This window comes from Barbus barbus (genome assembly GCF_936440315.1).
Source record: "Barbus barbus genome assembly, chromosome: 25".
Taxonomy (NCBI): domain Eukaryota; kingdom Metazoa; phylum Chordata; class Actinopteri; order Cypriniformes; family Cyprinidae; genus Barbus; species Barbus barbus.
Genome location: NC_136753.1, coordinates 18,828,442 through 18,945,323, shown reverse-complemented (window position 1 = coordinate 18,945,323; position 116,882 = coordinate 18,828,442). Strand labels below are relative to the sequence as shown.

At 35.7% G+C, this 116,882-nt stretch overlaps 7 protein-coding genes across 11 annotated transcripts; 4 read left to right on the top strand and 3 right to left on the bottom strand.

Moving 5' to 3' along the window:
- Positions 1–7,375: 7,375 nt before the first annotated feature.
- On the bottom strand, positions 7,376–15,652 carry LOC306845438 (serine/threonine-protein kinase Kist-like). The gene is made up of 8 exons (XM_079378238.1): positions 14,991–15,652; positions 14,027–14,319; positions 13,444–13,635; positions 13,172–13,266; positions 13,017–13,093; positions 12,829–12,927; positions 12,645–12,733; positions 7,376–11,928 (listed from the first exon to the last, which is right to left on the bottom strand). Exons 1-8 carry the CDS (start codon positions 15,289–15,291, stop codon positions 11,782–11,784), a joined length of 1,293 nt encoding a protein of 430 aa, XP_079234364.1. The 5' UTR covers positions 15,292–15,652; the 3' UTR covers positions 7,376–11,781.
- A 750-nt stretch (positions 15,653–16,402) lies between these two features.
- On the top strand, positions 16,403–28,467 carry LOC306844815 (UDP-N-acetylhexosamine pyrophosphorylase-like). Of its 2 annotated transcripts, XM_079377197.1 has the most exons (11): positions 16,420–16,537; positions 17,152–17,444; positions 18,477–18,681; positions 19,875–20,050; positions 20,522–20,694; positions 23,804–23,997; positions 24,470–24,610; positions 25,692–25,880; positions 26,332–26,373; positions 26,912–26,978; positions 27,137–27,874. In XM_079377197.1, the coding sequence occupies exons 2-11, from the start codon at positions 17,168–17,170 to the stop codon at positions 27,227–27,229; spliced, it is 1,557 nt and encodes a 518-aa protein (XP_079233323.1). In that variant the 5' UTR covers positions 16,420–16,537; positions 17,152–17,167; the 3' UTR covers positions 27,230–27,874. The 2 variants fall into 2 exon arrangements, with proteins under 2 accessions (XP_079233324.1, XP_079233323.1); XM_079377198.1 differs by lacking the exon at positions 26,332–26,373 and having other exon boundaries at positions 16,403–16,537; positions 27,137–28,467.
- Positions 28,468–33,538: 5,071 nt separating this feature from the next.
- On the top strand, positions 33,539–65,709 carry LOC306844807 (discoidin domain-containing receptor 2-like). 3 transcript variants are annotated; one of them, XM_079377183.1, is made up of 17 exons: positions 33,539–33,679; positions 48,078–48,185; positions 53,525–53,627; positions 54,165–54,396; positions 55,660–55,807; positions 56,583–56,685; positions 58,389–58,572; positions 58,793–59,033; positions 59,130–59,195; positions 59,340–59,476; positions 59,907–60,123; positions 60,211–60,437; positions 61,473–61,600; positions 61,716–61,913; positions 62,101–62,335; positions 62,501–62,650; positions 63,431–65,709. In XM_079377183.1, the coding sequence occupies exons 2-17, from the start codon at positions 48,080–48,082 to the stop codon at positions 63,560–63,562; spliced, it is 2,607 nt and encodes an 868-aa protein (XP_079233309.1). In that variant the 5' UTR covers positions 33,539–33,679; positions 48,078–48,079; the 3' UTR covers positions 63,563–65,709. The 3 variants fall into 3 exon arrangements, with proteins under 3 accessions (XP_079233309.1, XP_079233310.1, XP_079233308.1); XM_079377184.1 differs by having other exon boundaries at positions 33,549–33,679; positions 59,364–59,476; XM_079377182.1 differs by lacking the exon at positions 33,539–33,679 and having other exon boundaries at positions 48,084–48,185; positions 59,907–60,437.
- A 174-nt stretch (positions 65,710–65,883) lies between these two features.
- On the top strand, positions 65,884–73,941 carry LOC306844858 (3-keto-steroid reductase/17-beta-hydroxysteroid dehydrogenase 7-like). Its single transcript, XM_079377275.1, has 9 exons — positions 65,884–66,047; positions 66,420–66,623; positions 67,335–67,427; positions 70,562–70,676; positions 71,593–71,787; positions 71,904–72,008; positions 72,106–72,162; positions 72,415–72,513; positions 72,741–73,941. Exons 1-9 carry the CDS (start codon positions 66,013–66,015, stop codon positions 72,852–72,854), a joined length of 1,017 nt encoding a protein of 338 aa, XP_079233401.1. The 5' UTR covers positions 65,884–66,012; the 3' UTR covers positions 72,855–73,941.
- Positions 73,942–76,753: 2,812 nt separating this feature from the next.
- LOC306845309 (SERPINE1 mRNA-binding protein 1-like) lies at positions 76,754–85,612 on the top strand. 2 transcript variants are annotated; one of them, XM_079378007.1, is made up of 8 exons: positions 76,754–77,139; positions 78,472–78,655; positions 79,068–79,208; positions 79,294–79,365; positions 79,495–79,569; positions 79,857–80,028; positions 81,690–81,878; positions 84,514–85,612. In XM_079378007.1, the coding sequence occupies exons 1-8, from the start codon at positions 76,884–76,886 to the stop codon at positions 84,571–84,573; spliced, it is 1,149 nt and encodes a 382-aa protein (XP_079234133.1). In that variant the 5' UTR covers positions 76,754–76,883; the 3' UTR covers positions 84,574–85,612. The 2 variants fall into 2 exon arrangements, with proteins under 2 accessions (XP_079234133.1, XP_079234134.1); XM_079378008.1 differs by having other exon boundaries at positions 79,297–79,365; positions 84,514–85,610.
- A 1,756-nt stretch (positions 85,613–87,368) lies between these two features.
- LOC306844667 (interleukin-12 receptor subunit beta-2-like) lies at positions 87,369–99,068 on the bottom strand. The gene is made up of 16 exons (XM_079376969.1): positions 98,942–99,068; positions 98,545–98,655; positions 96,411–96,659; positions 95,956–96,070; positions 95,654–95,829; positions 94,562–94,695; positions 93,426–93,567; positions 92,810–92,895; positions 92,201–92,399; positions 91,901–92,071; positions 91,697–91,792; positions 90,984–91,139; positions 90,661–90,798; positions 90,417–90,516; positions 90,246–90,327; positions 87,369–88,547 (listed from the first exon to the last, which is right to left on the bottom strand). The coding sequence occupies exons 2-16, from the start codon at positions 98,612–98,614 to the stop codon at positions 88,182–88,184; spliced, it is 2,280 nt and encodes a 759-aa protein (XP_079233095.1). The 5' UTR covers positions 98,615–98,655; positions 98,942–99,068; the 3' UTR covers positions 87,369–88,181.
- A 3,493-nt stretch (positions 99,069–102,561) lies between these two features.
- On the bottom strand, positions 102,562–116,619 carry LOC306844542 (interleukin-12 receptor subunit beta-2-like). The gene is made up of 16 exons (XM_079376761.1): positions 116,496–116,619; positions 115,759–116,028; positions 115,409–115,681; positions 115,008–115,125; positions 114,654–114,817; positions 114,330–114,466; positions 113,321–113,477; positions 113,153–113,235; positions 109,983–110,181; positions 109,668–109,856; positions 109,402–109,500; positions 108,473–108,628; positions 106,024–106,200; positions 105,240–105,327; positions 104,956–105,046; positions 102,562–103,876 (listed from the first exon to the last, which is right to left on the bottom strand). The coding sequence occupies exons 2-16, from the start codon at positions 115,817–115,819 to the stop codon at positions 103,283–103,285; spliced, it is 2,586 nt and encodes an 861-aa protein (XP_079232887.1). The 5' UTR covers positions 115,820–116,028; positions 116,496–116,619; the 3' UTR covers positions 102,562–103,282.
- Positions 116,620–116,882: the final 263 nt, after the last annotated feature.

Below are 116,882 nucleotides of genomic sequence, written 5' to 3'. Positions count from 1 at the left end.
ACATTGAAATATTGAGGCATTAGAAATTATTATTATCTGCACAATCCTATAAACAATTTTTGTATTTTTGTTGTTCTTTTGAGCATTTTATTCACTGAGAAATGTTTTGTATTTTTATGTTGTTATTGTGAGGTAAAATACACAAACAGAGATGAAACTTCCAGTTTCCCAGTATAGTCACTCAGCAGGGTCCCAGGAGATGAGAAAGGGAGCGGAAATACCACAGTTGTCATATTGGCTAAAAGAGCCAATTTTGAAATGTGAGAGAAAGTTTCCAACGGCAAGACTCATTATGACAACAACAGACCAGGAACTACTACGTCACCCACCTGGAGCTTCTGGCAGTTCTGCAGGCATTGTTCCACTTCAAGTGCTTCCTGTTGCACACAGACAACATATGCTTTTGGCAATACAGAGAACAGACACAGTCTCTATTTAATGTGATATGAAGCATATGAACTTACTTTATACGTAGCTTGCAACTTACAGGTCAGCAGCAGTAAAAACAGCGAAACCTGCAGGTACAGGAGGTTGGTCTGAAAAGGTGTTAGAAAAATCGAAAACAATGGTCTGCGGTCTGTATAGTTCTGAATTTACATGACAATGAATATCCAAATAATGTGGTCTGAAACCTCACATAGGCCTGGTTTGATAAGCATAACTACCTAATTGCAATAAATGGATGATTTATTCTTAATAGTGTTGAATATTATTTTTTTTTTAAATCTGACCCACAATCATTTATATAGTTGAATGCATACGTGCATGAATAAATCAGTGAATCAATGAATATTGTTAACAAGGGACATTGCATTTGCATGAGGTTAACCTCTGTGCCTCATTTTCTTCTGTCATGTATTGTTTTATATTTAAGATGTTAATGAATTGTGGTGGTATTTGTGGACTGTCATTAATCTGGTTTTGTCAGATTTCTAATATCTTGTTTGTGCAAATCTGAGCTATCAATGGCAAAATATGGTGTGCCACCTTTGTTGTTCTTTCTGATTGATATTATTAGCAAGCATGGCATTAGCATTTGAAGGGCTCTTTCTAATGTCTCTCATTCATAACCGCGCTTTTCTACCTCATAAATATAAGTTTCAAAATATCTTTCTATTCAAGATGCAGAAAAGCTCAAGACTTGATTATTGTAATGCACTTTTGGCTGGATGCCCCAGTGTTTCCATAAATAAGCTGTGGCTTGTTCGAAATGCAGAAAATATTATCATATCAGTCCAATATTCGCACAGAAACTCAGATCACCCTCTTAGTTTAGTCTAAACTGAATACTTGTTTAGTCATACAGTCAAATTCCTCTAGTTTGTTTTTAACCTGCTGAACTTGCTCCTAGAAGCTATAAACATTCTTTCCTGGTTAGAAGTATTAAAGGAATAATTTGCCCAAAAATGAAACATTTGCTCACCTTCAGGCCATTCAAGCTGTAGATGTTTTTTTTTCTTCATCGGAACAGATTTGGAGAAATTTAGCATTGTATCACTTGCTCCCCAATAGATCCTCTGCAGTGAATGGGTGCCGTCAGAATCCAAACAGCTGATAAAAACATCACAATAAACCATAAGCAATCCAGTCCATCAATTAATGTATTGTGAAGTGAAAAGATGCGTATTTGTAAGAAACAAATCCATCAATAATATATTTTTAACTTTTAACAAACTGTTCCTTCCTAAGGTAGGGAAGGAGTGAAAAAAATACATCGTAAAAAAAAAATTGATCTAAAAAGTTGTTTCAAATTAAAATAATTTGTTACCCCGCTGACTTAAATTTTTTAATTTAGTCAACTTGAAATTTTAAGTTACTCAATGTTAATTTAAGTCAGTGGGGTAACAAATTATTTTAAGTTGAAACAACTTTTTTTTTACAGTGTACAAGAATGCAAAGTTCAGAGACCATCATCAAACAAAATCATTTCGTTATCATCATAAATTATTAATTTCATTGTACATATAACATTTTGAGACAATGGTGTTTTTTTGTTTTGTTGTTCCTCTCAAAATTGAAAGTTTGTACTCAGCCACACTTTATACAATAGCCTCTTGATAGTGAGCATCAAAGCATAGATTTAGAGGTCATGAATTATGAGGCTGATGTACAACAGACATAGTGACCCCAAAAATACACAATTTGAATATACTGTTTCTAATCATACTTAAACCCTTTGCAATTTGCACTTAAAACAATAAACTGCTGAAGTTTATCATACACACGAACTGAAAAAATATTTGGTATATTCACAGCATAATGCTCAACCTTCTGATGAGCATTAAACCTGCTGAAACATCATGTATGTGCTAAAACATAGCTGAACACAGAACTCAACAGGGTCCAAGTACATGGGAAAAGGAGCAGATCAAATCAAATTCAATAAAATCTGTGCAGGGTCTGTGAGACGCAGGGATATGTTTATCTGATATTTTAGTCTGTTAGCACTTGCACCAACGATAAGACCGTTTCTAGTACTTCCTTCCTGATCTAACAGTTGGTGAATTAAGAGGATTTCCTTGTTATAGCATAGGGGCTGGATTTGAGTAATTTGGCATTTGTGCTCAGATTGTCTGCACTGTCTGGACTCCTGAGCAGAAAAACAGCTCATATCAACTTCCCCTAGAAGATACAAATAAAGTAATCTGGCTTCTTGGGTATTATTATTATATATTTGCTCCAACGATTCATATCAACCTTTGGGAATAGCAAGTGCTGTATGCATTTAATTGATTAAAAGGCCCTTCCCTTATGAATGTTTATCAGTTTCCATTATTAACCTAAGTCTCTTTTATGCATCAAAGGCATATAAAATAAGAACATTATAATTACACGATTATACAATAGATCATTTAAATGTTCAAAAATATATTCTTTATACCAATTATGTTTTTAAAAGTAGAAACTCCTCCAATGTATTTTTGTTGTACCATAATTTATTTTCCTAGATGTCCAAGAGAGTCTGCATGACTCTTTATTCAATAATAATACTCAGCTAGAAGTCCAGTTTGAACCAGGAGGGTTATACTGTGAAAAGTGGAAAAATAATCATGTCACCAGTAGGGTGCTAAATAAAGATGACATGCTGCGTATTCACAAATCTGCCTCCTGTTTACATTCCAGCTCCCGTTCATCTGTCTGCCAAGAGAAGACCCAGAATGCTGTTTGTGTAAAGAGACTCTGCAGGCACAATAAGAACAGAGTTTGGATTGTTATTGTGTTACTATGGTGAGAGAAGGTCACCGCTGTGCCTTTGTACAGCCATACTGAGCAAAAGCCCATGCATTTTTGACATGCAAAATTTACCACTTGCCTATAATGTGAAAATAACTGGAATGTTTATGACAAGAGTCGTCCAGTGAAGAATAAGCTTCTACAACCATGCACTCTTGTGATGGAGCACAAAAGGAGAAGTATCGAATTACACTAGTAATGTTTTTTTTCATATAATTGAATGGGGAATTCAGCTTTCAAGCTTCGAAAAGGACACAAAATTCTATATTCCAAATAATCTGAAGCCATATGAACTTTATAGAGAAACATAAGAAATATGATAACTATAATATACATATATTTAATATTATTTAACAGAAGTATTGTTATTTACTCACCTGCACATCATTCCAGACCCATATAACTTTCCTTTAAGAAAAAAGATCCTAGTGGCTCTTTTTAATTTACAATGAACAAAGACTAAAGCTTTCAAACTTCAAAAAGGACACAAAGCACCATAAAGTATCATAAAAGTGGACTATTTGACGTGTGCACTATATTTGAAATCTTCTAAAGCCATATAGCTTTGTGTAAGAAACAGGTTGAAATTCAACTGAATCATTGAATTAAATTCAAAGCATTGAATCAATAGTGAATAATGACTTAAATTTGTTGTTTCAAACAACAAAGGTGGCTTTGAGTCATATGGACCACTTTATGATACTTGTATAATGCTTTTGCATCCTTTTTGGAGCTTAAAATTTCAGTCCCTATTCATTGTAATTGTATATAAAAACTACCAGTGCAGTTTCTGTGTTTGTGCTTCATTGCAGAAAGAAAGTCATTTGGGAATAACATGAAGCTGACAGAATGACAGAGTATTGATTGTTGGGTACAGTATCCCTTTAAACTTAAAACGCACAGTCCAGACCACTTACTGGATCTTACCAGCAAACTGGAAACTGACAGTTAGATAAATGTTCCTGAGCTCTGGAGACAGCGACGCTGATAACAATCTGCCATCACTCAATGCAGTGTGCTAAAACACATAAGACTCCTGGCCATGTGGATATGGTCATCTTTCCCCGTGGCCTGCAATCACACCAATCATTGATGTTTGGGTCTCACACAGATTCCCATCAGTGATATCCTGACCTCCGAGTGCTAGAAGAGAACACAATGAGACTGTATGAGTCAGCTTCAACCCACTGAGTTATCATTTATCTGTCTTATTGATCGTCACAGTACAGCACACGTGTGTGTATGTTTGTTTCAGATAAGGTGCAACGTTTAGTAAAGAGCTTTTCCCCCAGTAGGTTCCTGATTTATCTACAGGTTTATGTTCAGGCTATGTCTGAGTGACAAGGTGAGAGAGTTGAACGAAGAGAGAGAGAGGGCGTCTGTTCTATTTTTAGCGTATTTGAAATCAGCAGCACAATGAAAATAGCTGGCATTAGTAAGGAGTGGGCAGTACAGCGGAAAAGTAAATATGCTCTTCTGGCTGTCTCAGACCTGTGCTCTGTGGTCCCCGCAGCTTACGATTCCATCCACTGTAACCAAAGGCAATGTTTTACATTTTTGCTGTTCAGTCAAGTGTGGTAAAGCATGAAGCATCACTGTGTCATGCTGATCCGGGTCCAGTTGTAGAGCAGATCTCTCAAGGATGGCCCTGACAAAAAAGCATCAAAACATACTGCCAGTGTTTGTTTATTGTGTAAAAGTAATTAAAATACGAATAACATTGCACACATTTCTTTCTGCAGTTTCTCTGTATATATATATAAAACTATGCAAAACCAAGTGTTTAGTTTGTCAGAAAAAAAATGCAAATCTCTGATTCAGAAGTTCAAAAGGACACAAAACCACCAGTATTATATTATTGTATATTAGGGTTTTTTTCTAATATCATATAATACAACATAAATCTATGTAAAACTAAGAGTTTTCTTTCTAAAAATGTATACTTTGATAACATTTGTAAATATAAGTAATGCTTACACATGCAGATCTCACCATTCAGAAGTTTAAACAAAGTACACTGAAAAAAATTATTAATCGAATTTACTAAAAATGATTAGCTTTTTTCAGTGTATAATGAAAGCGATCCATATGACTCCTAAGTATATTTATAGAAATTAAAAAATCATACATATTATATACAGTATTTTATAAGAATAATATAATATAAAAATGACAATTTTAGAATAATATAATATGACAATTTATATATATAGATATTCTTCATTGTATAATATAATATAATATAATATGCAAAAACAAATAGTCCACCTCTTCCCAAAAAGCTGCATATTTTGAGGTATCATTCATATCTGTGTAGAGGCTTGGACTCCAGAAGCACGATTGAGAAAGGCTGCTTTACGGTATGATTTTTAAATTGGATATTCCTTCTCTCAAAATAACACATAATCCAGTTAACAAAAACACAGCCAAGTGTTGTACAGCTTTAAATCCTGAGGAGAAAAAAAGTAAGGTAAGCATGCTTTCTTGTGTGTTCCAGTGCAGGGCTCAAGGAAACATGCTAATTGTGCAATAAGCCACCTGTGTTTGTAGGTGCATGTGCACATCATCAGTGTGGAGATAAGTGCTTGTGTACCCAGAAGGCAGTGATCCTGAACCATAACATCCCCTGGATTCCTCTGTCATTCTGCCATACATATGCTGAAACAAGATTGTGCAGCCATGCATGGGTATTCTGCACATTCAAGTGGCAAAGGCTGCAATGCAGGTTAACATTCACTCTCTACACCACATATCTGTCACTTTGCCTGATTGTGAACAAGCCCTTTCATTCCAGAGAATCCTGCACTAATTAATACGCCCTCATTAAAATGGCTCCTCTTTTGTAATTCATTGAGTTGACAATGTTGGGAAAATGCCTACCTCAATGAGAGCCCCGTACAAGGCCCCTTTTATTAGACTGCAGTAAATTTCTGAACCTTTAAACTGGCAGGGATGTGGAGCTATAGAGAACTGCAGGAAACTGATGATACAGACATGCCATGGGGGTCTTAGGAATGTATTCGCCAGGAGGGGATAGCTATTTACTGTCCCAAATCCTAAATGAGAAAGACGGCAAAACCAGAAAGACTGAAATGTTTGTCCTACATTGTTTTACGACTTATTAGTAAGCCCAGACCGCATCTGTGGACATTTTTACATTTCTTTTGGTGAAAAATCACAATGTATTTAAAGCAACTGTATGTAGTTTTGTGTATTTTTACGACTTTAGAGCCCCCTAAGTCTGTGTAGTTGCATTTGTTGCTGCTGTAAAGCAATCCGCCTTTTTCGCTGAATCTTGTTCACAAGTAATGACGCTTAGTGGGAGCGTAGGAAAGAAACATAAACCATTTAAATTATTATAAGTCACCATCAGAATGGTGACTTATTGTTGACACCATTCTGATGGTGACTTGTAATAATTTAAATTTAAAAAAACATTTATTCAGCTTTCAAATGATTAAAAAAATTACCCTTATGACTGGTTTTGTGGTCCAGGGTCACATATATCTGTGGTAGCTGAAGACAAATAAATTAGATCAAATGTTTCATAAACATGCAAAAGGTGAGGAACATGTAGAGCTTTTGGTGGAGCTCTTATTGGACAGATATGTCTAATAATTCTTCAAGTCTTTATGTATAATGCATTATAAAAGTAGATTTAATGCATTAATTGTGCCTTGTAATGCACCTTATAATGCATTGTACAATCTCGTGAATAAATGTAACCACAGTTAATACATTATAACACTTATAACACTTCGTTGTAACACTGCATTTTAAATTGGGATATATTGTGAACGATTATAATGCATTAATAACCCTTTAAAATGCATTATACATAAAGGCTTTATTCTTACATGTTTTTACAGCTATGATGTGCATAATTTGCTTTTCAGTAATGATATCCATTTCCACAATAACCTTACTCATTTTTAATGCAGCTGCATATAACTGTCTGAAAGGTAGAGCTGCCATCTAGTGGTCTGTATCATGAGTGTATGTTGGTTCCTTCCATTATAAGATTTCTCATTTGAATTGGAATAAATGCTGTTCTGTCATGAAGCAGCTCTGCTTCAGAAATTGAAGCAACTAATTAGAAAAAAAAACACATTAAATAAAGACACAAGGTCATGATACAGACATTAACATTTTATTGTGAGAAAAATGAATATTATTCATTCCATCCAGAGCTGTTAAGTCACAGTCTCCGATGATCCTTAGTGGACGATCATCTGCTCAACTTTTGCGTTTACTCTAATACAGAAAACACTCATCCTCACACTCAATGTTAGATCATTTTTATACTTTGTAGCATGCTCAAATTCAAGTTTAGGTTAGTTTTCCCTGCCACATATAATGTGGACTTTGAGGCAGAGCTTCACAAAGAATTATCTTTCGCCCAATCACATCTCAGCCACAGGGATAATAAGACACGAGGAAGGTTCAACAAGAACACATGATTGTCTGAATATGGAGCAACATAATGGTAATGCAGGCCACCAGCACCACAATGTATAATTCAATTATTATTTACCTTAACTATTGAACATACTCCTTTTAATCTCCTGTTACCAAATTCATAGTGAGGTTTAAACTTTAAACATCTACACAAAATATCTATTTAAATGTTAGACTGTAAAACTTTTGTAATGCTTTAGAGGGAATTTTCACTGTAGAAATCTGTATTTTCAGTAACAATGAAATCATTGGCAAAGATTCAATATGAAAGCACATAAACATTTTTTAAAGGGAAGAATCATAAATAGAATCTGCATACAAAACATTGAGAGACATTTCATCAGAATTCACATCATTATCCTAACTGCTTCGATCCTATAAACCCTGCACTTCAACCACTCTAATGCACTTACGTACCACAAATGTACTGTAAACACCATTTCTATAAACCTTTTGATCATGCTATCATATGCATTATATACCTTTGTGAAGTCAGCATGTCACCATGACTTCACTGCAAACAGTAGATCACGCATAAACTCGCTTCTGTTGTTCACTCAGCTTTCCAATTAACAAGTGATTTGAAGAATCTAAACCTCTGATTCTTCAATGCATTGCAGAAAAAAGCTGATTTCCATAATACAAGACTTTCTCGATTGTTTTTCACCTTAGCAAAGCCACATATTCAGTCTGTGACCTATACCCTTATATTTTATTATCTATACATGATTCATGTCAACTTATCACCTTGCTGCCTTATATGTTCACACTTCCTCATTTAATGTCTGTACTGTCAGGTGAGCTCTTGCCCTTTTCCTTCAAAGGTCATATGCATGCTATGAGATATGGGTGATATGACTTTATTGCAATATTGAAACCAATAAAGCAGCCGATACATTTTTAAAGAGGGTTACAAAAGAAATTATGATCATAAATATGAAGGCAGAAGACAAGGATGTTCATGTGCATTTTCTCTATTCCTGATTAGAACTTCAATATGTCTGTTCTAGTAGTCACCAACTCAAAATCTTTCTCACCGTTCATGCTGCCATTTAGTTCTCCAACCTTTCTTGGGTTATTAAGGCCCAAAGAGCATTTCACTCCCATGTCTTTCTGTGGTTACACCCTGCAGTGTTTTCTCTTGGGAGGTTCATTATTCACTACACACAAACACAAAGGCCAGCCAAACTCCAGCACTGTGCATTACTGTTCATATGATCTCTGGCACCCAACTGGAACACATTTTAATGTTCCTGGACACATCTAAAGGCATTTAAATGCAATTCAAGATAAAGGTATATGTATGGTTTCCCTGCAGGCTTAGGTGTTTCTCCAGGGTTGCTGGTGGCAGGGAAAAAAGGAAGGCTTTGAAACAATTTTGGCACTTTTCTCACGGTCTAGCATTTACTGACTGTGACATTACAGCATACAAAAAAATTAAGGCAGCATGAAATGATCCCTGACAGACACCCATCTCAGGTTCTATGCAGTAGTTAATTATGAAAAGAAATCTTTGTGCTTTTCAAAAGTGTTAGAAGGGGCCTCAGGGCTCTGTTTGAGCAGCTTTAATGATATTGTTTGAGCAAAAAGTAATTGATCATTTTATTGTGGATTTATATTAATAACGGGCTCACAGGCACAATATGCACTTAAACTGACTATTGCTATTGTCACATTTGTCAAATTCACTAATATTCACTTATATGAATCTGAATCTTTTCATCATCCATTTAAGACGACTTCATTTCAACATCAAGCTAGATTGTCAAACTGGAAGCTTCCCATTTGTTAAAATTACAGCAAATCCCTTTCTCATTAATGTTCTGTTGCATGTTTCATAAACAGCATAGTTTCCTCATAATATTATATATTTTGTAATTAATATCAGAAATTCTTGTTTCTGAGTAAATATATGTATACTGTTATTATTTAACATTCTGAAAGCCAATTATTTGTTCACTGTAGGTTTTCTCTGACAGGAAGAGGAATAAAACAAGACAATGTAAATAAGCAGCCTAGGCAACTTCATTCATTCAAACTCATACAGGTTCTCTCTTGTGCTTAGGAAGTGTATCCAAACACGTAGTAGCACAATCCAATGCCTAGTGCATTTAAAGACAGACAAGCTCAAATGTTTTAGCAACTGAATCTTTCTTTCCAAGAGTCACATTTACCACTGGCAGCAGTCCAGATTCATATGGGCAGGATACTAAAAGATCTCTTGCTCACCATCTCCATAATTCTCTGAAATGTCATCACCATTAACGTGCAAGTGTGAGAGAGAGAGAGAGAGAGAGAGAGAGAGAGAGAGAGAGAGAGAGATGAGTGTATAAAATCTAGATCAATCACAATTTCTTTCCAATGCTCAGATAAAGAATTTCAGTAAATAGCCCAGATCTGGAATCACTCACACTCAGAACATGCATAACCAAAGTGCCCTTTTCCTACAATAACACTCCAAAAACATTCCCACCAAAAAGAAAAAAAATTTAAATAAAAATAATAACTATTTGCCACAATGCCATCTAATCCACAAAAAAGGCTGTTTTGTATTTTTAAAATCTACATCTAGAAAACCAGCCAGTTCTTTCCTCACATTGTCTTGTACACTTATCATATTAGAGCTCACTGCCCTGGAAGTGAATGTCATATATTTCTAGACTGCAGGACAGAGAAAACTGACTTTATGGCATTCGTTGGACGGTAGAAAGAAAAACAATCAACCTGGATGACTGAAAACACATCAGGCGATATTCATTAAGTAAATGAGAACACACTTACGAAGAATTTCTTGTGTCAGAAAGCTTTGTAGAACTATTAAAGACTCTACATCATGCAATCACAGACAAACTGACTGGAAAACACAATGATACCAGGAACACTACACCTATCACAACTGGAAAAGCCTTTAAATAATGTTACGATTTCAAAATCACTCACTAGATATCACTGTAGAAAGCATTTTAGCTTTAAGCCTTTCTGAAACACTGTACTGTTACTGTATCTTTGATAGTAAAGTAAGTGAGTCTCACAACAGCATTATTTATTAATGCGTCAGGGCAGTCCAGCTTAATGAAGATACAAAGTAGATTATTTGCTCCTGAATCTTCACATATGTGTGCTATCTATGAAGGTATGAGTTACGTTGCTTTGCACAACATACCACACATTTGAGTATTTCCCAAAGAAGTCCACTTGAAATGTTTTTGATGAGTTTTCAGACACAATTTGTGCTTAAACTAATATTATACTTTGGAATTCAAGTTCAAAATTCTAAAATGATAGTATAATGTTCAACAAACATATCCAGAGAGGTTTTGGATGAGACAGATTGTGACTTTTGTGTTGGACATATAGAGTCTCATTCCAGTCAACCCTGAATAAGCAAAAAAAAAAAGTCACTTAAGAATGATCTATAGCACAAGGCTACCCGCTCTGTCGTATTTGTGCTCTCTCTGCAGATTTCCATCTTCAGTTTAAATGTGGTTAAACAGCTTTCATGGTCAAGTTGAACATAAATGTTAACCACACCACAGTGCATGCAGGCCAGTGCATTTTGCCAGTAGTTTATAAATATGTGCATAATTACTGGAAATACCTACATACCTTCACTAAAACTAACAACGGAAAAAAAGAACGGAAGAAAACAGGCCACATAAACTACACATTTTTGGAATCGTAGACATTCAAAACGCATGTAAACCTAGTCTCTGAAGTGATCTGTTGTTTAGAAGGCAGTGTAAACCAAAGCAGTGCATCAACCCCACTGCAAAAAAAAAAAATTAACTAATCAAAATATGGAAGCACACATATTGAATGTCTGGCAACCAGCTATCACACGGTAAATATAACTGTCTAATTATGATGTGATCATTTAGTAAAAAAGGGAAGTAGGAAGCAGGCACTAAAACGTTTCTCCTTGTTCCACCCAAGTTCAATTGCATGTGTGCCTATATTCACAACAATGTTGATCTTAGTGACACAAGTAAGTATTAAAGGTAGCACAATAGAATAATACACAGATCAAGGGTTTAAAAGCAGTCACATGATTGTAATTGACATGTTTTGTATGGAGGTGTGTGTGCAGCTTTACTGCACAGTTTGGTATAAGTAACCTCTCTTATAGGCACTCAGTGGATAAAACGTAGTGACCACGAACTTGCCATCAAACGTTCGGCCTGTCAGCAGTCTCTGGGCTTCTTTGGAGTCTCCAGCATTTGCATACTCCACAAACACCTGCCAAGAGACGATAAATAATAAATCTTCAAGACTGGACACAGCATCTAGCACAGTACACTCTGAATTATTGTCTCTCTATCCAATAGGAGGTGGAACTGACTCCTGCGCCACTATTTTTGCTGCTTGCTGGTCATGATATGATAGTATGTAAGTACAGATAATTACAGAGAATATATTCATTTTTTGTTTTGTAAATATTATATTAAATTACAGTTATAAAATAAATTTATATATTTTTTATTTATATTAATATTTAAATGTATATGTAATTAAGTAGTGCAAATAATAAAATACAAAGACAATAAATAGACAAGTCTTTCTATTGCATTGTCTTGAACATAGTGTAACCAGAGTAGTTTAATTAAAAAGGAATAAACTCTTATGAGTTTCTGTAATGGAATGTGTCAAAATGACTCACAAGTTATTGAATCGATTTAATGAATCCTTCTCAAAATAAACCCGCTTAATCTGTCTGAATTGCTATTGAATTATCATCAGGCTCACTTACTGAACTGCAAGTTATCATTGCTTTCAAATAAACCAAAAATTGTTATTGCCAGAATTCCCACACTTTTGGGACAAAACATTTCCATGGTTTGGCGTCATTTACAGTTACTGGATAAGGATATTTTCATATCAATTTTACAGAGACACAATAAAACACTTTCTATAAAATAAAGCACATTTGCTACTAAAAATGTCATTTTCCTCACCTGTCCCTTGCCGGGATTCTCTTTTGGGATCAATAAGGATACAACCGTGCCATACTTCTGACATTCTTCTTTCATGTCTTCTATTATATCTAAGAAAACCAAGAAATAAATGTCACGTTGGGACCTACTAAATAAAGAAACCATAGAGAGAAAAAAAAAAAAAAAAAAAAAGACAAAGACTTACCTTCATACTCATCCTCATTATGCAGGTGGTTGTCGTCTATTACGTTTAGTAGTCTCAAGACAGGTGTAGGCAAAAGAACCAAATCTTCAATATGAGGCGCTAAAACCCAAAGCAGTTCCTCACTCACAAAGTGTTACACCAAGTGTTGGGCAAAGTAGCAATGTTTTTAGATGCAGTGTCATACAAACCAAAGGGAATGCTGAAGAAAGGGTTGATTAATGCTGCCTCAGCTGTGCTTCTCAGTTTAGGGTCATTGTGAAGCATACTGGGAATGTAAAGACACATTACTCATTTTAGTCATGTCTAAAGAACACACTGGTACACCGCTTAGATTACGTCCTACCTTTTGATCAGATCCCTCAAATGAAAAACAGGGATAGCCGGGTAAACCACAGCATTGCTTGAAAAGATATGGTCTACTATTGCAGAACTGTTATCCTGTAAAGACACAACACAATGCTATCTTAGGAAGCATAAGAGGTCAAAATAACATGAGGAACAGTAGACTCAAGAGAAAATTGACAAATTCAAGATTTACATTTGACATAACATTAAAGATTTAAGGTCATATTCCAGGGAGAGTACAGCTTCACAGCTGCTTGGGTATCAGCTGACCTTCCATTCCTGAGACTTCACAGTTTCTTTCAGTTTGATTCCTGAGAACATCTCTAGAAGAATGATTCCCAGACTCCACAGGTCCACAGCAGTTGTGCAGCCAGAGTCACTCTCCAGACCTGCCTGGGCCAGTGAGTTCTGCAGCTCGGCTTCAGGTGCCCGGTATCCATCTGTCTGGATGTACTTCACATCCTGGAAGAAACAGACAAGAACCCTTAGGCTCACAGCCAACTCATATCTAAATACTGAGGCACATTAATACTACACTACCATTTAAAAATTTGAGGTCAGCAGAATATTATTAATGCATATATATAATCTGCATATTAATGGTTTATAAGGATCACAAGACACTAAAAAGTGGAGTAGGCATGAAAATTCTGCTTTGACTTCACAGGAATGAAATGCAATTTAATATTACTGTTCAACTCTTCTCGATCAAATAAATGAACACTTGGTGAACATAAGAGACTCCAAAAAAGTTGATTAAAAAAATTATAGAGCCCAAATTTTTAAACGGTAGTGTATGTCTGTGTATGTGAATAAATTTGGGTGTCTCAGGCAAGCCATATCAACTCCTCACCTGGTGTCCCTCTTTAAAGCTAAGGCCGAAGTCAATGAGCTTAAAGCACTCGTCGTCAGCGCTCCAGAGAATGTTGCGGGGCTTGAGGTCAGCGTGTACGTAACCTTCTCTGTGCAGGAAGCTAAGGGCCTCCAAAACATCACGGGCACAGTGCTGAATCAACCACATGGAATGCCCCTGATTACTCACCCTTACCAGCAATTCTGACACATTCACATCTAAAAGCTCCAACAACAGGCAATGAGTGGCCACACCAAATGGGTTGTGATTGGTGAACATTCCATACAGCGTCACTAGAGAGAAAATACCAACATTATAATGCTGGAATAGCATTTGGATCTCCAGGACTCAAGATGACTAAGGCAAATTGTGTAGAAAGTATATCTGAAATAGCACAAATAGAACCGGGAAATTGTTTGTAGCTGTAACCATTATATAGATTACAGCTCTCTATGAATGAATAGGGTAAAAATGGAAAAAATTCAATTATTATAAACTGGTGTACAAAGGGCGTAAATAATGTTACTTCAGAATTTTTAGAAAGTTGTTTTTGTGTAATGGAGGGAAATCATGTTTACTACAATGAACGGAACATCAGTTCAACAGAAATGATGACTTTTTGCATGATTTTATTACCAATAAATTGGCATATAGCGCTGTTTAAATCAGTGGTTCTCAACTTTTTTTGACTCCAAGGCCCCCTTTGTCCCCATATCTAACCTGATATATACCTTTGATACTGATGTTGTAAATAAACTCAAAAATATGATGTCAGTTTTATGTTGTACATTACTTTTGTTTTTAGCATTTTAATTGAGATTATGCTAATTTAACTACATAATTTTAAGACTTATTGGGGCACCCAGGAAAGTCTGCAGAGTGGTCCCTGGCCCCCTGGTTGAGATTGAGAACCACTGGTTTAATTCTGTATTTGTTAGCTCGTCTTGATCCCTGTATGGTTTACCGATATTTTTATGTCCCTGAATCTTCTCCAGTACAGAGCTTTCCTTGAGGTACCCGTAATCTCCGCCCTGCGCGTCCACCTGGAACTCTTTGACTGCAGAGCTCGCCCGGCCGGAGTTCACCCGGTACACCGAGGCCGAGACGCCCTGACCCAAACGAGCCTGCACGTTCCAGATCTTTCCGTAAATCTCAAATACCACCGGGCTTGTCTTCTGATCCACGGCGTCTGGTGTCACCGCCATCGCCGGTGTGCTAACATTTGGACTGGACATTTTTGCACTGGAGCCAGAACTACAAGCCATGAATAATATCAGTAATAATCGGAGTTAAATGCTATCAGGTGTATAATAAGTAGTGTTTGCTCCATTAGTTGCCCTTTGCAGAAACGTTTCTTTTTTTTTTTTGCTAAACTGATCTTTGCATAGTGATTTTCTGCATGCCAAAGTTTACAGCTAACTACCAACTGCTGACGAACAGGGATTCAGATGCCATATTTTAACGCAAACGCCCAAATTGGTGCGAAGTGCCGCACCATAGTCGGATCTTAAAGAACCGAAAAGCCGAGTTGGCGCCTCAAAGCCACAGCGGATCCATAAAACCCAGTTTTGGACCGAGTTGACAAATTCCTGCCACTGTTATGGTGGCCATGATACCGGAAATGACGATTTTTCTCTTCAAAGTCGTGTTTTCTACAGTCAAGCAAATTAAGTATAATTTTAATCTGCAAACTCTATATTAAAAATGTAGAATATGCTCCATTCTACTCCATTTTTAATACTTTATTAAATTAAATAAATTGAAATTAGAAAAAGTACATGTATTGTAAAATATTATTAATACATGTTTGGCTTTGTATATATTATATTTTATTATATAATTCTTTATTATATATATACTTTTATTATATTTTTGGGAATATATATATATATATATATATATATATATATATATATATATATATATATATATATATATATATATATATATATATATATATAAGCATTTGCCCCTAATTATCTTAATTAAATTGTGCGTAAATGACTTGCTATTATGTTCAAGTCAGTATTATTAATTAATTACTAATTAATTAAATATTATTTAATGACATATTAATTTTATATTGTTACATTTGGCTCTCCAGAAGGTGCCGTCAAAATGAAAACTCCAACAATAAAAACGTAGGTTAATTCACCCCAGCTACTGGGCAATTTTTTTGAATAGACTAAATGAATAAATCTAGAACAAAAATGTATTTTTCCGTTGCGTTTTTATTTATTGTTCAGTAAGCCCCGCGCTTGACCTGATCTCTGTTTCGCTGTTGGCTACGACTTTGTGAATGACGGCTCGCCTGTCTATTCACGTCCGAAGGAGGTGGAGCTTGCTGAAGACAGGTTTGGTGTTTCCGTGTGTGTCCTGCCACGTCAGTCTCTGACGGATGTCGGAGGAGGATCTCAAACAGTGAAGGCGGTGCTCTCAGGAGATGTAGCCGTGTCTTTAGTCCTACTGAAGTGAGAGGGAAGTATTAAGTGGTCAACGGCTGCTCGAAAGGTAAGAATGTTATGATGTTGTTAAATTTACCATCAGAAACATTTGGCAAGGTTTGGCTCAGCAGAGAGCTGTACTGTTGTCAAGGATGGGGTGCAGGCGACAGTGCCGCCACGAAACTCTTATCAAAAACCAGTCTATCGATTTGAGTTTGAGGACAAATGTGGGCTAGATATGGGTAATTGACATCTAAAGACTATATGTTTCTTTTTATGAATGGCTATGCTAAAATTGATACCTTGTTGTCAGTAAACAATGTGTTTTCATTCATTAATGTTGAGCACGTAGGCACAAGATGTATTGTATAGGAGAGTTGTAATTTATGGGTGTGATCTTTAATCAGGAATGGAGGACGTGTCAGAATTTTATCAAACTTGATTACTGTCCACTAGGCTTTCAAATTACCAGGAATGGTCTATGTTGTCTTCCAGCCAATTAAAAATGATACTGATTTTTGAGGAGAGGTAAAGATCACACCTGACCTTAGACGTAGCCAACCCAGAGTCCAACACAGAGTAGTTATCAATTTATGGGAGGGATAATACAGGTAGATCTGTTTGAAACTGAGATTCAGTGTCACTTTGCTTCTGCCTCTCCTCCATCACTAACTGATCCAGATCAAAAGGAAAGACCATGGACACCAGCAAACTGACTGAGAGACTCACTGAAGCCGGACAGTCTCATGTTCTCCAATACTGGGACCAGCTACGCCCTGAGGAACAAGCTGAAATGATTGTTGATTTGGAGAGCCTAAACTTCATGGAGATCAATAACTTCTTTAAAACTGCCATGAAGACGTCTGGGCAGAACTCACAGGAGAAGGTGGACACCAGAATGGAGCCGGTGCCCCGAGAAGTTTTGGGAAGCGTAACACGCGATCGTGAATGTCTCAAAGAATGGGAAGAAGAGGGTGAGTTCAGATATTTTTTATGTTTCACAGCACTCCTGGTCCATCTCGCACATTATTCTGCATTAAGTGCCATCCCAAACTGGCCAAGCAGCCAGTTGGTTTCCCAGTCTGACCAAGCGGACAGGCAGAGAAATTTATATAAAAGGCCGTTTTAAACAACTGCAAACGCTTAATAACTTATGTTTAATTTAATAATATAACCCAAATGTGATAGTAATTATTTTAAATCTTTGTCGAGCGGAAAAAAATGTTGTGCAACAAAACATAATGAGTGATACAATGTCTTCTCCACCCAAATGGACCCCAGAGAACCATCCTTAGACCTTAATCATGACCCAAGAGTCATAAGAAATCAACAGCTTAGGATTTATGCTCAGAGTCTGTCTAAAAAGGCACTCAGTTATTGAAATAACAATAGGTTTCAAATTTGAATAAACATTGTTTTGTCCCAGTACTCCATTTTTGGGCGAGGATGCTTCAAAACAGTTTGAAAACATCTGGTTCTGGTTAGATTTGACGTAATTGCTTTGCTGAAGTCATGTTGAGCTCATTCAGCATCACATCATCTTTAATAAGACCATATTACTATGATACCCAATGACTTTTCTGTGTCATCTTTGTTCAGTTCATTTTTTTTTTATTAATTTAATTCAAGGTTGTTGTTTGTTTGTTTTTTTAAATTAATCGCATAAAAGTCCTATTTTAGCATATTCAAGGCTGTGTGTGGGTGATGTAACATCTAGCATAACAGTAATTTATGTTAGATAAGCCAGGCCTCATAAAAGTCGATGATAATCACCCTTGTTATCTGCAAATAATTAAACACAAACTGTTGTTTAAGAATCCAGACATTTTATACCTACATCATCCGTCTCTTTTCTCACCATAGTTGATTTCATTTGTACATTAATGTAGCATATTTCACTTTAAGTAATGGGAGCAATGACCTATATTTGTTTATTCCTTGAATTGTATGACATGGTATTAATGTCTGTTTGCTAAAGTGACCTAACCTCCCATCATTCCACACAGGCCTTCGCTGTATATCAGAGAACAAAGTTGCGGTTCTTCTATTGGCTGGAGGGCAAGGGACACGGCTGGGTGTATCATATCCAAAAGGCATGTATGACGTGTGCCTCCCCTCTCACAAAACCCTCTTTCAGATCCAGGCCGAACGCATCAGAAGATTGGAACAGCTCGCTGAAAAACTGCACTCAAGGAAGTGCTGTATTCCATGGTAAGATTAGCATTAAACATAATTCAAATGTTCTGTTCAAGTGTTCTGTTACAGTGCACTTACATTTGAAGCCATAGACAACCATTTCCAAATTCCCAAGGAAGTAGTTTGAGTTAATGATTGTTCAATCTAATTACTTGGATTACCAGACTTGTTTTCATCTTAAGGAAGTTTCTCCCCACTTACCGTAATGCAAGCGACCTCCCTGCTATGAATATCATTACATGGTTTAGTCAGTGTGAAATCAGGTTGACTGGACCAGCATGTCGTCCTGAGAAACTAGGTCAGACCTCAAGAGAAAAAGAATTTTAGAGCCAATCTCTGCCCAGCAGAACTGATCTTTGCCACCTGACACATGATGCCCTAATGATCAGCTCTAATCATAGCTCATCATTTTAAAGACAGATAACTATGTCCATGTATGATCGTCATAGTCATGTGACAATATACTTTAAAGAACACCATAATTTTAGCATCCAGAATTTACTGTCCAGAAAAAACATGCTCATACCATCATATATTTTTAAAAGTAATTTTTTAGAAAAAAAATGTATGCATTAAGTTAATGCATTAAAAGTGACAGTAGAAAATTATTTATAAAATTCTGTTTCAAATAAATGCTATTCTTTTGAACTTCATGAAAGCATCCTGAAAAATTATGTATAATGTTTTCCACAAAAATATTAAGCAGCATAACTGTTTTCAGCTGTGATAATATTAAGAAATTATTATTATTGAGCACCAAATCAGCACATTAGAATGATTTCTGTAGTAATGGCTGTTGGAAATTCAGATTGCAAGTAAATTACATTTTACAATATTAAAAAAGATCAAATAAATGCAGCCTTGGTGAGGAAGACGCCTTTCAAAAATAATAGACTAAAGGTCCTTGCACACTGAGTCCGAAATTTTCATATGCGTTTTTCGTATTCGTCATCCTTTCTTATCAAAATGCTTGCTACGGATGCGAAAATGCAGAAAATGGAACCCGGTCTGATTTAAAAAATAAATGTTTATGACGGACGAAAGTTTTGGGGGCAATGTTCAAACTTGATTGACACAATATGAGGTTGTATTTATTTTTCAACGTGCAGACATTTCATACTCAGTTTGCAATGGCCTTTACACTTTAAGCTAAGATTCTTTCAAGAGATTGGTCTTGCAATGACATGATCAATGTTTTGATTCATCAGGTACATTATGACAAGTGGCAGAACAATGGACATGACCAAAGATTTTTTCATGCAACACAAATACTTCGGCCTGAAGGAAGAGAATGTGTTTTTCTTTCAGCAAGGCATGCTTCCCGCTGTGGACTTTAATGGGAAAATTATTCTAGAGAGCAAAGGCAAACTGTCCATGGCACCAGGTAAGTTTTTAGAGCAAGGTTATTATCTCTAGTTGTATAGACAACTTTAAGCAACTTCACATATGAGGTATGCCTATAAATAATGCATGTTGCTGAACGAAACATCAAAGCCTCTTCAAGTAATCTGAACCATATACCTTATAATACGCCGCAGCATAAATGGCTGCCCACTGCTCCGGGTGTATGTTCACGGTGTGTGTGTGTTCACTGCTGTGTGTGTGCACGTTGGATGGGTTAAATGCAGAGCACGAATTCCGAGTATGGGTCACCATACTTGGCAGTATGTCACTTCACTTCACTTATTTTAATCAAAAAACACTTTTCTAAAGCCCATTAAAATATCCAGGTTAATTTGCCTTTCAGTTAGCCTTCAGCATGATATCATGAATGAACAGCTTGCTAACATCATAATTAGAAATACTCAAGTAAATATTCAGAACTTGTATATTTTCTGTGAATCTTCACATTCAGATGGAAACGGGGGCCTGTACAGAGCTCTGGGGACACAGAACATTGTGAAGGACATGGAGACGAGAGGAATCTCCTACATCCATGTCTACTGTGTAGACAACATTCTTGTGAAAGTGGCCGACCCTGCTTTCATTGGCTTCTGTACACTGAAAGGAGCCGATTGTGGTGCAAAGGTCAGTCCTTAACATACCCAGCCCTGCCCTTGCAGGTATTTCCTCTTCTATACATTATGCAAAAAGCTTTTATGCAAATACAGTTCTATTACAAATTTGTTCATAAATCCACAAGCTTAGAGTTGTATCATCATTAAGCTTGTGCACCTTATCTAAACAACTTTTGTTTTTATATATCTGTATTTGTGGTCGATTCCCTGACTTGGCTATTTCCTAGTTATGTATTATAGAATTGTCACATATTTAAAACAAAGCCTATTTTGTTAGTCCACTAGATGGAGCAGATGGAGCTTTTTCTGGGTTTGATCAGGTGACGTTCAACATATACCCCATTCAAACATGTTTTGGGTCTGTTTTTTATTTATTTATTTTTTAAAGAAATTACATTACATTTTATTTAGCAAGGACATATTAAATTGATCAAAAGTTACAGTAACGACATAATGTTTTTTTAATTTCCTGTATTAAATAATTGCTGTTGAACTTTCTATTCATCAAAAATCCTGGGGAAAAAGAAAGTCAGTTTCCACAAAAATTCAGCACAAACTGATTTTAACATTGATAATAATAAGGAATGTTTCCTATTGCAGGAATAAATTACTTTTTTAAAACACATTAAAATAGTTGTAAATTGTAATAGTAGTGAAGTTTACTTTAGGAATGTTTTGATGGGACCCTGTGCTTAGCTGCACATCCTACAGCAATTAATTGTGGTTTGTTATAGTGTAAATTCAGGTAACTTGTTCACATGTGCTTTTGCAGTCTGTGTACACAACAGCAAGAAGGGGATAAAATACTTTTACAAGGAACAGTGGTTATTCTGGACATTTTAAATGGTCTCCAGTCAGGAGCCAAATTGCCTTTAAAACTCTTATATAACCAGCCTGGTGATGCAGGATACCAATTAATTTAGCCATTATTCTCAGTGTAGCCTCAGTTTTTGACGTATTATAGTGGTTATTATGATGCAGTTGGTTTCAAATGACTAGGTTGAACCTGCTTGCATGCATTCCTGTTTACATTATCCGGACTGAAGATGTTTTTAACAATGCAGATACCCAATACAAAATGCTAAACGTGTATCTGTGACAATTATTATGAAATGACGCACAGTGGGAGTGTTTCTGGAGTAACCGTTTACGCTAGAGTGAAACTCGGCATGTTTTTCTTGTGTGACCGGTTACTGATGTAATGACAATAGTATTTCTTGAAATCTGGAAGTGCTTGTTTTATGTCTGGACAAATATTTCCGACTTATCTAATTTTTCACAGAAGTGTTCTGATTCTTTCTCTCTGTTCTTTCTAAATGGGATATTTTTTTTTAAAGTGTGGCCTTGGTTTTCTAATTCACAGTATGAACAAAAAGCATCCTTTGAGTCTCAAACTGAATCGTTAGCGTACAAAATGTGATTCATGAAAGTGTTTGCATGTGACATTTGGTTCAGACATAAATACTCAACAGCTGGTTTTGAATACTGAGCTCTCTGAAGCTGCTAGCAATTAAACAGTTCCTGCGTGACAGGGGGACGATGGTAAGAATATTTGGACCCACCCACCCCTCATCATTTCTGAAGCATGCACTTAAAGTGGCTTCAGCTGGATGTCTCCCCCCAGTGCTAACCCTTCATCAACGAAGAAGTTTGTAATTTGTTACTCAGATGAATGGAAAGGGTTTTCTGCTTTTCCCTCTGCTGTAATTTAGCACAGATCTCAGGCAAACACAGCACACAGGAGTGTGTGGCCCATTCAAACACAGCAGCTAGTTTAGTACTTATACAGAAATGACATTTCAGTATTGATAGATGTGTCTTTTCAACCTAAATTCCTTTAAATGTTAAAAAGACTTCTTTAACAAATGTGACCCTGGACCACAAAGTCGCTATGTCTTAAGTCGCTGGGGTATGTTTGTAGCAATAGCCAAAAATACATTGTATGGGTCAAAATTATTGATTTTTCTTTTATTCCAAAAATCATTAGGATATTAAGTAAAGGTCATGTTCGATGAAGATATTTAGTAAATTTCCTACCGTAAATATATCAAAAGTAAATTTTTGATTAGTAATATGCATTTCTAAGAACTTCATTTGGACAACTTTTAAGGCGATTTTCTCAATATTTAGATTTTTTTTTGCACCATCTGATTTTCATATAGTTGTATTTCAGCCAAACATTGTCCCATCCTAACAAACCATACATCAATGGAAAGCTTATTTATTCAGCTTTCATGTGATGTATAAATCTCAATTTCGAAAAATTTACCCTTAAGACTGGTTTTGTGGTCCAGGGTCACAAATGGTTTTAGTCTTGGACTTAGAACTTGATGTACTTGCAAATTGTTATCAGTTGACGTGATACAATTTTTATGACAGCTGATAAACTCAACACAAACTAAATCAAATGAAATCATTAACAAGAGTTTATAGGGTTTATTACGGTAAACTGTTTTTTCAGCTATTGTGTAATCCTAACTACTGTCATATATATATGTATATGTGTCTATAAAAGTAAATCACATGAAATAAGCTATTTAAACATCAAAACTAACTTCAAAAGTTTGTGATTGGTACGTTTTTGTTTGTTTTAGTTTTCTTAGTTAGTTTTAATGTTCTTACACTTACCAGTGCAGTAAAATCAGTAATTTTGTGAAATATTGCATTCTCTTTTTTTTATATGTAATTTATTTCTGTGATGGCAAAGCTACATTTTCAGCAGCCATTACTCCAGTCTTCAGTGTCACATGATTCTTCAGAAACATTTCCTATTATTATCACAGTTGAAAATGGTTGTCTTGCTTAATATTTTTGTGAAAACCTTAAATTTTTTCTCCATGATTCTTTGAGTAGAAAGTGCATTTAGATTATATTTAACAGTAATGTAATTATTATTGTTATTAAAGTGATAATGGAGCTAGACATTTTACAGTGAGCGCTAGATGATCTAAATAGAAATTCTCTTAAAAATTATTTAAAAAAAAATTGGGACATGAACTTAGTGAATCTGCATGGTATTGCTTGTGCAGGAAAGTTTTGGATACATTGATACTGACAAAAACGAAATGCATTAATGTTGTGCTGTATCCAAACATTCATCTACTGATTCTGATTGGCAGGTTGTGGAGAAGACCAATCCAACAGAGGCAGTGGGCGTGGTCTGTAAGGTGGATGGGCGTTATCAAGTAGTGGAGTACAGCGAGATTACCTTGGCAACAGCAGAGAAGCGAAGCGCCGATGGACGATTAATGTTCAGTGCCGGCAACATAGCTAATCACTTCTTCACCCTCACATTCCTCAAAGAGATCGTGAGGTTAGTCAATCTTGAGAGAGTGCTTCATGCATTGTATGAGTCAGATGTTAATGTCACAGTAGTTTTCAATTAATATTTTCAATTTATTTTTGGCAAAGTATGTAGGTTAATTTTTGATTACTCCTCTCTGAATCACAGCTTTAGGAGCCGTTTAATGATATTTTGTCGCTAGGCAATGATCTCCGTAACATATGAAACAGTACAGCTATTTCTATGAGCTATTTCCAATGAGGTTTGCCGTCTTGTAAATACTAGACAGGATGGAGCTGACTTTAATGTGCGCTGAGAATGAGGTAAAGTCAGAAGAGGAACATCTGCAGTTTTTGAGTGTCTGGTATTTTAAACACAGATGACTTTGCCAGACGTGTTCTCTTATTGTCATTTTTATGAAATTTTAACTGAAAGAACATGCTTCACTTTTCTGTCTGCCTGTCCATCGCTCAGCCTTTATACCTCTATATCTTACTTTTAGGACTCATGAGCCACAGTTGCAACACCATGTGGCACAGAAGAAAATTCCCTTCGTGAACACACAAGGACAGCTAATCAGACCTGACAAACCCAATGGGATTAAAATGGAAAAATTTGTCTTCGACATTTTCCAGTTTGCCAAGTTAGTGTCCGGACTTTTTTCCATTCCTGTTTTTAGTATGTGTGCAATTGGCAGGAAGGGTGCTCATTTACACCCGTTTCATTGGTGTTTTAGGTATTTTACAGGTTTTATACAATATGCACAGTGTGTAGACAGTGCAGTGTACTCATGCCATTCTAAATTTCCTTTTGAAAAATGAAAAGATTTCTCAAAATGTCAACGTTTTGAATGATACCCTTGCTCTGGCATACACTTTTATGAGATATTAATTCTTATGCTTTAAACAAAGACCCAGAGAGCCTCCAGAATCTCTTAAAGAATAGAATTAAGGCTAATCATATACAAAACAAGAAGATAATTCATAACATCTTTTCTGTATGCTGAATAGTTTAAAATTATATTGAGTGAACTGGATTAAAGGTATAGTTCACCCACAAATAATTACTCGCCCTCATTTCATTCCAAACCCGTAAGACCTTTGTTTCTGAACACAAATTAAGATCATTTTGATGAAGTCCAAGGGCTTTCTGACCCTGCATAAACCGCAACGAAGCTATCACGTTCAAGACCCAGAAAGGTAGTAAGGACATCATTAAAATAGTCCATGTGACATAAGTGGTTCAACCTTAATTTTATGAAGCTATGTTTACTGACACAGAAGAAGATATACTTAAAGTCATTATTTTGGTTGTCTTTGTGCACAAAATGTATTCTCATAGCTTCATTAAATTAAGATTGAACCACTGATGTCACATGGACCATTTTAACGATGTCCTTACTACATTCCGTTGCCGTTTATGCAGGGTCAGAAAGCTCTCGGATTTTATCAAAAATATCTTAATTTGTTTTCTGAAGATGAACAAAGGTCTTACGGGTTTGGAACGACATAAGCAATGACAGTTTGAATTTTCCCCTTTAAAATTGTCAAAATCAAATCAAAATATAAAATACTTCCAGCTTTTATTTTTTTTATCTTTTTTTGTATATTAAACTATTATTAGAAAATCTAAATATCTTATACTCTGCTGTTTTTTGTTTCAAGGTTTGCTTCAGGCTTGTTCAATTAGTTCTAACTTATTGAAACATTTTTTGTGTGTGGCAGAACATTTGTGGTATATGAAGTTCTGAGAGAAGATGAGTTTTCTCCATTGAAAAATGCAGACAGTCAAGATGGGAAGGACAACCCCACTACAGCCCGTCAGGCCCTCATGTCCCTGCATCACCGCTGGATCTTAAATGCAGGAGGACATTTCGTTGATGAGAATGGAACCCCTACACCTGCTATACCCAGGTGAGACATACACTCAAGAATGAAAATTCTGTCATTATTTACTCACACTGGTGCTTTCCCAAAACTATATGCTATTATTACACTATTATTGTTTTCTATGAAACACAAAATGAGAATTTCTGAAGAATCATCACACATCGCTTTATGTTCTAAAAATAAATATTTTATTTATTTGTTTTTTTTTATTTATTTGGTCATTTTTGTATCTTGACAGCAATTATGTCATGTATGGAAAAGAGCTCTTTGAAAATTCTCATGTTGTGTTCTACTGCAAAAATAATAGCATACAGGTGTGGAACAACATAAAGGTGAGTAAATGATAACAGAATTTTCATTTCGAGCTGAAATATCTCTTTAAACCCACATTTCCTTCCCACCTGTGTTCGGTTTCACTCCCCTTTATCTTCAGCTACAGTGTAACCACACTATATTTCCTGTGTAACATTTCTAGACATGGACCAGCAGGGACAGTCACACCTGAAGTCAGCCAGAAGTAACTATTCTCACTGTCGTATGTAGTGCATGGTGAAGGGGCTTCGCTCTTAGTAGATTCCGTTTAGCTGTTAGAGCTCAGTGGAAGAAGGTGTCCAATCCCAGATGGCCGTGGTAAAGGTTTTTAAACCGGCTCTGACCCATCCAGAAGCTACTAACGGGCAGAATAATATGCATGCTGGGAAATGAGCATCAGGCATGCTGAATGGAACAAGGCTGCTCATTATAACACATAATCTGGTTTAGGTGCTTATAATCAAGTTTTCCTCGGCTGCAAATTGGCAGAACTTTGTATTATGAATATTTAAATGTATTCAAAATATTTGGATCGTGCATACATTGATTGTGGTGATCTAAATTGTATCTAATGGGTGAATCATTTGTAGTGGAATTTATTTTGATTACTGAAGCAAAAATTTCTCTTTTTTTTTTTAATTTATGTAATCTTTAAAATCATTTAATATCATATATGACATGATTAATGCTTGATCTGGCAATGCCATACATATAAAAATCTATAACTCTTTTTGGTGCCACAGCCTGAAGGATGGAACAGACCTGCCAATCAAATGTGAGATCTCTCCTCTTGTGTCTTATGGTGGTGAGGTAAGAGTCACAAAGGCCTATTTTAATTTGAACATCAATCCCAGAGTATTTGTATCTAATATATTGTTTAGGTGCAAGGAGAAAAGAAAACATTTAGGCCTTGTACTCTACTTGCCAGTTCCGGTTTCAAAAAATGAATAGCCTGTCTTGTTTCCAAGGGGTTGGAGCATCTTGTGAATGGAAAAGCTTTCCAGCCCACTCTGGTCATTGATGAGAATGGCGTCCACGAGCTTGTGAAGAACGGCCTGTGAACCTCGAGCCAGCTACTGCACTTGAAACCAAAATGAATGCTCTTTATCTCTTCTTCTTCATCTCACTTCCTGCCAGGGTGGAGGGAACCGTGAAATTCTTGTGCAATAAAATGAACGAAGGGTGCCAGAAGGCTAATCACAATCAAATCATTTTAGAATCTATTTATTTTGCGAAGACTTATTTTTATATCAATGTGCAGTGCTTTTTTTCTAGAATTGGAACTTATGAGTTCAGCCATTTAATTTATAAATCGATGTATCAAATGATACACAGTGCATGAATGGCCACTGCTAAGATTTCAGGCATTTCCGCTTAATCTGTTCCACTCTTTGAAAATGTAGTTACATGTAAAACAACGTTTGGTCTTCTCTATGGATGTCTGTTTTGGACAGGTATGTTTTCGACGAGAAAAAGTGAGTGGAAATGTGACATTGCATCAGATTTCCAGCACAGGGTTTATGAGAGAGGTTCTGATTGGTTGAAATCAGTTGCTGCCACTGACGGTGCTTCAGAAAGTGTACGCTTTGAGTCACCTTCTCTCTTTTGCTCTCTACCTATCACACTTTTCCCATTAGCCTTTGTCTGCACCATCTATGTTTGTTTGTGCACATTCATGTATAAAATAATTTATCATGATGAATGATACATTGTTTGTTTACCTTCATTTCTGTATACTTTTCTCAGTTACCATTTATAGGAATGTCTCGACTTACATTTGCACTTACAAGATGCATTACATTACATATAATTTGACATTTGAGAAAATTGCTGCAATTTTTGCATTCACATTAAAACAGAGACAAATGCTTCCTGGTTTCAAGCATGTGATTACTATAAACAGACATATTTCAATATCTTTTTTAAGCATGGTATTTTTTGTCTTCCTTTTTGGATGCGTTGAAAAAAAATTCTCGGAATTCTTGGATTTTGGATTTGTCTTGCCTTCAATTGGCAATGAAAGTATCAGTTCCTGCCAATTAATTTGGTTCTCCAGGAATTCTGAGATGTTTTCATTGTACCCCAATACAACAAAAAAAAGCTGAATAGAGAAATGTTTTTAAACATTTTGAAGTGTATCTGTTTACACTAATCACATGGTTGAATCTGGACAGTGTTTGTCTCATTGCTATAGTGAAAAATGAATAGAAATATGCCTTGACCTACTGTGGGCCCATTAATCTCAATCCCTGTATAAACAAAGTTAGAGAATAAAAATAAATAAAGAATAATTTCTTGGAAAATGAATGTGCAGTGTTGCAATCATGTATTTAATAGAAGGCCTCTAACTAGATTGCCTGCACAAATGTTCATTGTTCAAGATCAAATTTAGACAATCCACAGTCTGGATCTCTTAGTATCCTGACACTTTTCTGTACTTGAGGAAGGTACATGAACCCAGGCAGATGGTTAGTGTAAATAATGTACTGTTAGTGGTTTTGGATAATGACAAGTAACTTAGGGGCCATTCTTTAGGCTTTTAATTTTGGTAAACTGTTTGATTTTTAGTTCAAAGTTAAAGTTTATTTGTATAGCGCTTTTTACGATATAAATTGTTGCAAAGCAGCTCTACAGGAAATTAAGTTTCCACAATATATTTGTATATTGCAGAACCTTAATATATTCAACTTATGGCAAAATTTGGTAATTCTGTATGTTGTCTGAGCTTTGGCATCCTCTGAGGTGTTGGCATTATCTTTTCTCAGGTGTTCGGTCATCTCAGATCATTTAAGGGCTGGATCCAGACTGAAGCTTCTGTAATTCCTAGTTACCATGGGATGTTAATCCCATGACAGAAACAGAGAAACAAATAGAGACATAATTAGCGTAGCTGCTGTTCCATCTAAGCAAAAATGATTTGTTCAACCCAAGCTAAAGAATAATAATAATGTACATTTGATCAGATATAACTGCAGTACAAGATTATAAGATGCATTATGTGAATGCTTGCCTAAAGAGATGTCTCTTTAATCTAGATTTAAACAGATAGAGTGTGTCTGAACCCTGAACATTATCAGGAAGGCTATTCCAGAGTTTGGGAGCCAAATGTGAAAAATCTCTACCTCCTTTAGTGGACTTTGCTATCCTAGGTACTACCAAAAGTCCAGAGTTTTGCAACCTTAGGGAGTGGGTTGGATTGTAGCGTGGTAGAAGACAAGTTAGGTACGCAGGAGCTAAACCATTTAGGGCCTTATAGGCAAGTAATAATATTTTGTAAATGATACGGAACTTAATAGGTAGCCAGTGCAGAGACTGTAAAATTGGGGCAATATGATCATATTTTCTTGACCTGGTAAGAACTCTAGCCGCTGCATTTTGGACTATCTGTAGCTTGTTTATTGAAGATGCAGGACAACCACCTAGCAGTGCATTACAGTAGTCCAGTCTAGAGGCCATAAATGCATGAACTAGCTTTTCTGCATCACAAACAGGTAGCATGTTTTGAAGCTTGGCAATGTTTCTAAGATGGAAGAATGCTGTTTTTGTAACATGGGAAATATGATTTTCAAAGGACAAGTTGCTGTCTAATATAACACTCAGATTTTTGACTTTAGAGGACGTAACAGTACATCCGTCTAGTTGCAAATTGTAATCCAAGAGATTTTGTGTACTGTTTTTTTGGTCCAATAAGTAATATCTCTGTCTTATCTGCATTTAATAGGAGGAAATTATTGGTCATTCAATCTTTTACATTTTTTACACAATCTATTAGCATAGATAATTTAGAAGTTTCATCTGGTCTTGATGAGATATATAGTTGAGTATCATCAGCATAACAATGAAAACTAATCCCGTATTTTGTAATAATATTACCAAGAGGCAACATGTATATTGAAAATAGCAGAGGACCTAGGACAGATCTTTGTGGTACTCCATACTTTACTGGTGATAATTGAGATGACTCCCCATTTAAGTGAACAAAGTGGTAGCGATTGGACAGGTAGGATCTAAACCATCTTAAAGCCTGCCCTTGAATACCAGTATAGTTTTGGAATCGATCTATGAGTGTGTCATGGTCTACTACAGTGTCGAACGCAGCACTAAGATCAAGTAATACTAGCAATGAGATGCAGCCTTGGTCTGAAGCAAGAAGCAAGTCATTTGTAATTTTAACAAGTGCAGTTTCTGTACTATGGTGAGGCCTGAAACCTGACTGAAATTCTTCATAGAGATCATTTTTTTGCAAGGAGCAGCACAATTGAGCAGACACAACTTTTTCTAAAATTTTAGACATAAACGGAAGATTTGAAATGGGTCTGTAATTTGCCAGTTCATTAGAATCTAGTTGTGGTTTCTTAATAAGAGGCTTAATAACCGCCAGCTTGAATGGTTTTGGGACGTGACCTAAAGATAACGATGGGTTAATAATATTGAGAAGCGGTTCTTCTGCTACAGGTAACAACTCTTTCAGTAGTTTAGTGGGTACAGGATCTAGTAAACATGTTGTTGGTTTAGATGCATTGATAAGTTTATTTAGCTCTTCCTGTCCTATAGTTGTAAAGCACTGCAGTTTTTCTTTGGGTGCGATGAATGAAGCTGAAATACTAGACGCAATAGAATCTACATTTGTTATTGTTTTTCGGATATTATGTATTTTATCAGTAAAGAAATTCATAAAGTCATTACTATTAAACTGAGAGAATATTTAGATCGGGTGGTGTCTGTTTATTTGTTAATCTAGCCACTGTGCTAAATAAAAACCTTGGATTGTTTTGGTTATTATCTATGAGTTTTCGGATATGCTCTGCCCTGGCAGCTTTTAGAGCCTGTCTATAGCTGGACATACTGTTTTTCCACGCAATTCTAAAAACTTCCAAGTTAGTTTTTCTCCATTTGCGCTCAAGATTACGAGTTTCTTTCTTGAGAGAATGGGTATAACTCTTGTACCATGGCGCAGTACGTTTTTCTCTAACCTTTTTCAATTTGAGGGGGGCAACAGCTTCTAATGTATTAGAGAAGATAGTGCTCATGTTGCTAGTCATTTCGTCTAGTTCATGCGTATTTATGGGTACACAGAGCAGTTGAGATAAATCAGGCAGGTTATTTGTGAATCTGTCTTTGGTGGCTGGAACAATAGTTCTGCCCGGACGATAACACGGAGCCATATAATTAATATCAGTAATACGCAGCATGCACGATACAAGGAAATGATCAGTAACATCATCACTTTGAGTTACGATATCTATATCGGTAAGATCAATTCCATGCGATATAATTAAATCTAGCGTATGATTAAAACGATGAGTGGGCCCGGTGACGTTTTGCTTGACTCCAAAAGAGTTTATTAGGTCATTAAACGCAAGTCCTAATGCATCATTTGTATTATCAACGTGAATGTTAAAATCTCCGACAATTAGCACTTTATCAGCATTGACCAATTCTGAGAGGAAATCTGCAAATTCTATTAGGAAATCTGTATATGGCCCTGGCGGTCTATACACAGTAGCCAGAGCAAGAGACAGGAGAGATTTATTTTGCATATCTAACAGTGTAACATTAAGCAGAAGTATTTCGAATGAGTTAAACCTCCTGTATCCTGTTTTCTGAGTAACATTGAGAATATCACTATATATTGTTGCCACGACCAGTCTGACGGGGCTCGTGTTTATAACAGTAGCTTGGTGGAGTAGACTCATTTAGACCAAAATATTCATTTGGTTTAAGCCAGGTTTCAGTCAGGCAGAGTATCATCAAAATTATGATCTATGTTCATTTAATTTACAATAACTGCTTTAGGTGCGAGTGATCTAATGTTTAGGAGCCCAAGCTTTAAAAATTGTTTTTGTTCATTTATTTTGCGTTTTTCTAGATCCTGCATTAAATGTATATTTTGACCTCGCTATTCGGGGAACAGACACAGTCTGTATAGATTGGACAACGCAAGTACTTCTATCTTTTAAGTGGGTAGAACAAAAGTCATCATAGTAGTTGAGAATTGGTTTACTAGTCAGATGGAGCGTAGCGTCCTGGAGATGTTGTCCAACAGGAGTTCAGCTCCGACTCTGCTGGGGTGCAGGCCATCAGCACGAGCCTAGGACGCTCCCAGAAAATATTACAATTATTAACAAAGAGCAGTTTCTGTTTTTTACACCATGACAATAACCATTCGTTTAAAGAAAAAAGTCTACTGAACCTTTCGTGTCCTCGTCGATACATGGGAAGCGGTCCTGACACGATGATCGTCGTCGCGAGCGATGTGCTGAGTAGGCCTACCGTCTCGATCAGGCTCCTGAAGTCCCTCTTCAGTGTCTCCGTCTGCCGCAGCTTGGTGTCGTTAACCCCCGCGTGCAGCATGACAGCACCGATGCTCTCGTCGCCCTTCGGGATCGCGGGTATCTGTGCAGAAACATCAGAACACAGTCACCGGGGAAACAGTGAGTGTGCACTTTATCTTCAGCTAGCACGGACGTGCCGGACGATGGAGTCTCCGACGATCACAGCGGTAATCAAATTAGTATGCAGTGTACAGATTTGTGTTTCCTCAGATCAGTGCAGAAGTTTTGAATTTTTTTTGCTTTTTTCCCCCCTATAACAATAGTTCTGTATCAGTTTTCCATCTATAAATTATAATTGAATATCCTGTCTCTAGCCAAAGCTAATGGTGAAAAAAAAGTTGAGACTGCTTTTCTCATTATCTTGCAGAATGATTTTCCTCTATAGAGACAGAGGAGGGATTTAAATGGGAAGCAAACTAAATGCACAGAAGTCAATGAGAACTACCTAACAATCACTTAAATCACTTTTTAAGGTTAAAAAAAAATACTTAATGGGTATTTTAATCACACTTTATATGGATGAACAGTTCCAGAGTTATAACTAGATCTAGCTGTGGTATCAGCTCCCACCCTATCCATGCTTTTCCAAGAATGAATTAATACTTTTTATAAGAAGGATATACAGGACAATAAATGCAAAGAAACACAGGGAAAGAAAAAATCACTGCGCCTTCGATAAATTTTAAATAACTACCAGTAGTGAGAGCCAACATATGGCAAAGGAAAATAACTAAGATCAAATGCACATAAAATGTTCAGAACATTCTGAAAGGCATTATAAAGTTAATATTTGCTGTTCTGAATTTTGCCTTTTCTAAATGATGTTGGACTGTATAAAAAAAAGTCTGACTTAATTGAAACCTTCTGTATGGCACGAAGAATTCTGGGACTTTGCCATTTTCCCAAGAATCCTCAGAATGTTAGTTTTTTTAGCCTCTCTCTCTCTCTCTCTCTCTCTCTCTCTCTCTCTCTCTCTCTCTCTCTCTCTCCCGCTCTTGCTCTTTTTTTCCCCTCATCCAGCGGTGTCTTACATCAGCTTACTGTGCCTGAATGTGAGATCTGAAAGAGAGGTTCGGAGAGAAAGAAAAAGCCTTGTTTTTATCCTCCTGATTACACACACATTACTTGGAATTAAGAAATCCTTGGACAAATGGTTTGAAAACAGCAGCCCAAGCAGTAAGTTTGCATAGTGTCTCTTTTCTTTGTTTTCTTTTATTTTGTTAAAGAAAGTTCGATCATTTCCTTTGTTGGATTCAAGAGAATATGTATATGACTGATTGTAATGTAAGATGACTGGATGTGTATCAGTGCTGTTCTGCTGTCTTTTTGTTAAAACTTGCATAGGACAGCCACTGTTTGCATGGCAGACTAAAATAGAGGATAGCAGAGCGACTTGATCCAGAGAACTTTTGCAAACCAGCTGTTCTGAATTGACTTTTTAACAAGGTAGTCATATGTTCTAGCTTGTTAAATTTCACGAAAGTGTACTCAAAATACGTGCTTTTGCTCGGAAATTATGCATTATTGTAGCCTATTAGTTCCTCCTGTTGTTCCTCAGAACGAACGGTCTCTTTTTTTCCTTTCCTTTTCTACCCAGCTTTGTAAAATTAAAAATGTGCCCCTTTCATAGTTGCATCAGATTAAGAATACAACTTTTGTTTTAGAAAGCTGTCTGAGTTAACACGAGGATGCTATTTCCTCTTAATTCTAATCAGTTTGAATGGTGGCTTCTATACACACACACAAAAATTAAAGTACAGTGAATTAAATATCTGTAAAAAGTATTTGGACAGTTGAGCCTCTCTTCTCTAAATCTCTCAAAATTTTAATTGTTTATGAAAAAATTAAAAATTATGACGCCAAGTATTTAGACTTTTTTTTCTCTCAAACTTAGTATAATCATAAATTATGACTTTACACCTGTTGTTGCTTTGCTAGGGCAACCTGTGTGAACTTGAGGTGAACCAACTTCCTCTAAAAATTGCCTTGATGCAGGTTTATGAGAAAACCTTTTCTTTTTTTTGTCACTTGTTTTGACATTTTTAAAAAAGATTTAAATACTTTTGGGGTCACTGCATATCCTCCCACTGTGCAACTCAACCTGGTGTGTGTGTACGACATGACCTCACTACCTGTGTTACACCGTGATGACCTTTCCAAGACATCAACATATGATTCTTCTGAACTGCGTATGGTCCGTTTATATATCCTTCATTTATGTAAGCATTTAAGAATCCAAAGCTTTAATTTAAGCCAAAGCTGATTTTATTTTTAATGTTTTTTTTTTCTTTTGTTCAGCAAGCGGCTGATCGGTGTATCAGGATACTGAATACAATGAACATTTGAAATAATATTGCTTAAAAAGCGGTTGCTTCACATGCACAGTATGTAATTCAACAACCTGCCAAATGCAGTAAGAGTCGATGAAGATTTTCCAGCCTGATAGATGGATATTTTGTGTAATTTAGTGCTTGCATATGTTTTGGGTGCAAGCAGGGTAAGGAGTAATAGAAATCCTGCATGACAATATCTTCAGTATCTTTCAGACCACTTGGTGGATAAAGAGATGGCGCAGAAACTGATGATGCATATCCAATAACTCAATGTACCATATTAATGCATTTGCATATTTTTGTGATGTTTACATTGCAAAGATATTAATAATGAATATGGAGTCATTATACATTACATTAGAATTTTACTTGAAAGGTTTCACGGTCCCATATTAAACTCCATCCATTCAACCATTCTTTTTAACTTTAGATTTGGTTGCAGGTAATTTTATACTCTATTTCTTACAAAAAAAAAATCAGAAAAGACTTCACTTTTCTCACTTGTTACACTGATGTAAGATTTTGAATAGGTAACAGAATATGTGTGTGTCCATATACCTTATACTTTTCTTTTTCTTCCTCCTTAACCTGATTTAGTCTGGATGCACAAAGAGAAAAAATATGTTCAGTGTATGCATTTGTGCATGTAATGAAAACATATTTGAAAACTAGCAAGCAGATGTTGCCTGTAATTAATTGCTGCAGTTGATTTTATATTCGGTTTTGTGTAATGCTTAATCATAAAATATATATATTTTATGATCATAAAAATATATATGGGGTGGTGATGGCGCAGTGGATAAGACACATGCCTTTGGTGTGAGAGACCCGGGTTCGAATCCACTGTGAGGCACCAATGTGTCCCTGAGCAAGACACTTAACCCCTAGTTGCTCCAGAGGCGTGCGACCTCTGACATATATAGCAATTGTAAGTCGCTTTGGATAAAAGCATCAGCTAAATGAATAAATGTAAATCTATTTCAAATATATTTTTTAAAGTTGATTAGCATTCAACTTTTTTTTAGCTTAAATCTGCTCTTTTGGAAATATGTTTCATTGACGCTTCAGGAAGAAAGCACCCACTGCTTGCTTTGAGTCTTGTATGATTCATGCAACACTTCGTAAGCTAACTGTTGCTTTCAGAAAGGAAATGGAAAAGGTTTTTTCCACTGGCGAAGTTGTTAGGTGTAATTTAAGTTAGAAAGCTCAGGAGAGAGTATATGTTACATTCCAGTGTGTTTTGTGCAGGTGCACAGATGAAGTTCACCAGAATATGACCCACTGGACCATATAGCTTTACACCGTAAAAAGCAGTCTAAAAAAACTGAACATGATCTTCAACTCTAAGTACTTCTGACTGCTTATAGCGATTTAAATTGTTTAAATTGCGAATGATTATGCAATGCCTCAAAGCTCTGTTGTCTCACAAAGAATATTTCAATATTTGAAGATTAAACAGGCAAGATTTTATGATTTACTTGATTTTAAAATAATTTTTATTAGCAAACTTCAGTTAGTTTGTGGCCCTTTATTCTTTTAATTGTGATTAAATTTTGTCCAGTATGACACTTTTGTTTAAAAAGACAAAATGACGTTTTTCAGTCACATGTGCTGCCCCAAATAGGTTAGAAGAAAAGTCGAAAACATCCACTCATCACAAAACCTCATGGTTCTGTAACATGTGCCGTTGCACTTGCATCTGTTTTTGCTATCACCTGGCTCTAATTTTGCTGGAACTGCCATTTGATTTGGATTTATGCATTTCCATGAAAGTTAAATATCTGCAATGATATGACCATTGCTTTAGGGAGGAATGAAAAAGGTTTCAAATGAAAAACACATGTTCTCTTCATACCTAAATTTACAGGCGTGTGAATATCAGACTGGTAAATACGATCAGTGGTATGTAGTATGCAAAATAAATTGCACTATTGTAGTTGTGCTCTTTTCAGATCTGAATTACACTAAGCCGCACTCTTACTCTGTTATTTTAAGCTACACTGACAAAAAAGGTGTAGAAATTGCTCGTAGATTTCACAAACAATTACAAAATATGGCAAATAACACATTGAAGTAAACATGAAATTTTGAAGTTGAAAAACTGAAATAATGTTTTGTTTTAAAACATGCTTCTCTAATAATCTTTGTTTTATTGAGGACTTCGGGGGGGGAAAAATATCTTTTTTTTACACTGTAGAAATGTTTGGAGGAAGTTAGTGTCATCTAATCTTGAAGTAAATCTCTAAACTGTGCAAGATTTTGAAATACATTATTGTGAAGTTCTCACTGCCATCATTTTTGAAGCCTATGATAAAATCCTACCAGTGAGAAGTGAAGGGAGGCTCTACAGCATAACCAAAAGTGCATATAGTTGTCTTGAAAGGTGGCGTTTGAAGAGCCCTTCGCTGTCATTTTCGGGTTATTTGGTTGGTTAAATGACGATCTCAGATCTTGGAACGCTCTCACTTACAGGGCCACAAATTGAAACCAGATTTTGACACCGATGTGCAATGAGATTGAATTGAAGCCTCTGGATAATGTATGACCTATCTGTCCTCCAGTCTATATGAAGCTGTCATTAGCTTATGTGCTGGATTCTGTAATGAGAGACTGGTTAGAGTTAGGATTTGTTTATGTTCCGAACAAAGTTTATAGGAAAACTATTCATTTATTTATAACTTGCATACTGATTTATTGTAAAGTGTTAAAAATCTCTAGTTTTTGTTAAAAATATAACATAACTTAAATACAATATTATATTCTACTATATAATTATTTTAATGATTTAAAGTAGTATAGTATGGCCTAAAATCTAGTGTAACTTCATTTTGATTTAATATAATATTTTGTAAAATAAAAATATGAATTAATATATTATTTTAATGACTTGACTTAAGTCTTCTTTAACACAGATGTGTGATGATTTTTGATTAAACCCTTTCATGGCTTAAGCATCCTCGATGTGGCACAGGAAAGAGTGCAGAAAGATAAAAGCTTTAAAAGACTCACCAAATGAGTCGCTGTAGAAACTGAATACTTCAATGGTTGTGGTGCGCTCAACACGAGAGACGACGCAAACGCAATGACGTGAACTAAAATGTCCTCATGTATTAAAGAAGAGTGGCCTGATTAAGTGCTGGAAATAGCGGAGGATGGGTAAAGAGCGGTAACAAAACTCTGAAACATGTACAGTCACACAACAGTATTGTACAAACTGTACTTCATAACGATGTTTAGACAGCTATAGAAGTTCAGTTTTTTATATTTAAATTACAGATCTCAGCTTAAGTTTTGCTTCAGTTTGTATTCTATTCTATCAGTTTAAATAGTTTGTTTTGATAATATATTATGTTAGGGCTATATTATAAACCTGATAAATAATTGACCTTGTTTTTGAGTCTTTGACTTTGAGTCTCTTGCTCATCAAGACTGTATTAATTTCAAAAATACAGAAAAAACAGTTATATAGTGAAATATTATTGAAATTTCTAATATTGGTTTCCTATTTTAATACCTATACTATAAAATAGCATTTATTCCTGTGATCAAAGCTGAATTTTCAGCATCATTCCTCCAGTCTTCAGTGTCACATGATCCTTCAGAAATCATTCTAATATTCTGATTTATTATCAGTGTTGGAACTGTTCTGCTGCTTAATATTTTTTTGGAACCTGTGTTTCTTTTTTCTTTGATTCTTTGATTAATAAAAAGTTTAAAAGAACAACATTTATTCAAAATATAAATATTTTTTAACAATAGAAGTCTTTACTATCAATTTTATCCATTTAACACATCCTTGCTGAATAAAGTTTATTTAACTTTCTTTCTAAGTATCTTTAAAAAAGAAAGAAAACAAATGTCTGACCCCAAACCTTTTAATAGTTTATATCGTAATACAAAATCTCTATTTTGACTAAGCACTGTTCTTTTTAACTTTTTATTTTTTTTAAATATCACAGGTCCCAAACAATACAGTATAAAAAATAAAATAAAATAAAAAAGCAGTACAAATCAGCATATTAGAATGATTTCTAAAGGATCATGTGACTCTGAAAATACTGCTTTGCTTCACAGGAATTAATTAAGTATATTAAAATAGAAAACATTTATTTTAAATTGCAATAATATTTCACAATATTCAGTATTTTTTATCAAATAGATACAGCCTTGATGAGCATAAGAAACTTCTTTAAAAAACTTTATTGACCCAAACTTTTGAACTGCAGTGTATTGTACAGTAAAAATGTTTTCTCAGGTAACCTAAAATGTACATCATTTAGTCACATCAAGGGTCAAATCAAATATAAATAGCTCATTAAAGTTAAAAGTTACACACTTTTTTGTGTGCGTGCTGTACAGGTCTGGTATAAAGAATGCTTTTGCTCAGGTGACCGAAATGTCTTCCCAAGAGAGAAAAGTTTTGCTCAGCAAGAAAACAAATTAGAGGGAACATTGCTCCCATGGGTCCTTAAATTTGATGCAACTAAACTGAAGAGTTTTTAAGGCCTTATACCATTTAACGTATTTAAAACTGTCTAAGAAATAATTTTTCAAATTGCCTTAAATAGATTTTTAAGAATTCTGAAGATACCTTGTAAATAGTAAAATAAAACTCTTTCCTTGATATTCGTTGATATAAGGTTTTTGATTGACATTTATGGTCTTTATTTTATTTGGGCTAGTTAAATTAATTTTCGGGCTACCAAAATCTGAAGAGTACCTGCCCGAAGGGCCACCAGGGATTTAGAAATTTTGCGAGCCCTACTCTTTATTGCTGTGGTTTTCACAGCACATTAAGAAAACACTTACCTGTAAAATCCAGCATTCATCCCAGATGTTAATTTCACTGTAAAAATGGAGTAGCTTTTGCATACATACCTTGCTATGAGCTCCACTATTTAAATTCAAAGAGCACAGGTGTCCTCATTGCAAAGTCACTGACACTATTTTTGACTTTCATTTCCTTTTTCCTGATATGGGCCTCATGCTGTTTATGAGGTAACCAGGCTCTGTGCGAGGCCACGTTTTTACTTTAAAAGCGGTCTTCACCTATTGCATGTGAATGATGTTGACTAAAGCACCTAGAAGACGTAGTATAATGTGTAATTGACTCGATTTGCCAAGTTGCACTGAAGAGCCAGTATTGTGGTTTGGAATCAGCTAAATCCTTAGAGGTCTTACAAGGGCCACGGCCTTCATGTGCACTATTGGCCCTCTGTACTAGGTGTTGTGTTTAATAAGTTCCTTCAATTCACTAATGGTTTTACTGTTATCAGATAAAAAAGATGTTTTGGTGTGATTTTCTGAAATTATATTTTCTCAATAATAGTATTTTAGCTTGTTACTGAGAGTCTGTTAGAATCTGTTATCTCGGGGATAATTGGAAAACTGATTTCTCACCATCAAACTTCTATTAAATAGACAAACATTTTTGCCCTTATTTTAAGTCTTCCTAACTCTGGCATACTAATTGCCTCAATGGGAGTTATACCTTTTTATATATACATACTTGCAAAATATTATTAACATGAAAAAATATACAATTAATCAAACTGGCTTCTAAGACGTTTAATTGCTTTACTATTCACAGTACCTTTTTTCTGAAGAAAATATTTTAGAGGTCGAGCACAATAATCTGCAGAATTAATTTGAAATAAATATTTATAATGACAGCTCTTGTTGCTTTTTCTAAATTCCACCAAATTATTATTATTCTTTTTTTGATGACTAATTAATTGTATTGTTAAAGACTAATGCAAAGTTCTTGTGAGACTATTTATTACTATTATTTAAAGCATCTTATTGAAGTTTTTGCAGGCTTTTGATATTTTACACTGCAAATTTTTCCCATTCAACCATTATTTGTGAAATTTCAGGTAACTATTATTAATACACATGCATATCTTTTACCCAAAGTGGCCTACAGTATGTATACACACATTTTACGAGTCCATGCATTCCCTGGGAGTTGACCTATGACCTTGTAACGTCATAGCACCATTCTGTTCCAGGTATTCTTTTGTAATATGCATACTAATGTATCAAATATGAGATTAGAGAATTATTTATTTTAGTCCGCATCTTAAAGTCAAGAGAACTTAAAGGTTCTGGTAACACTTTACAGTAAGGTCTCATTTGTTAACATTAGAGTTAATTAACGTCCCTGAATTAACAATCATAGCTTTTATTTGATTTATTAACATTTGTAATTTACATTCATATAAATACATTTGTTCATTGTTAGTTCATGTCAGCTGATGTTAACAAATCAAACCTTATTGTAAAGTGTTACCAAGGTTCCATTAATAAACACTGTGTGTGCTATATGCCAAGAGTTCATCTAAGATGGCAAAAGTGTTTTTTTTTCTCCAGAATTCCATGTGGAATATTCTTCGCATTAACCCATTAAAACAAATATACTAGGAAAAAATCATGATGGATCTTCCTTGCGTTGGTGTGGCAAATACACTATTTTTCAGTGAAACAGAGATTAGATCATGTGGGAGATCTGAATGTGTCCTGATTTCATTCCACTTTTCTTAGACTTATAGAAAAGTCGTATTTACTGAATCTCAGGGCTAGTAAACAGTAACTGGTCCAAATCCCTCCAGGAAAACTGTCAAAAAAGGTTATCAGGTACCAAAAGAAGTTTCTTTTTTATTTGATTAAAATACATTTATTTGATTCAAAATAATGAAAGACGTGTGATGCAATTTATACAATATAAATAACACTTTTCTATTTTAATATATTTTCTATTATATATATTTTTTTAAATCTACGTTTAAATTTTTTGTCATTTATTCCTTTGACCTGTGGTCAAAGCTGAATTTTAATCAGCCATTACTCCACTCTTTATTGTCCAATGATCCTTCAGAAATCATTTTAATATGCTGATTTGGTGTGCAAGAAACATTTCTTATGGTTAGTGTTGAAAACAGTTGGACTGCTTAATATTTTTGTGGGAAGCGTGATCATTTTTTTTAATGAAAAAAAGTTCAGAAGAACAGCATATATTTCACTATACTTAAAAAAAAATACTAACCCCATTTCTTTTAGTAGTGTGTGTTCCTTATTCTAAGTGACTACATATACTTTTAACTCACACTATTTAAGTTATAATGTCTTCTTTGAAGCATATGAATGAAGCATGGCAGATGATTTAGAAAGCTGCAACATGAGCTTTCCTTTATAATTCCTTGGAGTCCCTGGTAAAATGATTTTAAACATTCCAAAATACTTGGGTGACACAAATGAGAAACTTTAACAGTTGCTAAATATAGCGTGCCAGTCTTGAAATGGTCCTGTCTGAAAGTCTGAAGTGTCTGAAATTTAAAAAACCATCCATATTCTGAAATGTTTGCCTACTTTGTCTTCTCAAATTATATGATTAGGTCACGACAGCTTTATAATGCAGTATACCTCTAGCATGCACACACTGACTGGTTTTAGAGACAAATCTCTTATTACTTCCCTCGTTGTGCGCCGTCTGCCCATGTCCTCTTCAATTATTCTCATCTGCCTCTGTGCAGGATCACTCAATGTGAACACCATGACTCGTGACATTTGAGGAATGGCCTCGTTGGGCTGGTACCAATTTCAAACACAGCAGGCCGTTTAATCATATATTATGCTGTAAATGTGTGGAGCACATATGAATGGTTCAGAGGAAACCGTCCAGTAATTCCATATGTTGACTACAGTCTGAGTGTGACCTAGATCATCTGCTCTGCTCACACTCTGACTGAAGTATTTTTTTAGCATGAAGGTCATAAACTGAGGGACATACACTACCGCATGTTTCTATGAAGTGCAGGAATACTTGAGGGACCTTTTGAAATGCATTTGAAAGTAATGCACTCCCAGCATTCACTGGCTGAGAGAATGAAAAATGGTTGTTGTTGTTGTTTTTTAGCATGGACCATAAGGTACTGTACAATACCAGTCAGCTATTACTCCATACATCAGTGGCACATGATCCTTCAGAAATAATTTCATTTTGCTTATTTGGTGCTCAAGAATCATTTCTCAGTGTTGAAAATAAGTAATTTTTTATTAAACTGCTTAATATTTTTGTGGAAATCATGACACTAAAATTTTCTGATACACAAAACTTTGGGGTAAGTGAGAATTATAAACAAATAAATACTTTTATTCAGCAAAAATATGTTAGAATTATTGAAAGTGACATGCAAAATATTACAAAGGATTTATTTTTTCTAATAAATGCTGTTATTTTAAACTGTTCATCAGAGAATCTTGAAAATATGTATATTGGTTTCCTGTAAAATATCAAGCTTTCAGCAACTCACCATATTATATTGTTTTTTTGAAGGATCATGTGATACTGAAGGCTTTGCCATTACAGGAATAAATTGAAAATGTAAAATATTTAAAAACATTGTAATAAACAATATTGCTGTGTTTACTGTATTTTATTATTCAAATAAATGCAGCCTTGGTGTGCATAAAAGACCTCTTCCAAAACGTTTTAAAATATTCTGAACTTTTAACCGGTAATTTAATACTGAATACAAATACTTTTGGATACATATGACACCTTGGTGTTATCCATTATCAACATTTACCAGCTTTACTAGACCGGTTTATTAGAACCAAAATTTAGCACCAATTATTATTCTTAAAGACAATACACAATACAATTTAATAATAAATAGAAGAATGTTATACAGTGTAATATTGTATTTGCAGTGGCATTAACTGACAATCTTATGATATTTCTAAAATGTTAAAAAACGAAGTGTTAAGTGTTTGAAATTTGGGAATGTGACTTTGGGAAATGCTGGCAAAATAGCACACCAAAGAATCCTCTCCCCACTGCGTTGTAACCCCGGTATGCACTGCAGCGAATAATTGAGGGTCCTTGTAACCCAGGTCATGACTGCTCTTTCCCGTGTGTGTGTGTGTGTGTGGTATCCCCTCTGCTTGGGAGTTCACACAGAGGTCTGCAGAGTCACACGTGTTAACTAAACAGGGTTGTCCCTGGGGAGACAAAGCACATTTATAAGAGACACCATGAAAAGGAAGAGCTTAGTTGTTTCTCATTATTGAGCTCTCAGAGCCCTGCCCCTCTCAAAATCACTTCAGTGTTTTTCATTGTTCTTTTGTGTTGTTTTTGTTTGTTTTATTTATTTAGTCTTTTGTTTTTGTTTCATTTAGTTTTTTTGTTTCATTGAGGTTTGTTTTATTTTTTATTTTGTTGTTGTTGTTTTTTCATTAGGTTTTTATTTAATAGAATTTCTTTTATTGTGGTTTTTGTTTTTTGTTGTTTTCGTCAAGTTTTTTTGTTTAATTGAATTTTTGTTTGTTTCATTTCTTTGTTGTTGTTTAGATTTAATTGAAGTTTTGTAGCATAGCGTAGCATACCGTACCGTAGCAATAGGGCCCAAGAGGCTGTGGAGCCATAATATGGAGCCTGCATATACAAATACACAACAAAAATGTTTTTTGCAATAATTCAATAATTCTTCTGCTAAGCAATTTGTTTGTTCAGCCAAAATGGCTTTGAGCGCCAATCATAACTAAAGACCAAAACTATCTATTTTATGAAATACAATGAAATCCATGCATTCTTAGTGTGACAGATATGTCAAAAAAACATTGGAGACACTCTGTAATATTCATGAAGTACAAATGCTGGTGGTCGACTAAAGTAACATTAAACTTTATTGTTATATACTTAGGGAGTTCCTATGATTAGTGTGCCTTATTACCGTAGTGAATGTTCAAAGGGTGTGTTGTATGTTGAGTCTATGAGGCCTTTGTCGGTCTTCTAAGACCTCTTTGAAACGCTCAAACTTAAATGAGGCAGAAGAGGCAGAAATCCGCCTGATGATCACACATGTTCATGTTATATAGGGCACTCCTACTTCAATCCTGTGAGGAGAGTTTTGTTTGGCTGATGATGAAGACTTTTCTTGGCTTCTTAAGGTTTCCAGCAGAGATCCAAAGTCACTTTTGTCCCAACCTTAAAGACTTTAAGCTGAACTTAAATGACTTTGATAAATATGCATGCTGCTGTTTCAATTATAAAATACGTTTAGTTTCTAGTGACATAACAAAGATTGATTACCGAAGACATCGTTATTAAAAATGATGCATTGCCAGTTTACACTTTATGGTTTTACAATATTGGTTATATTTAGTACTAGACATTGTGTATCATAATGAAAAATTACTCTTTTTCCATTCAATTACAATGAATTTGCTCCAAGAATATAGTAGAATAGAAACTACTTATATAGTAGTTTATATAAGGTTTTTATATATAGTTATTCAGTATATAGTTTGTCTAATAATCCAGTTGACTAATAAACCTGGCATTGTGTAATGTTGCTGACTAATTGGACAAATTACTTTGTTCCTTAAATTAAATGTAAATGTGTTTTTTTTTTTGTCTTATTTGAAATTTGAAAACTTCTCTTACCATTGCAGTTACACAGAAAATGACTTTGATGGGTTTTGAATGAACTGAGAGTGAGTTCATATGATGATATTTTTGAATCAATTATTCCTTTATTTTTTTATGTTACATAACTCATCATGAATCATATGTTGAGACATTTTCAAGGAGCCAGGACAGTCATGCACAGTCAAAAGCAGTGAGTAATCCTGTGCTTGTTTACAATCCAGCATGTATGTTTCATTTTCTCCATTATAATTAAAGCAAATTTTGTTTTATTCTGCAGCATCTGTCTTTAAAAGACTAAGTATAGTTTTCTGAATTAAATTGGCATGTAAAATTGAGTCTTGTGCAATATATCCTGACACTACAGACCCCTAATTATGTGTCATAAGCAATTCTATTGTTCACTGGTACTTGAAAAAATACATGTTGTGTAATAATAATGTAGTAAGCCGGTATATTTCATATTATGATCAGTAAAGGTGGGAGTGATATTTTGACTGAACTGGTCATCCGTATTGGCACTAACACTCTTTCTGAGGTAACGTCTGACCCACAGTCAGACACTCCACATCCCCTGGTCAGTTTAAAAAAAAATGTAAAACAATTATGTTAAGGCCAGAAACATACTCAAGTAGACAAATGCAAGTTGACAAATGCAGACATGAATGCTAGGCCAATGCATTGCAAATGCGCATCTCATTAAAATATTATTAAAAATACATTGTGTTCCTCTGGCTGTCCCAAAGCACAGTATTCAAGGAGGCGATCTGTGTTGTTAAATCAAATGCTGTCATTCAGGTTGATGATTATTGCTAAGAATGTCACACATATATGCTGATGAATTGCTGTCTGACAGACATACGCAAGAAATCATGCATGAAATCATAAGTAAAAATGTTAAAAGTGCATTCACATTCTTTTTTGTTTTACCATTAAATCAATATACTTTTTACTGTTGCTATGTATTGTTAAAATCTTTCATAAGTATCTTTTCCTTATGTTTCCGTTAAAATGAAAGAGTCACATTCTTAAAACGGTGCCTAAATAAGATATACATTGCAAACATGTACTGAATAGTGTTGGGCAGGACTGTGTAGTTTAAATGATTAACTACAGAGGAATTAGCTAAACTTAGCTGAACGCTACAGAAAGAAGCTAGTAATCATAGAAGACAAAGGTATTTTGAGCTACATTTAAGCTGCTTCATATTGTCTATAAATATAAAATATATAAATAATTATGAACTATTAGAAGGTCACCTGTGAAAGGGAATTGCTCTTTAGCATAATTTTGCAGTTCAAACTGAATATAATGTTTAAAGACATTATTGCAATTGAATGAAAATGTGTTATACTGTAGTTTAAATTTATAGTAAATGTAAATTTTGGTTAAACTTTAGAATAGGGAACACATTCACTGTTAATTAAGAGTTTTCCCTCAGTAAACTGCTAATTTGCTGCATATCAATTGATAGTAAGAAAGTTGTTAAGTTTAGGTATGGGGTAGGATTAAGGGATCTAAAATATGGTCATACAGGATAAGGCATTAATATGAGCTTTATAAGTACTAATAAATGGACAGTATGCTAGTAATATGCATGCCAATAAGCAGCTAGTTAATAGAGAGAATTGGTCCTTAAAATGAAGTGTTACCGTAATTTCATAATTGCTTGTTTTGTCATATGAAATATGGTTAAAATGTACCGTAGAACATACTGGGAAGCATTTAGGGTACCCTAAAATATACTTTAATATAATTTTTATAGAAACTTGTATGTCAGGTATTTAAATGTATGTGTATTATGAAGTAGCAATTAAAAAATTAGCAGTATTCCATTTTTCTTACCTTTTTTTTATAGCATTATTTAACATCTGCATAATCTATCAGTGCAAATATGAATGTTAAAATGAGCTGGCTAGTTTTATTGTGTGTCTGTGTTTGCTCAACATAATATGTACAAAGCAGACATGTACATAAAATTTGTCATAAAAGGCTCTGTTGATGGTCAGTAGTTGAAGTAAACCCAGAGAGCATGTATTTTCTCTTTGAACTCTTTATAAAGTTCTTCAACTCTAGCCACAATGCCTTATGAAGTTTTCCCTTAGTTGTTCTCATAGTTCTCATGTCAGTATAATGAATATGGAAATTCCATTATGCTCTGCAGGCAATTATTGCATCTTTACTGACCAAATTAACTCCATTGCCTCAAAATAACAACAACCTGTTTTCCCATTAAATTTGTGTCATGGCTCAGTGCCTTTTCATAATTGGAGAATAAAAAGTAAAAGGATGAAGACAGTTGTCATGCTAACAGATTTGCAGAACATGAAATGTATATGAGATTATTAGCTTTTCAGACACTCATTTTTAAGGTGTGGGTGGTAGATGTTATTTGGGCAGAACGAGCGAAAGCGCTTTCTTGTCATTTCAAACTTGAATGATTCCATATTCTATGGAAAGATATTCTGAAGAAGGTTTTTGCCCATACAATGAAAGTTAATGGGGTCCAAAACATCACTGTGCCCCACTGGCTGCAATTGTATGGGTGGAAAAAAACTAACACTGAGATTCTTCAAAATGTCTTCTACAGTTTAAAATGCCATAAATACTGACAATATTGTATTAATGAATGTATAACATGAAGGTGAAATCTCCATTTAAGCCTGGGCTCAAACTTGCTCAAGGATTGTTGGGGTACATTTGATTGCTCTTTAAGTTTTATTAAAGAGAAATCATGTTAGAGCAGTTCCTGGATGTCTGTGGTGAAATGAAGTCATACTTTTATTTTTTAACCGTGTGTCTCATTCTCCAGGAATGAACGTCCCGTCTCCGCCTGAGATGAGGCAGCTTTGGAAGATGCTCTTTCCACTCCTTATCCTCATTTACCTATTGGGAGCTGTCAAGTCTCAAGTAAATCCAGGTAGAGATATACATCTATTTTTTCACTGTATACAAATGTGTTTAAATGACTCAAGCTGTAACTAAATTTAGTTGTTTAGTTTTTTATCTAAAGAAACTGTGACCTAGGGTTTAATGGCTTACTCAACAGCACAATTAACGGTGGATTTTGTTGGAACTTGAGCCCAAACTTTAACTACTAGTAGTCTACAATATTATACTAATTGAACAGCTACAGTGGTGTGGACACTGGCGACATAAATGTGCTCAAAAACTGTTTGAAAATTTATGAGACAAGTCACTATGGAAATCAGTTGTTGTGGTTATGTGGTCACAATCTCCAATTTTATTGTCCATGAATTTAAGTTTTTCTAAAGGTCAGAGTGCTGCAAGTTGCATTGTTATTTTTTAACTGCTTTGAAACTGGCAGCCTTGTAGTTGTGATCAATCTACGTTTGAGGTCTGAATAAGGTCTGGAAGATGCCCAGATTCCATTCTGGTTCTCATGGCTTCTTCTCTTTTATCTGTGTCTTTCAACTTTAGCTTTCTCTCTCTAGCATGGGTGGTTTGTGGGGAGGAACGTGTGATGTCAATGTGAGGTTCAATTATATTTTACAAGGAAACCAGAAGCCAGCTCATGGTGAGCAGCCGTACAGTAGAGACTAAAGCATAAGTCTGGAAAGCAGCTAATACCACCATGGCTTGAGGCAGTTTCTTCTGTATCCCCCAGGATGAAAACCACACTGTGCTCTTGTGCTATATTGGGCTGTTTCTCGAATTATTTCTGAATTCGATTACCCAAGGTGATATATATACATTGCTTCCTTCTACCGATCATGTGTCAGTTTCCCCTGCCATAAATTAACAAATTAAGACCTTAGGCTGACATTAAAGGTTTAACTGATAATGCATTGAGTTTTAAAACGCACACGTTTGTATTTGTAGTGCAGTTTAAGGTTCAGAAGCATGCCAATGTAATACGACAAGGAATGCATAATGTTCTTTAATGTTTTTTTTTTTTTTGCCATATTGTGCTTTAATGTATCGGAGAGGAGGATATACCAGTCAATCCAGACTGTTTAACTGTCGCTTTGCTTGGTCGAACTACAAAGTAGTGTTTGGCCTGTTTCAAAGTAAACATGGAATATGTAAAATGCTTTGTTAAAAATCCCACTGTGTGGTTTATGTGAAGGGAGTCTGAATTGTTTAAAAGTTTTTGGATGGCTTGTGGTACAAGCAAAAATAACAGAATTATACTCAGCTGTTCTGTTGCTGCCTCAATGTTCTGGATTGTTACTTTCCAGTCTGAAAGTATCTGAGAAAAATGGGTGAAGGGATCCTGTCAAGCATTTCTACCCCAAAAACAAAAGAAAGAAGAAATTACATTTTGGGAAAGGAAAATTAATTATTCGGACCATTAAGTTTTTGATTTGTGACATTATCTTCATGAAAATTAAGCAAAAAAACTTCTCATATAATGTTAGAAACAGCATAATATTTAAATAATTGAAGTAAATTGTGTATAGGCATTTATACATAAGACATAATAGTAGTAAGAGAAATCATCATTGATTCATTTTACAATATTTACTTCATTTTTTTACCACACACGTTCTTGAGAAATTACACGTTTCATTAGATTCATTTTTCAAAAGGTTCCTGTACACTTTATATCAAAATACAGATTTAATAGGACATGGTGGAAATAATTAGCATGAAATTCTTACCATCTGTTAATGACAATTCTGTGCTTTGTTAATACGAGAATAATGTCACAACTGAAAAACAAATTTCACATTCCCCATTTTATTATTTTTGTAATTATATAATTTTGTATGCTTTTTTTTTGGCACTTCAGCGTCTATTTATAGTGTAGGGGGCAGGACGCTTCAGATTCTAGAGAGCATTTGATTGGACAGAAAGTTAGATGAGAAGCTGAAGTGCAGAGTGATGTCATCAAAATGGTTGATCTATATCGGCAGAAATGAGAGACCGTAAGATTTGAATGTAAACTTGATTTTTTTTTTTTTTGGAGCATACTAGCTTATAGATAACCTAAAGGCTAACATATTCATACAAAAAGCCATAAAACTTTATTTCATGGGGACTTTAACATGCAGAACATGTTCTTGAGAAATTACAAGTTTCATTAGATTCATTCATTCATGAAAGGTTCCTGTGCACTTCGTTCTGAAAATCCAGATTTATAATGCTATGGTGGAAATAATCGTCTCAACAAGATCAATATTGATCACCAACTGGGTGTTGCTTTTTTTTCTTTGCTTTTCTGTGCTGTGCTTTACAGTCTGGATCAATACACTGCAGTGCTTTGAAACATTTCCTTAGCTGTATATCATGGTATCCTGTAATTGCTGCTGAATATTATTACTTCTCATCACAGACACTTAAAAAATCTTCAGTTTAGAATTTCTTTTTCAAAGGCTGGTGGTTAGAAAGGAAAGAGCACCATGCTAAAGGAGTGGTGAAATGTAACGGGATAGAGTCCATCACTCAAACCTCATTGAACTGCATGTGAGCTCTGTGTGAGGATGTGACCTTGCTTTGAGTTTATTATTGAATGTAGCAGGAGCGCGTTTACAATGGATTCAACAATCAGACTGGAGTCTGTGGCTTGTACATACCAGACATTTTGACAACAGGAAAGTGTATTGAAACAGCTTCTATTTCTTACTTTCTCCCCTTTTTTTGCTCCGGAGGCTCTGTGTGTTTTTCAGATATTTGTTTCTGCAGCTCATAAGTCACGGCAGCAGACTTTCTCAAGTTTAGAGTTTTGGTATTCGACTAATTCAGTTAAGCGACAGAAGTTAATGACAGTGTTTCAGATAAGTTGTATAAATGATTGCTTTCCACGAAGGTGGTGAATTTCCGTTCTTTCCAGGAGAGAGATGCTGTAACCTCTTTAAATATCAGTTTTGCTCCTTCATATTTCCGCTGGAAAAAAGCTGCATTTTTTTCCTACTTCTGGAAAAGTGTGTTGCCGAACTCAGTAGCTATGGGATCTCCTCTGCCAACTTTCCTCTGTTTAAAATTCCCAAAGACTGTAGTTATACCATCCTACTCCCTGCTTTTTTCCACTTTGAATAATAGACTCTTTTTTGTACTGTAAAAAGAAAGAAAATAAAAGAAAAAAATGCAAGTGCCTCTTCTTGCAGTTATCATGTGCACGATTAAAAGTGTGTGTATATTAGTATACATGTGTGTGTGTGCAAGGTTTTGGACCTTGCAGTTAGACAGCAAACATGGTGGAACAAATGTGCCATTCACAAGGATTAAAGATGGAAAAAACTGGTTGGCAGGAGGGGGGAAGCGCCACTCGGACCAATGAATTACTGCACAAGACCAGAGTGGCCCATAAGAGAAAGAGAGAGAGGAAAGACCCCAAAAGCCACAGTTTCTTCACACAACATGAGTATTTTTCCACCTTTCTAAAGTGAGGGATATTTTTAGACTCAGTAACTGAAAGTTTACTCCTGATAGTGAGGCTGTAACCATCCGCTCTTGGAGAGTAGAAAAACACATATCTCTTATGGGCTGCATTTCAGGTCAGAGCCTGTAAATTTACTCAAGCACTTTGTTTTTTTTTTTGTTTTTTTTTTATTAAACTATTAATTAGTATTCACCACAAATTCAATTTGTTGATTTCATCATTGAGTGTACACTGCCTTATGTTCATATTTGCATATTATGTGAGGAATTTTTAAATCAAATATCGGACTGCTTTTTTTATTGTGGCTTTGTGAGACCATTTGTCAACACACATTTGGCCCTGTGTCTGCAGGCGAATAGTGCGGGGTATTCACAAGACATTTGATCTGTGTGGCGCTCTCGTGTCAATTGTCTAACACTGCTTTGCCTGCGTTCACAAAACTATGAGAACTCTGCTCTGAATTACGAAACCACATACATTTTCTCACTTTGTGCCTGAATATTAGAGCTGAGTGATACAGCTACAAGTATTTATTGTATGAAATTTATGAAAGAAAATGATTATTTCTATTAAACATTATATATACATTAGAATTTTTCAGCCTTTTGATTTTGTTTTCTTAAATATATACATGTATGTGTTTGCATTTATATATATATAGTGCACACTCATATATATAATGTAAACAAAAACTTTTATTTTGGATGCGATTAATCATTTGACAGCACTACTGTGAGTTTTCAATATATATTGCCCACTTAGCTTTTATAAATATGTCTATATTTAAGCATGAGTACATATGTGTGTAAGGGAAACAGCCACAGAGAGAGTGAGTGATGGGGGAGGAGGATGCCGTTCTCTTACATCTGGAAGAGCTTTTTGTTGGGGGATTCAGCTCGTTTTGGATTATATCAGCTCGTCATTGCCAAAACCAAGCCTCTGAGGTTTCCCCCATCTTGACTTTTAAGCAAACATTTGGAGGAGAGACAGAAAAAAAATGAAAAGAGAGACAAAACGTCCTTCACCACTATCCTTGCTATTGCTGGCAGGATCACAAAGGCTATTTTGTTGAAATGGAGGGGCCACTTGGAATAGGAGTGTCCTTGTACACTTTTTTTTTTTTACATGTCCGGATCTTCACACTGACACTCAAAGAAAATGAGATATTACAAGAGATTAAGAGAGTTTATATAAATATCCTCTCTTGCTCTGGCAGTATTATGTGATTATTGAAATCAAAATATGAAATACTGATTCTAAAATATACTGTTCAATCAAATGGATAAATCGTGCCAGTCATCAGCGGGTGGTATGGTGGTCTAAAACCCTACATTCTTGTTTACCCAAGAGTTCTTCAAAACCTCTTCTCTCTCACAGGCCAAATCTAACTTTAAAAGCAGTCCATTTTTGAATGTTTAAAAATTCTACTTAATTGTTTTTTTTCCAAGTACTGTAGATTCAGAATATTTAATTCAAGAAGCAAAATGTGGAAAAAAGTAATAGAAATAATGCTGACATGTTTTATGTGCTGTTTTCCATTAAATGAACACAAAGAAAAATACTTATGACCAGATCCTTTTTACAGTTTATAATGATGAAATGTAAAAAGCAATATCTATCTCATATAAATGATCTTATCGACCAAACCTTTTGCATTTCTGTGTTGTTTATTTCTCGCATAGACTTATGAATCAATCCGTAATATGAAATGTTATTCATAAAAGTGCTAAAAAGTGTTTACATTTTAACTATTATATCTATTGTTCATTCAGTCAAATAAGGGGAAGCCACTGAAATGGCTGATTTTATATCTGAAATTAGATTTATATCTACAAAATTGATGGAACTTTACAGCATTGTTTGCAGAAAAGTTGATAAAAACACAAGTTTTTTGGGTTTTTTTTTTTTTACAGGTGTGTGTCGGTCCCCGTTAGGAATGTCCAGAGGCCAGATCTTAGATGAAGATATTTCAGCTTCCAGTCAGTGGTCTGACTCTACAGCAGCAAAATATGGCCGGTATGAGCACACACACACACACACACACAGACACACACATGCAGTATTTTCCATGAGCTGTAGTGCAGGTTATCTTGGGATTAAACCACATCTGGGGAAATATGGGTGGCCTCATTAAAATGATGTAATTATACTTCCTCCATGTATTACTTCTGAATTTTCACTGATTCTAAGTGTTCCCAACACATTCCCCTTCACCAAAATGAACTATTTTAGACAAATTTTATAGACCTTAGTCAGAGTAATGCCATATTTAATTTTTGAGAGAAAACGAGGCTTTGAGGGATAGAAGTACAGTGTTAAATTGATTGAACTGATGTTTAACAACTTACAGTTGATGAAATGTGTTTATGGAAAAAAATAAAAAATCAGTAGACAAAATCTCCATAAAACAGTTTTGAAAGTTGTAAGTTGTGAAAATTGCAGCTTGCAGTTTCTGTGGTTCAGCCCAGAGGCCAAGGACCCAGAGAGATTGCTATAAATTAAACACAATCTTGCATGTCTTTTATTCTCTTCTAAATTTTCTTTGTATTTTAGGCTTGACTGTGAGGAAGGAGATGGTGCGTGGTGTCCTGAGATAGCAGGAGAACCTGAGAATATGAACGAGTTCCTGCAGATAGACCTTCGTTCTCTGCATTTCATCACTCTGGTGGGCACTCAGGGACGTCACGCCGGGGGCATTGGGAATGAGTTTGCCCAGACATACAAGATCAAATACAGCCGTGATGGCAGCCGCTGGATCTCCTGGCGCAACAGGCAGGGCAAAGAGGTACACGCTGTAACACTAGCCTATGTGCTATCATAGAAAACCCAACATCTAATCAACTGATTATATATTACTATAAATTACATCTTTTTATCTAAGGAGACACAAGAAGAATATAGAGATTGACTGACTAAACAATTTGACTGGTTTAAGGATATTATGTTTTTTAATGGATTCATGTAATTATTTTTATAATAATAATAATAATGTTCAGTTTACTTTATTAATTATTGTTGTTTTTATTTTTATTTTGGCACATTAAAAACACATTTATATTATATTATATTATTACACTGTAAAAAAAATGAACGTTTGTATGCATGTGGAAATTTTTGTTGTTTTCTCAACTTATTTTTGTAGGAGATTTTTGAGTTTTCTCAACTTTTTGTTGTATAAACTGAATACAACAAGTTGAGCAAATTCAAAAATCTGCTGAAGCTGGTTGCCTTAAACTTAAGTTTTCTCAACGTTTTTTTTTTTACAGTGTAGTAGAAATTTATAGAAATTCATACTTTTATTTAGTGAGGCTGCATTCAGTTGATCATAAGTGACAGTAATTCCTTAATGTTACAAAAGACTGTGATTGTGAATATTTCAAATAAATATTGTTCTTCTGAACTTTTTAGTTAACAAAGAAATCCACAAAAATGTTAATCACTGGCCTTTTTTTTTATAACATTGACATTTTTCTTGTGCACCAAAGCAAAATATTAGAATGATTTCTGAAGGATCATGTGACACTGAAGACTGGAGTAAAATTCTGAAAAAATTTGCCATCACAGGAATAATTTCAATTTTAAATTATATTAAAATAGAAAACAGTTGTTATACTATATTCATTATTATATTATATTCATATTATGAATGTCTTATTAGTAATTTTTATGATTATTATATTTATAATACTATTTATGCAAATTTGTTTTGCAAGCTGAATGGTAGCAAATTAGTCTAGAGAACACAACCAAAGTCCAGAAAGAAATGGTTTACTGGATCTGGTGTGCAGATCTGAACTAGATCAAACATTTCTGGGATTAATTGGAACACCAACTGCGAGCCAGACCTCATTGTCTAACATCTGTGCCTGACCTCAATGCCACATTTGTGTCTGAAAGAAAGCAAAGCTTTCCCAGAAGTGTTAGAGAGGACGATGATTGTGATGAAATGTTAACTGTTCAACAAGCACATGTGAGTTGTTTAGGTGTCCACATAAATTTTGCAATGTGTATTGGAAATCTAAATGTCTTTTTTTTTTCTGTTGTGAAGGTGATTGAGGGAAACAGGAATGCCTATGACATTGTGCTGAAGGACTTGGAGCCACCCATCATTGCACGTTTCGTCCGCTTCATGCCAGTCATCGATCACTCCATGAACGTTTGTATGCGTGTGGAACTGTACGGCTGTGAGTGGCTAGGTAAGCCTGACAACTAATGAACTAAAGTTGAGTTAAATGCTTAATGTTTTCTTTGCTGTTCCATGGAAGAAAGAAATTCATACAGGTTCATTTTTGGGTAAACTACCCCTTTAAGGACACTGCCAGTGAAATCACTTGACACTATTTTCAGTTCTATGTTAATGTATTTTATAATGAAACTAGAAGTTTGGGTTGTGCAGCATGAGTCATTAGGGGTTTTTTTGGTCCATTTTCCAAGAAGAGAACAACTGTAAATTTTTACATTTCATGAGGTTGTGACACCGCTCAAAAATCTTTTTCACCATTAAAACTTTGCATGAGATTATCCTATTATCATTTGAAATGGACTAAAACGCTGACCATTTTAACTGATCATAATATAATATCATCTGATATAATATTTACATATCGGATCAGATCATAGTTGTTGGACCTTTAGTGACCAAATATCAGAATGTAAATCAATGATCTTTATCTTCGCATATAAGTAATATTAATTTATAGTAAATGTATTCATATTTTCATTTTAACATTTTCATTTTATTTACTACATTGAATTATATTACATTGAGGAGGACGCAGTCTTCCAACCCTTGCAAACTCTCTCTCTGTGACATTAGAAAAATATTGCATGATATGTTATATGCGGTTATGGAAATTGTAAATGCAGTTGGGATTTTTATCATTTTGTAATGAAAACTTCAATGTCCTACAGTGGGATGAATCAGCATTATGTCATAGCGCAGAACCTCTGTTCTCCTGTGTCTGTTTCTAGATGGCTTGGTTTCATATAATTCTCCACTTGGCCAGCAGATGACTCTCAATGGACAGCATATTTATCTCAATGATTCAGTGTATGATGGAGCCATGAGTTACAGGTCAGTACAAGCTTGAGAATGAATGAAGTTATAGGATACACCAAGAACGTTACACCAATCCAAGTCTGAGTGTGTAGCAGTTTAGCTTTGACAAAATAGTCTTATTTTACTTCTACAAAATATGATGTGCAATGTTAATCTATGACTAAATGTCAATATATCTCCACTGACTACTGATTCAGAATCAGAATGGTTTCAACTGCCCCGTTTACCTGATGCCTGGTACATGAAAAAATTGATCCTAGATCAGTTACACAATACAGACATGCTAACTATAGCCAGTCTGTTATTGCCTTGTTGCTGTGTGACGGCAGGCTCCAAGACCAGAGAGTCACAGTGGTTTCACAATGTTCACAGGAGAACTTGACTCATTGCTTCCTGAACAATACCTTCCATGACACAGTGCAAAGCGTGTTTACCTTCTTGACAGAAAACCTCAAAGTAAAAATCCACAGATTCATAGTCATTAAACAATCACAAGAGAGACCTGTGTCATTGCTGGAAAAAAAAAGATACATGTTTAAATGGCTCCATCTAGTGACGATATGGTATAAACAGAACACACACACACGTTGGTTTTTGTGGTTTATGGGGACTCTCCATAGGCGTAATGGTTTTTATACTGAACAAACTGTGTGTGCTATTGCCCTACACCAACCCTACACCTAAACTTAGCCCTCACAGGAGACTTTGTGCATTTTTAGATTTTCAAAAAAAACACCATTTAGTATGTTTTTTAAGCCTTTTGAATTACGGGGACATAGGCAGTGTCCTCATAAACCACCTTCATATTGTAATACCTCTGTCATACCCATGTCATTATACAAATTTGTGTCCTCATAAACCACATAAACATGCACACACATATATATATATATAATTATAAAAAAAATTTATAATGTTTATATACAGCAAAAAGTAGCATAAAGCACACATACAGTACCATTTACAAGTTGGTGGTCAGTAAGGTTTTTTCTTTCAAATACGATTTTTATGATCACCAAGGTTGCATTTATTTATCAAAATTGTGAAATATTATTTCAATTTAAAATAACTTTCTCTTCTTTATATTTTGTAAAATGTAATTTTAGAAAAAAAGAAAATAAAAAGAAAAAGAAAACTTTCCAGTTGCTCAAATAGTAGAGCATGGCGCTAGCAACGCCATCAACATGAGTTTGATTCCCAGGGAACGCAAGAGCTATTAAAAATGTAAAAAAACTATAACTTGAATGCAATGTAAGTCACTCTGGATAAAAGTATCTGATAAATGTAAATGAAATTTATTTCTGTGATGACAAAACTGAATTTTCAGCAGCCATTTGTTTTTAGTACCACGTGATCCTTCAGAAATCATTCAGATGTGCTGATTTGGTGCTCAAGAATTGAGAGTATGATAATTCTTATTATCATCAATTTTGAAAACATTTGTGCTGCTTAATATTTTTGTGGAAACAGTGATACGTTTCCCCCCAAGATAATTTGATGAATATAAAGAACAGAATTTATTTAAAATAGTTTTGTTTTTTTGTTTTTTTTGTAAATTGATCAGTTGTGAGTCATTTATTGTCATATTTGATCAATTAATGCATCCTTGCTGAATAAAAGTATTGATTTCTTAAAAAGACATATCTTACTGACCCTAAATCTTTTGAACTTTTGCATATATGCAAAAATATGTATTCTGGCTTTATTCTCCCCTGTAGTATGACAGAAGGACTTGGACAGCTGACGGATGGCATGTGTGGCCTCGATGATTTCACACACAGTCACGTCTACAATGTATGGCCAGGTTATGACTATGTCGGCTGGACCAACGAGAGCTTTCCCAACGGTTACGTTGAGATCATGTTTGAGTTTGACCGCACCCGAAACTTCACCACCATGAAGGTACATTTCTGTCATGTCCTACGCTGATGATTCTCTTTTCTTCAATCATATAAAATTTATAGGGTGTGTTGTTAAAAGTGCAGTCTAATTGCTGGAACTATATGATTAGGTGTTTGCAAATTGTTGGGTGATTTAAAGGTTTACATGACCCAACTCTCCTTTATTTACACCCATAATAATGCTTTGTATTCTCTCTCCCTTTTAATCCAAATTGATTCAGGTGCATTGCAACAACATGTTCTCCCAAAGAGTGAAGACCTTTCAGAAGGTGGTGTGTTACTTTCGCTCAGAGTTGGACTGGGAAGCTACACCCATATCATTCAGTCCCGTGATGGATGATGTCAACCCCAGTGCCCGCTTCGTCACCGTCTCACTCTACAATCACATGGCCAGTGCTATTAAGTGCCAGTACTACTTTTCTGACATCTGGATGATGTTTAGTGAAATCACCTTCCAGTCAGGTCAGTAAATGTTCATGCAAAGACAACAACGCTTTCCAAATCGTTTCACAATAGCACAGGCATCGTATAATGGCTGTTTTAACACACTAATTTCAGATACAGCCATGTACAACACAACCCTGGCTCCCCCCAAAACCGGTCCTCCCATCATCGGTCATCCAGGTCAGATTTCCCGCTGTTCCTGAATCGGTCATATGATGAGAACCAGAAGTTTCTGTGTTATAATCCATTTGAATAAACTTCACTCACCTTCTCTGGAGTGTTAATTTCATCATCAGGTGATCTTTCTCTTTATCCCCTTTTTAGGGGATGACCCCACCCACAAAGTAGATGACAGCAACACCCGAATCCTGATTGGCTGCTTGGTCGCCATCATCTTCATCTTAGTGGCCATTATTGTTATTATACTATGGAGACAAGTGTGGCAGAAGATGCTTGAGAAGGTGAGACAGTGAAACATGACAGTAAAGACATTCATAATGTTACAAATTATTTCTATTTCAAATAAAGGCTCTCTTTTGAACTTTCATCAAATAATATTGAAAAAATGAATCACAGTTCTGAAGGATCATGTACAATTAAGACTTTATGATGTCTTTGTCTTTGTTCCAACTTGAACTTCTTGCATAAAAGGTTCATTCTGCACCAGACCTTAACATACAGTATAACATAAGGTTTATTATGACAAGCTTTTATTGTAGTCTTACTACATGACCCCTAAACAGTGTGATGCCATTTTGCATATGAATGAAAAAAAAACAGTAATGCATAAGTGGATTGTAAATATGATTTCATATATGTATAACACATTAAACTACTAGTTAATATTGTAGCCTTTTTTTAGCGTTTTTAACTAAACATCCTTCATTTCAGGTGTCTCGGAGGATGCTGGACGATGAACTAACTGCCAGTCTGTCAATACAGAGTGAGACCTTCACCTATAACAACAACAACAGCCCTTCTTCAGTGCCCAGCGAGCAAGAGTCCAACTCCACCTATGAGCGCATCTTCCCTCTGGGACCCGACTACCAAGAGCCCTCCCGCCTGGTTCGCAAACTGCCAGAGTTTTCCCAAACCTCAGAGGACACCGGTGAGTTCCAGAACCGATGTATGGAGTATATATTGGTATTCCATACATATTATGCAATAGCATATATACATGTTTATTTTTCTGCAGCTTCAACAAATACAGCTTCCAAGTCCACTCCAGCCAGTGTACAAGAGGGAGTCCCACATTACGCTGAGGCAGACATCGTCAACCTGCAGGGTGTAACTGGGGGCAACACTTACGCAGTGCCCGCCCTCACCATGGACCTGCTGTCAGGAAAAGATGTCGCTGTGGAAGAATTTCCTCGGAAGCTGCTTACCTTTAAAGAAAAGTTGGGAGAAGGGCAGTTTGGAGAGGTCAGTTCTCAATTAACAAATAACAGTCTCAATTAATGAAACATTTCTTGTACTATTCTTTAGCTACTGTTCAAAATTTTTAAAATGTAATGTATTCCTGTGATGGCAAAGCTGAATTTTACAGCCATTACTCCTGTCTTCAGTGTCACATGATCATTCAGAAATAATTCTAATATGTTGAACTGGTGCTCAAGAAACACTTATTATTATTATTATTATGATGAATGTTGAAAAGAGTTGTGCTGCTCAATATTTTTGGGGAAACTATGGTAAAAAGTTTTAGGATTCTTTGATGAATTGAAAGTTCAAAAGAATAATATTTATTTGAAATATTCTGTAACATTATAAATGTCACATTTGATCAGTGTAATGTGTCCTTACTGAATAAAAGTATTAATTTCTTTAAAAAATCATACTGACCCCAAACATATGAATAGAGTATGTTCAATGATTTTAATTAAATTTATTTCAATCATATTTGAATAATAAATATACTAAAATGTATTTGAAATGCATTGATTTCATGCTAATTAAGTATACTATGTGTATTTAATAAATGTATTTAATAAAAAATAACCTGCAATTGTACTTTTGGTATACTAAACTGGTGTGCTGTTAATTAGAGCAACTAATTTTGTGCTAAATGTACTTTAATTTTGCGGAAGTAGTGCTGAAGTCCAACTAAAGATATACTGAAGTATATTTGATTGTGCTAAAGTGGAGCTATATCAAGTAAACATCAGGTACTTTAAATATCTTGCATTTAAAGACCGATATTATTCAAAGATCATACAGTCCTCGTCAATAGTGAAATTAAAAAACATTTTAGGTTTAATATTAATAAATGTGCATTGTGCACAAGTAGTACTCCAAATAAAGTTTATAATTTTTATATCACTAAGTCTCAAGTGATATGTATGTCAGTAAATATGTTAATAGATTTGAAATATACTTAGTATGAAATAAATGTATTTTAAATATGTTACTTTTTTACTAGGGTGAATATGCTAAATGACTGTTTTTGCGTGTTGCCAGGTGCATTTATGTGAAGCAGAAGGCATGCAAGATTTCATGGACGAGGACTTCTCCTTCGATGTCATTGAAAACCAAACAGTGCTTGTAGCTGTTAAAATGCTTCGAGCGGATGCAAATAAAAACGCTAGGTATGCAAGCCCAAATGTCACAATCATGACTTCCATAAATTAAAGTACAACACTGATACTGCATCCTAATGAACATCAAATGCATGCTGTTGCTTTAATATTCAATACTTTACAGGAATGATTTCTTGAAGGAGATAAAGATCATGTCACGATTGAAAGACCCCAACATCATCAGGCTGCTGGCGGTGTGTATGAGCTCTGACCCTCTGTGTATGATCACAGAGTACATGGAGAACGGAGACCTTAATCAGTTCCTGTCCCGCCATGAGCCTGAGGGCATGATTGCTCTCCTCAGCAACGCTCCCACAGTCAGGTAGATACCAAAAGTTTTCAAACATTACAGTAGTGGACCGTGACTCTAAATCCCTAAGAAAGATGGACTCATTATTACGAACAGAAACAGACATCTGATGAAGCAACATGTTATTGCTAAACTGAATTTTATGTAATGTTCTTAAGCACACCATGTTATGACTCACATTATGCTTTAACTGTTACAGTTACAGTAACCTACACCACATGGCCACACAGATTGCTTCAGGCATGAAGTATCTATCATCACTCAAATTTGTGCATCGAGACTTGGCCACACGCAACTGCCTAGTAGGAAAGAACTACACCATCAAGATTGCAGACTTCGGGATGAGCAGGAACCTGTATAGCGGAGACTACTACCGTATCCAGGGCAGAGCGGTGCTGCCCATCCGCTGGATGTCCTGGGAGAGCATTCTTCTGGTCAGACACATTCACAACCTATTCACAACTATACTCTCAAAAGTCTCCTAGAAGAACAAATTTTGTATTATTTGGCTTCATATGAATCTCTAGTGATTTTTCTGTTGGTAAAAACAGATTCTATGTCTATAAAAGTCTGACACATGATGATTTTTGTCCTTACAGGGGAAATTCACCACATCCAGTGATGTGTGGGCTTTTGGCGTAACCCTTTGGGAGATGCTTACCTTCTGCAAAGAGCAGCCTTACTCACAGCTGTCAGATGAGCAGGTTATTGAAAACACAGGAGAGTTCTTTCGGGATCAAAGGAGACAGGTACTATGCTTATCTGCTTTTGTGTAGAGGTGGATGAGATCTGATTAAACTGATCTTATTTATTCATACATTTATCCATTAAGGTTCTGTATTGACATCTATGGTTCCATGCAACTTTTAACATCCATTGAACCTTTTCATTGCACAAAAGATTCTTCATAGTCAAAAACGTTTGTTTAGTTTGCTCTTCACACTAAGAAAGATAACAGTTCTTTTAACCCTGTGTTGTGTTCAAAACCTTGGTAGAACTTTTGTGTTGGGTCAAATTGATCCACATTGGTTTCTGTCCAATATAATGAAAATACTGTGGAAAATACAAATGAAAAACACAGGATTAATGTAAAAACTGAAAACCTCTATTTTAGCTTTTTAGAGACTAAAAGAGACTATGTTTATCTGAAGGTGTAACAATGCAAACAGGTTTTCTGTAAGGGTTAGGGTTAGGGTTAGGGAATAGAAAATATTGTTTGGTCAGTATAAAAGTAATAGAAGTCTATGGAAAGTCCCCACAATTCACAGAAACAAACGTGTGTGTGTGTGTGTGTGTGTGTGTAATTTCCAATGTGTTTGGGGTTAGTTTGACCCATATATTGTTACATTCAGAATTAGCTGCACAGACACTAAATTAAAAAAAGAAAGAAAATAATTTTAATATTTAATGCTATTTGTGTTTATTCTGTCTGGGGGAACCCAAAATAATTCTTCTATGGCATCACGACAAAAAAACCCTTTTAGAACCTTTTTTTTTTTTTAAAAAGAGTATACATTTCTTATTCTCAGATATACCTGCCTCAGCCACCAATGTGTCCTGACCCTGTCTACAAGCTCATGTTGAGCTGCTGGAACAGGAACACCAAAGAGCGTCCATCCTTCCAGGAGATTCATCACACGTTACTGGATTGCAAGCCGTAGTGTCCACTTATGTGCCAACCTTGGCACTTCCAGAGACATTTCAGTGCGCCCACAGGACTCCAGTCAACTACACACCGCAATACGTACTTATATGTTTTCATATATAAGTGAGATCAGAATCTATCATTTTTTTGTAGCAATTTTCACTGTGAGTGTGCAAAGGCAAACTGATATATATTGTACGATTGAACTACACCCCCTAACTACGTGCCTTCAGCTGGCTTACAATATCTGGGCAGCACTAGGACAAAGAAAATGTAGCAATGAATTTAGGCACCTTTAACACAGAATAATTGGATTTTACACACTGTGTATTTCCTCCAAATTACTCTAAATATTCTAAAATATCTATAAGAATATTTTTGAATAGAAAGAGGAAATGCCAAAAAACAAGGTATCGGCTACTAATGCGCCTTTTATTATTTCCGATTTAATGTTGTTTTCAGTATTTTGAGGCCGAAGACCGTTTGAATGTAAATAAGAATCATTAATTGACATTCAGATTCACCTTTGGTTTTATCTTGATGTCTCTTGACTTTTGTGTATATTTTCATCTCATTTATCGAAAATGCTAAAGTATTTTATTATTTTCGTTTTTTTTTTTCTTTGTAGTAAACTGCAAAGACCACTTGCACTCAAGTGGATTAACAGAAAGCCAATTTATCTGGTTGTCACACAATTTCAAATTCAAAATCAGAAAAATTCCATTTAAACTGAACATGTAAAAATATATACGTATTAGTGTTATCCTGCAACTACCTATATACTGTGTTTATATTTAAGCGTACTGCGTTATGTAAGTGTTTTGCTTCTCTTCGTTTTATTGTCTAAAGAATATTGTTAGGGTGATAATGGTTATTATTTAAGTCCAATTAATTTGTGCTCTTTTATTTTTTATTTGCTCAAAACAACTTTTACATTTCAGCATAATGAGCTATGGATAGCCATAATTCTTTTACAGAAATGTCTTACAATAGTTGCATGAAGTTGGATGAAATCAGATATAGTTATATTACTGAATGCTAATTTCACATTTCCATTGCATTTGTCCTATATTTTCAACTAATCTCAAATTAGGCCGAATAGGGTTGTAAGTACATTTATTATCACCAGCTAATTTTGTTTATCTGTAAAAAAAAAAATCTTAAAATAAGCTTATTTTTAAAGCTGTTTGTCTTACTTTTATGTCAGAGTATATGCTAGGTGGTGCTGAGTTGCTAAAGTGTGGGATAAATACTGGATTTGTATTGAACAGATGCACTATGATGGTTTACAGTAAGTTGTGATATGTTTTGGCATGTGAAAAGTGTTTTGTAACGGAAATCTGTTTTGTAATTAACTCGTATACTTGTAAATCATTTTTGCAAGGTCATTGTATAATATGACCATATTTAAAAAAATGTGTGCACCTTTTGGGGTTGGTTGAGATATCTGCCAGTCTATAAGAAGTGTTTTGGTTGTGGATTTGAAAGTCATTTATCGAGGTGTATAGAGCAATTTTAGCATTTTTGACATGACTGATGAAGTTGCATTATAGATATGCTTTAATTCTGAACTGTTTAAATGTTTTATCAGCTGGTTTTTCAACAAGTCTATATTAAATGTTCTTCCTTCAAACCATAACCATGTGAAACAGTAATAGCCCTTTCTGAGGGTTTGAGTTTGTTTACAAACACATTCCACTTTATAAAACATATTTGTGAGGAGAGGAAATGTTTCATATTCTCTATACTATTGACAACATCTTATCACAATGCATGGAAAAACTGTTGTTTTTTTCATAGCAAAATTTCCTTTAGGTGATGCTTATTCTTTCTAATCTACGCTTTGTGCTGTTTTTATTTTATTTTTTTTATTAGCAGTCCTCTTACAATTTTTCTCTAACAACCTATTGTATATGTTAGGAAACTGTACATAAGATAATAAATTGATGAACTTGTCTAGACATTTTATAATTATAAAAGCACGTGTTTCATACTTTGACAGTAATAAAACGTGTATTTGTATGTATACATATGTGAATTTGACATTTGTGTACAGCCTAGAATGTATCAAGACGTTCATTTTAACATCGTGTGTACTCCAATATTTGCTTTTTTAAATCCTTCATTTTGTGCATTGGTTACCTGTCGAATAAATCTGATTTTAAAATTAAGTTTCTGATCATTTTCTGCTATCGCATTACTTTGTTTTCCGACGATTGGTTAGCCTGGTCCCGAGTCTGGTCTGGTCTGACAGTGGCTAAGTCTGGATTGGTCAGGGTAGATGGCACGTCACAGAAAGGAAACATCTGATTGGCCGATAGAAGTGTGACCTCCAATCACACCATGGCGGCTGTGCAAACTCCATTCGTACAGACACTGGTGAAATACCACATTAGAAACGGTTACGAAGGGAAAGTACAGTATCACAGGTAGCATAGTCATATATTATATGACTGTAAAGATAGGATGAAGAAAGTAGTGTTGGTAACCGGTGCAAACAGGTAATGAAACTGTGTATAATTGTTTTCTTTGTAGTTTCACATCATTGTTTTAAATGTCATTCTGTTATTTTGTAGTGATAACTTTTAGGTTATTTTTCAGTAATGCTGTTTTAAAATAACAAAGAAACAGAAAGGAAGAAATTAGGAATAATTTGTTTATAAAGTGTATTATCCTGCAGTTGCGTTCTCATATAACCAGTAGTTGAGAATACATGTTGCATGATGTCTCTTTTTCTCTGCATGTTAATATTCACTTCATTTAACCTTGTTTGCATAAATGTGTATGTTCAGTCCATATAACCCTGTTTGCATAAATGTGCATGTTCATTCCATATGAACCTGTTTACATGCATGTGTTTATTGTGCGTTCAGTGGTATTGGCCTTGCCCTGTGTGAGCGTCTACTAAGCCAGGATGCCCAGCTGCAGCTCTGTCTGGCCTGCAGGAACATGCAGAGAGCTGAGGCTGCCCGACAGGCTCTTCTAGTGTCTCACCCTCAAGCTCAGGTTACTCTGCTGCACTTGGATGTGGGCAACATGCGCTCTGTGCTCAGGGCTGCTGAGGAGTTCAAGCTGAAGTAAGACATCCCAGTCCCTGTTTGCCAAAATACACTATAATTTTGATAGGTAATTTTGATTATGCTTTTTATACAGTTTAAGCATATTGTGACCAGGGGGAAGTCAAACTCTAAAAAGCACCATAATCGTAATCCATTGACTCATCTACTATATTCCAAGTCTTTTGTAATAATTTCATAGTTTTATATGAGGAACGGACTAAAAATTTAAGTTGCACTGCACTGTAGTTCTGAAATCTCTTTTGTGCTTATTAAAATTTAGTACACCAGCCCCCGGTTTAACAAATAAATCTTAGGCCTGATCCGACTAAAGTCTGAGCTGTTTCAACTGAAAGAAACTTGCACTAACTGATCTTAAAATATGCCAATGCCTTTGTTTTGTCTCATTATGCACACCAGTATTGTTTTTTTTCGAAGACATGTTTATAAAAACTATTTGAATGTTTTGAATTGAACTATTGCCTAATCCTGGCTTAACCTAAACCTTGTCTGTGAAATCAGGCCTACAATTAGTAAACATGAACCAATCCTGTCAAAAACAGTTTTGAATTGCCTTGCATACATTTATACAAAGTTAAGCAGATTAGGTGTCACTTAGGAGCACATTTGAAGCCTCTAGACTGATTAATGTATAACATTAAATAAATGTTATATATAAAAGTGTTATTTAACTTAAACTTGTTTAAAACATCTTTTTTTCTCTCTCAACAGGTACAACAGATTGGACTATCTGTATCTCAATGCTGGTATCATGCCTAATCCCAGGGTAGATCACAAAGCCTTTTATAAAGGCCTGTTTTCTAGGTACAGTATTTCTTCATATAACACTGCCGTTTCAAATGTTTGGGTCAGTAAAAATATCTTTTTTTAAACGAATAATTTTATTCAGCAAGGATGGATTAAATGAATTAAAAGTGACAGTAAAGACAGTAATAGTAGTAGTAGTTGTAGTATGTTTTATGTTTTCAACATTAATAATAATAAATGTTTCTTGAGCACAAAATCATCATATTAGATGTGACACTGAAGAGTGGAGTAATGGCTGCTGAAAAGTCAGCTTTGCCATACAGGAATAAATTACATTTTAAAAATATACTGAAAATATAAATTTAAATTGTAATAATATATCACAATAGGATGCATGGTGGCCATAAGAGACCAAAGACTTCAGATAAAATTTTTAAAAAAATCTTACTGTCCCCAAATTTTTTGAACAGTTTCTAAATATATTCTATAAAGCAAGTTTGTGCTCCAACATTACATTCCTCAACTGTACTATCAATTACTATCATATTATTTACTACACTTGATTATAATAATGCAATACAGTACAGAAGTGAAGTGACATACTGCCAAGTATGGTGACCCATACTCGGAATTTGTGCTCTGCATTTAACCCATCCAACGTGCACACACACACAGCAGTGAACACACACACCGTAAACACACACCCGGTGAAGTGGGCAGCCATTTATGCTGCGGCGCCCGGGGAGCAGTTGGGGGTTCGGTGCCTTGCTCAAGGGCACCTCAGTCGTGGTATTGAGGGTGGAGAGAGCGCTGGACATTCACTCCCCCCACCTAAAATCCCTGCCGGCCCGAGACTCGAACCCGTAACCTTTGGATTACGAGTCCGACTCTCTAACCATTAGGCCACGACTTCCCCAATGTATCCCAATGTACATAAACTGTGTATACTATAAAATGTATTTTATACATGTAATATTCGCATAACCAGATTAACCCAAAATTTGCTTATAATGCATCCATCATGCATCAGCCAGTGATTCAGCATTATACTTTTTATAGCATTGATTGTTGCATACTGTATATACTTCAAGTTAGTATAGTTATTATTATATGTGTGTGTGTATGTATATGTGTATATATATATATATATATATATATATATATATATATATATATATATATATATATATATACACACATATATGTGATGATAAAATATATAATTTTAATATATATATCACATATATGTGTGTGTGTGTGTGTGTGTGTGCGCGTATGTGAGAGAGAGAGAGTGTGAGTTTTTTGTTTTTTTTGTTTCTGCCCCTGCCGTTCCTGCACAAGGTTGTAGCAATTTAATTCATAAATGTTATCTAACAAAGGTAAAGGGCAAATATTAACTATACAGTGCCCTCCATAAGTATTGGAACAGTAAAGACAAAATTGCTCTGTTGGCTGTGGAGTCAAGACATTTGCAAATATGATTAAAAGATGAATATGAGACAAAACTACAGAATGTCACATTTTATTATTAGCCGTTTCAACACATACATGTTTTACCAAATAAAAAGAACAGCACTTTTAGAGTTAATCCCACTCATTGATGTGAGCATAAGTATTGGGACAGTTGAACATAAGGCAGATATAAAAGATTAAAAGCTATTATTTAGTTAAAGATCCCTTGCGCACAATCACAGCAGTGAGTCTGTGACCCATAGACATCACCAGACTCTCGGCCTCATCTTTTGAAATACTTTTCCCAGCCTTTAATGCAGCCAATTCCAATTGTTGTTTGTTTTGGGAAGTTTCTGCCTTTACTCTTCTCTTCAGCTGGTGAATTTTAAATCTGGAGATGGACTTGGTCAATCTAAGACGTTCCATGTCTTTGGCCTTATAAATTCCTTGACTGAACTGGCACTGAAACTGGGTGTTTTGGGTCATTGTCCCGATGCAATATGAAGCTCTTCCCAATTAATCTGGTGGCATTTTCTTGAATATTGGTAGGCAAGATGGTTTTGTACCCTTCCTAATTCATTCTGCTACTGTCATCATACATTAAGTCATCAGTAAAGTTGAGAGGGCCTGTTCCAGAGGCAGCAATGCATGCCCATGCCATGACACCACCTCCACCATGCTTTACAGATGAGGCTGTATGCTTGGGATCATTTGCAGTTCCCTTTTTTTCTCCACATTTTTGCTTTCCCATCACTTAGATAAAGGTTCATCTTTGTCTCATCGGTCCATAAACACAGTTCCAAAACTCTGGCTCACCTTTGTGCTTTTTTGCAAACTCTAATCTTGCCTTTCTATTTTTGGTGCTGGTCAGAGGTTTGCATCTTGCTGTGTAGCATCTGTAATTCTGTGTCAAAGTCTCCTGAGGACAGTAGATTGTCAGAGCTTCACCCCAGCTTTCTGGAAGTTGTTGGTGATTTTACAGACACGTCTTTTAGAGTTCATTTTCACAGCTTTTATGATTTGTCTGTCATCAGCTACTGTTGCTTTCTCAGCCGATCAGGTTGTTGTTGGTTGCTGGTGTCGCTGGTGGTTTCCGGACTCTTGATTTCTCCATGCCCTTTATATTTGCTAGAGCTCTAATTGACTTCCTCTTTTCTTTTAGCATCCAAATTGCTTGCTTTTCTCTCAAAGTCAGCTCCCTCATCTTCATCCTGGTTTGTGTGTGTCATCATCGATTGCAGGATTCAGAATGCAGAAGTAATGGATATAACTGATATGACACATTCCCTGCTTTTAATATCTGAAGAATTAATGCAACAGGATACAGTTGATCACTTAGAAAGACCTGTGAGGCAACTGTTCCAATACTTATGCTCACATCAGATAGAGGGATGAAACTCTAAAAGTGCTGAACTTCTTAGCTGGTAAAACATCTATGTGCTGAATCACCCAATAATAAAATGTGACATTCTGTAGTTTTGTCTCATATTCATCTTTTAATCATATTTGTAAATGTCTTGACTCCACAGCCAACAGAGCAATTTTGTCTTTACTGTTCCAATACTTTTGGAGGGCACTGTATGCTGTTATTGCTTGTAATTGGGATGAAGTATAGATCTGTTGAGTATTTTAACAAAATTGTTTGATTGTGTTGAATGAAAAACCCAAAAATGCAGCAGGTCCACCAAACCCACAAACACTGGCTGAATAATTAATTGTTATATTTTTCTACCCATCAGTAATGTGGTTCGTATGTTTGCCACGGGGGAGGGTCTTCTCACCCAGGAAGATAAGGTCACACCCAATGATTTGCAGGAGGTGTTTGCCACTAATCTTTTTGGTCATTTCCTTCTGGTAAGTTGATGGATTAGAAATTAGTGTGTTTCCATACATAAAAATAAAATAGACGTAATAACAAATATAGATAAAAGTATTTTATTTTTTCAATGTTATTTCCAGGAGCATAGCTGTGGTAGAGCACTTCACTTTTTTCTGTCTTTTCCATGCAACACTATCAAACAAATTATCTTCCTCTAAAAGATCTCGTGGAACAATATTTCACCCATAAATGCCACAGGATTCATTTCTGTTGTCAACAACTTGTTCCCTAGCAGCTGTCCCGATCAATAATTCATCTAAATGTCTCTAGTGCTGAAGTTGTTTTGAGTCCTCAAATTGCAGCCCTGTGCTTCTTTGTGAAGTGTTGCTGTTTGCTACTTGAAGAGCTCATTCATTTGCCCTAGGCATCTGGTCATCAGTGCTGGAAGTCGGGCAGCAGCGTTCTTTCCTCATGCTTCTTTATATAGTTGTGTTATTGTGGCTCAAGTGGCTCAGACATTAAAGTTGCAGTAGATATAACACTCTGTGTCCTCGAAGGCCAGACGAGACGTATCGATTTTCTGCTGGAACGGCAGTGAGGAGGAGTGAGGCTTGTATTTCTAGTCAAGTTGTCCTCTGCTTCTCTCTCATGCCACACATTGAAATTGTTTTTGATTTTTTATATATATATATATATATATATATATATATATATATATATATATATATATATATATATATATATATATACACACACATATACACATCTTTAAAATAAAATCTTTATTAAAGATTTTATTTGAGTCTTTTTTTTATGGCTCAACTAATGGTGAAAGTTTAGGGCAGGATTACCAATATGGCCAAAAAATGAAAGAGAATTTTGTTTAGCACTTTAAATGGTGCAGAAATTAAGCACAATCCCTGATCCAACTGCATTTTTCTTCTGTGACAGGTGAAAGAACTGGAGCCCTTATTGTGTCAGATAGACCACAATTCTCTAGTGATCTGGACGTCCTCCAGTAATGCCCAGCGATCAGCTTTTAGTCTAGACAACATACAGCATCAGAATGGCCGTGAGCCCTACAGCTCCTCGAAATATGCATCTGATCTACTTAGTTTAGCCTTAAACCGTCATTACAACAATCGGGTAAGTTCACAGTTCCCTAGAGAAAATGGTTTATTGCTTGACATGCTTTATACTGTAATTATTTATGATTATCATAACTGTGATTTGGTCATGAATACTAGTGAATCTGTTCACAGGGTTTGTACTCATCAGTGATCTGTCCTGGTCTGGTCATGACTAATCTCACCTATGGCATTCTACCATCATTCTTCTGGACTCTCATCATGCCAATAATGTGGCTTGTAGGTTCTCAATTTACTTACTTTTTGGATATCAGCACAATAATAGGAAAGTCACACAAATTTAACATCATGTTAATGTCCTGTCCTATCTCATCAGATAAGGATTTTCACCAACACTTTTACCCTCTCACCTTACAATGGAGCAGAGGCTTTAGTAAGTACAAGCATCATCACGTTTAACCATGAATAATTATTCAAATGTACTGGATCACTTTATAGAACTTTGAATTGTACAACGGTGAAACTGTAAAATTTTCATAGTACAAGGAATGGAAAAAATAAGTCAAGATGTCAAACTTTGATTCTAATAGTTTTTGAAGCTCAGTGTTGCAGTTCATTCACGGTTGTCTGGGCCTCCTTGCTTTCTCCTAGTCTCAGTTTTCATCTATTGTTTTTTATTACACAGTTTTGGCTGTTCATGCAGAAACCTGAGTCACTGGACCCGATGGCCAAATACCACAGTTTGACCTCTGGGCTTGGAAACAATTACACCCAACCACACAAGGTCAGAAATTATAATCAGGTTCTCTTACTTATCTATTTTTATGCCAATTTTAGTCTATTGTAAGCCTATTTTAAATAGCAAATTATAGTCTATAAGGTTTATATGCTTTGTGATTTGGTTAATTATGCAAAGGAATGCATGGACTTTAATGTTTCTCAGCTGTTGATCTTGTTCATATACTATTCATTACTGATACTGTCCATAATCCGTTTTATGTTTGTTTTCAGATGGATATTAATGAAAACATGTCAGAGGCCCTCTATGTGAAGTTATTAGAACTTGAGGATACAGTGCGGAAGAAACTGAGAGACGAGGATCTAGATATCAAAGCAAAAAACTAAATATGGACACAAAACCTCATGCATTCTATCGCCTTATAACATATTTCCATCTTGAAATATTCTCTAAGGAATGGATAAACACCTCATGAATATTTATTTTTCTTAAAGATCTTTAGAAACACTTAATATGAAATGATTATGATAATCTAGCATGGCTATAAACCTCATCACGTTCGTCACTTATGTATTTTATGCAATTGGCAGACACTTTTATCCAAATTGACTTACATTGCATTTAAGGTGCACATCAATTATTGCTTTCCCTGGCAAACGAATGTACAACTTTGGCTTTGCTATCAGCATGCTGTTTGAGCTGCTTGTAAGTATTGTGCAATTTATATTTGTTTTGTTGCAGTGCATTCCAAGGTGAATGGTTTTTACCATTGTAATTACTGTGAACAGTCAGCAGTCTCTGACTCTGATGAAAATGGGACCACAAATCTATCATGTATTTTTAGCTGTTTTGAATGTCCATTTTATTGTGCCCCCAAAGGGGCTTCTTCCAAGATGTTCTGATTAATATGAAAAAAAATCTAGTATAGTGTCACTGCTGAGGGATTTGGGCCAAAATCAGCACAGGGTGTGAAAAGGGAAACCGAATCTGCTCTTTCCAATGAATAAAAATATATGTGTGGAACTTTGTGTATATTTTATGATTAATAATTCACCTAAAACGTATAAACTGTTTATAGTGTTTGTTTTAAGATTTCAGTTGGACTTTACTTTGACAGTATTTTACAGATCTGATCCTCTTCCTACAAAAAAAAAAGTTAACTCTTATGACACACTTGCACTACAGATACATATGTCCAACTAAGACTTTATTTTACAATCTATTCCTTTTTTTGCTGTGTTAGCTCTCAGAGTGCAAAGCAAATGCAACTAAGTGATATGAAGTAGTGCCTTGTACCAATTTATTTAACTACATAGCATTAAATGAATGTACATATCAGAAACTAATGATTGAAATTCTCTGGATGAGAGTTGACAATGTAGGGAGGTTGCAGATAGTGATGGGTCGCCATGGTGACGAAGATCATCAAGATGCACTTCCCTGTGTTAATAAAGAAACGTGCATGCTGAAACCAACTTGACTTTGTATGTTTTGTAAATAGGTTAGTTAAGAGATTTTTATCACAGGTAATACGACGACTGACTTGGCAGTCTTACCTTTGTCTTGACGCTGAAGTCCTCACTTGCAGATGCTCGGGTAAACTACTATAAACAGATAACTCTAATGAAGCTGGGGCATATTTTGTGCTGTTTTCTTTCAACTAAACGATATTACTCCACAATATAGGATGAAGCGATGTAAGTGCGTGTCGGCTGATCCAGCAATTCGTGGCTGGTTAAATGTCGTGTATGTCCCGGCTGAGTTGTTTCCACATCTTCAGGATCCGCGAAGATTTGTTGCAGAGGGATTTGTGAAAAACTGCTCGTGTCGCACTCTGTTTCTTCAGCGAAGCCGCTGAGTTTAGGGTTGCAGAATGTCCAAACCATGCCACAAAAGTACACAAAAAACGCTGACATCACCAAAAACATGAGCGCATAAGACTCAATCATCGCCTCTGTCACCACGTTCGGCATCCTTGCGCGCCCGACTACGCTTTCTACAAATACAAGTCGATTTAGCTGAATGTCCATGAATCACGGTCGTCTTCAGTCCTCCTGTGCGCTTTGGCATCACAATTGCTTCTGCCTTCATTATGACAGTTCAAGGAAAGTTTCGCACTTCACTATGAAGCTTTGTCAATATATTTACTAAAAGAAATATGTTTGTGACCAGAAGTATTTCAAGATTGCTGATTTTAAAGGTGCGAGGGCACGTAGAGAAAGAAAATTAACTGTTTTAAAAACACTGATTTAAAGTATTTAATTTGACCACAAACAATAAAATTAAGCATATTACTGTCAGAAAATATTAACATTAACAGTATCAGTTCTCATAAATTATGTATTTGTGGATTACATTTGTGCACTTTTTGAATACCCAATTGCATGTTACATTTAGTACTGGTCAGAATAAGCTTTTTCACATAGGCGTTAACACACAAATTGAGCAGTTTAAAAGTTTACATAGCTAAGCTTGTTGTTTAAACGGTCAAATATGCTGTATTAAAAACTGTGTTTATTTTTGGTAAACAATCAAACAAGAAAGAAAGAAAGAGAAAGAAAAAGAAAAAATAAAGAGAGAATTTGCCATTGTTCCACACTGCTGCTGTTTCGGGCACTGCCACCCCTGCCTCTTTTAGATGAATATGCACTGTATATCAGTGTGTGCACATATCAACTTGATTATAAGCCTATATCGCGCTTATTGCATGACATGGAGGTGCCCGCGCATTCCCTTGCATTTTTTTTTTTTGCGTAATGAGTTAAATGTTTTTAATTTATTTCATTTTTTATAATATGGGGGTGCTTTGGTCTATCTTAGGGGTGCTGGAGCACCTGCTAGACCCTCCCTAGCGCCGCATGTTTATTAAATACTTCTGCATCTATTTTTAGGTGTACACCCTGGCACACCCGTGGCTACGCCCCTGATATACACAACACTGTTCTTTATTAATTTTTGTGCTGTGTTCCATTATTTCAGGAAAAACGCATCAAAGTTCATTTAGAAGCTTGTTTGGTGCACACCAAGGTTTGTTCACACTTAAACTGTACACCATAACTGCACCAATGTTTTAACTGAGCCAAACCTGCCAAGTGTGAACACACTTACACAACTGCAAACATGTATGAATTCTGTGTAAATGAGGAATTCTGAGAAATTTCTCAATATTTTTCATTCAATGGAAGTCAATGTTAACCAAAACAGGAGAGTGAGTAAATGATGACAGAATTTTAGGTGAACATGGGTCTGGAGCAAGGGTAAAACAATAAAAAATGCATACATAAAATCATTTTAGAGTAGTAAATAAAAGATGAAAGCAATGAAAAAAGTTTTCAAAATCATTTTTATGTGATGATGATATAATTTGTCCTTCTTTGTTCCCCTGGCCCTGGTACACAAACAGGCCTGTAACAACAACATCAACAACCTATCCTACTTTAGCCTACCCTATTCAGACATTTCTAGGTCTATAAATAAACAACCAAGAGAATTCAAGCTTTGCACCCAATAATTAACTTGTGACATAACACATTTTCGTCAAAGACTGCTGAATGACGGCTTTGATCGGGTTACTCCAGAAGTCCAAAGCTAATTGGAGCCGTTTAGAAGACCAGTCATGGGGTCATATGACCTTGCAAGGGGTATTAGGGGTCTGTGTCAATGAGTAAAACACTTTTTGTTAAAAAAGGGCCCTTTCTCTTCTATTTTAAGTTAATTGGGGGAAGTCGTGGCCTAATGGTTAGAGAGTCGGACTTGTAATCCAAAGGTTGCGGGTTCGAGTCTCCGGCCGGCAGGGATTGTAGGTGGGGGGAGTGAATGTACAGCGCTCTCTCCACCCTCAATACCACGACTGAGGTGCCCTTGAGCAAGGCACCGAACCCCCAACTGCTCCCCGGGCGCCGCAGCATGGCTGCCCACTGCTCCGGGTGTGTGTTCACGGTGTGTGTGTGTGCATTTGTTCACTACTCACTGCTGTGTGTGTGCACTTGGATGGGTTAAACGCAGAGCACCAATTTCGAGTATGGGTCACCATACTTGACAATACGTCATGACTTATTATTATTAAAATTAATGGACAGTTATAGCTTTGACACTAAGAAAAAATGAAGGGAAATATTTAGATTTATAGATCTTTACATAATCTTCTATTTACAATAATAGATCATTTTAATACAACGACAGTACAAAAGTAAATCTAGCAAATAACACTGTTGAGTCGTTTCTCTCTCTCTTCTCGAGTCTGTAGTATATTGTTTGACTACATGTCCCATACGACTTTGCGGTCAGAGTCCCGGATGTCTTTTACGCCGGAAGAGAAGCGCGAGTCTTTTCCAGCCATCTTGTGGCATCTCGCAGCGAAGTGCTCGCTCAAGCCCCGTAGAATCGGAGGAGAATCCTGCTGAAAGGGGGCCATCATGCCCGGACATCTGCAAGAAGGTTTCGGCTGTGTCGTAACCAATCGGTTCGCCCAGCTATTTGATGATGAAGAGGATCCGTTTGAGGTGTTAAAGCAGGCAGAAACGAAGAAGAAGGATGTGACCGCTCCTGGTGCCGCCAAGACCGCCGCGCAGGCTGCAAAGCAGGCCAAAAAGGAGTCACAGAAAGAAAGAAGAAACCCAGCTTCCGAGAAGAAGGAAGAAACACAAGCTCCCGTTCCTCTCAAGAAAGATGGTAAACATCGCTTGCATTGAACTCGTCATTTACTCACACTTTTTCTAAGTGGGCTGTCTGCAAAAGGCGCTATACGTTAAGCCCATGAGGTCGAGCACTATTGTTGATGAACTGCCTGACATCCCAAAAACTTCCAGCGCTCTCAGCAAATATGCTTTTTCGCGCCGTATATTGTTTCTATGTGACGCACGATAGAAGAACCTGTTGCTGCTTAATTATTTTGTAGATTCTCCATGAACTGCAGGCCTAGTGATAACCATCAGTTTGTTTGTTAAATGTCGGGTATCTGTGCATTTAACTCCACATACTAGTAAAAATCTCCCATTCAGTACTGAAACACTGTTTAGTGATAGTCTCTGAATGCACAGTCCGTTATCACATGGCTTTTCATTAGCGTCGAGCAGCTCCAACCTCGTGTTTGAGAGGCAACAAGAGTCTGTCCTCTCAGATTTGACACTCCCATTGAAAAACCCTCCTGTTGTAATTCGCGCAACGCCGGTTTTTAACTTCATTATGTGCTTTAAAATTGCGCCGGCCCCAACTCTTCTGAAGGTAGGGCTGTCAAGAGTTTTTTTTCCGGGGTGTCAGTGGCCCTGACTGATGTGAAGGAGAGGAGGCAGCGGCTCGTGAACAGGTGCGCGGGCGCGTGATCAGCTGTTGGGGCGCGCGAGAGCGTCTATTTCTGTAGGTGGAGGGTGGGATCAGTCAAGAGGCGCTAACCATTATTATCGAGACCCATAACGTTGGGTTTATTGCAAGTATAGAAAACACAGACGTCTCCTGCGCAAGTTAATAAGAAAAATAGACCATATTAAGCAGTAAGTTCTTCCTTTTCAGAGAATTTGGTATTGGCCATAAATTAAATGAATACATCCTCGTGTTGTTTTAAAGCTTTATGAGATAGGCCTACCCCTTATAAAATTAACCATGGTTTTAATGCAGTAAAAGTGTAGTAAACAGGGTTGATTACTATTTGTATAACCACAGTTTTACTACAAACACCATGGTTAAACTATGGTTTGTTTAGCGTAACCATGGCTAATTTCCATAAGGGACAATGGCATTCACTTTATTTGGTCATCATTTTTTAGTAAAAGTTGTAAATGCTGTAATTCATCCTTCAGAGTTACACTAATGAAATGAGTAACACTGTTTTGGAGCAATTTTGAGGGTGAGTGAATAATGACCATGTTTGTACTTAAGCACATTAATTGAAGTGAATTTTCTATGATTTGAATTAACACAAGGCTTTTTGTTCTAGTGATGTTTCCCATCTCATTCATTATTGTCTGATACTTTTTGGTACCAGCGGGTGTTGAATCTGTTTTGCAGGCATGAGGAAAATGGGGCGCCGACCAGAGCAACAGGGTCAGCCAGGATCCCAGCCGCAGGGAGGTCAGGGGGAGGCTCGTCCACCAGCCGACAGGCGGCCTGACAGGAGGCCACCACGTGAACGACGCTTTGACAAACCCGCTGATGAAAAACCTGCTGAGGGTGGAGAATTCTCGGTGGAGAAGTGAGTCAATTAACCTTTGTTTGTGTGGTAATGCATAGTTGATCCTTGAAGATTTATTGAAAACATTTAATTCAAGCAGAAGTATACTTTTGTTTTTAATGCTTTATTTTTTCGTGTTTTTATTTTTATTATTTCTAATAATGTGAAGCTGACGTGAAATGAAAACTCACCCTATTTTCCAAAGTCATGTTATAGATGTTATTGTGAACAATTCTTATTGTTTCATTTTGAAAATAATTTTTCAACTCAATATTCAAAATTTCATAAACTGTCTCTTAATCCGCTTAAACCTTTAAAGGATCTTAATCTTTTCTTGTTCCTGTATAAAGTTGCACTGTACTTAAGATACAAATTTAGATAATTTCAAAAGAAATGACTTTCAACTAACTGTTATATTATCTCTTCTCTTCAGGTCTGTCAGTGACAGGCCGTTCCGAGGCCGTGGAGGTGCAAGAGGAGGGCGCGGAGGCCGGGGCAGAGGTGTTGGCAGGACTGACGGCTTTGACTCGCGTGGCAAACGTGAGTTTGACAGACACAGCGGCAGCGACCGATCGTAAGTCATTTGCATCCACATGTTAACTCCAATTGTAATGCTGTCTGTGACACATATCAAAGCTAAGTGTTAATTTTTGTTTCAGCAGCCTGAAAGCAGAAGAAAAACGTGGAGGGAGTGGATCTCATAACTGGGGCACTGTTAAGGATGAGTTGAGGTCAGTGGAGCAACAGATCTTTTGTCTGCCAAAAACCCAGATGAATTCGATTGACAGACTGGTCTGTTGGAGGTATTTTGGTTCATTATGTTAGTTTTGTGAAATTGGATACATTTCTTTCCTGTACAGTGAGCTTGACCAGTCAAATGTCACTGAGGATACCCCTGAAGGAGAGGAGCACCCACCTGCTGACTCGGAGAACAAGTGTGTACACTTCAGCTCTAAATTAGCGCCGCACTGCTGAGTCATTGCTTGCCATTTGCTGCCGGCACTATTAGCATAAGTTCCCGGCTATAATTAAACAAACGTAGTGTGTAACATTAGGATTGATCTGAGAACAATGGCTCTATTAAAAGCACAACACATTTACAATCTTTAACAGTTACTGAAGGTCCCTTCTTAATTGTAGTGCTGCTTAATTGATTAATTAGGATTGAACTAACTTGAATGCAGCGCTTTGTCACTCAATTTTAATGTTGATGTTTTCACAGGGAGAATGAGGTTGAAGAAGTTAAAGAAGAAGGTGCTAAGGAGATGACTCTGGATGAATGGAAAGCCGAGCAGAGTAAAGAGAGAGCCAAAGTGGAATTCAACATCCGTAAGGCCAACGAGGGAACCGATTGGAAGAAAGGATACGTTCTGCACAAGTCTAAGGCCGAGGATGTAAGTAAAATGACAGCGTTTGAGCTTTTGTTTCATAGTGTCCATTTTGTTGTTTCATGCTAAATGTAAAACTTTGCTGCATCCCTACCATTCCCCAAGACAAGCTATGTTATTTTTTATTTTTATTTTTGTAAGTAGCCTGGAAAGTGTGCTTGAGGAACCTGATTGCTCTCCATTTAGTGTGGCGTCATTACTCTAAAAGCACAACTCCAGTGTTTCTTTAAAAACACGCAAACCTTCAGGCTGCGTTATTGAGAAGCTATTTCATCACATTCATTAGCCCCTTTCGCACCGCTTTAGTTCCAGAACTAAAAGTACAGTACTAAAGTACTGGGACATTTTTGCGCAAACTGTTTCCCAGTACCATTTAAAGGGTTGCATTTGCACCGACAGTGGGTACTAGGAATTGGCGTAAGCCGGTCGACAGCGACATCATTTGTGCACGGCGTTCAACAATGACGTTAACAACAGGAGGATGGAGGATGCTGTGATCGGAGCTGTGTCTTGCGGGTTTCACAATAATGGACATGGAATGTTTACACAGTGTATGTTTACACGGCGTTTTAAATCATGGCGGGTGAGGGCGTTTTCGTACATGTTTAGCCAATCAGCGTACACTTATGTCACGATAGTTCCTATGGAACTCTTTTAGACCCTACTTTGACGTTCCTGCAAACGGAGTTCTGGGAACTAAAACGGTTCCTAGTTCCCGCTGTGTGAACACTCCAAAAAGTGGGTAGTTCTACAATTAGTTTGGGTACCATGAAAAAGTTCCTGCGGTGCCAAAGGGCCTATTGTAATTTTTTGTTGCTTCAGTCCTTTTCATCCCAAATGAGAAATGAATAGTTATAGATATTTGGATGTTGAACTAAAATCTCAGTTTCATAGGATTCAAGGACAATATTATATCCTAGAACTGCACGATTCTAGATAAATTGAATCACAATTTTTTTTCTTGTTGTTGTCTCAAATAGAGATCATGATTCTCCTACAATTCTGAACTAAAAGTAATGCGACAATATTATTGCTGCTGTCTATAAAACTGTTTACTTAATTTGAATGAAGCATTTTAATATATATGTATTTAAAATTTAATATATTTAATATACCAATTTTTAATATAAAAATGATGAAAAAGTGGTTTAAAGGAATGATTCAGTGATTCCTAATACATCATTACTGGATGATTCAGCGTTTTTGAACGAATCTCTTGAATGAATGATTCAATGCCTTTTTTTTTTTTAGCAGTCACTTGGTGGTGAAACAATGCAATTGAGACAAACATTATTTGAAGCGCCAGTTGATTTCAAAAGGGGATTTGCTCTTTTAAATGTTTTTATCTGAACTATACTTTGCCGAACTAAACTTTCATCCCTGTATTTTTGTGATAATATGGATGAATGTAAGACAGAAATAATACTGTGTAGTTGCCGAGACTGTGAAGCTGTTTCTTACCTAAACATGGTAAATATCTGCTCTATGTGTCAGCAGCAGCGCAGACACCGATTTGAATATTCCAGTATGATTTTTTTCAAAGGTTTAATAGACGCGGCGAATCGTTGTTCTTTAAAAATGTGATCACATGGCTGTTTGAATCGAGATTGCGATCTTTTAACAAATAATCGTGCAGCTCACATACATATTCTCTTTTTTTCCTGCAGGCCTCTATTGATGATGATGCCTCTGGAGATCACCACTTCCGTAAACCAGCTAATGACATTACATCCCAGCTGGAGATTAACTTTGGAGACCTGGGCCGTCCAGGACGTGGTCGTGGAGGACCACGAGGTGGCAGAGGAGGCCGTGGAGCTGTTGCTACCAGGCCACCTCGTGAACGCAGGCCGGACAAGGTAAAGTCTCTTTGTGCATTTCATCTGCAGGTAACGCACACCTGATTCAATTATGATTACTGATTCGTCGTTAACATTTGGCTGACTTATATGTTATTGTTGAAAACTTTTGGGTCAGTACAAAATGTCAAATTTAATGACTTTATTCAGAAAGGATGCCTTAAATCGACTACAAGTGACTGAAGCAATTTGCATTGTTAAAAAAATAGATATTTCAAATAAATGCTGTTTTGGTTGGTTTTTTACATTTAAGTCATCAAAAAAATTAATAAAACCATGCATCACCGTTTTCACAAATAAAGATATTAAGCAGCACAGCCGTTTTCTACACTAATAGTAGGAAATGTTTCATTAAGGAGTAAATCAGCATATAAGAATGATTTCTGACGAATCATGATGCTAAAAACTGGAATAATGACTGCTGAAAATTTAAATTTTTTAAATTACATTTAAAAAATATATATTTTACTAAATTTTAATTCAAATAATATTTCACAATATTAATGATTTTCCTTTGTTCTTTGGTCAAATAAATGCAGCCTTTGTGAGCAAATCAAGACTTGTTCAAAAGCATGAAAAAAATGAAGTACGCGAAGAGTAGGTTTGCTAGATAATCTCAAAGATGAACAATAACTCCTAAAGTTTTAGTCGTTTGACTCCAATGGGCTGTTTTTTTTTTTTTTTTGCACAAACTCACTTGCCTTTTCTCATTCATCACCAATCCTAATGTGCGCGGTTTGAGCTTGACCTTGGAAATTGCAGCACGTTTCAGATAAAAAAAAACACAATTTATAATCCAGAAAAACAGTACTATATCCGTTTTCATAAAAATGTGTGGAAACAGAAGAAAGCATATCTTTGCAAGATAAAATGACAAATTATTTCCATGTTTTCCCCACAAAATTACAGCGCCCATGAGCAGGAGGATAACGCATTTGTTCTGATACTGGAAAGTCTACAGAGCATTTTTAAAACGGTTCCAATGCAAGGCATTTTTCAAAACAAATGAACACTTTAAATTGTTTAAAACAAGTAAGTTATTTACAATTGTGCCAGTTTTGTAGTGTATAGCTATCTATTTTGACTTTTTATTTTGTATTCGGTGTGCGGCTTGAACGCGGCGTCCGTCAAAAATAGAATAGGCACCTATCTTCAGTGAAGCCGTGCGGAGAGCCGCTTCTGAAACGTGCGGTGAATTGACTGGAGTGGGCGCGATCCGCTCCGGTGGCCGCATTGGAGCGGCGGGACAGTGTAAATCAGAGGATATATACTGCACTACAGGCTACAGCGCCATCTATTGGATATTGCTGATAGTGCATCAAATTAGCTATTTTGGAACAACTGTCTCACGGGCTGGATGAAAACGCCCGTAGTTTGCCCACCTCTGCAGATTCGTATAATTTTTTTAAATCCCTCGTGGGCCGCCACAGAAGGGATAACGGGATGCCGCAGATGCCTCGTGGGCCGTAGTTTGGACACCCCTGAGTTACGTTATAACATCCACATTTTCAGTCAATGTAACATCCAAATTATTCATGTATGCAACAAATCTGCCCCAAATCTTTTCAAACATTGTTTTTTTTTTTTTTTTCAACAGACACAGGACGAAAGGTTTTTTTTTTAAGTCATACAATATGACTTGGTAGTTTTTCTGATTTCCATTGTATAGCTATACATTTCTTTGCTGCTATCAGAGCCATCTTAACTAAATGTAAATTCTTTCTTTGATCAAGTTTGATTCATTCAATTGATTCATCCCCCAATAACATAAATCTCGGGTCAGATGGAAGCCTAACATTAACAATTTTGTCAATAGTTTGTATTGACAAAATACAAACTATTGACAAATGTTTGGGGGAAGTCGTGGCCTAATGGTTAGAGAGTCGGACTCGTAATCGAAAGGTTGCGGGTTCGAGTCCCCGGCCGGCAGGGATTGTAGGTGGGGGGAGTGAATGTACAGCGCTCTCTCCACCCTCAATACCACGACTGAGGTGCCCTTGAGCAAGGCACCGAACCCCCAACTGCTCCCCGGGCGCCGCAGCATGGCTGCCCACTGCTCCGGGTGTGTGTTCACGGTGTGTGTGTGTGTGTGTGTGTGTGCATTTGTTCACTACTCACTGCTGTGTGTGTGCACTTGGATGGGTTAAACGCAGAGCACCAATTTCGAGTATGGGTCACCATACTTGACAATACGTCACGACTTGTATTATATTTCACCAATATGTTTCAAGTTCAGGACGACTCCAAAACATATGCAATAATGTACCAACCTCTGTTTTACCCCTAGGGTAACATTCTGAACATGAATCACTGATCTTTTGCAATCTTTTAGGTGTATAATATACCCTATGTATAATATTGAACTGCATTAATCTATGCCTACTGTTAAATGAAAACGATGAAGCACTTTCACATATGAGTTCCCAAGTATCTTGTTCAAATGTACATACCATCTTCAAGACTTAAATGGGAAAAAGATCTGGAATGTCCTCCCCATACAATTCAATGAAATTGGTATACACAAGACACACAACCTTTAGATCCTTTTTTTCTCTCTAATAGTATAATCTATTGGGAGTGAAGAGAGGGACCTTAAATGACAATGGGCTGTTTTTCTTGTATCTGCATCTTCTAGGTCGGTGGAGTGTCTGTCCCCAACGTGGATGACCCAGAGGCTTTCCCAGCCCTGGCTTAAGCTGCCCAGACGGCACGCTCTGCTCACCCAGGAGGATCACTCCTCCATGGGTCCTTGTCTACGAGGCTTGCATGCTAATGGATCCTTCAGCAGATGAAGTGATGGAAGACTGTCATCCATGCCATTCACCCTTGAGGACTGATTTTACCTGTTTTAGAAAAAAAGATGGAAAATTAAAAAAAAAAGAAAAAAAAAAGGACGGACTTCTTGCTATTCTGAAGCAAATTATTGGTTGAGGTTTTGTATTTAGAAATAAGGTAGCAGGGATGTTTTCATACAGTGTTTCTTTTGTTGTTTTTCTTTTATTCTCTCAGAAATTATGCATTGTTCATGGATACTTTTTGTACTGCTGCTTGAAAATATGCATTTCCAAAAATAGGTGTGAAGAGCACACCGGTTTATCTTAAGGTGTCCCGTAGCTTGCTTTTTACACAGAAAAGCCTCATAACAAGGCAGCCATTTCAGGAGTAAGATCTACAAGTTAGTCTTTTCATTTGTAAAGGTTACTGCATTTCTAAGGGAAATTATAGAGCATTTTGGTTCTGCTCATTGTAGAATTAACCTCAGTTCCCTGATAGCGGGCCTTGAAACACAATCTGAAATAATTTTGATGAAATGTACAATTTATGATTCATAACTTAATGCCAAGATCTGATGTAGTTCCGATGATTCAGTTGCACTCCCCACAAAAAGTGTCTTTTGTTGAATGACCACTGTAAAGTTCAAAATGGTGTCTTTATGCCATTGACTCTGGTAACTCAGGATAATATCATTCTTGTTACGCAAAGTTCCAGTGTAAATACAAGAAGCAACGTTACACACCGCACTCCTGTTTACTGAAAAATGTGAGCCGGGTTATGGATAAATCCTGTTAGAAATGACATTTTCTTTTTGCCCCATTGCTTTTACAACAGCTTTACTGCATAACTGATCTGAAAGAAACCCATTCTGTTCAGCGTGGAACAGCTGAGTGATGTGTGAATTCCTACCCTGCTATTAGACCTCTGTCAATAATTAAAAGATGGTCGATTCATACAGAGTTGTTGTGTGGACTTTAACTTCAAAGATGACACCGCTTCAAACTTGCTCATGTCTGATGCTGGTTAGTTACGTTTTATTTAACGAAGTGTCTATTTACACTAACTCTGCCCAGCATTGGTTTTAGTGACGCACGTGGTAAGATGACGGGATCGACCCGAGTTCGAGTCCGCCTATTGCCAAAGTTTTTTTCTCTCTTTCCAAATCTCATATTGCATCAGAAAGGCCTTTATTTTAAATAAAAATGAAGGAAATAAATCAAAAAGTTGACAATAAGAGTATCTGGTAGGGTAGGTATAGGGAGGGCTTTATTGTCCCAATAAGGTGGCATGCATTTAATAATTTGAATTAAAACTTTAATTTGCACTCGATTACGTTATTATTGCATACTGTTTTATAATGTAGGACAATACTGAGGTGCAGATAATTGCCACTATTTGCAATAAGTAGTATAAATAGCAGAAAATCTTGCTATTTTAGCAAAGAAATAGAATCTATAGCTATTTGTAAATAGCATATCTTTAAAAAATACTGCTATTTTCACTCAAAATGCATCTATTGCCATCTACACTGAGATAGCCGCTGCCTTTATTTAAAGTGTAAATGTAAAGTCTTTTGACCCCCCCCCCCCAAAAAAAAATCTGCAAATGATGCTCGTCCTATTAGTAGCTGTATATGGTCTCTTATGGTATGGTGTAGTGTTGGTTAAAATGGTGTCAGAGATGGAGTTTGGCTTAGAAATAAGTTCCCAGTTGTAAACAGTTAATGCATTAGCCAACATAAGCTTTGTAGCTTGTTTTTTTTTGCAGCATGTTTTAAATCTTGGTTAAAGGTATGTCAATGTTCATATTAGTACGATGCATTAATGTTAACAGATTCAAGTTTTGAATTTAAAAATTTTATATTTTGAAATTAAAATGCATATATGCTGTAGAAATACTATTCATTGTATTCATGTTAAACAATGGGACCTTATTGTAAATGAAATATTGCATATTAATTATTGTAACTGAAATAACCAGATGCTCCTGGACCACAAAACCAGTCATAAGTCAGTTTTTCATTTATACATCATAAAAGCGGAATACATTAGCTTTCCATTGATGTATGGTTTGTTAGATACAGCTATTTGAAAATCTAGAATATGAGGGTGCAAAAAAATCTAAATATTGAGAACATTGCCTTTAAAGTTGTCCAAATGAAGTTCTTAGGAATGCATATTACTAAACAAAAATTAAGTTTTCATATATTTACAGTAGGAAATTTACAAAATATCTTCATGGAACATGAACTTTTCTTAATATCCTAATGATTTTTGGCATAAAAGAAAAATCTATCATTTTGACCCATCCAATGTATTTTTGGCTATTGCTACAAATATACCCCAGCGACTTAAGACTGGTTTTGTGCTCCAGGTTCACATATGATGTTTCCTGGTGTTGGTTTGTTTGCATTTACAGTAGACTTTGACTTTCAAGTCTGTATTCTGCTAAATCATTTGGCAGCTGTCAGTATTTCTGTGTGCTATTATGGGCCATTCACCTTTCCTTTAGAAAATGTTGAAATCTAGTTCATTATTGAGGTTTAGTTTTTGAAATACACAGGAACAACTATTTATAACTGACTGGTAAAATGTGTATCTATAGGCCAAAATCATGTGTTGCCATCTCTCCACAGACCCATTTACCATTTCATTTTAAAGTTGTAGTGGCAGTCAACCACACAAAGATAAAAAAAAACAACATTATTTTTTTCTTGATGCTTTGACTTTAAAGGTTTACATGCAAATAAAAACTTTACATTAGGACAGTATTCAGCTGAGCTGATGAAAAACTGATGTGCTGATGACATGCATTTGTGTCAAACATCTTGCATTAGAGTAGATTTGAGTACTGAGTCTGCCTTGGAAATTGAAACTTGTGCAATTTTTTCTTGATTGATGTATTGTGAAAGAGTTGAAGTTACAGTGTTAAAGTTAGTGTTGGACAGCTGCTGAGTGTTTTAGTGGAAAGATGGAATTTCTGTGGATTCAGAATATGGCATAAAACCTTTACAATTTACATTCGTTAAGTATCCGTTCTCTTGTTGGGCTGTTAACAGTCTGTTAGATCATCTGTATTTCAGAGATAAGGAGCTGAGGCAGGCTATGTGTCCTTTTTTTTTACCTTATATTTTTTTTATTAAAAAATATAATTTGATCTTCCGGTGAAGCATCAGACTTCTATGCCAGACTTCTCCAAACATTTGGTCCGCTTAAACCAACCGCTTCCTTAAAATCAACTGCTTCCAGCCAATCAACAACAGACAGATAGAAGCAAGTCCTGTCATACATTGTATCCTTTTCACTTGGATGTTCATCACAATATGCAAAAAGAAAATCTTTCACTATTTGCGTTACATTGCGACTTTAAAATGTCCAACATTAGCTTGAGATGCCCAGGTATGGCTGGGTTTCAGAGCAAGGAGAAAAGGTTTGTCCTTCTGACTGACTATTCTTGGGATGTCCATTGTTATTTTTCAGCATTCGTAGTATAGTCACTGTCAGGTCAAATTTGAATGCTTCTTGAGAATCATGTGCAATCCAGAAACTCGCTGCAGTCTATTTTCACTACATCCAGTGTCAGCTTCCCTCCAGTTAAAACCAGAGGCTCCAGGAAAGGGCTGTGAGTGCTTGGAAAGAATTTAAATTCGTCCAAACCCATCTCTTCTTCTTCATCTTCCTCTTCTCCTCCACTTATTGCGCCATGAGTGGAGATGTAGTCCTCCGTCATGTCTGTGATCCTGGTGATCTGCGTGGCATCAGAGGAGCTGGACTCCTGAGAGAAACTTTTGATGTAGGTGCAGATGAAGGGATAGGGAACTTCCTCCACCTCCACGTTATCAGGCTCCTCATTCACGCTGGAGTCACACTGGTCTAGGTAGAATTTGATTTCACTCTGTGGGAACAGGAGCAGGTGTGTATTGGTTAATGAATTACATTTACATTTCATATTTATACAATTTTGGCGTACAAATCCAATTCCATTTTTAAACCAAATTACAATACTCCAGTAGGTTAGGGAAATTTTTGTGTTCCACAAAAATGTGCGAACACAAAATGTGTTTTTGTGTTCCACTTTGCTGCTTTTTAAAAAAATATATATATATATGTAACCATATACAGTAGACTGAGGTTTTTTACCATTGCACCATGTGAAGTTGTTTTTTTTCTGGATCTTATGAATGATTTCTGGATCTTTAAAAATGCAACTTGAGACTCTGCCCTCCCCTGTGTCCAAATATGCCTACTTCCCTACTACTTCCCCAGGAGGCAAAAAAACAGTAGGCCTATATGAAAAGTCTGAATTGATAGAATTCAAAAAAGTAGGCGAAATATATTCTACTTGACATTCTAAAACAAATTATTGAGTATTGCTTTAACAGTTCAATAAACAAAATGTTAATATTGTGTAACTTACATTTTAGTCACAATATTGCCAATTACTTAAAAAATACCATCAAAATGCTTTCGAAAATAGTTCCAAATGAAGTTAAATCAAAATGAATGATTTTGAACAAATCACTTAAGTGAATGATTCAATGACTCACTCATAAAGACAGTCAGCTGTTTTGTTTCTACATGAATCAGTGTTTTGGATCAATCATATAAAGGGATAGTTCGCCAAAAATGAGAATTATGTATTTTATTACTCAACCTTATGTTGTTCAAACCGTAAGACCTTCGTTGATCTTCGGAACACAAATTAAGATATTTTTGATGAAATCCAAGAGCTTTCTGATCCTGTATAGATAGCAACACAACTCTCACATTCAAGGCCCATGAAAGGTAGTAAGGACATCGTTAAAATAGTCCATTTGACATCAGTGGTTCGGCCCTAATTTTATGAAGCTACGAGAAAACTTTTTGTGCTACTCATAATGATGTAACCTGAAGAAAGAGCCACAGAAAAAATCCTACCACTAATGCACAGACTGACAAGCGAGTTGGGTGATACAAAGAATGAAAAGTCCCAGTGCTATTGGACAATATATCAGGGGGTATATATATATATCTGGAAACACAAGCTCATGCCAAAGAAGTTTTGCATTTCAAAGTGCAGGTTGGTGGGCGACTAATAGAATATTGATACATCATAGCCTAATTGATACACCTTTTAAAAGAACAAGCTTTAAAGCTGCAAGTTTGTAGCATTGCAGGAGAGTGGAGTAGAATAGGAAGGAATTCATATGACCAACCCTTAAGAATATGTCTTAATATTCTTACCAACTACTTAGCCAAGGGGTAATCAGTCTTACATTTTATCCTCAAATTAGACATTATGGAACTAATTAAATGATGACCAACTTGTAAGACTAGTCGGCTCCAAAACTCCAAAGCCAATCAAACCGAAGGACTAGAATTTATGAATACATGTGAATGGGATTATCATTCTTCTGCTGTCCCCTTGTGTTCCACAGAAAAAAAGTCTTACTGGATGAGTAAATGATGATATAATTTTTATGAAGTTTAATTTTTGTGTGAAATAGATGTTAACCTAACCCTTAACTTAGATGCTAAAGCTTGCATTGATGCCCACAAATGCAGTCATAGCTCACTTATTTTACAGCCTGAGTGGGCATTTCTATACATTTACCTGGTCATCAGTGTATGTCTTTGCACATTTGCTGTTTGCTGGATCTGGAATATTAGGCAGCAGACACTGGCAACATAAGAATCTATCGAGCAGAACAGAGATGGCAGTGTTTTAAATAAAAAAACAGCCTTTTTGTTTCTGTAGAATTTAAAGCATTCTGCTTATTCTTACCTTTTCTGGACAGAGGTGAACTGAAAGAAGCACAGAAGGATTAGACAGGCCAAAAGTACTGCTCCGCCAGTCAAGATCACGTGGGACAGCATTCTTTCAGCTAAAAGAAGATGGCACAGGTCACTTGTATCAAATGGTTTACAAACTTCTTTTTCTCAAAAGTGCTTTTTTAAAAATTCCAAATATTTGGATTAAAACCCAGCATATGATTACTAAGATTGTTATGATCTGCATAAATACATACAGTCTGATGGTGTGCAGAATGGGAGATCACTTCCTTTGGGTCCCTCCCCAGCATCAGTCCAGGCAGTGACCCACAGATTGTAACACTGTCCTGGTGACAGACCGCTGATGACATACTGTCTTTTTGGATGGTCTACACCTGCAGCCAAAGTGTACCACATTAGAAAACTCCTAATATCACTGTTTATTTGACACTGTTATTGATGAACATCGCAAGTAAGTAGCTGTTTCTATCTTGGGAGCCAACAGTAAATATTGTATCTCTACAACATTTATTCACCAATTAATGGTTGTTTAAAGGCCTTAAAATAAGATAGGCCTTACTGAAATTGTGAATATCTCCCTTCAATTTGTCCTTCAAGTAGACAGTGTATTTTTTCAAACAGCCTCTTCTCTTCCTTTTAGGGATTTCGGACCATGTCACATTCAAGCTCTCACTGTTCTTCGAGCAAAGTTGAGGAACTGGACCCTCTTCTGGAGCTGTGAATTCCAAAACACAGTGATTATGATAAGGAGAGTCATGCATTTTTAATTATATTCTCACCAGGGCTACATTTATTTTTGTTAAAAAATACATTACAAATAATAACAATATTTCTGTTTTCTATTTTTATATATTTTAAAAATGCAATTTATTGCTGTGATGGAAAAGCAGCCATTACTCTATATATCACTGTCACATGGTCCTTCAGAAATCATTCTAATATGCTGATTTGGTGTTCAAGAAACGCTTCTAATTATGATCAATTTTGAAAATACATCTGTTTAATATTTTTGTGGTAACCATTATTTTTTCAGGCCTCATTGCTGAAAAAAAGTTCAAAAGAACAGCATTTACTGAAAATCAAAATCTTTTGTAAATGTTTTTATTTACTTTTGATCAATTTAATATATCATAGCTGAATAAAAAGTATTTAAAAAAAAATAAAAAATCTTATCGACTCCAAACCTTTGAATGGAAGTCTGTGTATATACAGTATATACTGATTTAATCCATTTTGATGAAGATTTAAGCAGAATGAGCATTAAGAATGAACCTGATTGCCATGTGGAGATGCCTTTAATGGATGCCCTTTTGGGAGCAGGTTGCAGAGCGGAAACTGCACCGTCATAGCATTCTTGAGGCTGCAGACCTGGATAGACAGCAGAATAAAAGGTTAAAGAAAGAGATAAACGACTTTTATTACAGTCTGGAAACCAACCAATTTTGATCGTTCTTAACTCATTTAAATTAAACTTGCCTGTAATGTGAGCTGTGGTATCCACCACTCTAATCCACTGAATCGCCTCTATGCTTCCAACAGGATACCAATGCACCACATACTCAGTGCCTGCAATGGCAAGCTTGTGCCAGAAGAGGGCAACACTATGATTATTCAATGGCCTGTGTGACACGAAACCTGAAACCAGACCTGTAAACACAAAAAGTAGGCTTAAATTGCTGTATTGACCACATATGCATTGAGTTTAGCGTCTTTTTATTAAACCACAGTTATTTGGCTCAGCATGACTAACATTAAAAAAAAACCACATAGGCTTACCTGGAAAACGCAGCTGAATAAATTTGACAGGAGATTGACCCACTGAGTTAATTGCGGACACTGATACAGAACAACGAGAGCAGCATATTCTCTTATTTCTGGTGGGTGGAACTGCGATGATAGTGTTCCTAATTCCCATTTCCTGAACACTTATATTATACCTCTGAATTATCCCCTTGGCATCTGATAAACTCGGTTCCTAAAACGAAAGAGACCATGAATATAAAAGCAGTATTTATTACGCAGTTCAGTGTGTCTGAATGCATGCATCTGACCAAAATCTTTGACAGAGTCAGCCATTAATGACATGAGACACAAATATGACTCTAAAAGAGAGAATTCTCAAATCCATCATTTCCTCTAAGCCCCTACTCAGTTTTTTGTAAACTGAAACTGACTGTAGACTAACTTTTGGTTTCAGACTAACAGTGTGTTTGGGAAGATGCAATTCACACAAGCAAACCATCACTTAGTGGTGGTTTGACCTTTAAGCGCCTGTGAAAAGTAAAGTACGGGGGGAGGGGATCGTGTAGCGACCTGTCCGTAGCATGTACACCACTACATAAAACATTAATAGAAAAATAAAAAAAATTAAAAAGGGTTACGTGCCTTCCAAAATATGTGGAAACACTCGCTGTTAGATTCTGGGGGTTTCGGTTCTTGAAGGTACCAGACGTCAAGCACCTTATCAGGAGCTAAAGAGAGAGAGAAGAAGAAAAACAGTTCTGTTCAGTGATTCTCTTTTTCTTTCACTTGGCATGTAAATTGAGTAAACAGTTGATTATCAGTATATTGTGGGGTGTATTACTCTTACAAACTCCACAATTGTTTTTAGGTTACACCAAAAGTCAGTACTTCCTGTCTTTTGAAAGTCTTTTTTGTGATCACTTCTCAACTAAGTCAAAAGTTAATTTAATCGGTCACCACTCAAGATTGCTTTAACTAGTTTTGGCACAGCATGTCAAGCATCTGAGACATGCTGAACAAAAAAGTGACTGGCCTACGTCAGAAGACTTATCTAACACCATCATACTTCTGAAATACTCTTTCCAGAACACGCGTAACTACCTACATTCATTTGATCTCTCTTACGCTTTCAGATGACTTTAATAGAGAGAAAATAAGCAGCTCACAATAACTACACAAGAAAACCGCCTTCAAAATTCAAGAATTACAAAATGTGACTTAATGAAGGTTCTTACATGCAATATATTTCACAACTTACCTTCTTCTTTGGTTTTTGCTTGCTTTGGTTGACTCCAGTGACTCCACAGACCTACTCTATGGTTGATTTTCCGCCTGATCTGGAACTTGTATGTGGTATATGGCTGCAGTGAGGATATGTTTAATCTGCTCTTAGCATTAGTCTGCGGAGACAATATGATATAATGTGTTGTTTTCCCACCAGATGTTATATCTTGACTATGAAGATTTCTCTGGTTTACTGTTAAAATGTCTGTCAAGAATGTTTGAACGCTTCTTTGAAATTCCTATGTAGAAAAGTTCACCATAAAACCCATCCAATATTATTTTCCTTCTTTAGTGAAATGCAGAAAGATAACATGTGAAAAATGCAAGCATCAAAAGTAAAGTTTTAAAGTTTAAAATGGTTGTGCTGCTTAATATTTTTTATAGAAACTGATACATTTTTTTCAGGATTCTTTGATGAATCAAAAATTTTAAAGAATATGCTGTTCATTTTATGTATATCTTCATTCACATTCAAATACAATATGCCATCTACATTCAGAATTTCCCCGTTTGTGATCCAAGGACACAAGGGTGAGTAAATGATGACAAACGTTCATTTTGTTTGAACTATCCTTTTAAGCACGCAAATGGCAGAAGCACTTTCACCAGTGGAAAGCATCTTTAGGTTTAGAATCAACTAGATCATTTTTGGATCTCTAAACATATTTTTTTCATTATAATGACAATGTTTTGTATTCCTGCAAAGCTGCTTGTCCTACACTGTATGGAATAGTTACTGAAATAATGTTATTGATAAAGACACATCAAGACGTACATTGTGGGAACAGCAACAGTCAGCGGTTCAATTTCCTAACGATAAGGATTTAGAAAAACCCCTTTCTTGACATTTCTTATTCCAGATTTGAGTCATCGTGGAGGGCTTGTGGTTTGACGACCAAACTAATCTGTGAGGTTTTGTGGGTTTTGTCTGTGTCATCATAAATCGACTCGACTGTGCAACTCTGCATTTCTATTTATCAGCGTTACCAAGACAGATGACTGATAGGTCTGCAGGTACAGAGAAGTGGCTTTGAGTCTGTATACCACTTCAATCTGATTGTAACCGAACAATTAATTTTTTAATTAATTTTTTTCAATCAGAAGCTTTACCTGGAGGGTGTTCCAGATCCCATTTACTGCACTGTATTGAATTTCAACCACGTTCAAGCTGTGATTGTCTGTGTGTAGGTTGCACCATCGAGAAGAGCAGCTCACATTAACGATTTCAGGCTTTGAGGGTTTTACTGTAAATTAACAGAGAAGCAATACATAGTTTTCAGTCCACATTATTCTGCAGCTGAAATGCAATGCAATACAATTCTTTTTGGTTTTAGATGAACTCAAACTAAGATCCTTTGCTGCAGCTGTCTGTAATAATAACGTCAAAAAGTGGGTTGGTGTAAAAACAACCAATTCTATCCAACTGACCCAATTTGTATTCTTTGGAATCTCCCTACCCACAACACTTCTTGCTAACCAAGCACAACATATCAAAGCTATATACATATTTAATGTGCATAATTTGTGTCATAAATAGCCAAACAATTTGTCTGTCCTTAGTTTTTTTTTTTTTTTTTTTCTGCGACATGGACAGCAAAAGGTGAGAAACAGAGTTTTTGTGTAGTTGCTCTCAAGATGATTTTATTATTATTATTTTTTTTATAAGACAAAACAAACAAGCATATAATCTTAAACAACTAAACCAGGATTTCCATGGAAAACCTGGATATATGAGGGAAAAAAGTGTGATATCTCCAGACCTAGAAGTAAAAATTTGTAAAATCATAAACATTTTTATAAAGAATTTTTTTTTTTTAGTTATGCCAAGCTCTAAAATAATTAAGCAGTTAGAAATGATGAGAAATTATGTATAAAACATTTTAAGATGGTTAAGAACGACTTCCGTAGTATTTTGCAAGAACGAAATCTCACCCACACACTGTACTGACTGGCTTTGATTTGCATCATGCAGTATTTCTTGCAGCTTTTGGCATGGACAGAAAACTGCATGTCATATAATTATAATTTTTTTTTTAAAGGATGCAGCCAATGCAGAGTGCACTAAAAAAGAAACAGTAAAAATTCTTCGCAAAAATCAATTCAGTCATCCATATTAAGCATAACTTATCCTAAACAGTGAATTCAACTGAACGGTTTCACTCTTTTTGATGTTTGAAATTATGAGTTTTGGAATTTCTTTACCTATATTGCTGAGGATGATGGTGTAGGGGCCTGAGGTTTTTGAGCCCAGGCTATTAGAGACATTGAGTGACACGAAGAGCTGTGACATTATTGAGTTTTTGATGGGGAAGGTGGAGTGACAAAATCCTGTAGAGTTCATAGTACTCTCATAGCCAAGGTGCAGGTCATCTCGAACCCTGAAAAAGCACAGGGAAAACATCAAGTAACACAATTAATGAGACTTTTACGTATGTCTCTGCTTTGGGTTACATCATATGATCTGTAAACTAAAAGATCCTCCTTGTAAAGCTGATTTGACTAACCGTAACTGACATGTGGTCTTGATTATGGTACCCCTTCCTGTTGTCCAAATGCAACTGACGTTGCCAGATTTCATTTTCTGAACGCAGGTCAGATTTTGTGGAACATCTGGAGGGTCTGAAAAAGAAGCACATGACTGTGTCATGTAATTTCAAAGTCTCCACCCTTGCCAAAGTAATTAGTTTCAGTAATTAGTTTCAACCATTTAATTTGTCACTAAGACTAGGTGTCTTTATTTTTCATCTCTAAAAGACATATTTCTAGCGAAGTTGAATAATGTGTCATGATATAAGACAGGGTTACCACTTTTCCAGTTATTTAAGATTAGGATAAAATCGTTATATAAAGTCTGCATTTCAGCTGATTTCAGAATAACTTGGAAAATGCATAGTCACTATAGAAATGTACGTGTGTGGGAACCCTGAAATAAAGACGTTATAGAAAATTACAAGCTTACATCCTGGTTTGATGTCAATTCCACATGGTTCTGAGTACTCCTCCTTACAATTGCAGCTGAAGATGCTTGGCGCTGTTAAATTCTTAACATCCACAGACACCTCACTTGAATTGGGGAATTGTTTATATTGAATTCGTGTCTTATCCCGAAACATTAGTTTGGTGCATTGCTTGTTAAAGATGCAGGAGAAGGTGAAGTTGGATCCTAAGAGGACTTCTCCTTTGCTTGACCTTACAGTGCACACTGTTCCTGCAAGAAGCATAAGTATAGAGGAAGCAACAAAAAATGTCATCACAGGATAGTGCAGGATATTTGAGCCCAGTCTCATGAAAATGTGCATCAATGGCACAATTTATTTATTTTTGTATTTTATGTGCTATTTATATGCAGAAACTGACTTTGGCATGCATACGATATGCATGTGTTTGACGTGAATATAATACACAGTTTTTGCGTGCATATGACATGCACTTTGTTAGTGTGCATATAATGCGCATTTTGGCATACATATAATACTCACCAACCCCACACCCCTAAACCTACCAACTGAGTATAATATGCATGCCAAAGTCCATTTTTGCGTATAAATAGTATGCCAAATAGAAACAGAAAATCGTGCCATTGAAATGCAAATTCATGTGATTGGGTTAGATATTTGCACCAGGATCGTAACTATCATAGGCATCCCTCCGTACTCCTCAATATTCACAACAGTCAATCATTATGTTTATTTATGGTTATTTCTTCAATTATTACATTTTGTCCACCACAATCATAATAATGTGTTTACATCCTTAGTTTTTAATAGTGTTGTATAATAACTAAATTAAAACCATGACAAATTCAAATACAAATTTGAACACAGAAGCCAAATGTTCCATACAAATTTAGCATGTCTAGTAGTTTCAAATCCACATTCTCACAGTGTTTTAAACAACAGGTTTTTATATTTAGGCCAAATAAAATCTCACATTTCTTTAACTATAGACCGTTTTGGTCCTAAGGACTCTCGGTAACACTTTATTTTAAGGTGTCATAACAGAATAATTACCTAATTAAGTACTTAGTAGTAGCTGTTGTATTTACATGAAACAAAATGTACTTAGCATGTAACTAATTTATGGAATAGCCTGTAATTACAGTTTGTAATTATATAGATGTAATAGGCAGCTATACATATGTAACAGGCAGAGTCTGTTACACAGCTTGTACACTTAAGTACAATCTTGATACACTTTATTTTACGTAGCTTATGTTTGTGTAATATTATGTTATTGTAATGTAATTAGAAATGTATTACATGTATTTAAGCTGTGTACTGGTGGGTTAAATCAAATTCAGGTGCTGCTGGATAAGGTGTACAGTATAGATACACATGAAGTACGCTTAAGTACAATCTTGATACACTTTATTTTAAGTAGCGTATGTCTGTGTACTTACATTTGTTGTATAAAGTCTGCAACACATATGTAACAATCTTTTGGTTACATAAGTAGCTGTGGAACAGACTCGGTCTGTTACATATGTGTAACAGTAGTTGCCAATTACATCTACATAATAACAAACTGTAATTCCAGGCTGTTCCATAACTTAGTTAAATGGCAAGTACATTTTGTTTCATGTAAGTACAACAGCTACTACTAAGTACTTAACTAGGTAATTACTCTGTATTATGGACACCTAAAAATAAAAGCGTTAGCGGACTCTCTTAGTCATTTATTTTATTTGTACAATAATAATATCCAACATTCAATAAACATGCAACAACATTTGTCTTAGTGACAAATTAAATGGTTGAAACAGAATTGGGATTTTTTTTCTTTTAAAAGTCATGGTGTCATGGTATCAAGCCATATAGTGCCATTTCCACCACATCATCAAATGATGTAGGCTATACAATCTAGAAATTACAATGATGCAGATAACTTTTTTTTTTGCAATAGGGCTTAATCTTACGGAGCCTAATTTGATCACTAGCATTAAATAATATTGGCAAAATTTTATTTTCATGCTTTTTAACGTTTCCAAGACCTTCAAATAACGGGAAAAAGTGGTTTGTTGGAATACAAGTAAAATCCTGGCCCATAAAATTTCCTAAAGAAAATCCCGTAAATTGAAAATAATTATATCATACCTCCATGTGCACCTGTAGCTAGGATGAAGCACAAAATGAAGAGGACCGACCACGTACATTCAGAAGACATCGAGCTCAGTGCTGGAGATCATACAACTCACAAAAGACCCTCTGTGGACAACCATTCATCAGATTTTAAGCGTTGCCTTCCCATTTTACATCCTTATTGAGAAATTCAAGTCACTCTTTAGACAGGTGGAAAAGAACGTGTTCTACAACAAACGAAACTATGTAGTTAGGCTATTATACTACACGCATTATACTACAATAGCAGAGCGTTTGTCACGTCGCGTCAATGTCGCGTAATTTTGAGACTCGAAGACCTGAATGGTTCACCGGTTAATATAACACTTTTAAAGGTTTGGTAGTGTATAACATAGCTGTATAGCCTACTTACCCCTGCCCATGGGACAAAACTGTTCGGTGTGGACATTTGTGCTGATTGTGGGTTTTAATGTGGCAGTAGAGCCGTCAAGCGTATCTCCTCCCTCTCCTATTGAAGAACTGAGAGCGCGCGATGTCTTGTGTGATTTGCTTGAACTCGAGTGAGTAACGAGCGCTCGTGACATCAGTAACTTGTGCACTCTGTATACAGTAGGGCACAATCAGTCAGGAATGTTTTTATTCATGTCTGTAATCTGAAGTACAGATGACACACTAAACATAACGGTCATTACTGTTACGCAGTGTATATGAGGTCTGTAAAAACTTTATAACTGGATTATTTACACATTAATAACATCAATGAACCTCATAGAATGGAAATTAATTTTACTATTATTTTAACCATTTTTAAAATTTGTTTATGAGAGTGAAACATTTCAATTAGAAGAATAAATTGAAGAAAACCGTAACATTTTTATTTATTAATTGCCAGTTTTTCATGCCAACCAGTAGCTACTGGCGGCAACATCAAACAAACATAGGGTTACAGGTACAACACCTGTGAAAAAATATATACAGATCATTTCTTCATATTTAAAGGCTACAGTTCATTATGCATTATTTGTACGTTTTATTTATTTATTTTTGTACAATGTGGTTAACTGTAAAAAAAAAAATTCAATAGAAACCTAAAGGTATTTACATGTTTCAAAGAGGTCAGTTTAATATCAATATATGATGGGTTGAAAATAACAATCATTTGCAGACCAACAATTAAATACAGTAACAGAAAATCTACAAGCACTGTACACACAACCATTTCATCAATACAATAACATAAATAAACTATACCTGTTTATTCATATACAATTTATTATTATTTTAATATAGCTATAGTTTTTGCCTCGATTTTAGGTTATCCTTCATGTTCTGTTTGAGGTGAGGGAAATTTAATAGTGCATTAAAAGCTATCCTTAACATAGTAGGCTATTTGATATATATATAAATGTGTTAATGGGGTCCCTGGGGCCCCACACGACAGAACATTAAGTATATGTCTTCCAGATGGTAAAAGATGAAGAGGTAATGGTTGAAAAAACCAAAACACCTTTCCCAACCTTGAATATTGGATGTTTTCGCTGATCCAAAGCATCTGCTCTCAAGTGCAATATTTGGCAGCACTACATTATTTCACGTGAGTACATGCATGATCATAATCATAAAGGGACCAAATAGGTGCTTTTGTAAGGTCAGACTGCCCACCCACCCTTAAAGTTCCCACAAATCATCTTGAAAGGTGTAATTCAGCACCACAATAATAGAGTGGAATGTTTGTGCAGAGAAGAACTATACGAGTGGATGACGTCTCCTCACGTGTGAGATGTTGAACCGTATTATTAAGGGTGACACGTGAACTTTCTCAGGAAGTTTTAAAAAGCTTTGCGGTGCAAGTGTCTCTGCAGGATGGTGTGTAGCTGAGAACCAAAATGAACCTTGTGAGACTCACTGGTTAATGGTATAAATAACCTGTCAATGTCAGGTTAACAAGTTTACACATGTCAAATGCAGCTTTGCAAGTTTTTAATATGTTCTATCTTGCATCTGCCTGTGTCAAAGATTAGAAGAAATCAATTACATTCCCACTTCAAGAATGTATATACATCAGATATTATTCATTGGTTGGTTAAAATATTCATAAAGTGATCTGTAAAGTGATTTGTATTTTAAACAAGAAAATCTCCCTCTAGAATGTATAAACACTCCAAACTTACCACCATTCCTGTAAACTAGCACTGAAATATAAAGGTGTGGTTCCTGTTCACTGAGCTTTGAAACACCTGCAGTTTTGGTATAAGAAATGAATTAGTTCCTTTAAAATATTATACTAACTTTTCTCTTAAAATCTATATTTAGTGGGCCAGCATACATTCAGGAAGTCCTTTTTGAGCATGAGCAGAATGACTTGTGCACCCATACGTATACACACACACACACACACACACATATACATACATACATTGTGCTCATAAGTTAACATACTCCTTGCAGAATGTGCAAAATGGTAATAATTGTAAAAAAGAGGGATCATGAAAATTGCATGTTATTTTTTTATTTAATACTGTCCTGAATAAGCTATTTCACATAACAGATGTTTACATACTCCACGAGACAAAATAATAACTGAATATAAAAATGACCTCATTCAATAGTTTACATTCCCTTGAATCTTAATACAGTGTGTAATTTCCTGGATGATCCACGCCTGTTTTTATATTTTGTGATAGTTCTTCATGAGTCCCTCGTTTGTCCTGAGCAGTGCCTGCTGTTCTTCAGAAAAATCCTCCAGCATGCACATTCTTTGGTTTTCCAGCATCTTCTGCATATTTGAACCCTTTCCAACACTGACTGTATGATTTTGAAATCCATCTTTTAACACAATTTACACATCATCATACTGTTCAAATGTTTACATCCCCTGGCTCTTAATGCATGTTGTTGCCTTTTTGAGCATCAGTAAATGTTTTCACCTTTTGTAATAGTTGTGTATGAGTCCCTCAATTGCCCTCAGTGTGAAAATATGGATCTCAAAATCATACAGTCAGTTTTGGAAAGGGTTCGAATGTGCAGAAGATGCTGGAAAACCAAAGAATGTGCAGGAGCTGGAGGATTTTTCTGAAGAACAGCAGGCAGTTGAACTGCTCCGGACCAATGAGGACCAAATCATCAACAACTATCACAAAATATAAAAACAGTCATGGATCATCCAGGAAATGACACAATAAAATTCAAGGGTATGTAAACTTTTGAATGGGGTCATTTTTTATAAATTCAATTATTATTCTGTCTTGTGGAGTATATGTAAACATCTGTTATGTGAAATAGCTTATTCAGGACAGTACTAAATAAAAAATAACATGCAATTTCCATGATCCCTCTTATTTAGTTTCAATTATTAACATTTTGAACATTCTACAAGGGGTATGTAAACTTATGAGCACAACTGTATATATTCCATAGATGCAATGGTTTGTATACTGTATAAACGGTATTTTCAATCCCCTAACCCTAAAACCTGCTTCTCACATAAAACTTGATTTATAAGCTTGTTTGCTCATGGGAATCAAAATTTACATTACTATTCTTGTGGGAACATTTGGTTTCCATATAACCTAGGGAATACCAGGTACACACACACACACATACACACACACACACACACAAACACATGTATATATAATCTCTCATCCTTTTGTTTACCTCAGATTATTACATTTTCCTTTTACATTTTTAAACTTTTGTTGAATAAATTACTTATCTTCAGTATTCATATTTGATCTGATTCCCTTTCATCTCAATTTTCCTTGAAAAGAAGTACACATTAGCACACTTTTACTGAAATAATTTACTTTAAAATAAGTGTGATATGAATGTAATTTTTTTGGACACTTAATTGCATGTTTATTACAATTAAATGGTATTAGGGTTTAAATTTTCATTTTATGTAATTAGTTGAATGTAAGACTGCTTTTATCACCCACTTAAGTAGGACATTTTATGCACTTTAATTGTATTTGTTTTGACTGTACTTAAGTGTGTTAAGAAACAATCATGAAAGTGTTTAAGTTTTTTTTTTGTCAAAATACGTTTATAGTTCATTGACTACTTTACATTGAGACACTGAACTTGAAAATTGTCTTGACAGGTAATGTAAGCTCAGGTGTTTGCTGCAAATGTTAACTCTTTACTTTCAAGCCTCAGATAACATATAAGATACTGTAAAGATAAGTATAATCTTGAGGGAATTTGCAAAAGTTGTTCAAAAATATGCTTTACTTTTGTGATTCCGCTAGGTGACACTAGTATCGCAAAAACTACATTCTTCACCTTTAAGTGGTTTTTATATAGTTAACATTATTATATAATCTCAAAGTATAGTTTTTTTAAATACACTTTTAAGATTTGAAGTACACTACAAATGCACATTCAGTACAATTAAGCAGAAAAAAGTGCAGTGTGTCATGTGTCTTGTCTTTTGTGTCAAAACAGTATTCAAGAGGAAGACGTTTCTATGAATAAATCAAACAGCATCATAGAGTACAGCTTACTTTTGACACTATCCTCAGAGTGTGTGGAAACCCCAATGTGATTTAGATGTATCTGACTAAAGCCACAATATATATGCAGACAATATAAAGAAAATAGTCTGTCATCATTGTTAAATCACTGAAAAAAAAACTTAATGCTTTATGCACAAGATGATGTCATGCAAGATCCTGTATGGTTGTGTTTATGGCCAAATCACATCCATGCGAATGTAGTTCAGACATACTCTTGCGGCATGGTATTTGAGTGCCTAACCCTCTTCTGGAACTGAAAAACTACGGCAAAGGCCTTGTGGGGAGTATGGGCTGGAATTAAAGCCAGGCCCTCTGAGGCTGCTCTCCAGGTCATTGGGTAGTATAGTTTGACTTGTAAAAGTGCTCTGGTCTATATCTCCTGTTTCCACAATCCTCTCATTCTCTTCCACTCCTCCGTTCTTATTGGAGACTGTCTGAGGGGGAGCGAGGAGCTCTTCAAGAATGCCCAAAGATCCCAGCGCTCCATCCATAGCCAAAAAGCTATTAAGACGTCCATGTATCACGGGAATAGAGGTTAAATCCCAACTGAAGTCATGATGTGATGGAGAGGCCAAGAAAGGGAACTGGTCTTCCTCTTTTAGCTCCTCATCTGTAGTCTCAGAGAAGTCTTCATTTCTCTGTGAAGCTGTCAATAACTGAGGTTTATAAGGAGAATCAATACAAAACAGATCCGTTGTGGGTGTTTCTGTGACATGAAGCACAGTTGGATAAGAGTTTTGTCTCTCCAAAGACAGACTGACTTCCTCAATGGGAGTTAAGGGAGGATCATTGTCTCCAGGAAGAACTTCCCAAGGGCCATGGCTGTCATCCTGAGAGCAAAAAAAAAGGTTTTAACAAGTATGAACATGCAGTATGAAGACAATGTAGCTCCTGCTATTCAACCTCTAACATGCTTTTTGCAATAACAGGTGCAATATTGTATCATAATTTTAATGCCTATGAATATGTTAAATGGTTAATGACAGAAATTCATTAATTAACTGATTTCATCAAAAATATCTTAATTTGTGTTTGAAGATTAACAAAGGTCTTTTGGTTTGGAATGATATGAGGGTGAGTAATTAATGACAGAAATTTCATTTTTGGGTGAACTCTTAAAGTCTCTTTAAGTACAATCAAGATTATTAGGGGTTGTTCACACTGTTTTCGCATTTCTGCATTCTACTTTTTCCATTCGACAGTTTGTGTGAATCAAATCATTGATGGTTTTAGCTTGTGTGGTCTGCTTTTTCACTCTTTTCTTACAACCCCATTTCCAATAGTTGTGCATAGCCACGAGCGAGTTATATATTGACAACAAATAATAGTTTTAGCAACCAAACCTCCATATATAACAGGCATAAACATTGGGTAAGGCCTCAGAAAGGTTAAAAACCATGTTCGAATTAAATACGAACATCGGCACTCTTATTTTACAGTTTCGTATAATCGAAGTTCAGTTTGTTCCTCTAATTGTTTTGACGGATACTGAGGACATGTATAACCATGACATTTCAGCTACTGTGCTTCTTAGTGGGGCAAATTCTGGCGGAAAACTTTCTCAAAAATACTAAATGTTTTGTATTTTTTAAAGGTTCAGTTTTCAGGCCATCTGCTCATATGCCAAACATGACACTACCTCAGTATACTTGTACAGTTGCTGATTTTTTCAAATACATGAATTTCAGTATGCTTCAGAAGAGTTAAAATAGAGTACTTCTATTTAAACACAACATGTTTGACCTTTGAATTAGAAGGTAACCCCCTCCAACCTTGTGAGCTACTAAGAAACCCACATCACAAGATCACTTGTGTAGCATTTGTCTTAGAGAAGGCCTCCAAACTCATAATGCTGCATGTTGATTGTAACATTTAACTAAAATGACCGTGTATAAATAAACAACATTACCTTTAGTAGTTTTATAGCATTGCTGTTATCAAATTTTGGTAGATTTTCAAAAATCCAAGAGACTCCAATGGACATGCACATTTTCATCATTCTGTAAAGAGAGTTTTTGAGAAATAAAAGTAACAGTTATACATACAACATACCTAACTTTTTTATTACATTCACACTGTCTGTGACTGTAACATTATGAAAGACTGCAGGCATGAGCCACATTGTGAAACTACTTGCTCCAATGAAAGTGCAGACACTTAGTGAAATCAAAACCCCCTAGTTCAGCACATCACCTCTGCCGCACACATTTCAGGTACATCAGGTTGGCCAGGATCACCATAGGAACAGCAGCAGCCAAACAAATTCCAGCTATCATTCCACCTGGAGACACATTAAGCACATTAAGATTAACACATGATATGATTTTGTTGTAACAATTATGCATTAACTGTTCCTAATATCTTTAAAAGGACTTTATCGGTGCATACTCTATGAATAATGCATGAATATTATTCAGTGTTTTGAGTGTATCTTGTGCACTGTATGCAACTCTAACCCATACGCTACAAAATGAGTAATATTGTAGTCAGAATGTGCACTGAGCCTCATACTGATTCTCTTAAAGGGACAGTTTGACTTTCTTTCATCAGTAGAGCACAAAAAAATATCTCAAGAGTTTTTTGTTCATACAATGAATGCCAATGTGGACAAATGCTGTTTTGGATCTCATTGACTTTCACTCTATGGACAAAAACTGTCTTCAAAATATCTTCTTTTTATTTCCACAGACAAAGAAAGTTGTATAGTTTTGGAATGACATGAGGAAATAAAGATGACAATTTTTTAATATAGCAACATCACATCCGCATCTTTTTTTTTGTCAAATATTGTACTTCCAAACACTCTTTCCTGCTTATTAATCATTTCAGCAGAGACTTTCTGGAAATACCCATGTTTGTAATTCATTTTGGTCAAACTAATGTGATTTTAAGGTCAAAGTTTCTATACTTAGCTAATCCAACACGACTTTTTTCAATGATCTTTGATCTTTCTCATCTATTTCATAAGGAAAGGCACCTGTTGTCTTGTCTGAACCAGTTTTGTATGATAGTTTGCTGTGAGAACAGCAAGTGACAGGTTTTCCTTTGGGCCCTTCACCCGCTGAATTCCATGCAGAGACCAGGATATCGACACACTCCTGTTGGCCTTGCAGCTCCCAAGTCAAACGTCTAGGAAATGCATTAGGCACAGTTTCTGCAAGAACACATACAACATGAGGAGATGAAGAGTGTTTCTTCCAGGATGTTTCTTTTAGCAGAAAATAATATCAAATATTCATTTGCATCACTCACACTCTACTTTAGCAATGACTAGCTGACTGACAGTTTGTCTTTGAGCCAGGTTTCATGGTTAAGGGTAAAAGATCTAAGAGTAACTCTGTAGAATGAAACATCAAAGTTAAAATGCTCATGTAACTGTTCAGCAGGGTGGAGATACTTAACACTGACAAAAAGCCATTGCGTAATTTTTTGTCTGTTCTGCGTTTTTTGACAACACCGTTATGCCACTGGATAATAACAGGCATTTTTTAGTTACTGTTGTCTGTTTAACAGCTTGGTTAGAGTAGCTTATGTTGGAGACAGAAACATTTGCACATAGCCACATGCTTTCCGCTGTTGTCTCTACTTCCTGTTATGCCTGAAGCCACTTGTTAAGAATAGCTGCTGGGTCTCATTCGCGCCAGTCGGAGCTGTAACTTTAAAGACAGAAATGACACAGAAGACAGAGGCCCTCGAAAGATTCTAATGAGAACTCTAGAGAATATGTGAATACACTGGAATATGTGAATACACTGATGCGCAGCGAGATCAGACAGGGCATATGAATGCCCACTAACATATAAACCGCACTTTCCTCTCTAATAATTTTGTGTGACCACAAGTATTTTATAATATTAGAAAGTCATCTTAAGCATGTGAAGCCCATCCATAGATAGTTTTCAGTTTCAGTTCAAACTGATATGTGGGCCTGTCCCTGTGAGGGTGACATCTTTTTTCCAACACCTCTACATTTTTTTTTTTTGCAGTAGTAAAATATTACCTTGACACAACAATAAACAACAACAACAATCTTAGACAAATCGCTGTAGATCAAGTTAAACTGGATTTTTAAAACAGCACAATAGCCCTAAATAAAATTATAGTACAACAACTTTACAGTTTGAAGGTTTGGGGTCATATATTACCTGTATATATATGTATTTTTTTCGTAGTTTTTTTCTAATAAATGATGTTCTAATGAATGAATCATGACAAAAAAATCATGATTTCCGCAAAAATATTAAGCAGCACATTTTCAATATTGATAATAATAATAAATGTTTCTTGAGCACTAAATCAACATATTTGAATGATTTCTGAAGGATCGTGTGACATGAAGTGACACGACTGAAGACGGCTGCTGAAAATTCAGCGTTACTATTACAGGAATAAATTACATTTTAAATCGTAATAAAATTGAAAACAGTTATTTTAAATAGTTAATATTTTTACTGTATTTTTGATCAAATACTGTAAATACAGCCTTGGTAAGTGTAAGATAATTGTAAAAAATCGTATAGACCCCAAACAGCTGGTTGCTGGTTCTAGTTTGCGATAGCAGGTTTTGAGCAGTTTTAAGATGTTTTTTTAAGATGGTTTTAGCAGGTTTATGCTTCTCTCTCAACCTGGTGAAGCTTGCATTATACTTAGTTTCATATTTTGTTGCATCAGGGTATGACAGACAAAAGAAAAACAAAAACAACTAAGCTGGTTTGAGCTGGTCTGTTGATTGGCTTTATACGGGGTTTTGTGCACTTTTGTTTTGAGCTGGTGAAGCAAGTAGACAGCTGGCTCCCCAGCTAAACCAGTTAAGCATAAGCTTGGCCAGGCTGGAAGTCAAGCTAAAACCAGAATCTTAGGCTTATGCTGGTATAGAATTTTTATTTATTTTTTATTTTTTTTAAAGCATGGATATTGGTTATGGATTTTAAACAATCCACCAATGCAACAAGATATAAAACGTTTTAAAAACTGGTTCCCATGTTAGTTGCTACCAAAATCCTTAACTGATTTAACCTAACTATTTTGTGGTCATAGTTCTGCGACACGCAGAACATCAGTTTTAGACCAGTTATGTAGAAGTGTAGGGGAGTGGGGTTACTGGAAGAGGATGTGAACTCTTTCAGTAAATGGTGGAAAACCCTGCTGTCAAACTGTGGGTGTGACAGTGATGAGTCTCAAACCAAAGACAGGTAAAGTCTTTCCACTCTGCTAAATGCACAAAGGTGCACTGCATCACTAGTGGGGTGTTGTGAAAAAACAATAAAACAAAAACAACAACAAAAAATGATTGGTTTTTATATTGAGACGGTGTTAAGGAACAAACAAAAGTTTTGATTCTGCGTGCCAAACCATGTGACTCCTCCCCTCAGACACACTGACACAAACCACAGCTCAACACACTCACAGACAGCTGTTTTACTCACGGTTCTGAAGAAGTCTCTTGTCTCTATGTCTCTGGAAGTAAATGGTGTAGTTTGTGATAAATCCTCTTTGTTTTTCTCGATCAAGCTCATCCCACTGAATCAAAATCTGGTTTTTCAGTGTATTGTTAATTGATATATCTGGACCAGCTAAAGGCTCTAAAAAAAGAAACAACAGAGTGGATTAAAAGATTAACTGAGCAGGATTAAATAATAATAATAATAAATTTGAACTTTTTTAAAATGCTATTGTATTTAATAAACTCATAAACTGACTTATTTTGACAAATTCTCTGTCACTGCCCTCTTGTGGCAATTTAGAGGGAGAGCAGGGATTATTGTAACACTTTTTGTTTACTGCTCTTTTGTTTAAAGGGGGGGAACAATTTATATTAAATATCTCTGCAAGTGCTCATCACTCTTTAGCTCCGCCCACACGGCACGCCTCCAGGAGCTCGGCTTTTTCCGGAGAGAATCGTAAAGCTGTATCTTTCTTTTATTAAAATGATAAACTAAAGACTTTTTGGAGATATGAAGGATTCAGTACCACTCTATAGGTACTCAAGATTAACATGAGATTGGGTGAAACTGTGTGTGTTAGGTCCCCTTTAAAAAAAAAAAGTTCAGCCTAAAACACTTATGACATATTAGTAATTGCACTAATGTTAATTACATTTATAATTTAACTGAGTCAGATATAATTAAACGTAGTTATTTATTATAAATAGGCCTATGGAAAATCTCATCTGAATTTATATGAAGTGTAAAATAAACATGAACAGTTATGGAAAATGTATACTACAGTTTAAATATTTATATTTATCAAAAAAAAAGGAAATAATAAAAAATAGGAATAAATTACATTTCAAAGTATGTTAAAATGGAAAACAAGCAAGAGAGAGAAACTGCAAATATAGTAAACACGTGCTTACTCTCTTCCTCTGCGTAAACCTGAACAAATGCAGGGTCTGAGACTCCACTGGCTTCTTCAGTATATAAAGAAATGTTATACAGGACACCAGCTCGCATACCTGCAAGAACAAGTTCAGAAATGAACTTCATAATGAAACTTGAATAATGAACACCATTACATGAACTACATTAATCTGCATAACGTTATGCTGCGTTTTTAACCATTTTTATTATTTTAATCCTTAGATGTTAAGATCAATAGCACTAGATTTTGAAAAATTCTTACCTTGTAGGAATGTAAAATTATAGTCTTTTCCTAATCGCTTCCATTTTAAGTGCATTGTACTTTGTTGCCACTGCACAACAAATCCCAGAATGCCCTCCACCTCCTCACTGTAATGAGACACGTCCCATGCTAGAAGCACACTGCCCCCTGCTGCTGGAACTAAATGTGTTATCATGGGGGCTGGTTTACCTGCGACACGCGCACACAGAAAATAATATAACATTTTCATTTAGACTAAGCTCATGTAGATGCCTTGTAAATGAACACATTTTGTGTATCCTACAAAACTAAAATGAATAATAAACAGGTTCTCACCTGTATATATCAAGCTGACAGGTGCAGGTGGGGAGGAACCTGCTGCTGTCACAGCACTGACGTTAACTTCTGCTGCGTTCAGCTGAAGAGTTTGATGAGTGATGTGAGATGGGCAATTCAGTTCTTGGATCTTGCCTTCTTCTTTATAAGATAACTTGTAATATAATAAATCTCCATTGTAATATTCTGGTTTATAGCGCTGTAAGAAGAAGGAGAAATAAATAGTCAACAAGTGAGTTCATGTTGAGGGTAAAGGCCGGTGATAATGTTTTTCCCCCTCATTCTTTTTAGTCAGTTCTTTCTTTCTAGTTGAATGATTCATTCTCAGACTGGACTGATCTAGTTCACAAACTCGCTTCTTGAGTGGGACGGAGATATAAAGAGATAGTCCACCAAAAAATGATCTTATTACGGTTTATATTTTAAAATATATAAAATAGTACACACAACTATCATTTCGCTTCAGTAGACACTGATTGAACAACTGTAGTCTTATGGATTACTGTCATGTTTGCTTTGCATGATTTTTTTAGCACCAACTATGACCACTTGGCATATTATGGATGCTTTTGTAAAAATCTCCATTTGCTTTCCACAGAAGAAAGAAAGTCACATACATCTGGGGCGACTTAAGGGTGAGTAAATGATGAGAGAATTTTCCCTTTAATTTTCTGTCTGCTCCTCACATAAATCTTTCATGAGTCTTCAAAATACCTGGAATACAGTGTACAAACTAATTTCTAATGCTCCACAGAAAGAAAGTAATATGCACTTTTAAAAATTATGGTTCCAAAGAGGGGGTTTCGAAGCAAAAGAACCATTTTAGGTTCCCCAAACAAAAGAAAAAAAAATATTAAAAGAACCATTTTCTATGACATTTTGATAATCTAAAGAACCTTTTTCCACAATAAAAAATCCTTTTGGAAGGTTCCATGGATTTTAAAGGTTCTTCATGGAACCATTGATTCCAATAAAGAACCTTTATTTTGGGACAACATGAAGGTGAATATATAACAACATTTTTTATGACAAATAGTACTTTGAGTGCATGAACTAATGTGGGCTGCTAAACCATGAAACCTCTAGACGTACTGTGAGAGAGCACACGTCCGCCAGTGTATGTGGGACTGTCCTGTAGAGATTTAATGAGTCAGCACTTTCTAAAGTCATCTTTTATGCTGTTGTGTAATGTCAAGATATGCTAATTAGTTTATTCACTCTTAGAATAGATGTATTCAAGAGATTGATTAAAAGAAATCTACTTAGGTGAATGACACTAATATTTCAGACCAGAATTTCAGAAAATTAAAATGAATAAGAAATAATAAGAATTTTTAATGAATAATAAAAATAAGATTTGTGAGTTACTAATCACTAAGATAATGTGACAATGACCATGACTTTTGCATAAATGGAAATGTTTAGATTTTTAAAAAGAGGTTGACATTTATGCTATATAAAGTAACATTCAAAAGTTTAAAGTCAGAGAGACTTTTTTAAAGAAATTAATACTTTTATTCATTTAATTGATCAAAAGTGACAGTAAAGACTTACTTAAGAAAGTTAACATTAACACTTTTAATGTTTACTTGTTGTTCTTTTGAACTTTTTATTCTTTAAAGAATCCTGAAAAAGTATCACAGCTTCCACAAAAAAACTGTTGTTGTTTTTTTTAATGATAATAACAATAATAAGTTGCTTGAGTGCCAAATTATTTCAAAAACATAAAAAATCTTACCAACCCCAAACTGTTCGACAGCAATTTACGGTGCCCGGGAGGGGTCGTCTTCGGTTCACTTAGTTTTGTCGTGGCCACGAGATATTAATTTGTGGGAACGTCATATTAACTCGTGGGAACGTGATATTATGTCGTGGAGTTTAATGTGTAAACAAACCTACGTGGCCATAGCAACCTGAGATTATCAGGGATTCACTAATAGATTATTTTGAATTAAGAAATTGTTATTTTAATTATTATAGAAATTATTACATAATTAAATTATTATATTGACCATAGGCTACCGGACTTTAGGCAATTGCACGCGATGTACACAGCATTCAAGTTTATCATGAATAGGCTAAATGTTACATAAAGTACATAAAATAAAATAGACCTACAAGAAAACATTTTTATCCAATCCATCCCACAGTCTTGCTAGCTGTGTGTGTCCATCAACTGATCGTCTTTTTCCGTAATATTTGTATATTATTATTACATTATTATTATTAGTCTATTATTATATTTTTATATTTGTTTTTTTCCTTCATTTCGATCTCTTTACATAACGTGCTGACCAGTTTTGTAAATAAGCCTACTGTAAATGCTCGACATAAAGCTATGATTATGCTGACTGGAATGTATAGCCTATTGGAAATGCAGTTTAAAGGTTGAATTTAACATATATTTCTTTTTTTCCCCCTATGAATTAATAATTATTAATATTATAGCCTACTGCCTAGTGTTTCGTTGAGGAATGAATCATTCATATAGTTTCATTTGTAAATGAAAACACACTCATTTTATCATTACGCACTGGCATAAATAGCCTACAATCAAAGTATTGGCATAATTGTCAGGCGTTTGCAGTATTTGCAAAATATATGGTAGCAAATAGCATAATTATACAGAACGTTAATTAGGTAAAGCGATACACGAATTGAAAGGGGAAATAATAAAATATTATGTATGAAATAAATATAAAAAATATAGCTCTAACACTTTAATATAACCTAATAATAATAATAATAATATACAAATATTAAATGAAAATGAAAAATGTTTTATCCATCTCTGATAATCCCGGGTTGCTATGGTCACATAGGTTTGTTTATGCATTAAACTTTGTTTATGCATAAAACCACAACATAATATCACGTTCCCACGAGTTAATATGATGTTCCCACGAATTAATATCTCGTGGCCACAACATAATATCACGTTCCCACGAGTTAATATGATGTTCCCACGAATTAATATCTCGTGGCCACAACATAATATCACGTTCCCACGAGTTAATATGATGTTCCCACGAATTAATATCTCGTGGCCACAACAAAACTCAGTGAACCCGAAGACGACCCCTCCCGGGCACCGTAGTAATTTATGTTATACACAGTTTTTCCTTTGTTTGAAATCTTTGATTTATCTCTCCTGCAGGTGGTACTGTTACCTTCCACAACACTGTGACATTCAGAAGTCCATGAGTACTGGTCTTGTTGATGACTCTCCATACATCAAGTTTGTGTGAGGGTGCTAAAACATATAAAACAAAATTATTGTCAAAACAATATGCTGATAAAACACATCACCTAAACTAATGTGAATAAAAAGGAATTACCAATTCCTGGGCTGGTTATATTGAAGGGATGACTCCACATGCTGCAGTTTGTTGAAGTAACACACACCCTCAGCTCAAACTGATAGGGCGTTAACGGTTCTAAGGCTTCCTGCATCAAAATACATCCAGCTTGGAGCTCCTTCACACTTCCCTGGCCCTGATCAAAAGCGATAGCAAAAATATCTAAGACAGCTAATGGATGGCTTGCTTTCAAAAGAACAGTTCACCCAAAAATGAAAATACTCACCCTCAGGACATTCAAGATATAAGTTTTTTTTTTTTATCAGAACAGATTTGGAGCATTACATCACTCACCAATGGATCCTCTGCAGTGAATGGGTGCCGTCAGAATGAGAATCCAAACAGCTGATAAAAACATCACAGTAATCCACACAACTCCAGTCCATCAATTAACATCACGTGAAGCAAAAAGCTGCATATTTGTATGAAACAAATCCATCATTAAGATGTTTTTAACTTTAAAGCATTGTTTCTAGCTAATTTATGAGTCCTCTATTCATAGTATTACTTTCTCATCCCATCTGAGTCAGGAGAGAAATATACACAGATCAAGCCCAACACAGTCCGAAACAGTTCTAAAGAAATATTTCGGTAGATTTTGATGTGAGAGAACAACATGGGACAAACTATTTCACTGCAGGAAGTTACTATGGATTATGGAAATGATGTCTTAAAATGAAAATGTCTCGATGGATTTGTTTCTTACAAACACGCAGCTTTTCAGTTCACAAGGCATTGTAGTCGAAGTAGTGTGGATTATTGTAATCTCATTCTGACGGCACCCATTCTATGCAGAGGAGCAAGTTATGCAATGTTAGTCTTTTTCAAACCCAATGTTCTTATGAAGAAACAAACTCATCTACATCTTGGATAGCCTGAGGCAGAGTAAATTCTCAGCAAATATTAATTTTTGGATGAACTATTCCATTAACCAGAACACATTTTTCACAAATCCTTTTTATATAAGAAATCAGCATTTGACTCTCACCCAGTCCTGGTTATCATGTGCTTCTCTGAACCTCAAAATTGGTTTCAAAATATCTTCTGAGCCATTCCAGCATATTATAGGAGAAAGAGCGCCATTTTCAAACACAACTCGTGCTATATCTGGAGTGCTTGGAATTACTGAACAAAAACAATGTCAAAAAGTCAACATGATTCAGCTAAACACATCTATGCACATTTGGTATGTCAAAATTCATACCACTTTCACTGAGTGAAAGAATAAGATTAAACAATCAAGAGATCATGATATGATCAAAATGAGAAAGTGCTTCAGAAATTAGTACGTGTGTGTAATTTAGCCTCTTACCAATGTCCCAGATCGAGAAGTTGAAAGTAGAGTGTGACTTTCCTAATGCATTGTGACCTCTTACATGGACTTTATATGTCATGTCCTCAACAAACAGCGATCGTGGAATAGAGACATGGCCGTCTTTGTTCATCACATACTGGAGGAACTGGGATGTGCTGTTGCTTTGCATGGACGAAAGACATTAAAGAAAGATAAAACACAAGAAAGGCTGTTTTGATCTTTATCTCTATATTTGAAAAAAAAAAAAAATTATATAAAGTTTCTATGAAATGATAAATATCGGACATACGATAAAGCACCTTGATGTTATCAAACTGTTAAAATAATAACGTTTGAATAAGACACACTTACTAAAATGTCACTGTGAAATTTGTAAATAAATACGTCTCAGTTGTGACCACCAAATAGCAGTTGACATACTCCGAATTTTGGTATGTGACGCAGCTGAATTTCGGTTTACCTGGAGGGTCTAAAGCAGAAAATTAATTAACAGCTAGATATTCATAGTCAAAATCTGGTTAATTGTACAGAATGTACAAAACTAAGTAGCATTTTTAAACAAAGAAGAAACATAGGTTTATGAATATCACAAATGTCATAGAGTTTTGATTCTTACATTTCGATTTCATGTACATGATCAATTGATCATTAGCTAATGCCTCTATCTTAAGCTCCTTAAGCTATATTAACCTTTCAAATCATTTCAACTGATTTAGTTAGAGCGTTTGAATACAGATAACATTTGAACTTACAGCCAGCCTTGAAATCTTGGCCGCAAACAGTGTGCCATGTGTCTCCCTCCTTCACCTTGCAGAGTAGCCAAAAACTTGGCTCATTGATGACTATCTGTGTTCTTATAACAGAGCAATTAATTGTTTCGAAAATGGTCTCTCCATTGAAAACTATGGCGAAGTGTCTGCCACAGCGCTCAGTGTTTGATTGGCAGCCTACAGTCAAGTTGGATCCCAGGTGGATGACATCTGAATCTACTATCAGCTTTCCAACACAACTGACTCTGTAGCAGTCTAAGCAGAGAGAGAACACTATTCATTTATAAAACATTCCAATGTAAAACAAATATAATCACAATGATTTTACTCACCGCAGAATTTGCCGAAAAGGAGAAGAAAGACCACCTGCCAGACTCTGATGAAAAAATCCATTTCATGCCTTTCTTTTTCTGGGTCTCTATGAGGATTAGTGAATATTTTTCTCCACACTTCATGCCTAGTCCTTAAGCCTCTTCTCCTGTCTTCTCTGTTCTCTCAAATGCATTTGCATGAAGCAAACCAGCATATAGTCAGAACAAAAAGTGGGTTGCCTTCCATACCATAATCCCTTTTAAAGATGTCACATACAACAGGTCACACACCTGCATAAAAAAAACACCAAGATAGAATGTTACCAGAAAATGATAAGCTTGCGATCTGTGTAAATAGTCAGCATTCTCATGAGAGATACTTAATGTTACAAGCCTAATCTTATTTATGTCAACCCTGTTTTCTCAGAGTTGCATTGCTCTTTTAAGGGGCAATGACCTAGATTTGTGGTATTTTTGCCTGTTGTGAAACTCTGAAGCGTGTTTCTACATGCATACTTATTAAACCGCCTTTTTAGTCATCAACAATCGTTAACTGCTATCACACCGTTGCTCTACAGGCAAAGCATACACAAAATGAAATAAGCTGATGTTACATTAACTTTAACTTTAAAGTCATGAATTAAAGAATAATGATAATTCAAATAGAAAACTGAAAAATATGTAGTTCAGTAAGATATGATACATCAAACGGCACTGGAAGAAGTGGATATGTCAGAAAAAGAGAAAACCAAACAAACCTTTCCTAATGCACTTTTGAAACAGTGATTTCTCCTCAATTTGGGCTCCTCTCCTGTTTCCATCATAGATTTTCACTAGCTCGATCACTTGACAACTTCACATAACAAAGGCACGTTTGAAGTTAGAGGGATGTGAAAACCAGTGGAGAAAAAGAGAACAACACTCATTAATTCACTAATCTTCCTCATGAAGCCCTATGATGTAATGCCTCTCATTAAACGTGCATTTTACACCCAAACAAGATCTGTTGATATTAAAAAATATACTTATACATGGCTAAAAATGTTAGGCTGTGGAACAACGAAATAAGACCGAATTACCCATGTTCTCCTCACCCGTTCCCTCTCACATGTGCTTAGCGTGTGAAAATGACACCACAGAACAGC

Coding starts and splice junctions, on each gene's coding strand:
- LOC306845438 (XM_079378238.1), bottom strand. CDS start 15,291: ATGGCTTGTAGTTCTGGCTCCAGTGCAAAAATGTCCAGTCCAAATGTT. Junction 14,320..14,990: donor TCAGGGACATAAAAATATCG/GTAAACCATACA, acceptor TTTTCTCTCTAG/TGACGCTGTATGGAATGTTC. Junction 12,928..13,016: donor TTTCTTCAGCATTCCCTTTG/GTTTGTATGACA, acceptor TTTGGGTTTTAG/CGCCTCATATTGAAGATTTG.
- LOC306844815 (XM_079377197.1), top strand. CDS start 17,168: ATGGACACCAGCAAACTGACTGAGAGACTCACTGAAGCCGGACAGTCT. Junction 20,695..23,803: donor GAGCCGATTGTGGTGCAAAG/GTCAGTCCTTAA, acceptor TCTGATTGGCAG/GTTGTGGAGAAGACCAATCC. Junction 25,881..26,331: donor CCTACACCTGCTATACCCAG/GTGAGACATACA, acceptor TAACATTTCTAG/ACATGGACCAGCAGGGACAG.
- LOC306844807 (XM_079377182.1), top strand. CDS start 48,104: ATGAGGCAGCTTTGGAAGATGCTCTTTCCACTCCTTATCCTCATTTAC. Junction 59,034..59,129: donor TGAAATCACCTTCCAGTCAG/GTCAGTAAATGT, acceptor CACTAATTTCAG/ATACAGCCATGTACAACACA. Junction 61,914..62,100: donor AGCAACGCTCCCACAGTCAG/GTAGATACCAAA, acceptor TAACTGTTACAG/TTACAGTAACCTACACCACA.
- LOC306844858 (XM_079377275.1), top strand. CDS start 66,013: ATGAAGAAAGTAGTGTTGGTAACCGGTGCAAACAG. Junction 72,163..72,414: donor ACAATGGAGCAGAGGCTTTA/GTAAGTACAAGC, acceptor TTTATTACACAG/TTTTGGCTGTTCATGCAGAA. Junction 72,514..72,740: donor ATTACACCCAACCACACAAG/GTCAGAAATTAT, acceptor GTTTGTTTTCAG/ATGGATATTAATGAAAACAT.
- LOC306845309 (XM_079378007.1), top strand. CDS start 76,884: ATGCCCGGACATCTGCAAGAAGGTTTCGGCTGTGTCGTAACCAATCGG. Junction 77,140..78,471: donor CGTTCCTCTCAAGAAAGATG/GTAAACATCGCT, acceptor TCTGTTTTGCAG/GCATGAGGAAAATGGGGCGC. Junction 79,366..79,494: donor ACTGTTAAGGATGAGTTGAG/GTCAGTGGAGCA, acceptor TTTCCTGTACAG/TGAGCTTGACCAGTCAAATG.
- LOC306844667 (XM_079376969.1), bottom strand. CDS start 98,614: ATGTCTTCTGAATGTACGTGGTCGGTCCTCTTCATTTTGTGCTTCATC. Junction 96,071..96,410: donor AATTGACATCAAACCAGGAT/GTAAGCTTGTAA, acceptor CTTCTTTTTCAG/ACCCTCCAGATGTTCCACAA. Junction 92,896..93,425: donor AGCAAAAACCAAAGAAGAAG/GTAAGTTGTGAA, acceptor CTCTCTCTTTAG/CTCCTGATAAGGTGCTTGAC.
- LOC306844542 (XM_079376761.1), bottom strand. CDS start 115,819: ATGGATTTTTTCATCAGAGTCTGGCAGGTGGTCTTTCTTCTCCTTTTC. Junction 115,126..115,408: donor CCAAGATTTCAAGGCTGGCT/GTAAGTTCAAAT, acceptor TTTCTGCTTTAG/ACCCTCCAGGTAAACCGAAA. Junction 114,467..114,653: donor CTTCTCGATCTGGGACATTG/GTAAGAGGCTAA, acceptor GTTTTTGTTCAG/TAATTCCAAGCACTCCAGAT.